The sequence below is a fragment of the Ranitomeya variabilis genome, chromosome 1 (assembly GCF_051348905.1).
Source record: "Ranitomeya variabilis isolate aRanVar5 chromosome 1, aRanVar5.hap1, whole genome shotgun sequence".
Classification (NCBI taxonomy): Eukaryota; Metazoa; Chordata; class Amphibia; order Anura; family Dendrobatidae; genus Ranitomeya; species Ranitomeya variabilis.
In genome coordinates, this window is record NC_135232.1 from 1,027,840,321 (window position 1) to 1,027,984,499 (window position 144,179).

At 46.2% G+C, this 144,179-nt stretch overlaps 1 protein-coding gene across 2 annotated transcripts; it reads left to right on the plus strand.

Moving 5' to 3' along the window:
* The first annotated feature begins 49,989 nt into the window (after positions 1-49,989).
* TLR3 (toll like receptor 3) lies at positions 49,990-118,228 on the plus strand. Of its 2 annotated transcripts, none has more exons than XM_077279631.1 (5): positions 49,990-50,127; positions 61,152-61,605; positions 62,348-62,539; positions 70,854-72,688; positions 117,096-118,228. In XM_077279631.1, exons 1-5 carry the CDS (start codon positions 50,060-50,062, stop codon positions 117,322-117,324), a joined length of 2,778 nt encoding a protein of 925 aa, XP_077135746.1. In that variant the 5' UTR covers positions 49,990-50,059; the 3' UTR covers positions 117,325-118,228. The 2 variants fall into 2 exon arrangements, with proteins under 2 accessions (XP_077135746.1, XP_077135747.1); XM_077279632.1 differs by having other exon boundaries at positions 49,991-50,123; positions 117,096-118,227.
* The last annotated feature ends 25,951 nt before the right edge of the window (positions 118,229-144,179 follow it).

Genomic DNA, 144,179 nt, shown 5'->3' on the forward strand with positions numbered 1-144,179 from the left:
TTGCATAGGCGATGGAATTAATGCTTGAGCAGGTGATAAAATTATCGCCTGTGCAATACTAAGGAAATCCTGAAAACATGACCTGTTGTGGGGTCTTGAGGACTGGAGTTGAGAAACATTGTACTGAGGGAATGTACTGCACACGAACCTTCAAATTTTCGGAAAAAGGAGTGCAATTCATGAGGGGGAAATGTAGTGAAAATTGTGGAAATGTGAATAAAATAAATTGCCTCAAGCAATTATTCTGATGGTTCTATATGCAGACTGCATGGAAGGTCATAAGAAGGTGTCAGTCATTTCATTCAGACCGTTAGGGGTGAGAGTATTGAATTTATAGATCCAGTATATCTCTTTACGGTTCAGTTGTTCTATCCTTTTGTGGGTTTGGGATGGGATTTCTTTGATTGGAAAAATTCTGAGTTGTTTGTGATCCTTATTATGTACAAGAGTGTGGTAACATGACAAGCCGTGTTTCAAAAATCCTTTTTGTATATTGGAACTGTGTGAATTGAGACGTTTATGCAAAGGTTGGGTGGTTCTTCCCACGTATACTTTTTTACACCTTCTTTCCACAATTTTCACTACATTTCCCCCTCATGAATTGCACTCCTTTTTCTGAAAATTTGAAGTTGCAGTACATTCCCTCAGTACCTTATATTCTTCCCTGGAATAACAAATAAATCAAGATTTATTCTTTAAATTCACCTCTACACTGTGCAACTTTCTCACGGTGCTAGCGGGGATCTCACCGAGGTCACAGCAGTTCATCCCTGCTGAGAACAGAGCCTCAGTGACGTCACCGCTAGTCAATGAGGCTGCGCTCGCAGCAGCTCATTCACCAGTGGCTCTCAGCCTGGACAGTCGCATCTTGGCACAGTCCAGGTTGAAAACTAATTATCCCTCACACATGGATAACGGTGTGGGACAGATCGATGGAGAGGTGAGGGATATTGTTGTTTTTTATTTTTGGTTTATTACAGGAGTTCAAGGGCTTCAGTTGAATTAGGCTTAAAACATAAAACACTGCCCTTCACCTCTCCAAACAAACCTATTTCAACACCCTCATCACCTCACTATACAATAACTCAAAATGTCTTTGACACTTTTCATTCACTACTCAACCCAAGAGTGCAGACCCCAACCACGGATCTCCGCGCTGACGATCTGGCCAATTATTTCAAAGAAAAAATTAACTATAGCCGACGTGAAATTATCTCCCAATCCCCTCATACCATACACTGTCCTCCCTCCCCTACTTCATCTAGCTTACTCTCTGTCTTTGAACCAGTCACTGAAGAAGAAGTAATCAGGCTCCTTGCATCTTCTTGCCAGAACAGGTCCTGGGAGCCTGTGGAGCACATTCGGGCTCCACAGCTCATTCTGGCCTTCGAGCTTTGCGAGGTCCAAGGAGGGGGGGTAATGTTAGGTGTCAAGTTCCCGCCGTTGCACAGGGGGAATCTCCAGCCATGTCTACTGCGTTCTCCCATTCTACTCCAGCCGCAGTGGAATCTGCTCAGTAGAGACGTAGATCCCAGCGTCTGGCTCAAGCTGATACTATGCGCTTGGTTACTGCTGCCTTTCCAGGCTCTGTCTTTGTAGCCAGCACTGAACAGCAGCGAGCAGGCATTTCTGGGACTAAGTCCAGCTTTTCCCATTCTGAGCATGCCCACAGGATGACCTCCCATTGGAGGTCGGGGGTCACATGGTCAGGTCATGTTGCAGCTCCTATTGGACCAGCTGGAAGGTCCTGGATCGCTACTTCTATAAAAGGTTCTCATGGCCGCTCGGCCATGCGCTAGTATAAACTTGATAACGTGTGTGTGTGTAGATGAATGTCTGTCAATGGATGAAAGCTCCTTAATGATTCCCATTCCTAGTGTTGATGACTGCTCGCGAATGGTGGAAGCTACCTAGCGCCCGACAGTGCTACCTGCACACATAGCACACGATTCTGCGTCTATTCACAGTGCCCTCCTGTACGGCATCAGGGCGCTTTCCTGACAGCCGATCAGTGTAGGGTGGGAATTCCCACTTGGAATCAGCATCTGACTTAGGGCGTCCTCAGGCGCGGGCTCAAAAGCCACCAAGGGTCAGAGCGAGTCCAATCACCAGTTTAGTGGGGATGATTCATAGGGATCCCACTAGTATCTTTCAGCTGCACCCTGTGACTGTTAACAGGGTGCAGCATATTTTCGGCAACTCTGTGAAGCAACAGAGTTTGCTTCCATTCACACTGGGTGAGGTCTAACCCACGTGTGAAAAAGCATCCATCCGCCATTACTCAGCAGCAGGTGTCATCTCTGCACGGTGGACCCCGGACTGCGAACGCGCCTCATATTCTTTAACCCCTTTCTGCCAGCTGACGTACTATTCCGTCAGCTGGCAGATCCCCTGCTTTAAGGTGGGCTCCGGATGTGAGCCCACCTTAAAGCCGTGACATGTCAGCTGTTTTGTACAGCTGACATGTGCGCGCAATGAGCGTGAGCGGAATCGCGATCTGCCCGCGCCCATTAACTAGTTAAATGCTGCCGTCAAGCGCTGACAGCGGCATTTAACTAGCGCTCCCGGCCGCGCGGCCGGTAGTGCTCGCACCGCTGACCCCCGTCCCGTCATTGAGACCTCTATGGTTGTTGATGGCCGCAGTGGTCGGCGCTCAAAATACACCACCATTTCTGCTACATAGAGGTAATCTGTACTTCACCTCTATGTAGCAGAGCCGATCGAGTTGTTCATGCTTCTAGCCTCCTATGGAGACTATTGAAGCATACCAAAATAAAAAAAAAAAAGTGGTTAAAAATATTTAAAAAAAAATAAAAATGTAAAAGTTCAAATCACCCCCCTTTCGCCCCAATCAAAATAAAACAATTAAAAAAAAATTAAACATACACATATTTGGTATCGCTACGTTCAGAATCGCCCTATCTATCAATAAAAACAAAGGATTAACCTGACCGCTAAATGGCGTAGCGAGAAAAAAAATCAAAACGCCAAAATTACGTTTTTTTGGTTGCCGCGACATTGCATTAAAATGCAATAACGGGCGATCAAAAGAACGTATCTACACCAAAATGGTATCATTAAAAATGCCAGCTCGGCACGCAAAAAAATAAGCCCTCACCCGACCCCAGATCATGAAAATTGGAGATGCTACGGGTATCGGAAAATCGCGCAATTTTTTTTTTTTTTTTTTAGCAAACTTTGGAATTTTTTTTCACCACTTAGATAAAAAATAACCTAGACATGTTAGGTGTCTAAGAACTTGTAATGACCTGGAGAATCATAATGGCAGGTTAGTTTTAGCATTTGGTGAACCTAGCAAAAAGACAAACAAAAAACAAGTGTGGGATTGCACTTTTTTTTGCAATTTCATCACACTTGGAATTTTTTTCCCGTTTTCTGTTACATGGCATGGTAAAACCAATGGTATTGTTCAAAAGTACATCTTGTCCCGCAAAAAATAAGCCCTCACATGGCCATATTGACGGAAAAGTAAAAAAGTTATGGCTCTGGGAAGGAGGGGAGCGAAAAACGAAAACGAAAAAAGCTCCGGGGGTGAAGGGGTTAATATCATTATTTGGTGCGTTCCGCCAGTCCTAACATATATATATAGTGCCTCGCGAAAGTATTCGGCTCCCTGGAACTTTTCAACCTTTTCCCACATATCATGCTTCAAACATAAAGATACCAAATGTAAATTTTTGATGAAGAATCAACAACAAGTGGACCACAATTCTGAAGTTGAATTAAATTTGTTGGTTATTTTAAATTTTTGTGGAAATTCAAAAACTGAAAAGTGGGGCGTGAAATATTATCCGCCCCTTTAACTTAATACTTTGTTGCGCCACCTTTTGCTGCAAATACAGTTGCAAGTCGCTTGGGGTATGTCTCTATCAGTTTTGTACATTGAGAGACTGAAATTCTTGCCCATTCTTCCTTGGCGAACAGCTCGAGCTCAGTGACGCTTGATGGAGATTGTTTGTGAACAGCAGTTTTCAGCTCTTTCCACAGATTCTCATTTGGATTGAGGTCTGGACTTTGACTTGGCCATTCTAACACCTGGATACGTTTATTTGTGAATCATTCCATTGTAGATTTTGCTTTATGTTTGGGATCATTGTCTTGTTGGAAGACAAATCTCCGTCCCAGTCTCAGGTCTTTTGCAAACTCCAACAGGTTTTCTTCAAGAATGGTCCTGTATTTGGCTCCATCCATCTTCCCATCAATTTTAACCATCTTCCCTGTCCCTGCTGAAGAAAAGCAGGTCCAAACTATGATGCTGCCACCACCAGTTTGTTTGACAGTGTGGATGGTGTGTTCAGGGTGATAAGCTGTGTTGCCTTTACGCCAAACATATCATTTGGCATTGTTGCCAAAAAGTTTGATTTTGGTTTCATATGACCAGAGCACCGTCTTCCACACGTTTGGTGTGTCTCCCAGGTGGCTTGTTGCAAACTTTAAACTACACTTTTTATGGATATCTTTGAGAAATGACATTCTTCTTGCCACTCTTCCATAAAGGCCAGATTTGTGCAGTGTATGACTGATTGTTGTCCTATGGACAGAATGTCCCACCTCAGCTGTAGATCTCTGCAGTTCATCCAGAGTGATCATGGGCCTCTTGGCTGGATCTCTGATCAGTCTTCTCCTTTGTTTGCGATGAACGTTTAGAGGGACGGCCGGGTCTTGGTAGATTTTCAGTGGTATGATACTCCATCCATTTCAATATGATCTCTTGCACAGTGCTCCTTGGGATGTTTAAAGTTTTGGAAATCATTTTGTATCCAATTCCGGCTTTAAACTTCTTTCCAATAGTATCACGGACCTGCTGCTGTGTTCCTTGGTACTCATGCTGCTCTCTGTGCTTCAAACAGAGCCCTGAGGCAAAGAGCAGAATCATAGGAGGCTGAGCAAAGAGCAGAGCCACAGGAGGCGGAGCAAAGAGCAAAGCTGCAGGAGGTGGAGCAAAAAGCAGAGCCGCAGGAGGCAGAGCAAAAAGAGCTGCAGGATGTGGAGCAAAAAGCAGAGATGCAGGAGGCAGAGCAAAGAGCAGGGCTGCAGGAGGCAGGGCAAAGAGCAGAGCTGCAGGAGGCGGAGCAAAGAGCAGAGGGAGTGAACACAAGGAACACACACAGCGGAATGGGAAAGGCTACAGACAGGGATACAAACAGACACAGGTATAGGACTAAGTTCAGACAGGGTCATTAACGAGACAAGGCCAAGAAACAAGGATTCAGACCAGGGTACGAAGCCCCTCTGGGTGGCTGAAACAAGAGACACAGGACACAGGTACACGCTAGGGTACGAAGCCCTTCTGGGTGGCTGAGACATGAGAAATAGCAGGACAGGACCTGGCAACTCGGTAGCCAAAGACAGACTGACAGAGTTTGTTGCTCAGGCATCCCCCTAGGGGTGGGAATGCCTTAAGTACCCGATGCCTCTTGGTAATTGGCAGAGGATACCTCAGGAAGTTGCACACAGTCACTATAAGAAACAGGAAGTGTCGGGGCCGCTGCCCTAAGCAGATACAGCCAGGAAGTATGCAAAGAGCAAGTGTAGCGCCCCCACTGCCGCAGGGCCGAGGGGTACCCGGTACTGGGCCTCTGAGTCTCTGCTCTGGGGTTGTCACGGTGGCTAGACCCGGTCCGTGACCCTGCTGAGGGGCGTACAGTAATAGATGTGGATGGTGGTAGTGGTGCGGTGTAGTGCCGGTCGCAGTTAATAACGAGGACACAAGGTTGCAGTCTCTTTACCTCTTTACTGAAGGCTTCTGGGTCCTCAGTCCGGAATACGGTTAACCGGGCTGCGCAAGTCCGGCCGGTCCGATGGCACCTCCAGAGTTCCCGTTGCAGGTGGAAATCTGTGCCTTCCTTCTAGCGCTTGTGTGTTGTGGTCCTCCCCTGCTGTGCTTACGGGATAGTCCCCACAACTGTTGTGTCTGTTCCTCGTGTTCCCTCACAACAACTCGATTCTGATGTTCTTCTTAATCTCGTCCCCCAGATCTTATGGTAGGACGCACCCGTATGACGGGAAGGCTCGGAGCTCTTCTGGGACCCTAGAGTCGCCCCTCTCCAAAGGTTGCCCCCTATGTCTGCGTAGGTGATGTAGGTGAGACAGCCAGCCTATAGCTCTCTGTCCTGCCGTTGGTTTGAAGTAATGCCTAGAGCTCTGTACTTCCTCGGCGTTCCGGCCACCGGTTATTTACGCCTCAGTAGGATGTTGCCTCGGTCTAACAGCACGACTCCTACTGGTATTTCTCCCTGTTGCGTTGATCTCGTTTCTCACTCAGCACAATAAATCTCGCTTCTTGTCCTTTCTTAGGGCACCACCGCTATGAAGTGCAGGCGCGGTCCCGTAGCTTTCTCTCTGATTGCCAGGCCTCTGTCAGGATCCCACCCCTGACAGGGACCCTACCGAATCTTCCCCTACAACACCCTCTGCCACAAGGTGTTGCCTGGTTCCAACCCAGTCAGCGTTCTCCCTAACTTCCTGCCTAACCCCCAGTTTTACCAGACTGTGAGGAGTGGCCTAATGAATAGTACCCTTAGCTCCCCCTGGAGGCCAGACTGTGAAATGTATTGGTGTCTGTGATACCTGGTCAGATGAACTCCTTCAGTGCCATCAGACGTACCATAGCCCCCCTTAGCGGCGGAGCCACAGTACTGCAACGACCAGGACTCTGGGGCGCTGCACAGGCAGGAGACATGAGGTTCACAACATGGAGCAGACAGAGAGCAGAACACACAGCATGGCCTGGAGGTGTAAGTAAGATGGTGTATCTGCTTGATGGGAGATGGAAAGCCATGCAATGATGTCGGCAGGGTTGTTGCAATGCATTATATCTAGTTATTATATCTAAGAAGTATTTTATGCTGTTATATTTATGTCCTTGCATGCTATATTGGTGAAATTATGTACTTGACTTTAGCACGTGTTTTTTTCATGCCCGGCTCATATACAGTGGGTACAGAAAGTATTCAGACCCCTACAAATTTTTAATTCTTTGTTTCATTGCAGCCATTTGGTAAATTCAATAAAGTTCATATTTTTTTTCTCATTAATGTACACTCTGCACCCCATCTTGATGGAAAAAAACAGAAATGTAGAATTTTTTTCTAATTTATTAAGAAAGAAAAACTGAAATATCACATGGTCATAAGTATTCAGACCTTTTGCTCAGACACTCATATTCAAGTCACATGCTGTCAATTTCCTTGTGGTCCTCATTGAGATGGTTCTACTCCTTCATTGGAGTCCAGTTGTGTTTAATTAAACTGATAGGACTTGATTTGGAAAGGCACACACCTGTCTATATAAGACATCACAGCTCACAGTGCATGGATGTCAGACCAAATTAGAATCATGAGGTCAAAGGAATTGGCCAAGGAGCTCAGAGACAGAATTGTGGCAAGACACACATCTGGCCAAGGTTACAACAGAATTTCTGCAGTACTCAAGGTTCCTATGAGCACAGTGGCCTCCATAATCCTTAAATGGAAGAAGTTTGCGAAGTCTTCCTAGACCTGGCCGTCCAGCCAAACTGAGCAATAGTGGGAGAAGAGCCTTGGTGAGAATGAAAGAACCCCAAGATCACTGTGACTGAGCTCCACAGCTGCAGTAGGGAGATGGGAGAAAGTTCCACAAAGTCAATTATCACTGCAGCCCTCCACCAGTCAGGCCTTTATGGCAGAGTGGCCCGACGGAAGCATCTCCTCAGTGCAAGACATATGAAAGCCCGCATAAAGTTTGCTAAAAAAACTCACGAAGGACTCGCCAGACTATGAGAAATAAGATTCTCTGGTCTGATGAGATGAAGATAGACCTTTTTGGTGATAATTCTAAGTGGTATGTGTGTCTGAAAACCAGGCACTGCCCAATACAATCGCAACAGTGAAACATGGTGGTGTCAGCATCATGCTATGAAGGTGTTTTTTTTCAGCTGCAGGGACAGGACGACTGGTTACCATTGAAGGAAACATGAATGTGGCCAAGTACAGAGATATCCTGGATGAAAACCTCTTCCAGAGTGCTCTGAATCTCAGACTTGGCCGAAGGTTCTCCTTCCAACAAGACAATGACCCTAAGCACACAGCTAGAATAACAAAGGAGTGGCTTCAGAACAACTCCGTGACCTTCCAACCTGATGGAACTGGAGAGGATCTGCAAGGAAGAATGGCAGAGGTTCCCCAAATCCAGGTGTGAAAAACTTGTTGCATCATTCCCAAGAATCCTCATGACTGTACTAGCTCAAAAGGGTGCTTCTACTCAATACTGAGCAAAGGGTCTGCATGCTTATGACCATGTGATATTTCAGCTTTTCTTTTTTAATAAATTTGCAAAAAATTCTACATTTCTGTTTTTTTTCGGTCAAGATGGGGTGCAGAGTGTACATTAATGAGAAAAAAATGAACTTTTTTGAATTTACCAAATGGCTGCAATGAAAGGGGTCTGAATACTTTCCGTACCCATTGTATATATATTAGTGGAGCTCCACTTATTAGATGTCCCATATGGTTATTTTTTGGGTGTGTGGTTTACTTATGTTTCATGCATGTTTTTAGATGGTTTTAATGTGCATTTGTGTATGTCTAGGGTGTCTAATAAAGGTTATACTATATTTAATGTTTATTTTGTGTCAGGTGTGCACACCATCATTTGGTCTTTTCTTTTCTAAAGTTATAAAACAGTCAGCTCGGCGGGCAAAAAATAAGCCCTCACCCAACCAGAGATTACGAAAAGAAATGATAAGGGTATCGGAAAATGGTGTAATTTTTTTAACAGATTTTGGATTTTTTTTTTCTCTACTTAAATAAAAGACAACATAGACATGTTGTGTGTCTATGAACTTGTAATGACATGGAGAATTATAATGACTGGTCAGTTTTAGCATTTAGTGAACATAGTAAAATAGCCAAACAAAAAATAGTTGTGGGATTGCACTTTTTTTGCAATTTCACCGCAATTGGAATTTTTCCTTTGTTTTCCAGTACACGGTATGTGTTAAAACCAATGGTTTTGTTCAAAATTACAACTCGTCCTGCAAAAAACAAGCCCTCACATGGCCATTTTGACCAAAAAAATGAAAATGCAAACCCAAAACTACCTCTGATTGTAAGGGTATGTGCACACGTTGCGGATTTGCTGCGGATCCGCAGCGTTTTTTGAGGTGCAGAAACGCTGCAGATCCGCAATTGATTTACAGTACAATGTAAATCAATGAAAAAAAAAAAAATGCTGTGCACACTTTGCGGAAAATCCGCTGCGGAAACGGTGCGGTTTTTAAGAAATAGCATGTCAATTCTTTTTTGTGAATCTGCAGCGTCCATTATAGAAAACCGCAGGGGTAAAAACCGCAGCAAATCCGCAAGAAAACCGCAGCAAAAACGCACAAAATAACGCTGCGGAACCGCACAAAAAAACGCAGGTGCGTTTTCTGCCAGGAGAGTCAGAATCCGCACCAGAAATTCCTAAGCCTAATCCGCAACGTGTGCACATAGCCTTAAGTGGTTAAAGCCAAGTAATGCATGTTGTAAAAGGCAGGACATCTGCATTCCTGGAGACATTCTGCACATGAGAAGGTCACTCATATGTTTGTGATTTCATGTGCCACGACTCCACGAGCAGTTCTCATGCAGGTGGAATGCAGCCAAGTAGACCAATATATCAGACAGCGGAACACTAATAATGGGAGGGTGTCTTTCTGTAGTAGCACTAATGTGAGTGAACTTCTCATGGTGGAGTGATTGTTTTAGAATTTTCTATAATTTTTTGTGCTGTAGAGGAAATGTTTTGGTCAGCAGAAGTTTTCTTTGGCTACGTTGAGAATTATTATTATCGGTGGATTTTTGAAAAATTGCAAATAACCTATTTTACTTAATGGGTACAGAAATGGTGCATCTTTAAAAACTCATCAAAATCTCATCATGGGAACGTAGCCTTTGTATTTCCTATTCTTCTCCAGTATTCCGTTTACATCATAGACTAGGGGTCCCCAACCTGTAGCTCAGAAGCCACATGTGGCTCGCTCTCCTATGAATTGTGGCTTGCGGCTGTCCGTCACTTGGTGATGCATTAGCTTCAGATCTAGCAAATTAGTATGAAGAGCACATCTGAAAATGGTGAATTCTGTGAGTAGCCCTGCACAGAAGAGCAGATCTGGATGTGCATATACTGGTCTTAGGGGTTTAGAGATAATTTAAGCATGGTACACTGAAGACAGGATGATGCTACTTACCAGAGGAGGTGCTTGAAGCTGGATGAGTTCTGTGGAAAAGCTTTGGTTGTCATTATACCTGTATTGGGGACTTTGGTTGCCACTACTGTGAGGGAGGCCGAGAGTTGGAGGTGGTTTGCGACTCTCGGAGCTGAATGTGGCTCGTAAGATCAGAAAGGTTGGTTAGTTACTAGTGTTGAGCATTCCGATACCGCAAGTATCGGGTATCGGCCGATACTTGCGGTATCGGAATTCCGATACCGGGATTCCGATACTTGCCGCGTATCGGATACCGGAATCGGAAGTTCCAAGATTCAAAATGCAGAAATTCAGCCAATGAGAATGATTCCAAGTGTGGGCACATCCTGTTTAGCATGGAGGGCATGAAACTACTGGCAAGGCTGTGATTGGCTGCTGAAATGATGTCATGATGCAGTTTAAAAGTCGCTGGCGCCATTTTGCGATCACTCTGCTGTGAATTCAGTTAGTGACAGGACGCTGTTTGCTGACTGAGGGACAGTTTAGAGATAGCGATTTGCTTCTTTGTGCTTTCCAAAGGCTAATTTAGCAACCGCTGTGTTCACCTACTATTCACCTTGCTTTTGCCTTGTAGCGCTGTTTTCACAGCGATCTGCAAGGTCTGTGTGTGTGTGTGTGTGTGTGTGTGTGTGTGTGTGTGAGTGCAGCCCACTCTCTAGTCTGAGTGCAGCCACATAGGCCATCCATAGCTGGTTGTATTCAGTTCAGGGAGGGTGGTTCATTGCCTCATACTGTTCTTTTTTTTTTTTTTTTTCAAGTAGTGTAGTCTGCTGCTAATTTATTCAAAAAAATCCTATTAGTGTCTTTCCACCCGTCTCCAGCTAATTTGTGGAAAAACACTACATAGGATAACGTAGAGGAGGGTTTTTGGGCCTTGCAGCGCCGTTTACGGCTGTCTGCACGGTCTCCGTGTGATTGCAGCTCGCCCTGTAGTCTGTGAGCAGCCATAGCCTGGTTGTCTCCAGCTCAGGGTTGTTCACTGCGTCATACCGCCAAATCAATTTTCATTTTGTTTTAAGTAGTGCAGGCTGCTGCACATTTTTTCAAAAAATTCCTATTAGTGTCTTTCCACCCGTCTCCAGCTAATTTGTGGAAAAACACTACATAGGATAACGTAGAGGAGGGTTTTTGTGCCTTGCAGCGCCGTTTACGGCTGTCTGCACGGTCTCCGTGTGACTGCAGCTCGCCCTGTAGTCTGTGAGCAGCCATAGCCTGGTTGTCTCCAGCTCAGGGTTGTTCACTGCGTCATACCGCCAAATCAATTTTCATTTTGTTTTAAGTAGTGCAGGCTGCTGCACATTTTTTCAAAAAATTCCTATTAGTGTCTTTCCACCCGTCTCCAGCTAATTTGTGGAAAAACACTACATAGGATAACGTAGAGGAGGGTTTTTGGGCCTTGCAGCGCCGTTTACGGCTGTCTGCATGGTCTCCGTGTGACTGCAGCTCGCCCTGTAGTCTGTGAGCAGCCATAGCCTGGTTGTCTCCAGCTCAGGGTTCTTCACTGCGTCATACCGCCAAATCAATTTTCATTTTGTTTTAAGTAGTGCAGGCTGCTGCACATTTTTTCAAAAAAATCCTATTAGTGTCTTTCCACCCGTCTCCAGCTAACTTGTGGAAAAACACTACATAGGATAACGTAGAGGAGGGTTTTTGGGCCTTGCAGCGCCGTTTACGTCTGTCTGCACGGTCTCCGTGTGACTGCAGCTCTATCCGTTGTCAGTTCAGCCCCCCAAAAATAAATAAATAATAAAGTTCACCAAACACACCAGTTACACCACTTTACATTTGTGTAGGCCACATTAGCTCATATTAAAGTCTAGTCCACACTTTAGAAAATTAGTGTTTCTTATACCTGTTAGGAGGAGTTGCTCAGGAATAAGCACACAAAGCCGTTAGTACTTTTCTGCTTATCTTTATCAGTCAACCAAGATGAAGAAGGCAGTGAGTAATGCACGTGGGCGTGGGCGCGGAGCAGGGAGGGGACGTGGGGATTCTGTGCCTGCTGCGGGCACCGGTGACTCATCAGCACCCACTTTCACCAGGCAACAGTCATTCATGCGCAGCTTTGTGTCAGAGCGCCGTACACCGCTGCTGCGTGAAGAACAAATTGAAGCCGTTGTCGGATGGATGGCAGCTAATGCATCAACTTCAATTAGTGCCACATCCTCTCAGACACAGAGCACTGGAGAGCAGCCATCTGTCTCTTCACCACCTGCCAAATTGCCCAGGCAGACAGAGAGCCCAGGACAGGAGCCGTCTCTACTTCTGTTCTCTGAATCTCTTGGCTTGGAAACAGGGGGCCAGCCAAGCAGCATTGGAGAAATGGAAGAAGAGGCAGGGTGCAGTGATGCCCAACAGCTTTTTCTCTCTTCCTCTGAAGAGGCGGGTGGGCCAGTGGCTCCGGTCACCACATCGCAGGCCGCATCAGCTGATGATGACACTCAGGTGCCACTTACTGGTGCGTGCTCTGCTGCTGAGACTACCCAGGAGGAGCAGTTGGGGGCAGAGGGTAGTGTAGATGATGAGGTCCTTGACCCATCTTGGCGTGAGGGACAGGAAGGTGGTGGGAGCAGCTCTGAGGAAGAGATTCCCCGTACGGCCCAAAGAGGGAGAGGGAGGGGGAAGACTGCAGATCCTGCAGCCTCCGCTTTGGCACCCGTTAGGAGCATGTCTCTTCCAAAAGCCAAAAAGGGCGCTCCCAAGACTTGCAGTGCCTGGTCCTTTTTTGACACAGTTGCAGATGACATTTGCTATGTCAGATGCAAGGTGTGTCATCAAAACGTCAAAAGAGGTCGAAATGTCAGCAACCTCAATACCTCCAACATGTGGAAACATGTGCGCAACAGGCACCCGGCGGAGTTAGAAAAACACACTGAAGAGCTAGGCCAACCAACAGCGGCAGCTACCACCTCTTCAGCTCGTGTTGCCTCTTCCTCTAGCTCACACGCAGCTGGTTCGGCTTCCTCCCAGGATCGCCGTGGAAGAACCTCTGGCCCTGTTGTCCAGAGACCCGCTGTAATTCCACCCGCAGCACCACTTTCCCAGTCATCCACACACTCCCAGCCCAGTCTACAGCCATCGGTAGTACAGGCATGAGAGAAAAGGCGGCCTTTCTCGTCAAACCACCCACGAGCACAGGCTCTGACTGCAGGCATTGCCAAACTTCTGTCACTGGAAATGCTGTCATTCAGGCTGGTGGAGACTGACAGCTTCCGTGACTTGATGTCATTGGCAGTCCCACAGTACAATGTGCCCAGCCGCTTTTACTTCAGCAGGCAAGCCGTCCCTGCCCTGCACAAGCATGTGGAGGGACACATAAAACACGCGCTACTGAACGCCGTCAGTAGCAAGGTCCACCTCACCACCGATGCGTGGACCAGTCAACATGGACAGGGGCGATACCTTTCCCTCACTGCCCATTGGGTTAATGTCGTTGAGCCGGGTACAGACCGTGCGAGTGGCGCAGGACGTGTCCTGCCCACTCCAAGGATTGCAGGAATCCATTCTGTACGCATTGACTCCTCCTCTTACACCAGTTCCTCAGAATCATCGCTGCAGGAGCCGTCACAGTCCACCTCCACATGGACCCGTGATGAACGTGTACCTGTTACGACCGACATGAGCACAGCCGTGGCCAAACGTCAACAGGCCGTCTTGAAATTAATTTTTTGGGGGAATCGTAGCCACACAGCGCAGGAGCTCTGGAATGCCATCAAGCAGGAGAGCGATGTGTGGTTTGTGCCAGCGAATCTCCAGCCAGGCATGGTAGTGTGTGATAATGGCCGAAATCTGGTGGCAGCTCTGGGCCTCGGCAACCTCACTCACATCCCATGTCTGGCACATGTGCTCAATTTGGTCGTGCAGAGCTTTTTGAGGGACTATCCGGATCTTGATGCACTGCTGCACAAGGTCCGCCTAGAGTGTGCTCACTTGCGGCGTTCCAGCACGGCAAAAGCGCGCATTGCGGCTCTGCAGCGCCGACACCGCCTGCCGGAACATCGCATCATATGTGACCTACCTACCAGGTGGAATTCCACGTTACATATGTTGGAGCGGTTGTGTGAGCAGCAGCAAGCTGTAATGGAGTACCAGCTGCTTCAGGCGCAAAGAAGTCGCAGTCAGCGCCGTACAGACTTCACAACCACAGAGTGGGCCACTATGAATGACGTCTGCCAGGTTTTGCGTCCCTTTGATTATTCCACGCGGATGGCGAGTGCAGATGATGCACTAGTCAGCATGACTGTCCCCCTTATCTGCCTGCTTGAAAAATCACTGCAAGCGCTAAGGGATGATGTTGTGGAAGAGGTGGAGGATGAGGATTCACCATTTCCATCATCTTCTGGACAGTCAGCGCCACGTGGTTCCTCACAAACGCGTAGGCAGGGGACAGTTTGTGAGGAGGATGAGGAGGAGTCAATGGAGGAGGAAGACATCCGTCCAGAGGAGGGAGTTACCGAATTGTCCAGTACTCAGTGTGTACAGCGAGGGTGGGGTGATGACGAGCGGGCAGAGATCACGCCTCCAGCAGGGGACAGCGTTTCTTGGGCAGTTGGCAGTCTGCAGCACATGGTGGATTACATGCTGCAGTGCCTGAGAAACGACCGCCGCATCGCCCACATTCTCAACATGTCTGATTATTGAGTGTTCACCCTCCTCGATCCTCGCTACCGGGACAACGTAGAAAGCCTCATCACACCGTTGAACCGGGAGCGAAAAATGCGGGAGTACCAAGACACACTGGTCAATTCCATCATCTTCTCCATTCCAACTTAGAGAAGTGCTGCTAGTGCATTCCAAAGCAGCTCAGTGCGTCCAGGCAGTGGTGGAGGCTCTGCACAAAGAGGGAGCAGAAGCAGTGCCTCTGCCCAAGGCAAGACCAGTATGGCCCAACTGTGGCACAGTTTTCTGTGCCCCCCACAAAAGTCTACACCATCACAGACGGCTCCAGTCAGCAGGAGGCAACGGTTCCGTCAGATGGTGACAGACTACATGTCTTGCCCTCTTGCTGTACTCCCAGACGGCTCTTCCCCTTTCAAGTTTTGGGTCTCAAAGCTGGATACATGGCCAGAGCTAAGCCAGTATGCATTGGAGGTGCTGTCTTGCCCTGCGGCCAGTGTATTATCGGAACGTGTCTTTAGTGCTGCAGGTGGTGTACTAACTGACCGTCGCATGCGACTATCCTCCGATAACGTTGACCGGCTTACTTTCCTGAAAATGAACAAGGCCTGGATCTCGCAGGAATTTGCCACTCCTCCTCCTGATTAAATAATTAGGTCACTGTATACGTTATCCAGGTCTCCTGTTGTGTTCATCTTTCTACCACCTGAACTTAAATTCCTGGGCTCCAACACCGCCAGTTGAGGCTCAGAAGTGCCGTCTGCACAGTCAAAACATACGACCCAGTGTTATTGGGTTTCAGTAACGTCAGCTGATCCCCAGCTGTGTAGCCGGCAATGTGTCCTGCGACCGCCACGCTGACACAACAACTGAAATGTAAGGGAATCTGTCCCCCCCCCCAAGGCGTTTGTTACTGAAAGAGCCACCTTGTGCAGCAGTAATGCTGCACAAGGAAAAGGTAGCTATTTTGGTTTAGCTCCTTGCACACGCAGAACTTAACACTTATAAAATGTGTCCACTGATACCGTAAAACCGTCCCGGAGGTGGGACTTTCCTTCGTAATATGACGCAGCACAGCCGTCATTCCTACCCCCCCGGCGCCGCGCCCCGGCTCCTCAGCGTTGTTTGATTCCGTCCCGGAGCCTGCGCTGTTATGTTATCCCGTGGCCAGGCACACTTAGCGCTGCCCGTCTTCTGGCATCATTTGGTGTCAGGATGGCTGCGCCTGTGCGGCCGCGCTGGCCGAGAGCCCGCCTCGCAGTGTCTTCTGATTTAATCCCACTGGGGGCCTGGGATCCATGGACATGCGCAGTGCATATCTGAACCTCCACCTCTCACTCATCTCCCTATGGCTTCTTCAGACTGTTCGGTGTCAGCTGGTCCCTAATAGCATGCCACGGCCGTGACACCGCACAGTCTTAAGAAGCCGTAGGGAGGGGAGTGAGAGGCGAGGATATGCACTGCGCATGGCCATGGATCCCAGGCCCCCAGTGGGATAAAATCAGAAGACACTGCGAGGCGGGCTCTCGGCCAGCGCGGCCGCACAGGCGCAGCCAGCCTGACACCAAATGATGTCAGAAGATGGGCAGCGCTAAGTGTGCCTGGCCAAGGGATAACATAACAGCGCAGGCTCCGGGACGGAATCAAACTACGCTGAGGAGCCGGGGCGCAGCGCCGGGGGGGTAGGAATGACGGCTGTGCTGCGTCATATTACAAAGGAAAGTCCCACCTCCGGGACGGTTTCACGGTTTCAGGGGACACATTTTATAAGTGTTTAGTTCTGTGTTTGCAAGGAGCATGATGAAAAGAGCCACCTTTTCCTTTTGCATCTTTTGTGCTGCACAAGCTGGCTCTTTCAGCTACAAACGCCTTGGGGGGGGGGGGTTAAAGGTTCCCTTTCGACTTTCTCAGGCTTCGGCCTACATTGTGTTCCTCTGCTTTTCCACCTGTCCCTGGGCTCCAACACCGCTAGTTGCTGTCCAGAAGTGCTGTCCGCACAGTCCCAACAGTCGCTCCTCTGTTATTGGGGTTCAGTAACGTCAGCTGTTCCCCAGCTGTGTGTGTGGCAATCCCTCCTACCTCCTCCTACCTCCTCCTCCTCCTCCACCTGTCCCTGGGCTCCAACACCGCTAGTTGTTGCCTGGTAGTGCTGTACGCACAGTCCCAACAGTCACTCCTCTGTTATTGGGGTTCAGTAACGTCAGCTGTTCCCCTGCTGTGTGTGTGGCAATCCCTCCTACCTCCTCCACCTCCTCCTCCTCCACCTGTCCCTGGGCTCCAACACCGCTAGTTGTTGCCTGGTAGTGCTGTACGCACAGTCCCAACAGTCCCTCCTCTGGTATTGGGGTTCAGTAACGTCAGCTGTTCCCCTGCTGTGTGTGTGGCAATCCCTCCTACCTCCTCCTACCTCCTCCTCCTCCACCTGTCCCTGGGCTCCAACACCGCTAGTTGTTGCCTGGTAGTGCTGTACGCACAGTCCCAACAGTCCCTCCTCTGTTATTGGGGTTCAGTAACGTCAGCTGTTCCCCTGCTGTGTGTGTGGCAATCCCTCCTACCTCCTCCTACCTCCTCCTCCTCCACCTGTCCCTGGGCTCCAACACCGCTAGTTGCCGTCCAGAAGTGCTGTCCGCACAGTCCCAACAGTCGCTCCTCTGTTATTGGGGTTCAGTAACGTCAGCTGTTCCCCTGCTGTGTGTGTGGCAATCCCTCCTATCTCCTCCACCTCCACCTCCCCCTCCTGTCCCTGGGCTCCAACACCGCTAGTTGTTGCCTTGTAGTGCTGTGCGCACAGTCAACAGTCCCTCCTCTGTTATTGGGGTTCAGTAACGTCAGCTGTTCCCCAGCTGTGTGTGTGGCAATCCCTCCTACCTCCTCCTACCTCCTCCTCCTCCACCTGTCCCTGGGCTCCAACACCGCTAGTTGTTGCCTGGTAGTGCTGTACGCACAGTCCCAACAGTCCCTCCTCTGTTATTGGGGTTCAGTAACGTCAGCTGTTCCCCTGCTGTGTGTGTGGCAATCCCTCCTACCTCCTCCTACCTCCTCCTCCTCCACCTGTCCCTGGGCTCCAACACCGCTAGTTGTTGCCTGGTAGTGCTGTGCGCACAGTCAACAGTCCCTCCTCTGTTATTGGGGTTCAGTAACGTCAGCTGTTCCCCTGCTGTGTGTGTGGCAATCCCTCCTACCTCCTCCACCTCCTCCTCCTCCACCTGTCCCTGGGCTCCAACACCGCTAGTTGCCGTCCAGAAGTGCTGTCCGCACAGTCCCAACAGTCGCTCCTCTGTTATTGGGGTTCAGTAACGTCAGCTGTTCCCCTGCTGTGTGTGTGGCAATCCCTCCTATCTCCTCCACCTCCACCTCCCCCTCCTGTCCCTGGGCTCCAACACCGCTAGTTGTTGCCTGGTAGTGCTGTGCGCACAGTCAACAGTCCCTCCTCTGTTATTGGGGTTCAGTAACGTCAGCTGTTCCCCTGCTGTGTGTGTGGCAATCCCTCCTACCTCCTCCACCTCCTCCTCCTCCATCTGTCCCTGGGCTCCAACACCGCTAGTTGCCGTCCAGAAGTGCTGTCCGCACAGTCCCAACAGTCGCTCCTCTGTTATTGGGGTTCAGTAACGTCAGCTGTTCCCCTGCTGTGTGTGTGGCAATCCCTCCTACCTCCTCCACCTCCTCCTCCTCCACCTGTCCCTGGGCTCCAACACCGCTAGTTGCCGTCCAGAAGTGCTGTCCGCACAGTCCCAACAGTCGCTCCTCTGTTATTGGGGTTCAGTAACGTCAGCTGTTCCCCTGCTGTGTGTGTGGCAATCCCTCCTATCTCCTCCACCTCCACCTCCCCCTCCTGTCCCTGGGCTCCAACACCGCTAGTTGTTGCCTGGTAGTGCTGTGCGCACAGTCAACAGTCCCTCCTCTGTTATTGGGGTTCAGTAACGTCAGCTGTTCCCCAGCTGTGTGTGTGGCAATCCCTCCTACCTCCTCCTACCTCCTCCTCCTCCACCTGTCCCTGGGCTCCAACACCGCTAGTTGTTGCCTGGTAGTGCTGTACGCACAGTCCCAACAGTCCCTCCTCTGTTATTGGGGTTCAGTAACGTCAGCTGTTCCCCTGCTGTGTGTGTGGCAATCCCTCCTACCTCCTCCTACCTCCTCCTCCTCCACCTGTCCCTGGGCTGCAACACCGCTAGTTGTTGCCTGGTAGTGCTGTGCGCACAGTCAACAGTCCCTCCTCTGTTATTGGGGTTCAGTAACGTCAGCTGTTCCCCTGCTGTGTGTGTGACAATCCCTCCTACCTCCTCCACCTCCTCCTCCTCCACCTGTCCCTGGGCTCCAACACCGCTAGTTGCCGTCCAGAAGTGCTGTCCGCACAGTCCCAACAGTCGCTCCTCTGTTATTGGGGTTCAGTAACGTCAGCTGTTCCCCAGCTGTGTGTGTGGCAATCCCTCCTACCTCCTCCACCTCCTCCTCCTCCACCTGTCCCTGGGCTCCAACACCGCTAGTTGCCGTCCAGAAGTGCTGTCCGCACAGTCCCAACAGTCGCTTCTCTGTTATTGGGGTTCAGTAACGTCAGCTGTTCCCCTGCTGTGTGTGTGGCAATCCCTCCTACCTCCTCCACCTCCTCCTCCTCCACCTGTCCCTGGGCTCCAACACCGCTAGTTGCCGTCCAGAAGTGCTGTCCGCACAGTCCCAACAGTCGCTCCTCTGTTATTGGGGTTCAGTAACGTCAGCTGTTCCCCTGCTGTGTGTGTGGCAATCCCTCCTATCTCCTCCACCTCCACCTCCCCCTCCTGTCCCTGGGCTCCAACACCGCTAGTTGTTGCCTGGTAGTGCTGTGCGCACAGTCAACAGTCCCTCCTCTGTTATTGGGGTTCAGTAACGTCAGCTGTTCCCCAGCTGTGTGTGTGGCAATCCCTCCTACCTCCTCCTACCTCCTCCTCCTCCACCTGTCCCTGGGCTCCAACACCGCTAGTTGCCGTCCAGAAGTGCTGTCCGCACAGAGCCAAACACCTCGCCAATGTGTTAGTGGGGTTCAGCACCGCCAGCTGTTCCCCTGCTGTGCAGCCGGCAACGTGTACTGCGACCGCCACGCAGGCACAACAAGTTAAATTTAAGGGAACCTGTCCCCCCCCAGGCGTTTGTTACTGAAGGAGCCACCTTGTGCAGCAGTAATGATGCAAAGGGAAAAAGTGCCTCTTTTCGTGGTGCTCCTTGCACATGCTGATCCTAACACTTATGAAAAGTGTCCCCTCCTACCGTGATACCGTCCGGTTGGTGGAACTTTCCTTTGTGATGTGACGCAGCACAGCCGTCATTCTTACCCCCTTGGCGCCGTGCGCCGCCTCCTCAGCGTTGTTTGAATCAGTCCCGGAGCCTGCGCTGTTAGGTTAGCCCTTGGCCATGCACACATTTTGCGCTGCCCGTCTTCTGACATCATTTGGTGTCAGGCTGGCTGCGCCTGTGCGGCCGCGCTGGCCGAGAGCCCGCCTCGTACTGTCTTCTGATTTAATCCCACTGGGGGCCTGAGATCCATGGACATGCGCAGTGCATATCTGAACCTCCACCTCTCACTCATCTCCCTACGGCTTCTTCAAACTGTGCGGTGTCAGCTGGTCCCTAATAGCATGCCACGGCCGTGACACCGCACAGTCAGAAGAAGCCGTAGGGAGATGAGTGAGAGGTGGAGGTTCAGATATGCACTGCGCATGTCCATGGATCTCAGGCCCCCAGTGGGATTAAATCAGAAGACAGTACGAGGCGGGCTCTCGGCCAGCGCGGCCGCACAGGCGCAGCCAGCCTGACACCAAATGATGTCAGAAGACGGGCAGCGCAAAATGTGTGCATGGCCAAGGGCTAACCTAACAGCGCAGGCTCCGGGACTGATTCAAACAACGCTGAGGAGGCGGCGCACGGCGCCAAGGGGGTAAGAATGACGGCTGTGCTGCGTCACATCACAAAGGAAAGTTCCACCTACCGGACGGTATCACGGTAGGAGGGGACACTTTTTATAAGTGTTAGGTTCAGCATGTGCAAGGACCATAATTAAAAGAGCTAAGTTTACCTTTTCCAGCATTAGTGCTGTACACGATGGCTCTTTCAGCTACAAACGCCTGGGGGGGGGGTTAAAGTTTCCCTTTCAACTTGCTCCAGTGCAGGCTTCGGCCTACACTCTGCTCCCTCTCCTCCTCCTGCTGACCCTGGGCTCTAACACCGCCAGTTGGGGCCCAGATGTGCTAGCTGCACAGAGCCAAACACCAGCCAATGTGTCAGTGGGGTTCAGCACCGCCAGCTGTTCCCCTGCTGTGTAGCCGGCAACGTGTCCTGCAACAGCCACGCAGACACAAGAACTGAAATTGAAGGAAACCTGTCCCCCCTCCCCCAGGCGTTTTTACGTTTTACAGCCACCTTGTACGACAGTAATGCTGCATGTGTGCAAGGTGGCTCAGAAACTTAATCTCCTTGCCCATGTTGAAGTGAAAACATCTAAAAATGAGTCCTCTGCGACCATTAAAACGTTCCTCAGGTGTGATTTTCCTTTGTATTGACACGCAACAAGCTCCTTGGTAGCGCTGCCCGTCTTCTGATATCATTGTTTGGCTGCCTGCGCCTCTGCGGCCGCCTTGCCCCACACAACGCCCCTCGGTGTCTTATTTATTTGGACTGCGAGGGTGTGATTGATGGGCATGAACGGTGCATTTCTTCGCCTGTCCCTCATCTCCTTCCGCCTTCTTCAGACTGTGCGGCTTCATGGCCGCGGCATGCGATAAGGGATCAGCTGACACCGCACAGTCTGAAGCGGGTGTAAGGACCCGAGTGTGAGAGGCGAACATATGTACTGCGCCAGGCCATGAATCCCAGCCCCGCAGTGTTTTAACAATGTTAACACACTGGGGGGCTGGGATGCATGGTCATCGCAAACCGCAACAGCCGACATAACATGATGTCAGAGGATGGTCAGCGCTAACAGCCCAAGGCCAAGGGATAACACAAAAGCGCAGACTCCTGTGCAACAAATAACGATGCTCAGGAGGCCGCGCAAAGCACCAAGGTGGCATTTTTGCCAGCTGTACTGCGTCTCTTTATGAAGGGAACTCACGCCTCAAAATCAGTTTGACTGTGTAAGGGCCTAAATGTTATACGTGTTCCTTTCAGCGTGTGCAAGGAGCAAAATTAAAAGAGCAACCTTTGACTTGTGCAGCATTACTGCTGCATAAGCTGTGGCTCTTCTATTTTGTAACCCCTGAGGGGGGGTTAAAGGTTACCTTTGAAATTGGTTCAATTAGGCTTCGGCCTACACTCTGCTCCCCCTGCAGAGCCCGGGCTCCAACACCGCCAGTTGGGGCCCGGTACTGCTAGCTGCACAGAGAAAAACACCAGCCAATGTGTCAGTGGGGTTCAGCACCGCCAGCTGTTCCCCTGCTGTGCAGCCGGCAACGTGTCCTGCAACAGCCACGCAGGCACAACAGACCCAAAGCTGCCGCCAGTGCAGGCTTCGGCCTACACTCTGCTCCATCTCCTCCTCCTGCTGACCCCGGGCTCTAACACCGCCAGTTGGGGCCCGGTACTGCTAGCTGCACAGAGAAAAACACCAGCCAATGTGTCAGTGGGGTTCAGCACCGCCAGCTGTTCCCCTGCTGTGCAGCCGGCATCGTGTCCTGCAAAAGCCACGCAGACACAAGAACTGAAATTGAAGGGAACCTGTCCCCCCTCCCCCAGGCGTTTGTACGTTTTACAGCCACCTTGTACAGCGGTAATGCTGCATGTGTGCAAGGTGGCTCATAAACGTATTCTCCTCGCACATGTGGAACTGAAAACACGTCTGAAATGTGTCCTCTGTGTGACCATTCCACCGTCCCGGTGGTGTGACTTTCCTTTGTAATGACACGCTGCAACCCCCTTGGTAGCGCTGCCCGTCTTCTGGCATCATTGTTTGGCTGCCTGCGCCTCTGCGGCCGCCCTGACCCACACAACGCCCCTCGGTGTCTTATTTATTGGGACTGCGAGGGTGTGATTGATGGGCATGAGCAGTGCATCAGTTCGCCTGTCCCTCATCTCCTTCCGCCTTCTTCAGACTGTGCGGCTTCATGGCCGTGGCATGCGATAAGGGATCAGCTGACGCCGCACAGTCTGCAGCGGGTGTAAGGACCCGAGTGCGAGAGGCGAACATATGTGCTGCGCCAGGCCATGAATCACAGCCCCGCAGTGTTTTAACAATGTTAAGACACCGCGGGGCTGGGATTCATGGTCATCGCGAACCGCACCGGCCGACATTAAATGATGTCAGAAGATGGGCAGCGCTAACAGCGCTAGGCGAGGGGATAACACGACAGCGCAGACTCCTGTACAGCAAATAACAACGCTCAGGAGGCTGCACCCAGCACCAAGGTGGGATTCTTGACATCTGTGCTGCGTCTCATTACAAAGGGAACTCGCGCCTCCAACACAGTTTGACTGTATAAAGGGCTAAATGTTATACGTGTTTCATTCAGCGTGTGCAAGGAGCAAAATTAAAAGAGCAACCTTTGACTTGTGCAGTACTACTGCTGCATAAGCTGTGGCTCTTCTACTTTGTAACCCCTGAGGGGGGGTTAAAGGTTACCCTTGAAATTGGTTCAATTAGGCTTCGGCCTACACTCTGCTCCCCCTGCAGAGCCCGGGCTCCAACACCGCCAGTTGGGGCCCGGTACTGCTAGCTGCACAGAGAAAAACACCAGCCAATGTGTCAGTGGGGTTCAGCACCGCCAGCTGTTCCCCTGCTGTGCAGCCGGCAACGTGTCCTGCAACAGCCACGCAGGCACAACAGACCCAAAGCTGCCGCCAGGGCAGGCTTCGGCCTACACTCTGCTCCATCTCCTCCTCCTGCTGACCCCGGGCTCTAACACCGCCAGTTGGGGCCCGGTACTGCTAGCTGCACAGAGAAAAACACCAGCCAATGTGTCAGTGGGGTTCAGCACCGCCAGCTGTTCCCCTGCTGTGCAGCCGGCATCGTGTCCTGCAAAAGCCACGCAGACACAAGAACTGAAATTGAAGGGAACCTGTCCCCCCTCCCCCAGGCGTTTGTACGTTTTACAGCCACCTTGTACAGCGGTAATGCTGCATGTGTGCAAGGTGGCTCATAAACGTATTCTCCTCGCACATGTGGAACTGAAAACACGTCTGAAATGTGTCCTCTGTGTGACCATTTAACCGTCCCGGTGGTGTGACTTTCCTTTGTAATGACACGCTGCAACCCCCTTGGTAGCGCTGCCCGTCTTCTGGCATCATTGTTTGGCTGCCTGCGCCTCTGCGGCCGCCCTGACCCACACAACGCCCCTCGGTGTCTTATTTATTGGGACTGCGAGGGTGTGATTGATGGGCATGAGCAGTGCATCAGTTTGCCTGTCCCTCATCTCCTTCCGCCTTCTTCAGACTGTGCGGCTTCATGGCCGTGGCATGCGATAAGGGATCAGCTGACGCCGCACAGTATGCAGCGGGTGTAAGGACCCGAGTGCGAGAGGCGAACATATGTGCTGCGCCAGGCCATGAATCACAGCCCCGCAGTGTTTTAACAATGTTAAGACACCGCGGGGCTGGGATTCATGGTCATCGCGAACCGCACCGGCCGACATTAAATGAGGTCAGAAGATGGGCAGCGCTAACAGCGCTAGGCGAGGGGATAACACGACAGCGCAGACTCCTGTACAGCAAATAACAACGCTCAGGAGGCTGCACCCAGCACCAAGGTGGGATTCTTGACATCTGTGCTGCGTCTCATTACAAAGGGAACTCGCGCCTCCAACACAGTTTGACTGTATAAAGGGCTAAATGTTATACGTGTTTCATTCAGCGTGTGCAAGGAGCAAAATTAAAAGAGCAACCTTTGACTTGTGCAGCACTACTGCTGCATAAGCTGTGGCTCTTCTACTTTGTAACCCCTGAGGGGGGGTTAAAGGTTACCTTTGAAATTGGTTCAATTAGGCTTCGGCCTACACTCTGCTCCCCCTGCAGAGCCCGGGCTCCAACACCGCCAGTTGGGGCCCGGTACTGCTAGCTGCACAGAGAAAAACACCAGCCAATGTGTCAGTGGGGTTCAGCACCGCCAGCTGTTCCCCTGCTGTGCAGCCGGCAACGTGTCCTGCAACAGCCACGCAGGCACAACAGACCCAAAGCTGCCGCCAGTGCAGGCTTCGGCCTACACTCTGCTCCATCTCCTCCTCCTGCTGACCCCGGGCTCTAACACCGCCAGTTGGGGCCCGGTACTGCTAGCTGCACAGAGAAAAACACCAGCCAATGTGTCAGTGGGGTTCAGCACCGCCAGCTGTTCCCCTGCTGTGCAGCCGGCATCGTGTCCTGCAAAAGCCACGCAGACACAAGAACTGAAATTGAAGGGAACCTGTCCCCCCTCCCCCAGGCGTTTGTACGTTTTACAGCCACCTTGTACAGCGGTAATGCTGCATGTGTGCAAGGTGGCTCATAAACGTATTCTCCTCGCACATGTGGAACTGAAAACACGTCTGAAATGTGTCCTCTGTGTGACCATTTAACCATCCCGGTGGTGTGACTTTCCTTTGTAATGACACGCTGCAACCCCCTTGGTAGCGCTGCCCGTCTTCTGGCATCATTGTTTGGCTGCCTGCGCCTCTGCAGCCGCCCTGACCCACACAACGCCCCTCGGTGTCTTATTTATTGGGACTGCGAGGGTGTGATTGATGGGCATGAGCAGTGCATCAGTTCGCCTGTCCCTCATCTCCTTCCGCCTTCTTCAGACTGTGCGGCTTCATGGCCGTGGCATGCGATAAGGGATCAGCTGACGCCGCACAGTCTGCAGCGGGTGTAAGGACCCGAGTGCGAGAGGCGAACATATGTGCTGCGCCAGGCCATGAATCACAGCCCCGCAGTGTTTTAACAATGTTAAGACACCGCGGGGCTGGGATTCATGGTCATCGCGAACCGCACCGGCCGACATTAAATGAGGTCAGAAGATGGGCAGCGCTAACAGCGCTAGGCCAGGGGATAACACGACAGAGCAGACTCCTGTACAGCAAATAACAACGCTCAGGAGGCTGCACCCAGCACCAAGGTGGGATTCTTGACATCTGTGCTGCGTCTCATTACAAAGGGAACTCGCGCCTCCAACACAGTTTGACTGTATAAAGGGCTAAATGTTATACGTGTTTCATTCAGCGTGTGCAAGGAGCAAAATTAAAAGAGCAACCTTTGACTTGTGCAGCACTACTGCTGCATAAGCTGTGGCTCTTCTACTTTGTAACCCCTGAGGGGGGGGTTAAAGGTTACCTTTGAAATTGGTTCAATTAGGCTTCGGCCTACACTCTGCTCCCCCTGCAGAGCCCGGGCTCCAACACCGCCAGTTGGGGCCCGGTACTGCTAGCTGCACAGAGAAAAACACCAGCCAATGTGTCAGTGGGGTTCAGCACCGCCAGCTGTTCCCCTGCTGTGCAGCCGGCAACGTGTCCTGCAACAGCCACGCAGGCACAACAGACCCAAAGCTGCCGCCAGTGCAGGCTTCGGCCTACACTCTGCTCCATCTCCTCCTCCTGCTGACCCCGGGCTCTAACACCGCCAGTTGGGGCCCGGTACTGCTAGCTGCACAGAGAAAAACACCAGCCAATGTGTCAGTGGGGTTCAGCACCGCCAGCTGTTCCCCTGCTGTGCAGCCGGCATCGTGTCCTGCAAAAGCCACGCAGACACAAGAACTGAAATTGAAGGGAACCTGTCCCCCCTCCCCCAGGCGTTTGTACGTTTTACAGCCACCTTGTACAGCGGTAATGCTGCATGTGTGCAAGGTGGCTCATAAACGTATTCTCCTCGCACATGTGGAACTGAAAACACATCTGAAATGTGTCCTCTGTGTGACCATTTAACCGTCCCGGTGGTGTGACTTTCCTTTGTAATGACACGCTGCAACCCCCTTGGTAGCGCTGCCCGTCTTCTGGCATCATTGTTTGGCTGCCTGCGCCTCTGCGGCCGCCCTGACCCACACAACGCCCCTCGGTGTCTTATTTATTGGGACTGCGAGGGTGTGATTGATGGGCATGAGCAGTGCATCAGTTCGCCTGTCCCTCATCTCCTTCCGCCTTCTTCAGACTGTGCGGCTTCATGGCCGTGGCATGCGATAAGGGATTAGCTGACGCCGCACAGTCTGCAGCGGGTGTAAGGACCCGAGTGCGAGAGGCGAACATATGTGCTGCGCCAGGCCATGAATCACAGCCCCGCAGTGTTTTAACAATGTTAAGACACCGCGGGGCTGGGATTCATGGTCATCGTGAACCGCACCGGCCAACATTAAATGAGGTCAGAAGATGGGCAGCGCTAACAGCGCTAGGCCAGGGGATAACACGACAGCGCAGACTCCTGTACAGCAAATAACAACGCTCAGGAGGCTGCACCCAGCACCAAGGTGGGATTCTTGACATCTGTGCTGCGTCTCATTACAAAGGGAACTCGCGCCTCCAACACAGTTTGACTGTATAAAGGGCTAAATGTTATACGTGTTTCATTCAGCGTGTGCAAGGAGCAAAATTAAAAGAGCAACCTTTGACTTGTGCAGCACTACTGCTGCATAAGCTGTGGCTCTTCTACTTTGTAACCCCTGAGGGGGGGTTAAAGGTTACCTTTGAAATTGGTTCAATTAGGCTTCGGCCTACACTCTGCTCCCCCTGCAGAGCCCGGGCTCCAACACCGCCAGTTGGGGCCCGGTACTGCTAGCTGCACAGAGAAAAACACCAGCCAATGTGTCAGTGGGGTTCAGCACCGCCAGCTGTTCCCCTGCTGTGCAGCCGGCATCGTGTCCTGCAAAAGCCACGCAGACACTTGCTCTTGTACCTTCTGCTCCCCATCCTGGTTCCAGTACCGTCAGCTGGTTCCGGGCAGAGCCTTTGGCTTAGGTGCCTCCCTCTGGGTATCCGAGTTCCACCAACGTCAGGTGGTCCTTGGTAGTGCTTTCAGGCACGGGTACCTCCTGCTTAGTAACCGGGTTCCAGTAACGTCAGCTGGTCTTCGGTAGTTCCATTGGCTCTTGGACCTTCGGCTACCCATCCGGGTTCCAGCACCGTCAGCTGGTTCTCGGCAGTGTCTTTTGCTCTTGTACCTTCTGCTCCCCATCCTGGTTCCAGTACCGTCAGCTGGTTCCGGGCAGAGCCTTTGGCTTAGGTGCCTCCCTCTGGGTATCCGAGTTCCACCAACGTCAGGTGGTCCTTGGTAGTGCTTTCAGGCACGGGTACCTCCTGCTTAGTAACCGGGTTCCAGTAACGTCAGCTGGTCTTCGGTAGTTCCATTGGCTCTTGGACCTTCGGCTACCCATCCGGGTTCCAGCACCGTCAGCTGGTTCTCGGCAGTGTCTTTTGCTCTTGTACCTTCTGCTCCCCATCCTGGTTCCAGTACCGTCAGCTGGTTCCGGGCAGAGCCTTTGGCTTAGGTGCCTCCCTCTGGGTATCCGAGTTCCACCAACGTCAGGTGGTCCTTGGTAGTGCTTTCAGGCACGGGTACCTCCTGCTTAGTAACCGGGTTCCAGTAACGTCAGCTGGTCCTCGGTAGTTCCATTGGCTCTTGGACCTTCGGGTAGCCATCCGAGTTCCAGTTCCATCAGCTGGTTCTCGGCATTTTCTCAGCCTTCTTGTACCTTCTGCTACATTTCCAAGTTCAAGAGACTAAACACGATGACCCGGAAGACCACCCCTATGATGACGACGACACCAGAGACGACAACCACCGTGATGACGACGACCCTGGAGACGATGACCCTGAAGACAACCCCGATGACGACGACCCCGGAGACGACGACCCTGAAGACCACCCCGATGACGATGACCCCGGAGACGACGACCCTGGAGACGACGACGACCTGGAAGACCGAGAAGCAGAAGAACAAGAGGCTGCAGAACAAAGAGCAGAAGAACATTAAGCATAACACTAAATATCAGAGCAAAAAATATTATCTAAATTATAAGCAGAAGAAGACTAAGCAGTGTATGGGGGTGAGTCCGTTCCTCCTCGTGGTGCCCCTGGATAAAGCCTGATGCTGCAGGCCAAACTGAACGCGGACAAATGTAACTCTTTTGTGACAGGCAGAACGGAAGGTGTAATCTTCAAACTTTTATAGATAACAACTACGGGAATGCCTGTCACAAATAAGAATATGATGAAGAAGTAGAATATGATGAAGATAATAGTAAAATAAAAAGAATATGAACAATGTAACCAAAAAAATAATAGGTAGAAGATGAAGAAGAAGATGAATAAGGTGAAGAAGTTGATGTCAAAGAAGCTGATGATGAGGATAATGAAGAAGAAAGTGTGGGAGAAGTAAAAAAGAAGGTGAAGGGCGTGGAAGTAGTGAAACATCAATATCTGACAAAATAAAAAAAAAATTAACATAGTCAAAATCTTTCTACCGCCGAACGTCATAAAAAAAAACAAAATCCTGCTATTCTATTACATTGGGCTAAACCTCTGTGCCTTTAATGTCTCCGCCACGTCCCCCAATACATCCTACATTATTCTTAGTTGTTTTCCTTCATGTAGAATGAACCTACAAGTTTATAAAGGGTTTATTTTAATTCCGATATTTTCGTCCCATTGACTTGCATTGGGATCGGGTATCGGTATCGGATTAGATCCGATATTTTGACGGTATCGGCCGATACTTTCCGATACCGATACTTTCCGATATCGGAAAGTATCGCTCAACACTATTAGTTACCACTACTGTAGACGGTAGTATTCATGGTCCCAGTGCCACAGTGCTGGCAACTATTTTTGATCTATAAAAAAAAAGAACTGGATACTGTTTGTTTTTTCTTCCTTTTTGTTACTAGGCTCACTGTGAGAGACATGAGAGAGAAGTGAACATAGGGCATGATTATGCCTAAAGTTGAGAAAAACATAGCTAGAACTTTTCATGAAGCCTAGCTCGTGTGACATTTGAATGTAACGTTTTGAGACAGGAAACAGCTTTAGGTACCTAATAACAATGTTCTGAGCCGTTTCTACCCCAATGTATTATTCTTCAGCCCTTGGTGCCTTTTTACTATTTTGAGTAACAGGTTCTTAAAGGGGTATTAATATTTTCAAATATATAGTAGGTGTAATAATAATAATAATAATATTAGCAAATACTTACAATAAGGCCGGTGTCACACTCGCTAGTGCAATGCGAGAAACTCGCGTGAGTCTCTCACCTCAATACCTGGCACTGCCGCCGGCACTTGGGACTGAACCATTCAGCTGCATAGAAACACATGTGCCGGGTATTGAGGCGAGTTACTTGCATGGCAGTTGCAAGTGTTACACAGGCCTAAGGAGTATAGTATAGTTCTTCTGATTCAATATATCACTTACCCCATGTGCATGGCATTGCATAAGGTTAGGTATCCATGGTTCCGACCAGTAACAGCTAACTAATTAGTGGTGCTACGCTGTGGAGTAGTTGGAGGCATGTGATGGAGCATTGTCCTGCATGAAAATCATGTTTTTCTTGAACGATACCGATTTCTTCCTGTACCACTGCTTGAAGAAGTTGTCTTCCAGAAACTGGCAGTAGGTCTGGGAGTTGAGCTTCACTCCATCCTCAACCCGAAAAGGTCCCACAAGTTCATCTTTGATACCAGCCCATACCAGTACCCAGTGGCGTAACTACAAAGTTATGGGCCCCGGTGCGAACTTCCAAATGGGGCCCCCCCCCTACCCCCCCCCACCTTCCCCCGCCCCCACAACCCCCCCACCTTCCCCCGCCCCGCTTCCCCTAGATACGCCTCGGACTGTTGCAGGAATCTCCTGCACTGCAACATGGTGTTGGGTGCCAGCACAGCCCGCACAGTGGTCTATCCAGCACAGCCCGCACAGTGGTATATCCAGCACAGACCGCACAGTGGTATATCCAGCACAGCCCGCACAGTGGTATATCCAGCACAGCCCGCACAGTGGTATATACAGCACAGCCCGCACAGGGGTATATACAGCACAGCCCGCACAGGGGTATATACAGCACAGCCCGCACAGGGGTATATACAGCACAGCCAGCACAGGGGGTATATACAGCACAGCCCTCACAGTGGTATATCCAGCACAGCCCGCACAGTGGTATATACAGCAGAGCCCGCACAGTGGTATATACAGCACAGCCCGCACAGTGGTATATACAGCACAGCCCGCACAGTGGTATATCCAGCACAGCCCGCACAGTGGTATATACAGCACAGCCCGCACAGTGGTATATACAGCACAGCCCGCACAGTGGTATATACAGCACAGCCCGCACAGTGGTATATCCAGCACAGCCCGCACAGTGGTATATACAGCAGAGCCCGCACAGGGATATATAGAGCACAGCCCGCACAGTGGTATATCCAGCAGAGCCCGCACAGTGGTATATACAGCACAGCCCGCACAGTGGTATATACAGCACAGCCCGCACAGTGGTATATACAGCACAGCCCGCACAGTGTTATATACAGCAGAGCCCGCACAGTGGTATATAGAGCACAGCCCGCACAGTGTTATATACAGCAGAGCCCGCACAGTGGTATATACAGCACAGCCCGCACAGTGTTATATACAACAGAGCCCGCACAGTAGTATATAGAGCACAGCCCGCACAGTGTTATATACAGCAGAGCCCGCACAGTGGTATATACAGCAGAGCCCGCACAGTGGTATATACAGCAGAGCCCACACAGGGATATATACAGCAGAGCCCGCACAGGGATATATACAGCACAGCCCCCACAGGGGTATATACAGCACAGCCCGCACAGGGATATATAGAGCACAGCCCACATCTCATCTCATTCCCCCCCCCCCCCCCCGATAATGGCCCCACAGTCCGGTTAAAAAGAAAAAAAAAAAACTCTCCTCACCTTTCCTTTTGCCCGCGCTGCTCCTGGCGGCTGCAGTCTGCCCAGGACACTGCAGGTGCGCGATGATATGACGTCATCGCGCACCCGCAGTGTACTGTCAGAGGCAGAGCGGGGAATGATGGGAGAGGAAGCGTCAGGTGACGCTCTCTCCTCCCATCATTGCATTGAACTATACCGGTGTCATAGACGCCGGTATAGTTAAATGCGGCGGCGGCGGCGGCACTGGGGGGGGTTCCGGGGGAGGAACAGTGCAGCGGCCCACTACTGGCATCGGCTCTTCTGGCATTTGCCAGAAGTGCCCGATGGCCAGCCTGGCCCTGCTCAGACCTGCCGGCGTGGGGCCCCTGACCTGCGGGGCCCGGTCGCAATGGCGACCGCTGCGACCGCGGTAGTTACGCCCCTGCCAGTACCCCACCTCCACCTAGCTGGCGTCTGAGTCGGAGCGGAGACTGCTGCATCCCTCTGCTAGACATCTCACAATTTTGGACTTTTCAGAGCCCGTCAAATCTCTCTTCTGACCCATTTTGCCAAAGGAAAGGAAGATGCCTAATAATTAAGCACACCTTATATATGGTTTTTATGTCATTAGACAACACCCCTCCTCATTACAGAGATGCACATCACCTGATTTACTTAATTGGTAGTTGGCTCTCAAGCCTGAACAGCTTGGAGTAGGACAACATGTATAAAAAGTATCATGTGATCAAAATACAACTTGCCGAATAATTCTGCACACAGTGTATTAGGATAGGATCTTGGAGATGGGAATATCACATTAAATAGAATGATCCTGTGTGTATGAATAAAGTGCTTTTTTTTCTAAGTTGTACCTATTTATTGGTTACACTTTTCCCCTGTATTTTCTGACCTGGGTCCACAATGGTGCATGAATTTGCTTTATGGCTCTGACAGTGAATCAAGTTAACTCTCAGACATACATATGCAATAGCTGATGTTCATTTGTCACATGTGAGTCTCTCCCAACTTTCCCATACACATAAATATTTGGCTTAGATAGCACTATGGGTGATTTATGCCTTGGAAAACAAAAAGGTTGGGTGATTAAATTCAGACTACCTGATCTTTATCTCCTCCAACTCCATCTGTTGGGGTTGAGTTGGGAAGCCCCATACACATAACATGGCTAGCCGACCCCACGCTTAGTTCGTCCTGACTTCTATGTAATATGTAAATTGGGCATAAAGAATGACAGGGGGTCTCTTGTTTATGTACATACTATATAAAGTAAAAGGACCCTGTATACATTAGATTAATGTCTAATTTTGCACTGCTGATTGCTTTGTTCTCCCACAGATAAGCCGCCGCCAGAGATGTCTGTTGGTGTCTTTCTCATAGAGAACACAGGAGCTTTCAACCATACACGTGTATGGCCGAGCCGGCAGAGATGGCCAAACAACCATCTAACGTGTAGGACCAGCTTTACTATCCTATCTTATCTAGACCGCCACCACTACAATAGACTTTTTTCATCCATTTAATTGAGGCTGACAAAACCACATGGCCCCTTATGCACTGCAGTCGCTTTCTGTATATATGTAGTGCAGACATGTTCTTACTATGTATCACGCCTGCCACATGCCGCCCTATAAATGTGAGTCACAGTCGCCCACGTGCAGTTCCATTCACATGCTTGTCCTTCTATATATAGTGCTCCCAGCCTTGCCATTTCGTTTGCTGGATGCACAGTATTTCTACTGTTGTTGAATCTGAAACACCAGGGGGCAGTAGGGAAGACCCCCAGGTGACCTATAACAAATCAAAAGAAGTTTCAGCTTTTATGTCTGAGACAGTAAATATTGCCGTGTGTTTTATATAATTACATGCACTGCGGTTTAGTGTTGCCATGCAATAAAGCTAACAGTCCAAAGGTCAATAATGTGCTTAACAAGCGATACAGCTGTCTTTTTATTGAAACTAGTTTCTTCTGTTTGTTAAAGATTTTATCCAAGACTATTTGACTTTTTTCTTATGAATCTAAAAACCTCCAGGCAGGTAGTAGACCGGCGACGATCTGTGCCAGCCCAAAGAGGTCATGGACCAATCCTGTCGGCGATTCTGCAGCATCCGGTGTCATCATGTCGACAGAGCAGCGTCTTCTTTTCTGCTCTGTTTTGTTGACAGGCATGACTGCAGATGTCATGCTGATTGATACCTGGTTCCCTGCTGCCTCACTGAAGAAAGCCAGCTGTCAATCGGCATGACATCGGCTGTCACACTTATTCCACACAGCAGCCTGGAAGAGGGAGAGCTGCTCTGTTGGTCGGAGGTCACATGAAGCAGCAGAATCACCAGCAGGAGCTTTCCATGACCAAACTACCAGACCAAATAATTGTAGGGATTATTTAATCTAAAAACCAAAAACACAATACCCTAAAACATATCTTTAATGAATAATTTAAAATCTAAATAGATAATTAAATACACAATAGTTGTAGCGCCCCCACTGCCGCAGGGCCGAGGGGCACCCGGTACCGGGCCTCTGAGTCTCTGCTCTGGAGTTGTCACGGTGGCTAGACCTGGTCCGTGACCCTGCTGTGGGGCGCCCAATGAAAGGTGGGGATGGTGATGATGCTATGGTGTGGTGCAGGTCACAGTAAATAACGAGGACACCAGGTTGCAGTCTCTTTACCTCTTTACTGAATGCTTCAGGATCCTCAATCCAGAGCACTGCTAACAGGGCTGTCTGAGACCGGCCGGTCCGAAGGCACATCAGGAGTCCCCTTCACAGGTGGGAATCAGCGTCTACCTTCTAGCGCCTGTGTGTTGTAGTCCTTCCCTGCTGAGCCCCCCGGGATAGTCCTCACAAGTCGATTCTGTCTGTCTCTGATGTTCGTTCTCTCCGTCCCCCAGTTGATATGGTTAGGACGCACCCGTATGACAGGGTAGGCCTGGAGTTCTTCCGGGACCCTAGAGTCGCCCCTCTCCCACCGCTGCCTCCGTTGTCTGCTTAGGTGATTTGGGTGAGACAGCCAACCTATAATTGGCTGTCCTGCCGTGGTTTGCAGTAAAGCTTAGAGTCTCTTACTTGCTCGGCGTTCCGGCCACCGACTGTTTGCGCCTCAGAAGGATGTTGCCTTGATCTTACAGCACGACTCCTTCTGGTCCTATCACCTCTTTGCTGTATTCCCGTTTTCTCACTTTTTGTCCTTTCTTAGGAATCGGTCAGGATCCCATCCCTGACAGGTCCTCTCTCTAGCTCTTCCCTGTTACTTCTCTCTGTCTTCCTGTCCAACCCCCAGTTTTACCAGAGTGTGAGGAGTGGCCTACTAGATAGAACCACTCCCCCTGGTGGCCGGAGTGTGAAGTGTAGTGTGTGTGATACCTGGTCAGGTGAACTCCTTTAGTGCAATCAGACGTAACATCACTCCCCTTAGTGGCAGAGCGACATCACTGCAATGACCAGGACTCTGGGGCGCTGCTCTATTACCAACATCAAAGTCCAGACGGGGTAGAAAAAATAGCCAAAATTACCACAGGAACTCTTTAGTAGAGAGAATTATTCCTGACACAGTCCCTGTTCGTGGCCCTAATAGAGCTCACACCTTCCTAGCCGCGGAGGTTGGCTATAAGGGTCAGTCCACGTTGAGCGGGGGCGCCACATCAAAATCTAGGGTGCCAACCTCCGCGGCTAGGAAGGTGTGAGCTCTATTAGGGCCACGAACAGGGACTGTGTCAGGAATAATTCTCTCTATTAGGGCTGTCCCACACGTCCAGATAATTCCGGTACCGGAATAAATCGGTACCGGAGTGATCCGTGTCCGTGTGCCTGGGAACTCACGTAGGCCATACGTGCGGCACACGTGTGCCGCACGTATGGCGAGTGGGTACCACACGGAGCGTGTGGTACCCACGCGTGTGGTACCCTGCATCGTGCTGAAGCCGCGATTCATATGTTCCCTGCAGCAGTTTGCTGCAGAGAAAATATAAATAACAGTGTTTAAAATAAAGATCTATGTGTCCGCCGCCCTCCCACCCCCTGTGCGCCCCCCCGCTGTTCTGAAAATACTTACCCGCCTCCCTCGCTGCTTCCTGGTCTGGCCGCGGCTTCTAGTGTATGCTGTTGTGGATTCTGTTTGTGGGCTCCCTCTGGTGGTTACTGCTGGTACTGGGTGACTTTGGTGGGTTGCGGCCTTTGGTTTCCACCTGTCCATCAGAGGCTGGGTGTTTCCTATTTTACCTGGCCTTTCTGTCATTCCCTTGCCGGCTATCAATGTATTCAGATGTGCTCTGTTTGGTTCCTGCCTACCTGCTCCCAGATCTTTCAGGATAAGCTAAGTGCTGATTTTCAGTTGTTGGTTTTTTGTCCAGCTTGCTTATTATGTCTCTATGCTAGCTGGTAGCTCTAGTGGACTGAGGTTCTCCCCATGTGCCATGAGTTGGCACATGGGTTCTTGTAATCTCAGGATGGTTTTTTGATTAGGGTTTTTTGCTGACCGCTCAGACCCCTTTTGTATCGTTCTGCTTTCTAGTTTACAGCGGGCCTCAATTTGCTGAACCTATATATATCATCTCTATGTGTGTGCCTTCCCCTCATTTCACCGTCAATACATGTGGGGGGCAACTATACCTTTTGGGGTTCATTCCTCTGGAGGCAAGTGAGGTCTTTATTTTCTCTGCAGTACTAGTTAGCTCTTAGGCTGGTGCGTGGCGTCTAGAACCAACGTAGGCACGCTCCCTGGCTATCTCTAGTTGCGTTTGTCAGGCGTAGGGCAGCGGTCAGCCCAGGTTCCATCACCCTAGAGCTCGTTCGATATTTTGTATTCTTTGCTTGTCCCTTGCTATCCCTAGCCATTGGGATTCATGACAGTATAGCCGGCCCACAAAGTGTTAATTGTTTGGGCTGAAGCAGGAGAAAAAGAAGTGTTTAAGGGAAATTTTTTTTTTTTTTTTTTTTTTTTTCCTTCAGAGTTTTGCTGCCTAGCCCTTAATTGCTGTCTAGCTGCTTCTTACCTCCTCTTAACCCTTGAATGGCTCTGATATTAGCTGTTTAACATGGATGTCCAGAGTTTGGCTTCCAGCCTGAGTAATCTCGCGGCAAGAGTTCAAAACATACAGGATTTTGTTGTTCGCACTCCCATGTCTGAACCTAGAATTCCTATTCCAGAGTTCTTTTCTGGAGATAGATCTACCTTCCTGAATTTCAGGAACAATTGTAAATTGTTTCTTTCTTTAAAATCTCGCTCCTCTGGAGACCTTGCTCAACAGGTCAAGATTGTAATATCTTTCCTGCGGGGCGACCCTCAGAATTGGGCATTTGCATTGGCACCAGGGGATCCTGCATTGCTCAATGTGGATGCGTTTTTTCTGGCATTGGGATTGCTCTATGAGGAACCCAACCTGGAGATTCAGGCTGAAAAGGCTTTATTAGCCCTCTCTCAGGGGCATGATGAAGCGGAAATATACTGTCAAAAATTTCGGAAATGGTCGGTGCTTACTCAGTGGAATGAGTGCGCCCTGGCTGCAAACTTCAGAAATGGTCTTTCCGAGGCCATTAAGGATATTATGGTGGGGTTCCCTACGCCTACAGGTCTGAATGAGTCGATGGCTATGGCCATTCAGATTGATCGGCGTTTACGGGAGCGCAAACCCGTGCACCAGTTGGCGGTGTCTTCTGAACAGGCACCTGAGACTATGCAATGTGATAGAATTCAGTCCAGAAGTGAACGGCAAAATTATAGGCGGAAAAATGGATTGTGTTTTTATTGTGGTGATTCAGCTCATGTTATATCAGCATGCTCTAAACGCACAAAAAGGGTTGATAAATCTTTTGCCATTGGTACTCTGCAGCCTAAGTTCATTTTGTCTGTGACTCTGATTTTTTCACTGTCTTCCATTTCCGTCGATGCCTATGTGGATTCAGGCGCTGCCCTGAGTCTTATGGATTGGTCATTTGCTAAACGCTGCGGTTTTAGTCTGGAGCCTCTGGAAGTTCCTATCCCTCTGAAGGGAATTGACTCTACACCATTGGCTATGAATAAGCCGCAGTATTGGACACAAGTGACCATGCGCATGACTCCCGTTCATCAGGAGGTGATTCGCTTCCTTGTACTGTATAATTTACATGATGTACTGGTGCTTGGTCTGCCATGGTTACAAACTCATAATCCTGTCCTGGACTGGAAAACAATGTCTGTGTTAAGCTGGGGATGTCAGGGGGTTCATGATGATGCACCTCCGATTTCAATCGCTTCATCTACTCCTTCTGAGATCCCTGCGTTTTTGTCTGACTATAGGGATGTTTTTGAGGAGCCTAAGCTCAATTCGCTCCCTCCTCATAGAGATTGTGACTGTGCTATAGAATTGATTCCTGGCAGTAAGTTCCCTAAGGGTCATTTATTTAATCTGTCACTGCCAGAGCATACTGCTATGCGGAATTATATTAAGGAGTCCTTGGAAAAGGGACATATTCGTCCATCTTCGTCCCCTCTGGGAGCAGGTTTTTTTTTCGTGGCAAAAAAAGATGGTTCCCTGAGGCCTTGTATTGATTATCGCCTTCTGAATAAGATTACTGTCAAATATCAGTATCCACTGCCATTATTGACTGATTTGTTTGCTCGCATTAAGGGGGCTAGGTGGTTCACTAAGATAGATCTTCGCGGTGCGTATAATCTGGTGCGGATAAAACAGGGTGACGAGTGGAAAACCGCATTTAATACGCCTGAGGGCCATTTTGAGTATTTGGTAATGCCTTTTGGACTCTCCAATGCTCCGTCAGTCTTTCAGTCCTTTATGCACAATATTTTCCGTGAATATCTGGATAAGTTTATGATTGTGTATTTGGATGATATTTTGGTGTTTTCTGATGACTGGGAGTCTCATGTTTTACAGGTCAGGAAGGTGTTTCAGGTTCTGCGGGCCAATTCTCTGTTTGTGAAGGGCTCAAAGTGTCTCTTTGGAGTCCAGAAGATTTCTTTTTTGGGGTACATTTTTTCTCCTTCTACTATTGAGATGGATCCCGTCAAGGTTCAGGCGATTTGTGACTGGACACAACCTACATCTGTTAAGAGCCTTCAGAAGTTCTTGGGGTTTGCTAATTTTTATCGTCGGTTCATTGCTAATTTTTCCAGTATTGTTAAACCTTTGACTGATTTGACTAAAAAGGGTGCTGATGTTGCTGATTGGTCTCCTGCGGCCGTGGAGGCCTTTCAGGAACTTAAGCGCCGGTTTTCTTCTGCTCCTGTGTTGTGTCAACCAGATGTTTCACTTCCTTTTCAGGTTGAGGTTGATGCTTCCGAGATTGGAGCGGGGGCAGTTTGGTCACAGAGAAGTTCTAATGGCTCGGTGATGAAGCCATGTGCATTCTTCTCTAGAAAATTCTCGCCCGCCGAGCGCAATTATGATGTGGGTAATCGGGAGCTTTTGGCCATGAAGTGGGCATTTGAGGAGTGGCGTCATTGGCTTGAGGGTGCTAAACATCGTGTGGTGGTCTTGACTGATCACAAGAATCTCATTTACCTTGAGTCTGCCAGGCGTTTGAATCCTAGACAGGCTCGTTGGTCGTTTTTTTCTCGTTTCAATTTCGTGGTTTCATACCTGCCAGGTTCAAAGAATGTGAAGGCAGATGCTCTTTCCAGGAGTTTTGTGCCTGACTCTCCTGGAGACTCTGGGCCTACTGGTATCCTTAGGGATGGGGTAATATTGTCCGCCGTATCCCCAGACTTGCGACGTGCATTGCAGGAGTTTCAGGTGGATAAACCGGATCGTTGTCCACCAGAAAGACTGTTTGTTCCGGATGATTGGACCAGTAGAGTCATCTCCGAGGTCCATTCTTCTGTGTTGGCTGGTCATCCTGGAATATTTGGTACTAGAGACTTGGTGGCCAGGTCTTTTTGGTGGCCTTCCTTGTCTAGGGATGTGCGTACCTTTGTGCAGTCTTGTGAAGTGTGTGCTCGAGCTAAGCCTTGCTGTTCTCGGGCCAGTGGGTTGTTGTTATCCTTGCCCATCCCGAAGAGGCCTTGGACGCACATTTCCATGGATTTTATTTCTGATCTCCCGGTTTCACAGAAAATGTCCGTTATCTGGGTTGTGTGTGACCGCTTTTCTAAGATGGTTCATTTGGTGCCCTTGCCTAAGTTGCCTTCCTCCTCTGAGTTGGTCCCTTTATTTTTTCAGAACGTGGTTCGTTTGCATGGGATTCCGGAGAATATCGTTTCTGACAGGGGATCCCAGTTTGTGTCTAGATTTTGGCGGACGTTTTGTGCCAAGATGGGCATTGATTTGTCTTTCTCATCTGCATTCCATCCTCAGACGAATGGCCAGACGGAGCGAACTAATCAGACCTTGGAAACTTATTTGAGGTGTTTTGTTTCTGCTGATCAAGATGACTGGGTTGCTTTTTTGCCACTGGCCGAATTTGCTTTTAATAATCGGGCTAGTTCTGCCACGTTGGTCTCTCCTTTTTTTTGTAATTCGGGGTTTCATCCTCGTTTTTCCTCTGGTCAGGTGGAGTCTTCGGATTGTCCTGGAGTGGACGTGGTGGTGGACAGGCTACATCAGATTTGGAATCAGGTGGTGGACAATTTGAAGTTATCTCAGGAGAAGACTCAGCAGTTTGCTAATCGCCGTCGCCGCGTGGGTCCCCGACTTCTTGTTGGGGATTTGGTGTGGTTGTCTTCTCGTTTTGTCCCTATGAAGGTCTCTTCTCCTAAGTTCAAGCCTCGGTTCATCGGTCCTTATAGGATCTCGGAGATTCTTAACCCTGTATCTTTTCGTTTGGATCTCCCAGCATCGTTTGCTATTCATAATGTGTTCCATCGGTCATTGTTGCGGAGGTATGAGGTGCCCGTTGTTCCTTCGGTTGAGCCTCCTGCTCCGGTGCTGGTGGAGGGAGAATTGGAGTATGTTGTTGAGAAGATCTTGGATTCTCGTGTTTCCAGACGCAAACTCCAGTATTTGGTTAAGTGGAAGGGTTATGGTCAGGAGGATAATTCCTGGGTGGTCGCCTCCGATGTTCATGCGACTGATTTGGTCCGCGCCTTCCATAGAGCTCACCCTGATCGCCCTGGGGGTTCTCGTGAGGGTTCGGTGACCCATCCTCAAGGGGGGGGGTACTGTTGTGGATTCTGTTTGTGGGCTCCCTCTGGTGGTTACTGCTGGTACTGGGTGACTTTGGTGGGTTGCGGCCTTTGGTTTCCACCTGTCCATCAGAGGCTGGGTGTTTCCTATTTTACCTGGCCTTTCTGTCATTCCCTTGCCGGCTATCAATGTATTCAGATGTGCTCTGTTTGGTTCCTGCCTACCTGCTCCCAGATCTTTCAGGATAAGCTAAGTGCTGATTTTCAGTTGTTGGTTTTTTGTCCAGCTTGCTTATTATGTCTCTATGCTAGCTGGTAGCTCTAGTGGACTGAGGTTCTCCCCATGTGCCATGAGTTGGCACATGGGTTCTTGTAATCTCAGGATGGTTTTTTGATTAGGGTTTTTTGCTGACCGCTCAGACCCCTTTTGTATCGTTCTGCTTTCTAGTTTACAGCGGGCCTCAATTTGCTGAACCTATATATATCATCTCTATGTGTGTGCCTTCCCCTCATTTCACCGTCAATACATGTGGGGGGCAACTATACCTTTTGGGGTTCATTCCTCTGGAGGCAAGTGAGGTCTGTCATGATTCTCAATGGCGAGAGAACATAGCCCAGCATATATGAGAACTAGCTCTTGGAAGATGGAAACTATACTGACCATGAACTAAACCTGCCGCACAACTAGAAGTGGCCGGGTAGCATGCCTACGTTTTTTTATCCCTAGATGCCCAGCGCCAGCCGGAGAACTACCTAATCCTAGCAGAGGAAAAGACAGTCCTGGCTCACCTCTAGAGAAATTTTCCCAAAAGGCAGACAGAGGCCCCCACATATATTGGCGGTGATTTAAGATGAAATGACAAACGTAGTATGAAAATAGGTTTAGCAAAATCGAGGTCCGCTTACTAGATAGCATGAAGACAGAAAGGGCACTTTCATGGTCAGCAGAAAACCCTATCAAAACACCATCCAGAAATTACTTTAAGACTCTAGCATTAACTCATAACACCAGAGTGGCAATTTCCGCTCACAAGAGCTTTCCAGACACAGTAACGAAACAGCAGCTGTGAACAGGAACAAAATGCAAAAACACACAAGGACAAAAGTCCAACTTAGCTGGGAGTTGTCTAGTAGCAGGAACATGCACAGAAAGGCTACTGATTACATTGTTGACCGGCATGAAACTGACAGAGGAGCAAGGTTATATAGCGACTCCCACATCCTGATAGGAGCAGGTGAACAGAGGGGATGATGCACACAAGTTAAATTCCACAAGTGGCCACAGGGGGAGCCCAGAATCCAATTTCACAACAGAGGTCTTTATTTTCTCTGCAGTACTAGTTAGCTCTTAGGCTGGTGCGTGGCGTCTAGAACCAACGTAGGCACGCTCCCTGGCTATCTCTAGTTGCGTTTGTCAGGCGTAGGGCAGCGGTCAGCCCAGGTTCCATCACCCTAGAGCTCGTTCGATATTTTGTATTCTTTGCTTGTCCCTTGCTATCCCTAGCCATTGGGATTCATGACAGTATGCGGTCACGTGGGGCCGATCATTTACAGTCATGAATATGTGGCTCCACCTCCCATAGGGGCGGAGCCGACTATTCATGATTGTAAATGAGCGGCCCCATGTGACCGCATACAGTAGGAGGCGCGGGGCAGAGAGGAAGGAGTGACAGCCAACGTGGGAGCGGGTGAGTATTTTCAGGACAGCGGGGGGGCGCACAGGGGGTGGGGGGGCGGCAGACACATAGATCTTTATTTTAAACACTATTATTCATATTTTCTCTGCAGCAAACGCTGCTGCAGGGAACATATGAATCGCGGCTTCAGCACCATGTGGGGGGGACAGCGCTTACTGTAGCGCTGTCTCCTGCACGCACACGGACTCCAGACGGAGAACGTCCGTGTGAGGTCCGTGTTTTACACGGACCCATTGACTCTATTGGGTCCGTGTAATACGTGCGCTCCCACAAACACTGACATGTCTCCGTGTTTGGCACACGGAGACACGGTCCGCAAAAAATCAATGACATCTGCACAGATGCATTGATTTTTATGGGTCTACGTGTGTCAGTGTCTCCGGTACGTGAGGAAACTGTCACCTCACGTACCGGAGCCACTGACGTGTGAAACCGGCCTTAAAGAGTTCCTGTGGTAATTTTGGCTATTTTTTCTACCCCGTCTGGACTTTGATGTTGGTAATTATTGTGTATTTAATTATCTATTTAGATTTTAAATTATTCATTAAAGATATGTTTTAGGGTATTGCTTTCCATGACCACCCTGTGCTGGCTCCAGGTATCATAGGCAAATAGTTAGCAACTACCTGACTATCAGTTCTTAGCCCCATGAGAAAAAAAAATCCAGGATAACTCCTTTAAGGAAAGATTTGCATTACAGCTATGTACAGATTAGATATAAATATGGTATATGTGCTGAAGCTTGTATCCTTTAACAGATAGGCACACACTAAGGCTCAGTTCACAATGGGAGTTTTTGCTGCATTTTTTATGCTAATTTTCAGCTGCTTTTCACAGTACCAGCAAAGCCAATGAAATTTCAGAAATCTCATGCACACACATTGCTTTTTTTGTCATCTGTATTTTGTTCTTTGCATGGTTTTTGGACATAGAGCATGTCACTGTCAGGTTTTGCTGCAGAAAAAAAAAAAAGCAGAAAAAAAAAAGCAGAAAAAACGCCCAGTGTGAACTTAGCCTTATTATAATCTCAGTCAAGTCTACTGTCCACACTGACAAGTGTGCTCATACCATGTTTGTGAATTTGTAGCCCCAATACATAGAAATGTACAGTATGCCCATGTCACCCACTGACATAAAAACAATGTGCAAAAACTTTTTCACCTGATATCAACATGTTGAAAAACCTGTTCAGCTGGTTTTAATGATACAATTAGGCTATGCAGTCTTCATTAAAGGGGCTGTCCCATAAAAAATGTATCCAACCTCCGGGATCTCACGTGGTCAAGAGAATGGGATCCCAAAGTCTACTGTGCAAATAAATATAAATATAATTTGGCCTGCACTCTAAATTTAGATCGGGGTGCTGGTGAGACAGACCGTAAGGTCTAGTATCAGTATTATTGAAATCCACCGCACTCCCTGTGTGGAATATTTTAGAAACAAAAGGATTTTTTGAAACTTGCTAATTTTTTCAAGTGAAAAACAGAAAATCAAATGTGACAGATCAAATAGTAGGCAGTACAAGCGACTCAGTGATTTGACGTTTCGACCCTCCTGGGTCTTACTCTAAAGTCGCACTTAATCCAGGATTTATGAGTGGCTCTTATGGTAACGAGGATGTTATCCCTGTAGTGTCAAGGGGCAGGTACAGTCTTTTTGATACCAAGTATGGCCTAATAGTTGATTTTTTTCTGAGTATGACCTTGCTGAGGAATAGCAGCAGTGTATCAGCGTCTTGCTGCTGTTTGCATATGTGATTCAAATAGAAAGTTGGTATGTCACTGGAGACAACCTTTTTTGCAGGTGCCAATGTATCAGCCTTAAATTGCTGGTAAGTTGTATGTGGTTTAATGGATTTGCCAGTTCTGGATAAAGCCTTGTAGAGGGGTAACAGCGGCGCATCTGTGTCTTGCTGGTGGACATGTAGGCTTAATACCCTTAGGCCTTGTTCACACGATCCTTTTTTCCCTGCGGATTTTTCAGGTCCTGATTTGTGAAAACCGCAGTGCAAAACCTGCGGTGGTTTTCAAGGCGGTTTTCAGTCCTTTTTCTTCTGCGGATTCCACTGCGGGTTTCCAGCTGCTTTTTCCTATTGGTGCAGGTGGAAAACAGCAGCGGAATCCGCAGAAAGAATTGACATGGTACTTCTTTTTTTCTGCAGAAAATCAGCGCGGATTTTCCGGCGGAAAAAAAGGATCGTGGGAACAGCGTTTTTTTTTTCCATTGGGTAACATTGTACTGTACCCTGCATGGAAAAAGGATGCGGATCCGCAGCTGCAAATCCGCTGCGGATCCGCAGTAAAAACCGCATCGTGTGAACATAGCCTTAGTGGATGGGGGATAGCGCCCATCCACTAAGGGTACTGCCTACTATTTGATCTGTCACATTTAATTTTCTGTTTTTCACTTGAATAAATTAGCAAGTTTCAAAAAATCCTTTTGTTTCTAAAATATTCCACACAGGGAGTGCGGTGGATTTCAATAATTCTGTGCAAATAAAGTATAGTGCCCATGTGTGACCACTGCTCTGACTAGAGTAAATGGCATGCTGGTCACACATGTGCGCTACTGCTCCATTCACAGAAAAATTGAGCCCATAAATTGTGACCACTGAGGGTCCTAAAAGATGGCCTCCAGTGATAATACATATATCACTGGTAAATGATGTATATGGGACAAACCGATGAAAATAGAGCATCACAGTGGTGCTGCCGGGGTCCTGTGTTCAAGCCCCACCAAGGACAACATCTGAAGAAGTTTGTACGTTCCCCCATGTTTCTGTGGGTTTCTTCCAAAGACACACTGATGGGGGTTCATAATATGAATTTCCAAAGGGGGCAGTGATGATGATTTCTGTGAAGTGCTGCAGAATAAGTGAGCGCTATATAAGCAAGCATAATATTAACTAATATACTGTTGGTCACGGAAGAAATCCCATGAGAGATGGCAGTTCTACTGTACAAATAAGAATCAATGACCCAGCAGTCATTCTTGGATACAAGTAGTCCATATATCCTCCAGATATCTGTTACAACACAGTACTGTTGTTTCTATGAAACGTGTGCATGGCAACCTTTCACCAGTAAAAACACTATTAACCTGCAGATATGGGGTTAATCTACTGGTTAATAGCGTTACTAACCTACCTGGCACCTGCACTTAGCCGAACACTGCGGGGAGAAAATGAACGTTATTCCACCTGACTGCATTCAGGTTTCAGCTGACTAACACTGGTTCTGCATTGGGGCTGGCTGTCCGTCAGTGCGGAAGGCGCAGTTATAGCGGTCCCTCTGTATACTCAGAGCGGTGACTGAACCTGTGCCGGTGAGTCCCCGTGAGTGAAGCCGAATGCTGCCAGAGGGAATAAAGCTCATTTTCTTCCTGCAGTGTTCGGCTAAGTGCAGGCGCCGGGCAGTTTCAAAACGCTATTAACCTTCAGATTAATCCCGTATCTGCAGGTTAATAGCGTTTTTTCTGGTGACAGGTTCCCTTTCAATGGTTTATAGAGTCAGACCTGGGTCCTGCTCTGCCCCCATCTATTGAGGCCTGCTGGCATACATTTAATAATAGAGGTAGGAACATCATGATTGGTATACCTTGCCTCGCTGGGATGCTTTTTAGGCTTTTTTGAAACCCTCTGTTATTTACATGTGCTATTACTATTTCCCTATTACTGCAGGGTATTTGCTCATTTTGTTTTTATCCTAGGTTAGATTATGGCCACAGTATGACCGTGCACCTACGCATTTGACTTACTTACTGTATACTAACATGTGTCCCAGCTCATTTCTTTGATTTTGTTTGCTTTATATATCATATAGTTTGTTTTTTCTTTTTGTTGTGAGCTTTGTTTATCCTTTATATATATTATATAGTTTGTTTTTTCTTTTTGTTGTGAGCTTCGTTTATCTTTTATCTAATATATAAAGCTGAATGTGTGTGTGTGTGTATGTATGTATGTATGTATGTATGTCCGGGATTGGCATCTGAACCGTAGCAGCTACAGCCACAAAATTTTGCACAGTCACACGTCTGGACCCCGAGAGCGTCATAGGCTATGTTGTGAGGTGAAATTTTAACCCCGCGCTTTCCAATTCACCAAACAATTTTGCCCCTATCTACATAATGGGGAAAAAGTGAAAGGAAAAGTGTTGGAGGCGTCGCAGCTACAGGCACAAAATTTTGCACAGTCACACGTCTGGACCCTGAGAGCGTCAAAGCTATATTGTGAGGTGAAATTTTAACCCCGCGCTTTCCAAGTCACCAAACAATTTTGCCCCTATCTACATAATGGGGAAAAAATGAAAGGAAAAGTGTTGGAGGCAAATTAACAGCTGCCAGATGTGAACAAGGGGGACTTAAAGAATGACAGCGATGGCACCAAAGAGTATATACTGTACAGTTGCTAAGGTGGGGCCCCAACATGGGATAATCACACCACCACGGGGATATGAACACACACACAAAATGCGCCACACACTACCACGTGCTCGAACACATATACCACCCTCAGTGCACATTTCACCACACATACACCAACCTCGCCACATAAAAGTAGAAACACAAAAGTCGCCGCTCAAAACTCGCCACGCGCAAAACTCTCCACATGCAAAACTCGCCACACGTGCAAAACTCGCCACACGCAAAACTTGCACACGCAGAAAAATTGCCACACGCAGAAAAATTGCCACATGCACAAAAGTTGCAACACATGCAAAAGTTGCCTCACACAAAACTTGCACATACTCAAAAGGCACCACACATAAAACTCGCCACGCGCAAAACTCGCCATGCGCAAAACTTGCTGCACACAACTTGCTACACTAACCTGTCACATGCAACTCGACACACAAAAAGTTGCTACACGCATGTCGCCACACAAAACTCATCTCACAAAAGTCCCTACATGCATGTCGCCACACGCAACTCAACACACACAACTTGACACACGAAACTCGCCCTAAAACACACACAAGTCTGGTATCCTTCAAAAATAAAAATCTGATTAATAAGCAGACAAACTACAAGAGCAACAAATGTACCATATAGGAATCCGGCAGCTGTCAGTCACATGACCAGTCTATTATGTGTATGTGTGAGCTAATATATACTGCCAGGGGGTGGGCTTACTGTTGGCTGGGGATTTATCAGGCTGCCATTTTAGCTTACAAATACTGAGGTAAAAATACTGACCAAATAACGTGTGAACGAGGGCTAATACAGGAGGAGATGGCATACAGCTATATACTATATACAGGAGATGACACACAGGTATATACTATTTACAGGGGAGATGACACACAGGTATATACTATATACAGGAGGAGATGACACACAGATATATACTATATACAGGAGAGATGACACACAGGTATATACTATATAGAGGAGGAGATGACATACAGGTACATACTACATACAGGAGGAGATGACATACAGGTATATACTATATACAGGAGGAGATGACACACAGGTATATACTATATACAGGAGCAGATTACCTACAGGTATATAGTATATACAGGAGGAGATGACACAGGTATATGCTATGTATAGGAGGAGATGACATACAGGTATATACTATATACAGGAGATGACACACAGATATATACTATATATAGGTGAGATGACACACAGGTATATACTATATACAGGAGATTACATACAGGTATATCTAATATATAAAGCTGAATGTGTGTATGTATGTATGTGTGTATGTCCGGGATTGGCATCTGTACCGTCGCAGCTACAGCCACAAAATTTTGCACAGTCACACGTCTGGACCCCGAGAGCGTCATAGGCTATGTTGTGAGGTAAAATTTTAACCCCGCGCGTTCCAATTCACCAAACAATTTTGCTCCTATCTACATAATGGGGAAAAAGTGAAGGGAAAAGTGTTGGAGGAAAATTGACAGCTGCCAGATGTGAACAATGAGGACTTAAAGAATGAGAGCGATGGCGACAAAGAGTATATACCGTACAGTTGCTAAGGTGGGGCCCCGACATGGGATACTCACCACACACGGGGATATGAACACAAACACAAAATGCGCCACACACTACCACGTGCTTGAACACATATACCACCCTCAGCACACATTTCACCACACACACACACCAACCTCGCCACATAAAAGTCGAAACACAAAAGTCACCACTCAAAACTCGCTACATGCAAAACTCGCCATATGCAAAACTAGGCTCACGCAAAACTCGCCACACGTGCAAAACTCACCTCATGGAAAACTCACCTCATGCAAAACTTGCACACACAGAAAAATTGCCACATGTACAAAAGTTGCACCACATGCAAAAGTTGCCTCACACAAAACTTGCACATACTCAAAATGCACCACACATAAAACTCGCCACGCGCAAAACTCGCCATGCACAAATCTTGCTGCACACAACTTGCTACACTAACCTGTCACATGCAACTCAACACACAAAATGTTGCTACACGCATGTCGCCACACAAAACTCATCTCACAAAAGTCGCTACATGCATGTCGCCACACGCAACTCAACACACACAACTTGACACATAAAACTCGCCCTAAAACACACACAAGTCTGGTATTGTCCTTCAAAAATAAAAATCTGATTAATAAGCAAACTACAAGAGCAACAAATGTACCATATAGGAAATACGGCAGCTGTCAGTCACATGACCTGTCTATTATGTGTATGTGTGAGCTAATATATACTGCCAGGGGGGAGGGCTTCCTGTTGGCTGGGGATTTATCAGGCTGCCAATAGCAACCAATCACAGCTCAGCTTCTATTTTGCTACAGTTAATTAACCTGAGCTCTGATTGGTTAATATAGGCAACAAAGACATTCTCAGTATAACAAAGCTAATATATGTTGTGAAATGCTTCTATTTGCTTAGTTTTTGCCTTTTAATATTATATATATTACATTTCTATCTATTTGTTTTGTGGTTTTTGTGTGCAGAATAAATTTTTGTTAACACATTCTATTTTGCTAACAGCAGTCATTAACCCGGGCGAAGCCGGGTAGTACAGCTAGTATATATTATATAGTTTGTTTTTTCTTTTTGTTGTGAGCTTCGTTTATCCTTCATATATATTATATAGTTTGTTTTTTCTTTTTGCTGTGAGCTTCATTTATCCTTTATATATTACATAGTTTGTGTTTTTTTCTTTTTGTTGTGAGCTCTATTAAGCCTTTCTTGACATTTTCCATAAGCCATGTGATTTTCCACTTTGGTAAATGGAAATAAGCTAATTTAATCCCATGAAAAATGGCAGTTCTACAAATAAGATCCAATATCCTCCATACATCTATTATAGTACCACTGTTGTTTCTATGTCTGCACTTACACGTCTCTGGTTCGTACATAATATACGGAATAATATCTCAGAAATGCTGATTGTTATTGTCAGGCGTTGTGCATCAGCATGAAACGATTCCTAAAGTGAGAGTGTTTGTGTTATTATGGAGCCGCACAGAGCAGTTTTGTCGGTTAGAGAACATTAGAAGCACATTGCTGATGGTGGTTTTCTGTGTATGAGCCATAACCACTCCCTGGTTGGAGGCTCAGCCCTAACGCCTGGGTCTGACATGCAGCTCCTCCACTTACAAAGAGCAGTTTGAGCTTTCTATGATATGGCTGCCTGTTCTGCACAGTGAGAAGAATCTAACCCTCATCTCTCCTTCCCAGAAGGGTCTGTAAGTTCCTAATGCGCATGTATGTGTATGTCTGCACTCACACGATGACTATGCCGCTGTTCCTGTGTATTTAGCTGGATGTTTGGATGCAGTATATAAAGAGCTTTCTTCTTTCTAACCGCTTTGTACATGCCTTGGTTCCTACACACGCTGTAAGCCCGGTAGGCCGATAGGCTGCACTCATGTCATGTGTTAGGAGTTATTCCAGAATAACAGATGTCACACTGTCATTATCATAGAATCCCATTCTTTGTCTAGTCCTTATTCAGCAAATAGTTTTTAACAGAATTCTGGAGTAAAACGGTTTGAAATGACAACTTTTCATGCTTATATCCCAGACAGTTTTGCAAACTTTTTGAAAAGTGGAAGGAGCTTAGCCAGGAGATTACGGGGCTGAGGACATCCAGAAAATCATATTTTACACTATAAGTAACGACAGAAATGGACTCTAGTTTTCTAACTGGAGTGCATTTTTTATAGTGGCGCACAGCAGCTAAAAGATACACCATAGTCATTAGAAGATGTCCAGGGCCTACTGAATCCGATGCATATTACTCCTTCAAGACTGGTGTGCAGAAAGCCAGCCTGGACCTATCGGGAACTAAGTGCCTATTTCACCAGCCTTTAATTTGCTGCCTGAAAAAGAAATACCTGAGCGTCCTCACTATATTTCATATTGAAATATCATGAAGAAAATCTATTGCTCACATTACCTAATGGCCTACCCTTGTCTCTGACAGCCTGAGGCTGGGGCTGCGACATTACTGGGTGAGTAAGCAACTGCAGAGTCACAATTTGGAGGCCACAGCCCAAATATTATTAATGCCATAATGGAAAGCCTCCTTGCTACACTGTGCTAACAATATACCAGGCTCAGTGTGATTTCACATTTAAATACGGTATATATATTTTTTCAATGTAGCTAAATCTAAATATATAGATACTCATGATATTGACCACCTCATCATATTAACTTGCATTGCTAGTTATTTGTGTCAGCGGGATTTGCTTGTATAAATACCCAGTTTGTGGTGTGCTATGCATTATTATCTAGTTGTAGGGCTATTTCATACCCTTCTCTGACAGTATAGGACATTATTTCATGCTAGATCCCAACAACAGCTCAAATTTGAGATGTATAAAATAATCATAATACAGTACATTGTGTATATACCGTATAAGCCGACCCGAGTATAAGCCGCCCCGAGTATAAGCCGTGGCACCTAATTTTGCCACGGAAAACTGGGTAAGCTTACTGACTTAAGTATAAGCCGGGTATGTATTGTCCCCTCATCCCTGTCCTGCTATGTGTGGCTCCCCCTGTCCTGTCCTGCTCTGTGCTGCTCCCCCAGTCCCTTCGTTGTATGTATGGCTGGGCTCCCCTGTCCCATCCTTGTATGCATAGCTTGGCTCGGCTCACCCCGTCCTCCCCATCATACTCACCCTCCTCGCGCCATCGCTGCACGTCCCTGCATCTCCGTTGTCCCAATGGCAGCTCGTCCTGTGCTGAGCGGTCACGTGGTACTGTTCATTTAGGTAATAAACATGCGCTCCACGCCTTTGGGAGTGGAGACGCTTGAATATTCATTACCTTAATGAGCGGAACCATCTGACCGCTGAGCACAGGAAGCGCTGCTGCATCGGGATAATGGAGATGCAGGGGCATTCAGCGACGGCAAGAGGAGGGCGAGTATGATGTCACAGCCGCCGACTCCTGCCGCAGCTCCACCACTTCCCTCCCCCACCGGCTTTCTGGATCATGAGGGGGGCATTTTCAGCGCAAAAAAAGTGCAGAAAATCTCGGCTTATACACGAGTATATACGGTAGCAATGTATCTTTATGATCCCTCTATACTGAGGTGAAGAACATGATTTTTTTTAGTCCTACAAAAGTAGTAAAAATAATAAACAATTACAAAAATGTAATTTATTTTTTCTTTGAGTGTCCCCAGGTATCATACCCACAACCTTAAAATATTACAGGCAGGCGCTTTAAGCTACTAAGCAACAAGTCCTGATAATGTTAGCGGGATAATTTTGTGTACTTGACCTGTACTGCAGGCTCTGACTACAGGCTGATTATACTGATAGAAATACACTGCTGTGTACAATGTATGTATTTTTATATCCTATAAAAGTGCGAAAAAATAATGGAAAACAGTTGATAATGAAAAAATAGTAATTTTTAATGCATTTTACAAAAAAATAATAAATATCATAAATCAGCAAATAACATGGACAAATTTGCTGTCCCTGTAATCGTAACGACAGGCACGTCACAGAAATCAGATTATTTACAGGGATAGGGAAATTACGTAAAAAAATGGCGTGGTTGATATTTTTTCCTCTATTGAACCCATAAAAAATGTAACAAAAAATGTAATGCTTAGGCAGTGCTCACATGTAGTGTAAATGCTGTGTTCTTTTTGCTGCTTTTTTTTTCTGCTGGTGTCCTCACCACACACGCAATAACAATGTTCTCTGATTATTGCGTGTTTGCTGCATTTCTTTTATGCACTTTTCCTTTTGTTTGATGTGATTTTGAGGGCAGATACTAAGCAGAGCTTTTATCGCTTTTTTAATACTGCAGAAAAGCTTTGATTCAGCGCTTAAAGACGCAACAGCGTTTTCTTTTTCATGCATTTTTTTTCAGAAGAAGCTTCTAAAGAAAAAATGTACCAAAACTGCAGAGTTCATCAGCATCTTCAGACCACAGAGGGAGGAGACTTAGGAATCACATCCACTTTGCTTCGAAATTTAAACCGTGTTCACATGTAGTATAAATGCTGTGTATTTTCTGCTGCTTTTTTGAACAAAAATTCTGCTGTTTAACTGCCCAAGCAAAGTGGATGTGATTTCATGAAAACTGCTCCCGCTATTAGAATTCAACAAACACTATTTTACCTATATTTTTTTACCTATTTTTGCCTATATCTTTCATCCCTTTAAATTTTGCTTTTTTTAATTTTATTTTGTTCTTGTTTGCGTCTGTATTACTGTGTACTTAAGATATGTCTCCCCCCTTTTTCGTTACCCCATTTTTGTAAAAAATCCAAAGTGGTTTGTATTAACAAGAAAGACACCCTCTGGGCGCCTAAGGACACTGCTGAACTGTTCGGTTTTGGTGCTTTTTTTTTCTCTAGATGCTTGTATGTGGAGCCTAAGAAAAATGCATGTAACAAACTGCAGATACTTTATTAAGTGCAGAATCAATGCTTTTCTGTACTATATATACGTGGATTCACAACTACACCAAAAACAAATCAAGTAAGGGGGAAAAGATTGTTATTGTGTAGTTTGGTGAGGAAATCTGCAGAACACAAAAAACACAGGATTTATGCAACGTGTGAATATGGCCTTATATACACAAAAAAGCCAGATGTCGAATAGTGAAGCTACATAAACATGAGAAAGTTCTGGCGAGTCCGACTGTGAATGAAAGAACAGAAAATAAAGCCGAAGGACACACAGATGACGTCCCATCAGCACTGGCTAAAAGATGCTCCAGGGACGCGAAAAGTTAGCGATTCGCATCTTCCCATCAAGCTGCTAGGTACCATTGATCTACACACTGGAGTCCCGGGAATCTATCCGCTCATCTTTAGTTCCAACTGTCACAGATACAACTGACAGTACTGGATTTGGGTCTATGCCCTGCAGTCTTGAGCATCTGCTGAATTTCCCTCACTCCAGGAACCCTCTGACAACTCCTCCTGCTTGGGGAGAAAGAAATTGTAAATGGGCGTGGATTGGGGTCTGACCAGGGGTGTGGCCAAAATTTGCTGATCTGTCCCTCTTTCTGTTCTTCAAAGTTATTAGGTGTTAGGTATACTTTAATATCATCCAGCTTCCATCTACCTGAATTGCACATCACAGAATGTCCAGAACTTCCTTGGGCAGGACGGCCAGACCGAGCAGTAGCTTGACACTGAAGATTGCTGTTTTATATTAATAATAATTTTCATTTCTATAGCACTAACATATTCTGCAGAACTTTGCAATTCAGATGGTACATGTTCAAACAAGATAATACATTATAGAGTAACACATAATTCAGCATATACCAAGAAGAGTGAGGGCTCTGCTCAAAGGCTTACAATCTATGAGGAAATAAGGATAGCACAAAAGGTAAAATCAAAGTGCTAGGCTAGTCTAAAGAAATTAGTTTTTAGGGTACTCTTAAAACTGTGGATACTGAAAATTGACCAGATTATTTTTGGTAGTGTGTAATAGAGTGCAGGGTTGCGTATGTCACCACGGAACAGACAGACCAACTGTTGAGGGGAATTTATTAACAGGAGTAGATTCTCCTCGCAGGGAGTAAACAGGGGGTTAATAGAGGTAAATCAATAGTAAACAGTTAAACGGAAACGAAAGGGTTAACGAATAACGAGTGTTCTTGTAACTTATCAGTCCAGGGAGGTCCTGACTGAAGGGTCCTTATTCTAATGTGGGTACAGTCACCAGCAACACTTGAAGAGTCTGAAGTCTTTCCTGTCTTCTGAGAACTGGAGACTCCTGGAGACTCCGGGGTTAAACTTTTGCAGCCTGTTCTTCTCAAAGTGAAACTGGAACCAGGAAATAGCACAGTCTCCGTCGCTGCTGCAAGAGCCCCTGTGCACCAGGCCGACAGTCTCTCTGTAGTAACGGTGTCACACACACTGGGCAGTTACTTATCACACTCAGGGATCTTTGCTTGTCACTGCGGTCACCAGGGCTGCACAGTCACTGTCTCTGATTCAGGAGGCTTCCAAATCTACACCCCCACATCCAGCCTTCACTCTGGTGGGGATCTCAGCCTCAGTGCCCTCACGGGGAGCACTACTTTTAGGGGAGCACGGTGCTGCAGCCTGCCCTCTCTTTGGCGCGCTGCCTTCTCTCTGCTCTCCCGCTCTTTTCTGACCACTCCCCTCTCTTTTCCCAGCAGTCACCACGTCCCCTCTGTCCAGGGCAGAAAGTCTTCCCCCCAACAACCCAGCTGTCTGGCTAAGTGGTTCCAGGCAAGGAGCAGGGAAAGCAACCTCCTTACAAGTGCATTCCAGAAAACTGCGGCAGCACGAGAAAAGTCCTGGAGATGAGAGTGACAGATTTACAGAGGATGTTAGTCTTAGGTCATTAGTAGTGTTGAGCGATACCTTCCGATATTTGAAAGTATCGGATTGCATCGGCCGATATCCAAAAAATATCGTATATCGCCGATACCGATACCTGATACCAATACAAGTCATTGGGACACAAATATCGGAAGTAATCCTGGATGGTTCCCAGGGTCTGAAGGAGAGGAAACTCTCCTTCAGGCCCTGGGATCCATATTCATGTAAAAAATAAAGAATAAAAATAAAAAATATGGATATACTCACATGAATATGGATCCCAGGGCCTGAAAGAGAGTCTCCTCTCCTCCAGACCCTGGGAACCATACGCACCGCACACGCCTGGGAGCTTATAGGAACTTCCGATTCCGATTTCCGATATCACAAAAATATTGGAACTCGGTATCGGAATTCCGATACAGCGAATATCGGCCGAATGCTCAACAACACTAGTCATTAGTGGAATGGAAAGGACTGGTAGTGTGGTAGACAGACATGAGTGAGAAAATGTAGGGTGGTGCAGAACTGTGTAGAGCTTTCTGGGTAAGGCTGCCGTCACACTAGCAGTATTTGGTCAATATTTTACATCAGTATTTGTAAGCCAAAACCAGGAGTGGGTGATAAATGCAGAAGTTGTGCATACGTTTCTATTATACTTTTCCTCTAATTGTTCCACTCCTGGTTTTGGCTTACAAATACTGATGTAAAATACTGACCAAATACTGCTAGTGTGACGGCAGCCTAAGAGTAATACATTTATGGTGGATTCTGTAGTGGATGGCAACCAGTGCAAAGACTGGCACATTGTGGTGGCATGTGTGCATTCATGATAGATTGGAGAGGGGAGGGTTTAGCAAGAGGGAGACTGATTAGTAGAGAATTGCAGTAGTCCAGACAAGAAGGAATCAGAGCAGCAGTGAGTGGTTTTACAGAGTCAAAGGTAAGGAAAGTTTGAATTGTAGAGATGTTTTAGATGTTTTTGAGGTGCAGGTGACATGAGTGTTTATAAAAACTTTGCACATATCTCAAAATGGAACCAATAAAATCTACAGATTGTTTTTTTAAAAAATAAACCCTCATAGAGCTCTGTAAACAACAAACTCGTGGCTCTCAGAATACGATGCAAAAATATTGTTAAAAAGTTATTTTCTTGTGCAAAAGTAGTTAACGGTAAAAAAAAACAAAAACATAAATTGGGAATCACTGTAAAATTATAAACGCATACTATAAAACTACTGCATTCTGGGGACTAGAAGACGCACTTTTTTTCCCCCAAATGCGGAAAAAATTTTGAGGCCATTTTCCTGTAGCTGACCACCGGGAGAGCAATGTGTGAAACGGGGACTCCACTCCTGCCTACACTACTGACATTTTCATGAAGCCCACTGCCAGGATACCCCCTCCTCCCAGCCCATGACCTTCAGCATCGCCCCACTCCTGCCACCACCAGCTTCCTGCAGAGGCGACCCTGCCTCCTGTGACCCACTCCTCCGTCTCTGTCCTCCTGGTTAGCTAAATTCAAAATATAACAAGGACCCCATTTGACAATTTTTTAATTTTTTTCCTATTTTCCTTCTCAAAATTTGGGGTGCGTCTTATGGTCTGGTGCATTTTATAGTCCAGAAAACATGGGATATGATAATTTATCTCACATGGTCAATACCATACATAAAGAAATATGAAAAACAATAGCAACATTTCATGTCTTTGCTCATCCAGCCTCACAAAAAATGACATAAAAAAGTGATCAAAAAGTCATATTTACCCAAAAATAACACCAGTCAAAATAAAAACATATCCTGCTAAAAATAAGCTTTGAAGCAACTCTGTCTTCATAAAAAAAAGTTATGGTTTTACGAATGCGGCGAACCCCTCCCAGCCTTTTGTTTAATTGATTTTTTTATGTAAAAATAGTAAAGCATATAAAACATTCCACTCGGCAAAAAAGTGTAATAAAAAGTAATCCAAAAGTAAGATATTAGAAATATTAGAAAATGGTACCACTGAAAAGTAAATTTTGTCAAAAAAATAAGCCCTCATGCAGCTTAACCCCTTAACGACCGCCGATACGTCTTTTAATGGCGGTAGTTAAGGGTACTTAAACAATAGAAAAAGTGTTTAGCGCCCCCCAGAGTTGGATTTTTTCCAGGGTCTTGGCTGCCGGGGGTAGCTGAGACCCCAGAGAACATGATTCGGGCTGGTTTTTACTGACCCCCAGGTTGCGATTGCCGTTATTAACCGTATAACAGCAACCGGAAAAAAAGCGCGATTTGCCATTTAATTTCTCTGTCCTCCAATGTGACCGCACATCAGAGGACAGAGAAATAGGGTCTCCGATCGCCCCCTGATACTTACCAGTGTCTCCCGGTGTCCCTGGGTCCTCCTGCTTCCCCCCACAGCCGCTGGCGTCTTCTTCCGGTAAGAAAATGGTTGGCGCATGCGCAGTGCGCCCACCGAGATCTGCCGGCCGGCACCTGGCAACAATAGGAAGATTTTTCCAATTGGTTCATTTTGGTCACTGTGATAGACTCTATCACAGTGATCAAAATAAAAAAAACCTGTAAATAACCCCCCTCTTTATCACGCCCTTAGTTAGGGAAAAATAATAAAATAAAGAAAATGCATTTATTTCCATTTTCCCATTAGGGTTACAGTTGGGCTAAAGTGAGTTGGGCTAAAGTTAGGGTTATGGTTGGGGCTCAAGTTAGAGTTAGAGTTGGGATTAGGGTTAGGGTTCAGATTAGGGTTGGGATTAGTGGGATTAGGGTTGGGATTAGAGTTAGGTTTGTGGTTAGGGTTATGGTTAGGGTTGGGATTAGGGTTAAGGGTGTGTTGGGGTTAGGGTTGGGATTAGGGTTATGGGTGTGTTGGGGTTATGGTTAGGGTTGGGATTAGGGTTAGGGGTGTGTTGGGGTTATGGTTAGGGTTGGGATTATGTTTAGTGGTATGTTGGTGTTACGGTTAGAGATAGAATTGGAGGGGTTTCCACTGTTTATGTACATCAAGGGGTCTCCAAACGTGACATGGCGCAAGCATTGATTCCAGCCAATTTCGCATTCAAAAAGCCAAATGGTGCTCCCTCCCTTCTGAGCCCCGACGTGCGACCAAACAGTGGTTTACCCCCACATATGGGGCATCAGTGTACTCAGGACAAATTGGACAACAACTTTTGGGGTCCAATTTCTCCTGTTATCCATGAGAAAATAAAAAATAGCAGGCTAAAAAAATCATTTTTGTGGAAAAAAATGATTTTTTATTTTCACGGCCCTGCGTTATAAACTTTAGTGAAACACTTAGGGGTTCAAAGTTTACACAAAACATCTAGATAAGTTCCTTGGGGTTTTGTTTCCAAAATGGGGTCACTTGTGGGGGGTTTCTACTGTTTAGGCACATCAGGGGCTCTGCAAACGCAACATGGCACCCACAGACCATTCTATCAAAGTCTGCTTTCCAAAACGGCACTCCTTCCCATATGGTAGTATCGGAGTACTCAGGACAAATTACACAACAACTTTGCTGGTCCAATTTCTCCTGTTACTCTTGTGAAAGTAAAAATTGGGGGGTGAAAAGATCATTTTTGTGGAAAAAATGATTTTTTTATTTTCACGGCTCTACGTTATAAACTTCTGTGAAGCACTTGGGGGTTCATAGTGCTCAACACACATCTGGATAAGCTCCTTGGGGGGTTCTAGTTTCCAAAATAGGGTCACTTGTGGGGGTTTCCACTGTTTAGGCACATCAGGGGCTCTCCAAACGTGACATGGCAACCAATCTCAATTCCAGCCAATTCTGCATTGAAAAAGTCAAACGGCACTCCTTCTCTTCCAAGCTCTGCCGTGCGCCCAAACAGTGGTTTACTGGGTATCGGCATATTCAGGAGAAATTGCACAACAAATTTTCTGGTTCATTTTCTCTTTTTACACTTGTGAAAATAAAAAAAAATGGTTCTGAAGTAAAATGTTTGTAAAAAAAACCTTAAATGTTATTTTTTTTCCTTCCACATTGCTTCAGTTCCTGTGAAGCACATAAAGGGTTAATAAACTTCTTGAATGTGGTTTTGAGCACCTTGAGGGGTGCAGTTTTTAGAATTGTGTCACTTTTGGGTATTTTCTGTCATATACACCCCGTTAAGTGACTTTAAATGTGAGATGGTCCCTTAAAAAAATGGTTTTGTGAATTTTTTTGTAACAATGAGAAATCGCTGGTCAACTTTTAATCTTTATAACTTCCTAACAAAAAATGTGGGAAATGTTTTTAACTATTTTGTGTGACATATCTCTCTGATTTAAGTGCATACAAATTCAAAGTTTGAAAATTTTTGCCATATTTCCTTTTTTTTTCATAAATAAACGCAAGTAATATCGAAGAAATTTTACCACTATCATGAAGTACAATATGTCTCGAAAAAGCAATCTCAGAATCAGCAGGATCCGTTAAAGCGTTCCAGAGTTATAACCACATAAAGTGACAGTGATCAGAATTGTAAAAATTGGCCTGGTCATTAACATGCAAATTGGCTTCGTCACTTAAGGTACCGTTACACTAAGCGACGCTCCAGCGATATAGACAACGATCCGACCTAAACTAGATCGCTGGAGCGTCGCTGTTAGGTTGCTGTAGAGACGTCAAACACAGCAGCTCCGGAACGATGCAGGAGCGATCCAGTGATGTAACGGTGACTCACTTATCGTTCTCGCTGGTTGTTAGCTCCATGTAAAAACATTGCTGACATCGTTGCTTTTGCTGTCAAACATGACGATACACGCCGACCTGGCGACCAAATAAAGTTCCAGACTTCTAGCTCCGACCAGTGATATAACAGCGGGATCCAGATTGCTGCTGCGTGTCAAACACAACGAGATCGCTATCCAGGACGCTGCAACGTCACGGATCGTTGTCGTTCTCGTTGGAAAGTTGTTTAGTGTGAAGGTACCTTTAGGGGTTAAGCACAGCAAATACATGGTAAAGATAGCACTAATCACAACAATAGAAAACATGTAAAAATTCAAATACCCTAGGAATACTAATAAGTATGTGTAAATTCAAGAATACGTAAAAGATAAAACAATTTAAAAGGAAATAAATATAAAGAACAAACAGAAGAAGGCCATAGATCCAGTCAGGAAAAGATATACAAATTTGTCACAGTAATAAGTCCCATAAATCTCGGTGCAGAGTTACATATATCTCCTGCCGTAGTTGATTCCAACCCACAAACTTTGTAAGGAAATGAAACCTAAAAACAAAAATTATGGTTAAAATAATTAAAACCAACAAAGGAAGTGGTCACAAAAAAGAATTTAAAAGGAGCATGCCTTTAAAGCAAAGGGAACAAAACTACTATGGCAATTACAGAACAAGGAAAAAAATGATATGTTAATTAAGACAAATGGACTTTGGTCCCCAATTTTCTCACCAGTCTTGATGAGAAGGCGCGGTGGCGTCAGGCGCTCTTGATTCACGAAGAAGTGCATGAGTTTGTAACTTTTCAAAGTAGTTCACACCAGAATTCTAGTGAAATTGCTTTGATGAATCAGGGCCAAAGCGTTTCCAACCTCTAAATCCATTGCACCTTTTTCTGCACAAGATGTCGTTTCCAGTTACATTAAAATAAATACTGTAATTAAAAAATACAAATTATTTTAACAATGCATACATTTTTAAATTTACAATTTTATTTCCGATTTCATCAAAATAAGGAAAAAACTAAAGGTTTATCAGGCAAATTATTATTTCATCAGTATTTTCTTAAAATCCAATACATGTGCTTGGAGAATGAGAGGTTCAATACTAGAAGGTGCTCAGGAAGTGTTAATGGTTCATGAGGTAGGGGGCATAATATATTTGCCTTCCCCCGTAAATTATGTTAAGCCACTGTGTGTTTTAATTATTGTATAAATCTGATAATATTTTTGTATGTTTTTTTAACAGAAACAAAATGGAACAGGCATATATATCCTCCACCATATGTACGCTATGTACTATGTATATCGTATTCATGGTACCCGTCATGTCTGAAAATCATTGTAAAGTCACAACAGAGGAAGCTGACTGTAGTCACTTGGAATTATATACTATACCCTCTGACCTTCCATTGACTATTAAAATCTTAGACCTTTCTCACAATCGACTAAAGTCACTGCCTGCAGCCAATCTCTCTAGATATGATCAACTTCAGCATCTAGATGTTGGTTATAATACTCTCCATATTCTGGAATCAGCCTTATGTCAACAACTGCCATTGCTTAAAATACTAAACCTACAACACAACGAATTTACCAAGATTTCCGAAAAAGTCTTCACTTCCTGCACAGGTCTTTTGGAGCTGAGACTAAATTCTAATGGAATAAAAGAAATTTTGTTGAACCCATTTGAAAATCTTCAGGTACTGTTCATTCATTTTGAAGGAGTTCTCGCAACTTAGAATGTTATCAAATATCCACAGGACAGGTGATAACTTGGTGACCGCTGGGGATCTCACTCTTGGGACACCCACCATTTCAGGGAAAGGGGATCTGTAATGTCCCAATGTCATGAGTGCTAGTAATTGTCTTTGAGACTGTTGGAGAGTAGAGATCTCAGCTGTCTCCAGCAGTTTTGTAGACAATGAAGTGAACTGTGGTGTGCATGTGCACCAATCACTGCAATCCAACAAGGCACTTAAGAGCTTTATTCGTAAAGACAATTGGGACCCTCAGTGATCAGAGTTATCACATATTCGCATGCTATGTTGCAATAACACGGTGCAGGGGCAGCATGGTGGCTCAGTGGTCAGCATTGCAGCCTTGCAGTGCTGGGGTCCTGGGTTCAAATCCCACCAAGACAACATCTGCAAGGAGTTTGTATGTTCTCCCCCCGTGTTTGTGTGGGTTTTCTCCGGGTTCTCCGGTTTCCTCCCACATTCCAAAAAACATACTGATAGGGAATTTTGATTGTGAGTCCCATTGGGGACAGTGATGATAATGTGTGCAAACTGTAAAGCGCTGCGGAATATGTTAGCGCTATATAAAAATAAAGAATATTATTATTAATAATAATAACCACTTCAACGATCTTAGCCAAAGTTTTTTCATGACCATTTTTGTTTTCTATCAGTGTGATTAAACCCCTGGTATTATTCTTGACAGAACTTGCGCATTCTAGATGTGTCGCACAACAAAATGACATCTACAGCTTTAGGAAACAAAGGGCAGCTACCAAAGCTTTCCGAGCTTCTGTATTCACATAATATGATTAAAGAACTGAAGAATGACGATTTCAGGTTTCTTGGAAACAACTCTGTGCAGAAGCTCGATCTTTCATCGAACCCTGTGAAAGAGGTAAGGTGGCAAACTAAAAGGTAAAGGGGGTCACACACTAAAAATTCAATAGAAGCCCTTTTCTGTTGCGTAGTAGAGGACCGTGTTTTTGTTTGCCCGATCTTCTGTACATCATTTGGTGTTCACCCTCTACATGCAAAAATCATACATACAAACACATTATTCTTGATAGTACTCTGATTTGCTTAGCTGATGTGTGTCCCAACGATCTGTTGTTCGGTAGTTTTTACACACAGAAAGAACTATTAGGCTAAGTTCAAAAGTATTTTTTTTTAAATTGCCCTATTTTCGTCTGTATTTTCATCCATCCGTATGCTATCTGTATGTCCTTTTTTACATCAATATGGCATCCGTATTTATACATCAGTAGTTAATAAAATGTATGTTTCGGTAGGCCTCCACCAAGACGGGGAGTAATGCTGCCAGCAGAATAAAATGGTGAAAGTTGGGAAAGGATCCATGATCAAGCGGTCTGAATAAACAATGTCCAGACCTCAGTTGCAACAGGAAAAAAAAACTTGCTTTTACTGGAGCAATTGATGATAATGATGATTAATACAGCTCTGCATAGTTATTCAGTACACTGAGCCAAACGCCTCTCATGGTTTGATGAGCCCGGCTCTTTCCTGGCAATATGTAGCAGTTCTCCTCATTCCTGCTGCATATAGCCCAATACGTGCACTAAAACTTTTCCTCTTGCCTGGACCTTGTCATAGACGACACCTCAGGCTTACAGGAAAGTACCTCAGCTCTCTTTCCACTGCTGTCAACTAAGGTTCATATCAAGACACCTCTTCTCTGACTTCGTCTGGCAGATGTCCCATGTGGCTGCACAGATTTTGCTGGAGTTCCGACAGTGACCACATTAAAGGCACTGGCTGGCCTCCTTGACCTCCAGCACCACTCAATCCCAGGGGCGCAGGGTTGATTCTCCTGGGCTCGGTCGTTCTCCTGAGGGAGCTGCTACTCACCAGACTTCACAATAACTCTTACACTAATTACATGTGTCTGTGTAAAAAGGGCTGAAGAGCTGGCTTCTCACACCATCAAAGTTCATGGACATTTGCAATGCCTGACATTGAAGGGCGCCACATGTACAAGACCAAATACAGTTTCCAGTGCTAAGTATTGCAATGTATGAATTAAAATGGGATGCTATATGGTGGATTTGTATGGAATCCAATTTATTTTTCGAACCCATGGACTTAAATAGGCGAGTATCATCCAAAATACAGAAAAGACTAGTGCATGCTGCTATTTCTCTTTTCATGCAGACATTCGGTCCATGTGAAAAAAACGGATCCGAGTCGTCTGAAAAACCAAATTAAAAATATTGCACTGAGTGCTTGCTGTCTGGTTAAGATCAGGTTTTTTCCAAGGACAGCACTCGCAATGAAAATACGGTTGTGTAAATGACGCCTTATAGTGGAAAAAAACATCTGACCCTCATTAACTAGAACACTGTGCAATTTCAATTAAAAAATACTGATTTGTTTTTCACTTTATAGCTTCTCCAGGTGTAAACAGTGAAAGTACAAATTGAGGAATAACATAAATAACTTCTCTTTAGACTAACTTCTGCAAATGAGCCATGTCCCCATAAGGCCTATAACTATAAATATAATATAAAATAAGACACAAGACACTTTTAATGCTTGGAATAAATGGCCGTGTGGTTTTATTTTGGGTTACAAAATCCAATTAAATGAATAAATAACCAATAAATAATATCCATAAATTCATAAGTCCAAAATGTCCATAAACTTCCATAAACCAAATCCACTCAAAATTGAGTGATTTTTACCCACAAATAAAACCAAACGACAGGTAAATGATAACATAAGGGGAGGGAGGGCGGGATCTTCTTTTCTTCAGGCACTGGCGAACTGAGCATCTAACGCCGGTGCACAGGTATATATAATCATAAAATCTGCCCAGCAACTGATTGACAACCAATCAAGTTGTCAAATTTTAAGCGGGCAAAAAGCCAGCCAGAACCAGATCTGACTGCTTTTACATAAAAGAAATGTAAACTGCGTTGACCTCAACTTGACCCTGAAATCATGGTCAGAAATGAATGTATTAGGCCTATGTGGACATGGGACCCCCGCTATATTTTAATGTTTGAGCGGGGGGGCTTACATGTCCCCATAAGGCCTATAACTATAAATATAATATAAAATAAGACACAAGACACTTTTAATGCTTGGAATAAATGGCCGTGTGGTTTTATTTTGGGTTACAAAATCCAATTAAATGAATAAATAACCAATAAATAATATCCATAAATTCATAAGTCCAAAATGTCCATAAACTTCCATAAACCAAATCCACTCAAAATTGAGTGATTTTTACCCAAAAGGCCAAGGTTCAAAGAGCCGAGGCCCCCCCCAAACCACACAGCCATTTTTCGATTATATTGCCCATATTAAGATTGAATATATCAAGTCCGATTTCGGACAGATGAATCAAATCATCTCTGAACATCCCTGGTAAAAAACCTTCTAAATCTGTATGTCTAAATGAAAACCCAGAGATAAGAGGCAAAAACTTCTTCATGGAAAAATTAACCCTCTTCCTGATCTTATCCAAAAATGAAAGTTGATGACAGTTCCAAGCACGCCTGGGGATGACTTCAGAAAAAACAACACCAGATAATGGAAAAGCTTGTCTTAAATAAGTAAAATCTGACCGCATAATAGCCAGCAAATTCAACGTGTTGATTTTTCCCAAGTCATTCCCAGCGAGGTGAACTACAATCAGATCTGGATAAGGAAAATTCTCTAAACAACTCTTTACTTCAGAAACTAAAGAAGGCCAAGTCAAGCCGCGAATACCGTGCCAAAACACTTGTACTTTAGAAGAATGGAACGATAGATTCTCAGAATATGATCGAAGGCTGGCCCTCTTCTGGGCCCAGAAGACAAATGAATGCCCAATGATCCATATAACTGCAGGACATAAGAGAAATAACAATTAATCAGGATATAAATTTGGACGAACATAAATTTTGAATCTATTCGACTCCCATCTTCCCAGTCTTTTTATTCTATTGTCAGATAGGCCAGCCCTGGATGCTTCTGTGGCCGCACCTATTCTGAAAGAATGGGAAGTAATTTTGAGATGGTTTTTCCCCAAAAATGCCAAGCACTTTTTTAAAATAAAATTAAATTGAAAAACCGTCACCGGGGAGGAGTCTCTATGAACAAATAGGGAGCCTTCAACAGAAGGCCTAAACAAAATCCACTTAGACAAGTTAGTCACAGGGCAAATCTTAGACTCAGGGAATGAATTCAAACGTAGCTCAGATCCTCGCCCTAGCTGATCCGTTTTAGACTTCCTGATAAACAAAAGAAGAAAATGTTGAAAAATTCTGACGTCTGAGAGCATAATCCCGGATGAAACAGTCTTCTTAGCTGAAACTACCTCACTGACCCGTAGCGCCCCAAAGAAAGAGATAGAAAATATTGAATTAAACAGAAGTGCTTCCTCCATATTCCTACACACATGCCCGAGAGCGGAACAAATATCAATTAACAAAGAAATGGAAATAGGGCATCTCAAATCCGGACAAAACCTCTCCCTCCTCAGGCCCTTTAAAAATTGTTTAACTAAAAAGAAATCTGTTAATGCAATACCACCATGCATTTTCAAAAAGAAAGATATACCTGCAAAACTTTTTGCTATCGTAGAGAAAGATAAACCCCGTCTGACCAAAGACTCAGCGAATCTCAAAGCAGAATTTGGATCAGGAACATAGGGGTCAAAACCGAAAAGCACAGAAAAATCGACCCATTTCTTCCATGCGACTGAGTAATCAGTCCATGATCTTAATGATAAAGAATTCTGAATAAAATAAGGAATTATATTGGAATCAGGTCCTGAATTGAAAGGGGGGAATCGTACGCTTCTCTGTCTGCCATTGGGACCTGTAGATAAAAATCAAACCACTGACGATGTAATATGAGATCAGTTAAATGACTAATTCTACCATCTCCCAAAGCTGCTTTTAACCAAATATTGCAGTTCAGGCACTCCAAAACCAATTTTCTCAGAATTTTTGCAGCTATCGCATTCTTGGAAGATAGAGTATTGATTGAAAAATTCACTGCTGGGTTCATGGTATGTAATACAACCCTGAAATTTCTCAACTCATGACCCCATAGGCAAATACACAGAAGGATTGATAACAGCTCAGCGATAAACGGGTTTTTGTTTAAATTTCTAGCAACCCAACTAGCAGGCCATTCCCGGGATACCCAGTGAGTTTGAAATAAACAAGCCAAACCCATATTGGAATCTACCGAAAAAACGAGGGGAATAGAATCTGAGGAAATAAAAGGGGATTGAATTATTGATTTACCATTAAAGCCCTCCAAAAATGCTAGCCAGATTCTGGCATCCTCCTTCACTTCAGAACATAGTCTGATGTGGGAATTGGGAGAGGAATGCCCTTTAGTGGCTTCATAAAGTGACCTGGAAAAAACCCTGCCGATCGGAATTACTCTTAGAGAAAAATTCAGTAGGCCCAGTAGGGACTGAAGCTCCTTCAAAGTGATTTTGTCCTTTCTTAATAAGTTTTCTAGCGAACCACGAAGTTTGTCAATTTTCTCACGAGGTAACAGAGTTTCCATTTTAACTGAATCAATCGTGATACCCAAAAATTCAATACAACTACAAGGGGGTACCGTCTTCTCGTGGGCAATTGGGATTCCAAAATATGCGCACAATTCCAAAAACTTAGAAAGAGTATTTTCACAAGCCTTAGATTGGGAAGGGCCAACAAAAAGGAAATCATCTAAATAATGTAAAATACCCGCCTCACAACCACTATATTCTAAAACCCAATGTAAAAAACGAGAAAAATTTTCAAAATAAAAACAGGACAGGGAAAAGCCCATAGGAAGGCATTTGTCAAAAAAGAAGCAGTTATCAAAATGGAAACCTAAAGAATTAAACCCCTCCGGGTGTACAGGGAGAAGTCTGAAGGCAGACTTGATGTCTGATTTGGACATAAGGGAATTAGGGCCGAATTTCCTAAGCATATCCAGAGCAATATCAAAGGATGAGTAGGTGACAGAACACAATGACTTGTCCACCTCATCATTCAGTGATTGACCAACTGGATAAGAAAGGTGATGAATCATACGGAAAGAACCCGATTCCTTCTTGGGAACGATACCCAGGGGGGATAACCGAAAATTTAAAAACGGGGGAGACAAAAAAGGGCCCGCGACCCTGCCTAAATCAATTTCCGAAAAAAATTTTTCCCTAGCAACATCGGGGAAGTCGGCAATGGATGGAAGATTTTTAACTAAAACACACCCAGAGCCTTTAAATTGAGGAACATGAAAACCTAGAGAAAAACCATTATATAATAAACTACTGATCTCCCTGTCTGGGTATTTGTTTAGCCAGTGGGCCATTCTTTCCAGCCTCACTGGCGATTGAGCCTTTAGAAATTGCTTCTTTGGAGGATTGCTGGGCAGCCTGCTTTTTAAAGCATTTGGACATTGGGTGGGGGTTCCCACAAAAAGAACATTCGTGCCGAAAACGGCAGCTATTGTTCCACTTACAAGATGAATCATTATAAGCGAAACAAACACCTTTTTTGGTAGCAGAAAAAGAAGGCTGCCTAGCAACAGTAGTCCTCATAGGAAGCATGAGATTGATCCACAAACCAATGTCTTTGGATCCCCATTTCAATTCGGGATGAACTGACAGCTTGTGTCTAAAAGCCTCATCATAACTGAGCCAAGCGGAGCCACCAAAATTTCTATAAGCTTCCAAAATAATATCAACATGTTGGAAGAGACTACTACAAAGGTTAGGAGATCTCTCTCCCAACACGGAAGCATAGATGGTGAACGCTTGGACCCAGTTATGAAATGACCTAATATTACGCTTAGTATCATCATTATCACATTTGTCATCTTTCTTATCAGTTTTAGGGGGATGATCCCTACTGGGTAACAATGAAAAGAGATCGACAAATTGATTATTCCAAATGAGCTCCTTAACAGAGGGGCTCAAATGGAATCCCAGCGGGGAAAGCTCACAAGTTAGAGCCTCCTTGAAAGGATTCAAAGGAGGCACAACAAGGGCAGCAGCCTCTGAGCGAAACAAGGCAGGAGAAGCTGCTGTCCGAGAAGAATTGCTAGCCTCGCATAATGCTTCGGCTACCACAGATTTAATTAAATCTCTTAATTGGTTCTGAGGGACAGACAAGGGGGTATTATAAATCTCACCCCTCGTCGATCGGTTGTCCGGTCCTCCTCCTTCACAGCCTGCGCTCCAGCCCGCAGGAAGGGGCGAGCGCAGCTGCCTGGCAGATCCTGCATCGCGGTCCTCTTCTTCATCAGATGACATGGGGGGTGGAGCGGACCTCGAGCTCCGCACGGCCGTTGCAGGAGCTGACCGGGCGCCAGCCGAGAGGGGCACCGCAGCGCTTTTACGGCCGGTGCCCTTCCTGGCTCTTCCGGCCGCTCCCGATGACGTGGACGGCTCGCTCTGATGACGGCTTCCGAAGTCTCGCTGAGGGCTGCGCGATTTTGATGCGCAGCGGCGGCCGGACTTCCTGCTCACCGCTGACACGCCAGGCCTGGACGCCGCAGAAGACGGGGCAGCTGAAGAAACCGTCTTCTGTCTTCTGCTTCTCGCTGGAGAGCTCACAGCGGCCGGAGCTCCCATTTCCAGCCCCGCATCTGGTGTCGGATGATCCGGAACAGACGGAGGAGCGATGGCTTCGGAGGCTGCTAGCGGAGGTTTTATAGCCAAGCAGCTCCTCAGCCAGTCCTCCCCATCCTTCTCGCCGGCTCTTGATAGAAGTTCCTGCAGAAGCTTCTCCATCTCTTCTAGGAGGTATCTTCTTTTCTTCAGGCACTGGCGAACTGAGCATCTAACGCCGGTGCACAGGTATATATAATCATAAAATCTGCCCAGCAACTGATTGACAACCAATCAAGTTGTCAAATTTTAAGCGGGCAAAAAGCCAGCCAGAACCAGATCTGACTGCTTTTACATAAAAGAAATGTAAACTGCGTTGACCTCAACTTGACCCTGAAATCATGGTCAGAAATGAATGTATTAGGCCTATGTGGACATGGGACCCCCGCTATATTTTAATGTTTGAGCGGGGGGGCTTACATTCTTCCTGCATTTGTTTCACTGAGTACTTGAAGTCTTGTCTTCCCCTGATGCATGCATGTGATGACTTCCTATGATTTGTGCTTTTTTTAGACCATAGCCAATGTCAGGGTATGTGCACATGGCTTCTTTTTCAGGCGGATACTGCCCAGATTCCGCCTGTAAAGGATCACAATTTCCCCATAAAACAAACACAATTGACAGCAAATTCAAGATGACACTGCTGTTCACATGTTTAAGTTGAAAAAAGACCCAGATCCATCAAGTTCAACCTTTCTCCACCAATTGTACATTTTGACTTATATGTTGCACCTTTTAACCACTTCAGCCTACGTTCGGAGCGAGTTTTTGATACTGCTAAATTTCTGGGCCACTTCTGCACTTATTATTTTATATTAAGTTACTTGTGTTTTTTTAATTGCGGTTTTGAGTGTGTTTTTTTAACTTGCATTTTTATCGTGTTTTTGATTCTGCGATTTTTGTCACTTTTGTCTTTCCTATCTTTTTTTTTTTTTTTTACCCAGGGTAGTTTAAAAAATTTAGATCATTTGTACATTTATTGCTTTAAAGGGATATTTTATTTGCCCATGTGTCTGCAGAACTGTATATGAGATAGGTACTTGAAGGTTGTGCTTAAATGGTCACTGCCATTTGAACAAACTGCATAAATCCATAGTACGAGCAAACTGCCTACATTTTGTAATATGCTTTTTTCTCCACTTATGAGACACTTTTTATCTCCCACCTCCTCCCGAACTCAACATTTATTTTGAAAACTTCTAAAATGTACCTCATTGGGAAAAACATAGCCTGTTTTGTACCTTTCAAGTTTTTGTCCAGTTTTGGATTCACAGCTACACCGCTCAGTACTACTCTGCTCTATGCTGCTGTTTCTGAACAGACATGGGACAGGAAGCAGGACTCACTCATACTTTTGTTCATGGTAAACATCAGAACAGCTAGTTTTCACTTAATAGCGCTAAGACAAGTGAAAATAAAAGGTGGAATATCAAGAGGTAAAAGCTAGTGAAAATGCAGGGTAATGGGCATCAATATTGTTATTATGACAGCTTCCTCTGCAAATTCGAGAGAAGTGACAGGTACACTTTAAAATGAAACCTGAGTTTTGCATATAATATACTCTAATCAATACTTTCCTTTTTTATAGATTCTCCCGAACTGTTTTCAACAACTGACAAATCTTCATACACTTACCATGGCCAACATGTCACTTGGTTTCAAATTAGTAGAGGATCTTTGCTCACAATTGGCCGGAACAAAAATTGAGGTCCTTAATCTGCCTAATTCTCAGTTTACAAAAATACACAATACAACATTTAAAGGCTTAAACTCCACCAATTTAATAAGTCTGGATGTTTCCAAAAACAGCTTGTCACAGATTGATAATGATTCGTTTATTTACTTGCGTTCTTTAGAAATTTTGAACTTAGAAGAAAATCAAATTAGTCATCTAAGTTCCAGAGCTTTTAATGGTTTATCAAATCTGACATACTTGAATTTAAAAATTTTTTTTAGCAGATCCAAAGATGCCAGAATCGATGACTTTTCATTTCAATGGCTACCAAACCTGAAGTACCTGAATATGGAACAAAATAAAAAAATGTACTTTTCTGAGCATGCTTTTACTGGTCTGGTGAGCTTAACAAACCTAAGCTTCAGTGGATGCACGTTTCAAACTTTTACAAATACAACATTTTTATCTCTTTCAAATTCATCCCTAATATCACTGAATATGTCAAAAACCGAATTAACTGGAATCGAATCTGGAGCGTTTCATGGTCTCCAACACCTTGAAGTGCTTGATTTAGGTATTAACCAGATTAACCAATTCTTTACCGGCAAGGAATTTGAAGGTCTTCGCAGTATTAAACAGATATATCTTTCATACAACAAACATTTAATATTAGCAAGTAGCTCATTTTGTAGTATCCGTACCCTTGAAAAGCTCAACCTCAGGAAGACAGCATTAACTTTTAAAAGCCCAAGCAATTCTCCTTTTAACTGTTTATTCAACCTAACCCATCTAGATCTCGGCAACAACAATATCGCTAACATGGATGAAGATTTTTTTAGTGGTCTTTATAATTTAAGAATTCTAAGTTTGCAACATAATAATCTTGCTAGACTATGGAAAAAAGCTAATCCGGGTGGTCCAGTATTGTTTTTAAAAGGACTCCAGAAGCTGGAAATACTTGACCTACTTTCCAATGGCTTTGATGAGATACCTGCTATGGCTCTTAAAGGGCTTTCAAACTTAAACATCTTAAACTTGGGGGAAAACAATATTTATATATTGCCACCATCAATCTTTGAGGATCAAGAATCACTAATTGAACTCGACTTACATAAAAATCTAATAACTTCCGTTGAAGAAAATGTTTTCAAAAATGTTTTCAGTAGCCTCAAAAATTTAAGTATGGGCAGTAACCCATTTGATTGCACATGTGAAAGCATAGCTTGGTTTGCAAATTGGCTTAATACAACCAATACAAGCGTGCCAGGTCGAGACTTGCAGTATATCTGTAATACACCCAACAATTACCATGGTGTCTTGGTTGAGAAATTTGATAATTCCCCTTGCAAAGACCATGCTCCTTTTAAGGCATTTTTTATCTTTAGCTTTACCATTACAAGTTCCATAATGATTTTGGTTTTGCTGCTAAACTTCCAAGGCTGGAGAATAAAGTTTTACTGGAATGTTTTAGAAAGCAAAATACTCGGATTTAAAGAAATTGACCCAGGTAACCAAAACTTTGATTACGATGCTTATATCATTCATGCCAAGAAAGACATGTCTTGGGTCGATCGATACCTGCTTCCTCTTGAAGAAGACGAGAACAGCAATTTTAAATTCTGTTTTGAGGAAAGAGATTTTGAAGGTGGATTATCTCAATTACAACTAATTGTCAACAGCATCAGAAAAAGCAGAAAAGTTATTTTCGTTATAACGCATTATTTCCTAAAAGACCAGTGGTGTAAAAGGTAAGTGCTTTATAATATACATAAATGCAGTTACTTATATATATGCGTACAAATACAGACCTTAGAATTTCTAACATTTTGCAATGATGGTTAAATGAAATATATCACCAGGTTTTGGCTACCTAATCTGAATTTTACTAGCCCAAGAAAGGAAGAAAACTATGGTTAAAAGATAAATCAATCTTTGTTATAATAAATTTTGACTCAATTAAAATAGAAAAAATAATAAGAAACAGAGTGCTTAGTGTAAAGGTACCTTCACACTGAACAACTTAACAACGATAACGATAGCGATCCGTGACGTTGCAGCGTCCTGGATAGCGATATCGTTGTGTTTGACACGCAGCAGCGATCTGGATCCTGCTGTGATATCGCTGGTCGGAGCTAGAAGTCCAGAACTTTATTTGGTCGTCAGGTCGGCGTGTATCGTCGTGTTTGACAGCAAAAGCAACGACGCCTGCAATGTTTTACACTGGTAACCAGGGTAAATATCGGGTTACTAAGCGCAGGGCCGCGCTTTGTAACCTGATATTTACCCTGGTTACCATTGTAAAAGTAAAAAAAAAACAGTACATACTGACCTTCTGATGTCTGTCATGTCCCCCGGCGTCCACAGGGTTACGCGCTGCTGCTCAGAGCTTCCTGCACTGACTGTCAGTGCCAGCCGTAAAGCAAAGCACAGCGGTGACGTCACCGCTCTGCTTTAGGGCCGGCGCTTACACAGTGCAGGGAAGCGGACGCCGGGGGACGCAACACACACCGGAATGTAAGTATGTAGTGTTTGGTTTTTTTTACATTTACACTGGTAACCAGGGTAAACATTGGGTTACTAAGCGCGGCCCTGCGCTTAGTAACCCGATGTTTACCCTGGTTACCCGGGGACTTCGGCATTGTTGGTCGCTGGAGAGCTGTCTGTGTGACAGCTCTCCAGCGACCACACGACGACGAAACAGCGACGCTGCAGTGATTGGCATCGTTGTCTATATCGCTGCAGCGTCGCTTAATGTGACGGTACCTTAAGGGACGCCTCTGTGCCCTGACCAATTCAACTACTACCCAATATATATAATTGTGAGATGGGATCTCTACAAAAAAAGTATGGAGCATGAGGGAATAGAATTCTATTAGTGCTTATTGACACCCAATGCTTGGTAGAGTGAAGACTGAGGGCAGACGAGGTTGAAACTATTAACCCCTTAACCCCAGAGCTTTTTTCGGTTTTGCGTTTTCGTTTTCACTTCCCTCCTTCCCAGAGCCAAAACGTTTTAATTTTTTTGTCAATATGGCCATGTGAGGGTTTATTTTTTGCAGGACAAGTTGTACTTTTGAAAAACACCATTGGTTTAACCATGTCGTGTACTAGAAAACGGAAAAAAAATTCCAAGTGCGGGGAAATTGAAAAAAGTCAAATCCCACACTTGTTTTTTGTTTGGCTTTTTTGCTAGGTTCACTAAATGCTAAAACTGACCTGATATTATGATTCTCCAGGTCATTACAAGTTCATAGACACCAAACATGTCTAGGTTGTTTTTTTCTAAGTGGTAAAAAAAATTCCAAATTTTGCTAAAAAAACAATAATTGCGCAATTTTCCGATACCTGTAGCGTCTCCATTTTTCGTGATCTTGGGTTGGGTGAGGGCTTATTTTTTGCATGCTGAGCTGACATTTTTAATGATACCATTTCGGTGCAGATTCGTTCTTTTGATCGTATATCTTCTCAGATTTGCACATTTATCTATCTGCATTTTCGGTGTGGTCTGCTTGATGTTCTGTCTGTGGACCTGGAGAATTTTCTGTGAAGAAATCTGGAGGATGGGACTGTCCAAAATTCTAATGAATACTGTTATGAATAAGTTTGGACATTTTTGCTAATTTATGGACTGTTCCCCGGGCATAGTAACTAACTGTGGTTAGTTATAACAAATTATAATGATTATCCTCTATCCCATAGTCCCGTGCCCACATACCCATCATACACATCCTCCATCCCATAGTCCCGTGCCCATATACCCATCATACATATCCTCCATCCCATACTCTTGTGCCCATATTCCCATCAAATATCCTCCATCCCATAGTCCCGTGGCCATATTCCCATCATACATATCCTCCATCCCATAGTTCTGTGCCCATATACCCATTATGACATCGCCATGGCAACATTCTGACATCATTGTTGCCATGGCAATTTATTATGACATCATCGTCGCCATGCAACCATTATGACATCATCGTCAATACACGCATACATACACACACTTGTTTTTATATACCGTATATACTCGAGTATAAGCCAAGACCCCTAGTTTTGCCACAAAAATCTGAGAAAACTTGACTTGAGTATAAGCCTAGGGTGGGAAGTGCAGCAGCTACTAGTAAATTTTAAAAATAAAAATAGATACCAATAAAAGTAAAATTGATTGAGACATCAGTAGGTTAAATGTTTTTGAATATCCATATTGAATCAGGAGCCCCATATAATGTTCCATACAGTTCATGATGGGCCCCATAAGATGCTCCATATTAAAATATGCCCCATATAATGCTGCATAAAAAGTTAATGTTGGCCCCATAAGATGCTCCATAGATTATTATGCTCCATATAATGCTGCACAAAGATTGATGTCCCCATAAGATGCTCCATAGAATATTATGCCCCATATAATACTGCACAAAGGTTGATGGCCCCATAAGATGCTCCATAGAATATTTTACCCCATATAATGCTGCACAAAGGTTGATGGCTGCATAAGATGCTACATAGAATAATATGCCCCGTATAATGCTGCACAAAGGTTGATGGCCCCATAAGATGCTCCATAGAATAATATGCCCCATATGCTGCTACTGTGACTAAAAAAAGACATACTTGCCTCTCGTCGCTGGGGTCTGGTGCCAGTGTCCTGAGGAGGCAGAGACACTGGCGTGCTATGGGTCCAGGTGTGGGAGTCGCTGCTGGCTTAGGACACCGGCGCTTGCGATATTCACCTATCCCCATTCCACCGCCATGCACCAATGTGTCTTCCGGGTCTCTGCAGTGACTGTTCAGGCAGAGGGCGCGCACTAACAGCGTTATCGTGCCCTCTGACCTGAACGTCACAGCAAGAGGTTGCGGAAGACAGATCCCAGTGGTGGAACGGGGACAGGTGTTGTGAATTCTGTTCTCGAGCTCCCTCTGGTGGTTATGAATGGTACTTCGGCGAGTTCTGTTCATGGACTCCCTCTGGTGGCTGTGAGTGGAGATGCTGGTTCTGAGGTTCCTTCTCCCAGCTGATCTCGTTTAGGCCTTGGCTGGCTGCTCTATTTAACTCCACTCAGATCGTTACTTGATGCCAGCTGTCAATGTCCTAGTACTGGTTCAGTTCTCTTGGATCTTTCAGATGACCTGTCTATTTCAGCAAAAGCTAAGTCCTTGCAAGCTTATTTGTTACCACTGTGTTTTTGTCCAGCTTTCTATTATTAGTTTATCTTGTTAGCTGGAAGCTCTGGGATGCAGAGTGGCACCACCGCGCCGTGAGTCGGTGCGGTGGTTTCTTTTGCACACTCTGCGTGGTTTTTTGTTAGTTTTTATGCTGACCGCAAAGATACCTTTTCTATCCTCAGTCTGTTTAGTTAAGTCTGGCCTCCTATGCTGAAACCTGTTTCATTCCTGTGTTTGTGACTTCCATCTTAACTCACAGTCAATATATGTGGGGGCTGCCTATTTCTTTGGGGAATTTCTCTGAGGCAAGCTAGGCTGTATTTTCTATCTTTAGGGGTAGTTAGCTCTTAGGCTGTGAAGAGGCGTCTAGGCAGAGTCAGGAACGCTCCAAGGCTATTTCTAGTTGTTGATAGGATTAGGGGCTGCGGTCAGCAGAGCTCCCACTTCCCAGAGCTCGTCCTGTATTGCTAGTTTGCTCATCTGGTCATTTCTAGTGCTCGTAACCACCAGTTCGATCATAACAGTACAGCTGGCCTATAAAGTGTTAATGCATCTCAATAGAGGGATAAGAGAAGTTCTGAGACCATTTTTTTTCTTCCTCTGCAGTGTGTTTTGTTTCTCTTTTCCCCTAAATCTCTGGGTGGTTCAGGACACAGGTGTAGATATGTTTGAAAAAACTGACCGTCACATCCATACATAGACTAAGTGTGAACAGGTACTGAACCTAGAGTAACCAAATCATGTATATATATAGTCAAGTAATAAAGGCAGCACACTGCAGCGCTAAAACATGCAAACATGAAACATGAAAACTGAACTGCAATACTGCACTAGAAATATGAAAAATGAGAGCGTTTAGCGCATAAAAATGGCCAATTTTATGTGTACATGAAACATGAAAACTGAACTATATATATATATATATATATATATATATATATATATATGAGTTGGTTACTCTAGGTTCAGCACCTGTTCACACTTAGTCTATGTATGGATGTGACGGTCAGTTTTTTCAAATATATTACTTAGCCTTCTGACTGAGCACTCCTCCTCCTAGCCCAGGTGTTTTAATCGCAGCAGGTCCGGTACCCCTCCACAGAGAGAGAGAATGTGAGTCTAGGAAGAGGTTTTCACAGGTACCTATTCACATGGAGACGTTTATTCTCAGCGAGGTAGGCAAGCGTAGGACCTGATATACGAGAGATGCCGTAAAGGGGCTATCAGGTACACATAAAATTGGCCATTTTTATGCGCTAAACGCTCTCATTTTTCATATTTCTAGTGCAGTATTGCAGTTCAGTTTTCATGTTTCATGTTTGCATGTTTTAGCGCTGCAGTGTGCTGCCTTTATTACTTGACTATATATATATGAGTTGGTTACTCTAGGTTCAGTACCTGTTCACACTTAGTCTATGTATGGATGTGACGGTCAGTTTTTTCAAATATATTATTTAGCCTTCTGACTGAGCACTCCGCCTCCTAGCCCAGGTGTTTTAATCGCAGCAGGTCCGGTACCCCTCCACAGAGAGAGAGAATGTGAGTCTAGGAAGAGGTTTTCACAGGTACCTATTCACATGGAGACGTTTATTCTCAGCGAGGTAGGCAAGCGTAGGACCTGACATACGAGAGATGCCGTAAAGGGGCTATCAGGTACACATAAAATTGGCCATTTTTATGCGCTAAACGCTCTCATTTTTCATATTTCTAGTGCAGTATTGCAGTTCAGTTTTCATGTTTCATGTTTGCATGTTTTAGCGCTGCAGTGTGCTGCCTTTATTACTTGACAGGTGTAGATATGGACATTCAAGGTCTGTCCTCTTGTGTGGATCAACTCACTGCAAGGGTACAAAGCATTCAAGATTATGTAGTTCAGAACCCGATGTTAGAACCCAGAATTCCAATTCCTGATTTGTTTTCTGGGGATAGATCTAAGTTCCTGAATTTCAAAAATAATTGTAGACTGTTTTTTGCTTTGAAACCCCGCTCCTCTGGTGACCCCATTCAGCAAGTAAAAATCGTTATTTCTTTGCTACGTGGCGACCCTCAAGACTGGGCATTTTCCCTTGCGCCAGGAGATCCTGCATTGCGTAATATAGATGCGTTTTTTCTGGCGCTTGGATTGCTTTATGATGAACCAGATTCAGTGGATCAGGCAGAGAAAATTTTGCTGGCTTTGTGTCAGGGTCAGGATGAAGCGGAGGTATATTGTCAGAAGTTCAGAAAGTGGTCTGTGCTTACTCAGTGGAATGAGTGTGCCCTGGCGGCAATTTTCAGAAGGGGTCTGTCTGAAGCCCTTAAGGATGTTATGGTGGGATTCCCCACGCCTGCTGGTCTGAATGAGTCTATGTCCTTGGCCATTCAGATCAATCGACGCTTACGTGAGCGTAAAAATGTGCACCATTTGGCGGTATTTTCTGAGCAGAAGCCTGAGCCTATGCAATGTGATAGGACCTTGACCAGAGCTGAACGGCAAGAATACAGACGTCAGAATGGGCTGTGTTTTTACTGTGGTGACTCCACTCATGCTATCTCTGATTGTCCTAAGCGCACTAAACGGTTCGCTAGGTCTGCCACCATTGGTACGGTACAGCCAAAATTTCTTTTGTCCGTTACTCTGATTTGCTCTTTGTCGTCCTACTCTGTTATGGCATTTGTGGATTCAGGCGCTGCCCTGAATTTGATGGACTTGGAGTTTGCCAGGCGCTGTGGTTTTTTCTTGGAGCCCTTACAGTGTCCTATTCCATTGAGAGGAATTGATGCTACACCTTTGGCCAAGAATAAGCCTCAGTACTGGACTCAATTGACCATGTGCATGGCTCCTGCACATCAGGAGGATATTCGCTTTTTGGTGTTGCATAATCTGCATGATGTGGTCGTTTTGGGTTTGCCATGGCTACAGCTCCATAATCCAGTATTGGATTGGAAATCAATGTCTGTATCCAGTTGGGGTTGTCAAGGGGTACATGGGGATGTCCCATTGTTGTCTATTTCGTCTTCCCATCCTTCTGAAGTCCCTGAGTTCTTGTCAGATTACCGGGATGTATTTGATGAGCCCAAATCCAGTGCCCTACCTCCTCATAGGGATTGTGATTGTGCTATTAATTTGATTCCTGGTAGTAAGTTTCCGAATGGCCGACTGTTCAATTTATCTGTGCCAGAACACGCCGCAATGCTGTTGTGAATTTGGATTCTGGGCTCCCCCGGTGGCTACTGGTGGAATTGAACTGGTGTCTTCATCTTCTCTGTTCACCTGTTCCCATCAAGATGTGGGAGTCGCTATATAACCTTGCTGCTCTGTTAGTTGCTTGCCGGTCAACAATGTTATCAGAAGCCTCTCTGTGCTTGTTCCTGCTCCTAGACAACTACTAGATAAGTTGGACTCTTGTCCATGTTTGTTTTTGCATTTTTGTTCCAGTTCACAGCTGTAGTTTCGTTACTGTGTCTGGAAAGCTCTTGTGAACAGGAATTGCCACTCTGGTGTTATGAGTTAATGCCAGAGTTTTAAAGTAATTTCTGGATGGTGTTTTGATAGTGTTTTTAGCTGACCATGAAAGTGTCCTTTCTGTCTTCTGCTATGTAGTAAGTGGACCTCAAATTTGCTAAACCTATTTTCATACTACGTTTGTTATTTCATCTTGATTCACCGCCAATACATGTGGGGGGCCTCTGTCTCCTTTCGGGGTATTTCTCTAGAGGTGAGCTAGGACTAATATTTTCCTCTGCTAGCTTTATTTAGTCCTCCGGCTGGTGCTGGGCATCTAGAATCAACGTAGGCATGCTACCCGGCCACTGCTAGTTGTGCGTTAGGTTTAGTTCATGGTCAGCTCAGTTTCCATCTTCCAAGAGCTAGTTCCTATATATACTGATGCTATGATCTCTTGCCATTGAGATCATGACAGTTTGACCGGCCCACTAAAGGGTTAAAATCCTTGGCTGAGAAAGGAGAGAAATAAGTAGTCTGCTGAAATTTTTTTTTTTTTTTTTTTTCTCTCCTTTGAATGGCTCTGTGTTCACCTGTTTGCAATGGATCTTCAGAGTGTAACTGCAGGTTTGAATAATCTCGCCACGAAGGTACAAAATTTGCAAGATTTTGTTTGTCATGCACCTGTATCTGAGCCGAGAATTCCTTTGCCGGAATTTTTCTCGGGGAATAGATCTGGGTTTCAGAATTTTCGAAATAATTGCAAATTATTTTTGTCCCTGAAATCTCGCTCTGCCGGAGATCCTGCACAGCAGGTCAGGATTGTGATTTCCTTGCTCCGGGGCGACCCTCAAGACTGGGCTTTTTCATTGACACCAGGGGATCCTGCGTTGCTCAATGTGGATGCGTTTTTTCTGGCCTTGGGGTTGCTTTATGACGAACCTCATTTGGAGCTTCAGGCAGAAAAAACTTTGATGTCCCTATCTCAGGGGCAAGATGAAGCGGAAATTTACTGCCAAAGATTCCGTAAATGGTCTGTGCTTACTCAGTGGAATGAGTGCGCCCTGGCGGCGACTTTCAGAGAGGGTCTCTCTGATGCCATTAAGGATGTTATGGTGGGGTTCCCTGTGCCTGCGGGTCTGAATGAGTCCATGACAATGGCTATTCAGATCGATAGGCGTTTGCGGGAGCGCAAACCAGTGCACCATCTGGCGGTGTCCACTGAGAAATCGCCAGAGAGTATGCAGTGTGATAGAATTCTGTCCCGAAGCGAGCGGCAGAATTTTAGACGGAAAAATGGGTTGTGTTTCTATTGTGGTGATTCTACTCATGTTATATCAGCATGCTCTAAGCGCACTAAAAAGCTTGGTAAATCTGTTTCCATTTGCACCTTACCGTCTAAGTTTATTCTATCTGTGACCCTGATTTGCTCTTTGTCATCTATTACCACGGACGCCTATGTCGACTCTGGCGCCGCTTTGAGTCTTATGGATTGGTCCTTTGCCAAACGCTGTGGGTATGATTTAGAGCCTTTGGAGACTCTTATTCCTCTGAAGGGGATTGACTCCACCCCATTGGCTAATAATAAACCACAATACTGGACACAAGTAACTATGCGTATTAATCCGGATCACCAGGAGATTATTCGCTTTCTGGTGCTGTATAATCTACATGATGATTTGGTGCTAGGATTGCCTTGGCTGCAATCTCACAACCCAGTCCTCGACTGGAAAGCTATGTCTGTGTTGAGCTGGGGATGTAAGGGGGCTCATGGGGATGTACCTGTGGTTTCCATTTCATCATCTATTCCCTCTGAAATTCCTGAGTTCCTGTCTGACTATCGTGACGTCTTTGAAGAATCCAAGCTTGATTCGTTACCTCCGCACCGAGAGTGCGATTGTGCCATAGATTTAATCCCGGGTAGTAAATACCCAAAGGGTCGTTTATTTAATCTGTCTGTGCCTGAACATGCTGCTATGCGTGAATATATAAAGGAGTCCTTGGAAAAGGGACATATTCGTCCATCGTCATCTCCCTTAGGAGCCGGTTTTTTCTTCGTGTCAAAAAAAGACGGCTCTTTGAGACCATGTATTGATTATCGGCTTTTGAATAAAATCACTGTTAAATATCAATACCCATTGCCGTTGCTGACTGATTTGTTTGCTCGCATAAAGGGGGCCAAGTGGTTCTCTAAGATTGACCTTCGTGGGGCGTATAATTTGGTGCGAATCAGGCAGGGGGATGAGTGGAAAACCGCATTTAATACGCCCGAGGGCCACTTTGAGTATTTAGTGATGCCTTTTGGTCTTTCAAATGCTCCGTCAGTTTTCCAGTCCTTTATGCATGATATTTTTCGCGATTATTTGGATAAATTTATGATTGTGTATCTGGATGATATTCTGATTTTTTCGGATGACTGGGACTCTCATGTCCAGCAAGTCAGGAGGGTTTTTCAGGTTTTGCGGTCTAATTCTTTGTGTGTGAAGGGTTCTAAGTGTGTTTTTGGGGTACAGAGGATTTCCTTTTTGGGATATATTTTTTCCCCCTCTTCCATTGAAATGGATCCTGTCAAGGTTCAAGCTATTTGTGATTGGACGCAGCCCTCTTCTCTTAAGAGTCTTCAGAAATTTTTGGGCTTTGCTAACTTTTATCGTCGATTTATTGCTGGTTTTTCGGATATTGCTAAGCCATTGACCGATTTGACTAAGAAGGGTGCTGATGTTGCTGATTGGTCCCCTGATGCTGTGGAGGCCTTTCGGGAGCTTAAGCGCCGTTTTTCCTCTGCCCCTGTGTTGCGTCAGCCTGATGTTGCTCTACCTTTTCAGGTTGAGGTCGACGCTTCTGAGATCGGAGCTGGGGCAGTGTTGTCGCAGAAAAGTTCTGACTGCTCCGTGATGAGGCCTTGTGCCTTCTTTTCCCGTAAATTTTCGCCCGCTGAGCGGAATTATGATGTTGGGAATCGGGAGCTTTTGGCCATGAAGTGGGCTTTTGAGGAGTGGCGCCATTGGCTTGAGGGGGCCAGACATCAGGTGGTGGTATTGACTGACCACAAAAATTTGGTTTATCTTGAGACTGCCAGGCGCCTGAATCCTAGACAGGCGCGCTGGTCATTATTTTTCTCTCGGTTTAATTTTGTGGTGTCATACCTACCGGGTTCTAAGAATGTTAAGGCGGATGCCCTTTCTAGGAGTTTTGAGCCTGACTCGCCTGGTAACTCTGAGCCCACAGGTATCCTTAAGGATGGAGTGGTATTGTCAGCCGTTTCTCCAGACCTGCGGCGGGCCTTGCAGGAGTTTCAGGCGGATAGACCTGATCGTTGCCCACCTGATAAACTGTTTGTTCCTGATGATTGGACCAGTAGAGTCATCTCTGAGGTTCATTCTTCTGCGTTGGCAGGTCATCCTGGCATTTTTGGTACCAGGGATTTGGTGGCAAGGTCCTTCTGGTGGCCTTCCCTGTCACGAGATGTGCGAGGCTTTGTGCAGTCTTGTGACGTTTGTGCTCGGGCCAAGCCTTGTTGTTCTCGGGCTAGTGGATTGTTGTTGCCCTTGCCTATTCCTAAGAGGCCTTGGACGCACATCTCGATGGATTTTATTTCAGATCTGCCTGTTTCTCAGAAGATGTCTGTCATCTGGGTGGTGTGTGACCGTTTCTCTAAGATGGTCCATTTGGTTCCTCTGCCCAAGTTGCCTTCTTCTTCCGAGTTGGTTCCTCTGTTTTTTCAAAATGTTGTTCGTTTGCATGGTATTCCTGAGAATATCGTTTCTGACAGAGGGACCCAATTCGTGTCTAGATTTTGGCGGGCATTCTGTGCTAGGATGGGCATAGATTTATCTTTTTCGTCCGCTTTCCATCCTCAGACGAATGGCCAGACTGAGCGGATTAATCAGACCCTGGAGACATATCTGAGGTGTTTTGTGTCTGCTGACCAGGATGATTGGGTTGCTTTTTTGCCATTGGCGGAGTTCGCTCTCAATAATCGGGCCAGCTCTGCCACTTTGGTGTCCCCGTTTTTCTGTAATTCGGGGTTTCATCCTCGATTTTCCTCTGGTCATGTGGAATCTTCGGATTGTCCTGGAGTGGATGCTGTGGTGGAGAGATTGCATCAGATCTGGGGGCAGGTGGTGGACAATTTGAGGTTGTCCCAGGAGAAGACTCAGCTTTTTGCTAACCGCCGTCGTCGTGTTGGTCCTCGTCTTCATGTTGGGGACTTGGTGTGGTTGTCTTCTCGTTTTGTCCCTATGAGGGTCTCTTCTCCTAAGTTTAAGCCTCGGTTCATCGGCCCGTATAAGATATTGGAGATTCTTAACCCTGTTTCCTTCCGTTTGGACCTCCCTGCATCCTTTTCTATTCATAACGTTTTTCATCGGTCATTATTGCGCAGGTATGAGGTACCGGTTGTGCCTTCCGTTGAGCCTCCTGCTCCGGTGTTGGTTGAGGGTGAGTTGGAGTACGTTGTGGAGAAAATCTTAGACTCTCGTGTTTCCAGACGGAGACTCCAGTATCTGGTCAAGTGGAAGGGATACGGCCAGGAGGATAATTCTTGGGTGAATGCATCTGATGTTCATGCCTCTGATCTGGTTCGTGCCTTTCATAGGGCCCATCCTGATCGCCCTGGTGGTTCGGGTGAGGGTTCGGTGCCCCCTCCTTGAGGGGGGGGTACTGTTGTGAATTTGGATTCTGGGCTCCCCCGGTGGCTACTGGTGGAATTGAACTGGTGTCTTCATCTTCTCTGTTCACCTGTTCCCATCAAGATGTGGGAGTCGCTATATAACCTTGCTGCTCTGTTAGTTGCTTGCCGGTCAACAATGTTATCAGAAGCCTCTCTGTGCTTGTTCCTGCTCCTAGACAACTACTAGATAAGTTGGACTCTTGTCCATGTTTGTTTTTGCATTTTTGTTCCAGTTCACAGCTGTAGTTTCGTTACTGTGTCTGGAAAGCTCTTGTGAACAGGAATTGCCACTCTGGTGTTATGAGTTAATGCCAGAGTTTTAAAGTAATTTCTGGATGGTGTTTTGATAGTGTTTTTAGCTGACCATGAAAGTGTCCTTTCTGTCTTCTGCTATGTAGTAAGTGGACCTCAAATTTGCTAAACCTATTTTCATACTACGTTTGTTATTTCATCTTGATTCACCGCCAATACATGTGGGGGGCCTCTGTCTCCTTTCGGGGTATTTCTCTAGAGGTGAGCTAGGACTAATATTTTCCTCTGCTAGCTTTATTTAGTCCTCCGGCTGGTGCTGGGCATCTAGAATCAACGTAGGCATGCTACCCGGCCACTGCTAGTTGTGCGTTAGGTTTAGTTCATGGTCAGCTCAGTTTCCATCTTCCAAGAGCTAGTTCCTATATATACTGATGCTATGATCTCTTGCCATTGAGATCATGACAAATGCGGAGTTATATAAAGGAGTCCTTGGAGAAAGGGCATATTCGCCCGTCGTCATCACCGTTGGGAGCAGGGTTCTTTTTTGTGGCCAAGAAGGATGGTTCTCTGAGACCTTGTATAGATTACCGCCTTCTCAATAAAATCACCGTCAAATTTCAGTACCCTTTGCCGCTACTGTCTGATTTGTTTGCTCGGATTAAAGGGGTTAGCTGGTTCACCAAGATAGATCTTCGAGGGGCGTATAATCTTGTGCGTATTAAACGGGGCGACGAATGGAAAACAGCATTTAATACGCCTGAGGGCCATTTTGAGTACTTGGTGATGCCATTCGGGCTTTCTAATGCTCCATCTGTGTTTCAGTCCTTTATGCATGACATCTTCCGAAAGTACCTGGATAGATTCATGATTGTATATTTGGATGATATTTTGGTCTTTTCGGACGATTGGGAGTCTCATGTGAAGCAGGTCAGAATGGTGTTCTAGGTCCTTCGTGCTAATTCCTTGTTTGTGAAGGGGTCTAAATGTCTCTTTGGAGTCCAGAAGGTTTCATTTTTGGGCTTCATTTTTTCCCCTTCTACTATCGAGATGGACCCAGTTAAAGTTCAGGCCATTTATGATTGGACTCAGCCTACTTCTGTGAAGAGCCTTCAGAAATTTCTGGGCTTTGCTAATTTTTACCGTCGCTTCATCGCTAATTTTTCTAGTGTTGTTAAACCATTGACTGATTTGACCAAGAAAGGTGCTGATGTGGTCAATTGGTCCTCTGCGGCCGTTGAGGCTTTTCAGGAGCTGAAGCGTCGTTTTTCTTCTGCCCCTGTGTTGTGTCAGCCAGATGTTTCGCTCCCGTTTCAGGTCGAGGTGGATGCTTCTGAGATTGGAGCAGGGGCTGTTTTGTCTCAAAGAGGTTCTGATGGCTCTGTGATGAAACCATGTGCTTTCTTTTCTAGAAAGTTTTCGCCTGCTGAGCGCAATTATGATGTGGGCAATCGAGAGTTGTTGGCTATGAAGTGGGCGTTTGAGGAGTGGCGACATTGGCTTGAAGGAGCCAAACATCGCGTGGTGGTCTTGACGGATCACAAGAATCTGACTTATCTCGAGTCTGCCAAGCGGTTGAATCCTAGACAGGCTCGATGGTCGCTGTTTTTCTCCCGCTTTTTTGTGGTTTCGTACCTTCCGGGTTCTAAGAATGTGAAGGCTGATGCCCTTTCAAGGAGTTTTGTGCCTGATTCTCCGGGAGTTCCTGAGCCGGCTGGTATTCTCAAAGAAAGGGTAATTTTGTCTGCCATCTCCCCTGATTTGCGGCGGGTGCTGCAGGAGTTTCAGGCTGATAGACCTGACCGTTGTCCAGCGGAGAAGCTGTTTGTCCCTGATAGATGGACTAGTAGAGTTATCTCTGAGGTTCATTGTTCGGTGTTGGCTGGTCATCCTGGAATCTTTGGTACCAGAGATTTGGTGGCTAGATCCTTTTGGTGGCCTTCCTTGTCACGAGATGTGCGTTCTTTTGTGCAGTCCTGTGGGACTTGTGCTCGGGCTAAGCCCTGCTGTTCTCGTGCCAGTGGGTTGCTTTTGCTCTTGCCGGTCCCGAAATGGCCCTGGACGCATATTTCCATGGATTTTATTTCTGATCTCCCTGTCTCTCAGAGGATGTCACTTATCTGGGTGGTTTGTGATCACTTCTCTAAGATGGTCCATTTGGTACCTTTGCCTAAGTTGCCTTCCTCCTCTGATTTGGTTCCATTGTTTTTCCAGCATGTGGTTCGTTTACATGGCATTCCGGAGAACATCGTGTCGGACAGAGGTTCCCAGTTTGTTTCAAGATTTTGGCGGTCCTTTTGTGCTAAGATGGGCATTGATTTGTCTTTTTCTTCAGCTTTCCATCCTCAGACAAATGGCCAAACCGAACGAACCAATCAGACTTTGGAGACATATCTGAGATGCTTTGTTTCTGCTGATCAGGATGATTGGGTGTCCTTCTTGCCTTTGGCTGAGTTCGCCCTTAATAATCGGGCCAGCTCGGCCACTTTGGTTTCGCCTTTTTTCTGTAATTCTGGTTTCCACCCTCGTTTTTCTTCAGGGCAGGTTGAGCCTTCGGACTGTCCTGGTGTGGATTCTGTGGTGGACAGGTTGCAGCAAATTTGGACTCACATAGTGGACAATTTGACTTTGTCCCAGGAGAAGGCTCAACGTTTCGCTAACCGCCGTCGTTGTGTTGGTCCCAGACTTTGTGTTGGGGATTTGGTTAGGTTGTCATCTTGTTTTGTTCCTATGAAGGTTTCGTCTCCTAAGTTTAAGCCTCGTTTCATTGGTCCTTATAAAATTTCTGAAATTCTTAATCCTGTCTCATTTCGTTTGGACCTTCCAGCTTCTTTCGCCATCCATAATGTGTTCCATAGGTCGTTATTGCGGAGATATGTGGCTCCTATGGTTCCCTCCGTTGATCCTCCTGCCCCGGTGTTGGTTGAGGGGGAGTTGGAGAATGTGGTGGAGAAGATTTTGGATTCTCGTATTTCGAGACGGAAACTTCAGTACCTGGTCAAGTGGAAAGGTTATGGTCAGGAGGATAATTCCTGGGTGGTTGCCTCTGATGTTCATGCTGCCGATCTTGTTCGTGCCTTTCATTTGGCTCGTCCAAATCGGCCTGGGGGCTCTGGTGAGGGTTCTGTGACCCCTCCTGAAGGAGGGGGGTACTGTTGTGAATTCTGTTCTCGAGCTCCCTCTGGTGGTTATGAATGGTACTTTGGCGAGTTCTGTTCATGGACTCCCTCTGGTGGCTGTGAGTGGAGCTGCTGGTTCTGAGGTTCCTTCTCCCAGCTGATCTCGTTTAGGCCTTGGCTGGCTGCTCTATTTAACTCCACTCAGATCGTTACTTGATGCCAGCTGTCAATGTTCTAGTACTGGTTCAGTTCTCTTGGATCTTTCAGATGACCTGTCTATTTCAGCAAAAGCTAAGTCCTTGCTAGCTTATTTGTTACCACTGTGTTTTTGTCCAGCTTTCTATTATTATTTTATCTTGTTAGCTGGAAGCTCTGGGATGCAGAGTGGCACCACCGCGCCGTGAGTCGGTGCGGTGGTTTCTTTTGCACACACTGCGTGGTTTTTTGTTAGTTTTTATGCTGACCGCAAAGATACCTTTTCTATCCTCAGTCTGTTTAGTTAAGTCTGGCCTCCTATGCTGAAACCTGTTTCATTCCTGTGTTTGTGACTTCCATCTTAACTCACAGTCAATATATGTGGGGGCTGCCTATTTCTTTGGGGAATTTCTCTGAGGCAAGCTAGGCTGTATTTTCTATCTTTAGGGGTAGTTAGCTCTTAGGCTGTGAAGAGGCATCTAGGCAGAGTCAGGAACGCTCCACGGCTATTTCTAGTTGTTGTTGATAGGATTAGGGGCTGCGGTCAGCAGAGCTCCCACTTCCCAGAGCTCGTCCTGTATTGCTAGTTTGCTCATCTGGTCATTTCTAGTGCTCCTAACCACCAGTTCGATCATAACAGATAGGTGAATATCGCATGGCTCACCCTCCCCCATTATACTCACCCCCCTGGCGTGGTCCCTGCTTCTCCAATGGTCTCTGGCGCGTACCGGCAGCTTGTTCCTGTGTTCAACGGTCACATGGTACCGCTCATTAAAGTAATGAATATGCACTCCACACCAATGGGAGTGGAGTCGCGTCCATATTCATTACTTTAATGAGCGGTACCACGTGACCTCTGAACACAGGAAGAGCTGCGGGCACCGGAGACCATTGGAAAAGCAATTACCTTTCACATCTGGTTCAGGACCCAACAAGGAGGGGGGCACTGCTAGACCTAATATTAACCAACAGGCCAGACCGCATATCAAATATAAGGGTTGGGGGTCACTTGGGGAATAGTGATCACAAAATAATAAGTTTTCATGTCTCCTTTAATAAGATGTGTAGTACAGGGGTGACAAGGACACTAAACTTCAGGAGGGCAAATTTCCAACGGATGAGAGAGGATCTTGGTCCAATTAACTCGGACGATATCCTGAGGCATAAAAATACACAAAGAAAATGGGAGACGTTTATTAGCATCTTGGATAGGACCTGTGCACAGTATATACCGTATGGGAATAAACATACTAGAAATAGGAGGAAACCAATATGGCTAAATAGAGCTGTAAGGGGCGCAATAAGGGACAAAAAGAAAGCATTTAGAGAATTAAAGGAAGTAGGTAGTGAGGAGGCATTAAATAAATACAGAAAATTAAATAAATTCTGTAAAAAGCAAATCAAGGCAGCAAAGATCTGAGACAGAGAGACTCATTGCCAGAGAGTGCAAAAATAATCCCAAAATATTCTTTAACTACATAAATAGTAAGAAACTAAAAAATGATAGTGTTGGCCCCCTTAAAAATAGTCTGGGTGAAATGGTGGATGAGGATGAAGAAAAAGCCAATATGCTAAATGACTTTTTTTCATCAGTATTTACAAAAGAAAATCCCAGCAGGAAGTACGGCGGCATCTAAAAATCACTAAAATTGACAAATCTCCGGTCCCGGATGGGATACACCCCCGAGTACTGCAGGAATTAAGTACAGTCATTGATAGACCATTATTTTTAATCTTTAAAGAGTCCATAATAACAGGGTCTGTACCACAGGACTGGCGTATAGCAAATGTGGTGCCAATATTCAAAAAGGGGACAAAAACTGAACTCGGAAATTATAGGCCAGTAAGCTTAACCTCTATTGTGGGTAAAATCCTGGAGGGCATTCTAAAGGATGCTATACTGGAGTATCTGAAGAGGAATAACCTCATGACCCAGTATCAGCACGGGTTTACTAGGGACCGTTCATGTCAGACTAATTTGATCAGCTTCTATGAAGATGTAAGTTCCGGACTGGACCAAGGGAGACCAGTGGATGTAGTGTATATGGACTTTTCAAAAGCTTTTGATACGGTGCCACACAAAAGGTTGTTACATAAAATGAGAATAATGGGGATAGGGGAAAATATGTGTAAGTGGATTGAGAGCTGGCTCAGGGATAGGAAACAAAGGGTGTTTATTAATGGAGCACATTCGGACTGGGTCGCGGTTAGCAGTGGGGTACCACAGGGGTCAGTATTAGGCCCTCTTCTTTTTAACATATTTATTAATGACCTTGTAGGGGGCATTCAGAGTAGAATTTCAATATTTGCAGATGACACTAAACTCTGAAGGGTAATCAATACAGAGGAGGACAATTTTATATTACAGGATGATTTATGTAAACTTGAAGCTTGGGCTGATAAATGGCAAATGAGCTTTAATGGGGATAAATGTAAGGTCATGCACTTGGGTAGAAGTAATAAGATGTATAACTATGTGCTTAATTCTAAAACTCTGGGCAAAACCGTCAATGAAAAAGACCTGGGTGTATGGGTGGATGACAAACTCATATTCAGTGTCCAGTGTCAGGCAGCTGCTACAAAGGCAAATAAAATAATGGGATGCATTAAAAGAGGCATAGATGCTCATGAGGAGAACATAATTTTACCTCTATACAAGTCACTAGTGCGACCATACTTAGAATACTGTGCACAGTTATGGTCTCCGGTGTATAAGAAAGACGTAGCTGAACTGGAGCGGGTGCAGAGAAGAGCGACCAAGGTTATTAGAGGACTGGGGGGTCTGCAATACCAAGATAGGTTATTACACTTGGGGCTATTTAGTTTGGAAAAACGAAGGCTAAGGGGTGATCTTATGTTAATGTATAAATATATGAGGGGACAGTACAAAGACCTTTCTGATGATCTTTTTAATCATAGACCGGTGACAGGGACAAGGGGGCATCCTCTACGTCTGGAGGAAAAAAGGTTTAAGCATAATAACAGACGCGGATTCTTTACTGTAAGAGCAGTGAGACTATGGGACTCTCTGCCGTATGATGTTGTAATGAGTGAGTCATTACTTAAATTTAAAAGGGGACTGGATACCTTCCTGGAAAAGTATAATGTTACAGGGTATATATATTAGATTCTTTGATAGGGCGTTGATCCAGTGAACTAGTCTGATTGCTGTATGTGGGGTCGGGAAGGAATTTTTTTCCCCATGGTGGAGCTTACTCTTACCACATGGGGTTTTTTTGCCTTCCCCTGGATCAACATGTTAGGGCATGTTAGGTTATGGGTTGAACTAGATGAACTTAAAGTCTTCCTTCAACCTTAATAACTATGTAACTATGAAGTGCAGAGACCGCGCCGGCAGCAGGAGAGTATGATGTGACAGCCGCCACTCCTGCCGTTCCCCCGCTGACCCCTTAGGACAATGACTCGAGTATAAGCCAAGCGGGGCACTTTTAGTCTAAAAAAAGACTGAAAATCTCGACTTATACTCGAGTATATACGGTATATAGATTATATGATATTTTTTATTATTTTTTACATAATTTCCCCTCGCTTTATATATCACTTTACATACCACTATGTAGACTTTTACATTATTTATTGTTGCTTGACAGGTGCAGGCAGGTCTAGCTGATATACAGACTGGCACATCAGGTGCTGGCCGGTCCGGCTGTTATACAGTCTCACAAGTCAAGTACTAGTATGGAGGATAGGGACAGACAAACACTAGCGGGAACTAGGGGACTGGGACCTGTTAACTAGCAAGTGTGTTTGGGAACAGACTAACAACTTTGCACAGGCACCTCCAAGCAGGAGGAGGTGCCTTATATAGTGTCTTCCAGCCATTGGCTGGGGACATTTTAGGACAGCATGCGCGCAGCCCCTTTAAGAGGGAGAAAGTGTGTGTGCTAAGCACAGTGCCCAGGGATCTGCTAGCAGTGGACGAACCCCAGACAGGATCTGCCAACAAGTAAGGAGGAGAGTGTGACATTGGGTCAGCGGCGGTGAGTGAGCCGACGTCCCTGCTAGGGGAGAGGGGCAGTGTGCAGGGACGCTAGCATTGCACTCTGCAACTGTAGCTCTCCTTTCACAGTGGTGTCAGCTTAGCTATACTCCACTTTCCCACACTGGCTGCCATGAGATGAAAGCTGAAAGGTGTTAGTAATCTCAGCTCTACGTATTTAAATTTGTAATCACACACAACTCAAAATGAGACCAGTGAGAAAAGCAGACTGTCTGACATTACATGTCTCATACAGAGAAACCTGTTCTAAGCCATTATCTCCCTGTGTGTTGCTGCCTGCTTATATTTAGTTGACTTAATGCAGAGAAAGAATTACTCACCCCCAGAGATAAATCTCTATGACGTCAGTAGGACTTGATAAACTTTTCAAGCTAGGTTAAAATGTCTGCAATGGACAAAAGACATTCAAAAATAAAAAAATACATTTTATTCAACTGTGTGGCCAATATTCCATGATGTGGCCAGACTAACATGCTCAAACTGGTGAAAGATCTTCTTTAAGTTTGTCACAAATAATGTTGTCAACTCACGGTATTTATCAATGAACTAGATGGCAGCCCGATTCTAAAGAATCGGGAGTCTAGAATCCATATATACTTTATTTATTCAAATGTAAGAATAATTTGGTGGGCAGGGACCCTCGGCCTCCGATTTGGTTGGCGGGGTCCCACGGCCTCCGATTTGGTGGGCGGGGTCCCTCTGCCTCCGCTTTGGTAGGCGGGGCCGCTCGGCCTTCGATTTGGTGGGCGGGGCTCCTCGGCCTCCGATTTGGTTGGTGGGGCCCCTCGGCCTCCGATTTGGTAGGCGGGGCCCCTTATCCTCCGATTTGGTGGGCGGGGACCCTCGGCCTCCGATTTGGTGGGCGGGGCCCCTCGGCCTCCGATTTGGTGGGCGGGGCCCCTCGGCCTCCGATTTGGTTGGCGGGGCCCCTCGGCCTCCGATTTGGTGGGCGGGGACCCTCGGCCTCCGATTTGGTGGGCGGGGCCCCTCGGCCTCCGATTTGGTTGGTGGGGCCCCTCGGCCTCCGATTTGGTGGGCGGGGACCCTCGGCCTCCGATTTGGTTGGCGGGGCCCCTAAGCCTCGGATTTGGTGGGCGGGGACCCTCGGCCTCCGATTTGGTGGGCGGGGCCCCTCGGCCTCCGCTTTGGTGGGTGGGGCCCCTCGGCCTCCGATTTGGTGGGCGGGGACCCCCGGCCTCCGATTTGGTGGGCGGGGACCCTCGGCCTCCGATTTGGTGGGCGGGGACCCTCGGCCTCCGATTTGGTGGGCGGGGACCCTCGGCCTCCGATTTGGTAGGCGGGGACCCTCGGCCTCCGATTTGGTGGGCGGGGACCCTCGGCCTCCGATTTGGTGGGCGGGGACCCTCGGCCTCCGATTTGGTGGGCGGGGCCCCTCGGCCTCCGATTTGGTGGGCGGGGCCCCTCGGCCTCCGATTTGGTGGGCGGGGCCCCTCGGCCTCCGATGTGCTGGTCGGGGCCCCTCGGCCTCCGATGTGGTGGGCGGGGCCCCTCGGCCTCCGCTTTGGTGGGCGGGGCCAGGCCCCTCGGCCTCCGCTTTGGTGGGCGGGGCCGCTCGGCCTTCGATTTGGTGGGCGGGGCCCCTCGGCCTCCGATTTGGTTGGCGGGGCCCCTCGGCCTCCGATTTGGTTGGCGGGGCCCCTTATCCTCCGATTTGGTGGGCGGGGACTCTCGGCCTCCGATTTGGTGGGCGGGGCCCCTCGGCCTCCGATTTGGTTGGCGGGGACCCTCGGCCTCCGATTTGGTGGGCGGGGCCCCTCGGCCTCCGATTTGGTTGGCGGGGACCCTCGGCCTCCGATTTGGTGGGCGGGGACCCTCGGCCTCCGATGTGGTGGGCGGGGACCCTCGGCCTCCGATTTGGTGGGTGGGGACCCTCGGCCTCCGATTTGGTGGGCGGGGACCCTCGGCCTCCGATTTGGTGGGCGGGGACCCTCGGCCTCCGATTTGGTGGGCGGGGCCCCTCGGCCTCTGATTTGGTGGGCGGGGCCCCTCGGCCTCCGATGTGGGCGGGGCCCCTCGGCCTCCGCTTTGGTGGGTGGGGCCAGGCCCCTCGGCCTCCGCTTTGGTGGGCGGGGCCGCTCAGCCTTCGATTTGGTGGGCGGGGCCCCTCGGCCTCCGATTTGGTTGGCGAAGCCCCTCGGCCTCCGATTTGGTGGGCGGGGACCCTCGGCCTCCGATTTGGTGGGCGGGGACCCTCGGCCTCCGATTTGGTGGGTGGGGACCCTCGGCCTCCGATTTGGTGGGCGGGGACCCTCGGCCTCCGATTTGGTGGGCGGGGACCCTCGGCCTCCGATTTGGTGGGCGGGGACCCTCGGCCTCCGATTTGGTGGGCGGGGCCCCTCGGCCTCCGATGTGGTGGGCGGGGCCAGGCCCCTCGGCCTCCGCTTTGGTGGGCGGGGCCGCTCGGCCTTCGATTTGGTGGGCGGGGCCCCTCGGCCTCCGATTTGGTGGGCGGGGCCCCTCGGCCTCCGATTTGGTGGGCGGGGCCCCTCGGCCTCCGATGTGGTGGGCGGGGCCCCTCGGCCTCCGCTTTGGTGGGCGGGGCTCCTCGGCCTCCGATTTGGTGGGCAGGGCTCCTCGGCCTCCGATTTAGTTGGCGGGGCCCCTCGGCCTCCGATTTGGTTGGCGGGGCCCCTCGGCCTCCGATTTGGTGTGTGCTCTGCCTGGGGCCACTGTGCTCTGCCTGGGGCCCCATATGCTGCCTGGGGCCCCTGTGCTCTGCCTGGGGCCCCATATGCTGCCTGGGGCCCCTGTGCTCTGCCTGGGGCCCCATATGCTGCCTGGGGCCCCTGTGCTTTGCTTGGGGCCCCTGTGCTCTGCCTGGGGCTCCATGTTCTGCCTGGGGCCCCTGTGCTCTGCCTGGGGCCACTGTGCTCTGCCTGGGGCCCCATGTTCTGCCTGGGGCCACTGTGCTCTGCCTGGGGCCCCATAAGCTGCCTGGGGCCCCTGTGCTCTGCCTGGGACCACTGTGCTCTGCCTGGGGCCCCATATGCTGCCTGGGGCCCCTGTGCTCTGCCTGGGGCCACTGTGCTCTGCCTGGGGCCCCATATGCTGCCTGGGGCCACTGTGCTCTGCCTGGGGCCCCATATGCTGCCTGGGGCCCCTGTGCTCTGCCTGGGGCCCCATATGCTGCCTGGGGCCCCTGTGCTCTGCCTGGGGCCCCTGTGCTCTGCCTGGGGCCCCATGTTCTGCCTGGGGCCCCTGTGCTCTGCCTGGGGCCACTGTGCTCTGCCTGGGGCCCCATATGCTGCCTGGGGCCCCTGTGCTCTGCCTGGGGCCCCATATGCTGCCTGGGGCCCCTGTGCTCTGCCTGGGGCTCCTGTGCTCTGCCTGGGGCCCCTGTGCTCTGCCTGGGGCCCCATATGCTGCCTGGGGCCCCTGTGCTCTGCCTGGGGCCTCTGTGCTCTGCCTTGGGCCCCATGTTCTGCATGGGGCCCCTGTGTTCTGCCTGGGGCCACTGTGCTCTGCCTGGGGCCCCATATGCTGCCTGGGGCCCCTGTGCTCTGCCTGGGTGTAGGACACTGGTGACGTCACTTATCTCCGGAAATTAGCTCCGGACATTAGCTCCGGACATTAGCTCCGGACATTAGCTCCGGACATTAGCTCCGGACAAAGCCACGGAAGTTGGCACAAATTGCAGGAAGTAGTATTCTAGGCAATTATATATTAGATATATTGCTGCAAAAACAAGAGAAGACAAGGAATGTGCAATACCATATCAGCATCCTTAATTGATGACTCTAGAGTATTACTGTCTGTCTAACATTTGTTGCTGTACAACTGGGTGTAACATTCAACCATGGATTAACTTTACATTGTGCAGAGGTAGGAGTCACACCCAGACCCTTGGCCAATGGATTAATGGCTCAATATGACACATATGAGGACACACGTTATGTGACAAATGGTATGTCACAGTTTGGGATCCTTACAGATTTTTTTATGGGAACTCAAAAATTACAAGTTATGGTAGTAGTTCATAACGATCATATGTATTTTGGACATTCATTATATTGTATATTTATAATATTATGTTTGGGGTGATTATTTCTTTATTTATTTTTTCATAATAATAATAATAAATAATTTTGTTTGAATAGCACCAAAATATTCTGCAGCACTTTACAATTCAGAGGGGGCATGTACAAACAATGTCAGATATTACAGAGTAACACTTTGTTCACCAATTCAAACAAGAGATGTGAGGGCCTTGTGCAAGTTTTCAATCTATAAGAAAGTAGTAATGACACAAAAGATAGTGTGTGTGGTCCAGCCATCCTTATAATAAATCAGCGTAATAATGTAAAGCTGCATGAACCAATCTTGATTCAGTATTGGTTTGTGTCCAGATGCAAAGTACTATCTAGTGCATACCAATCAATGTAAAAATCTATATATGTGAAAACGAGTGTATGTATGTGTGTATCGACGATGTCATAATGGTTGCCATGGCGACAATGATGTCATAAAGATTGCCATGGCGACCATGATGTCATAATATGTTTCAATAGTGACGGTTATGTCACAATGGTTGCCATGGTGACGATGATGTTATAATAGGTTGCGATGGTGACAATGATGTCAGAATGGTTGCCATGGCGAAGATGATGTCATAATGGGTATATGGGCACAGAACTATGGGATAGAGGATGTGTGATGGGTATATGGGAACGGAAATATGGGATGGAGGATGTGTGATGGGTATATGGGCATGGGACTATGGGATGGAGGATATGTATGATGGGAATATGGGACTATGGGATGGACGATGTGTGATGGTATATGGGCATGGAACTATGGGATGGAGGATATGCATGATGGTATATGGGCATGGGACTATGGGATGGAGGATATGTATGATGGGTATACGGGCAGGGAACTATGAGATGGAGGATATGTATGATGGGTATATGGGCACGAGACTATGGGATGGAGGATAATCATTATAATTTGTTATAACTAACCACAGTTAGTTACTATGCCCGGGCAACACTGGGCTCTTCAGCTAATAATTCATAAAATTTTCCAATCATAATGACTGGACTCAGGGGCAGACATACCATTGGTGAAACCCTTACAGTCGCACAGGGGCCCACGAGTTAAAAGGCAAACTTTCACCTTCTAAGCAGATGGAATTGTGCATTACTATGAGCTATTGGGCTGCAGAGAGCCCATATATTGTTTTTGCACAGTGGCCCTCTTCTGTGTATGTCTACGCCTGACTGGACTATATACAGTTCAAAGACATCTTGTTTTAAGGTCTACAGTAAAATGGAATGCTATAATTCAGCTTACCTGTAAGAAGCCAGACATCTGGGATGGCAGCCACATGTCAATTACTCAATTCAAAAGAGGAAGAGTTTAGGCAACTGACACAAGATATAGAATAAAAGTAAGGTTATTTTAGGAGGACTGATACAACTTCCCTTCTGAATTTATAGACTCTGCTGACTTCAAGGGAACTTGTCACATGTATTAAAGGAGTATTCTCAAGTTTTAAAGTTATTGCCACCAGTATTGAGAAAAGCCACATGTGAATGGAGCAGTGCTCGATCATGCACACTGCCACTCCCTTCATTCTTAAGGGATCATCGTGGCACAGTGCTTGGTTGTCTCCTGTGGTTCCATTAAGAATGAATGAAGTGGCAGTGTCTATGATCGAGCACCGCTCCATTCACATGCGACTCTTCAGAGCCTCAGTTCTCAGGATCATTGGGGTCTCAGTCAGACCAGCAGTAATGGGTAAGTGATAAATGCAAACTTGAGACTACCTACCAACTACCCTCTTGCGACTATTGTTTTCTTCTTGCTATTTAATTTTTGCCTCTGATGTTGTGGTCAGGTTCAGCTTTATATCCAAAACTACTTTAAAGCCTTATGCTAATTACCCTCTACTAGTCATCTGGGTGGCACCTTATGTAGCAACAGAAGCTATAATCCTACCCTTCTAGTGTGATTGAAGCTATCCACACTAGAATGGTCTGGCAGCAGATTTGGCTACATCAGTGCTCCCCAACTCCGGTCCCCAAGAGCCACCAATAGGTCATGTATTCAGGATTTCTTTAGTATTGCCCAGGTGATGGAATTTTTGCCTTTCCAGGTAATGCAATGATCACCTGGGCAATACTAAGGAAATCCTGAAAACATGACCTGTTGGTGGCTCTTGAGGACTGGAGTTGGAGAACACTGAGCTAGATAATGTGCTGCCTGTGCTTGATGTCCAGAACAGGGCTATTAGCATAAGACTACCAAGTCCATTAGAAGTTGCTTTCACTGAAGCTGGAAAAAAAAACGCTCGTAAGATTGAAGATATGATGTTAAAAACTCTTACAACCACTATAACAAAGTTTATCTGGTCATAGTTACCTCCTTTGGTCATAGTTACCTCCGTGCAACCACACGAGACCTCACAAACCCCGGGGTTATAGTGGTTGTAAGAGCCCATAATCGGCATATGCACTGAAGCACTTTGGCAAGGGTTTCTGCTCAGGTTATTTAACCGGGATATTAACTGGGAATATTATTGTAATATCTACAGGAACGCCATTTGAGGCTTATTTAATACGTGCCTTATAGGTTGTATTGTATAACTAGCTGTGTATATGCACTAAAGAACTTTGATAGGGGTTTCTCTTCAGGTCATTTGTCTGGGATATTATCTAAGAATTTCATGGTAATGTCTGTAGAAACACCACATTTGCCACATGGGTTATTTTATACAATTATCTGTGTAGCCACACGTGATTTGTTTTAGATCGGAGGCATTTTTATAATTGACTGTGTATTTGAATTAAGGTTTTATCCTTTTGATATAAATAAAAATATATATTTTAAAACAAAACATTATGTGGCCTGTCTAATACTTTGGGGGCCTTTTTGTGGTTGATAAAGCTAAACCTGAAATGGACATCAATGGCATTATTGTGGATAATAAACCAATGTGATGACAGCTGTTCCAAATTAATAGAAAGGTAATTTATTACACTAAAACAATGCTCTCAGTGGGAAAAACAAGATAATCTTGCAGCAATGATACTTTTTAATGGCTAAAATATCAGAAGTATCAGAAGAAACACAAGTATATGCATACAAAAAAAACAAATACTTTTTTGTGTGTGCATATATTTGTGTTTCTTCAAATATTTTGTCATACCATGCCGGAGGAAGAGACCTAAGAAGTCTCGAAAGCTTGCTTTGTAACATCATTTATTTTATTTTTATTAGCCATTAAAAGGTATTAGAACTACAAGATTGTCTTGTTTTTCCCACTGGCAGCATTCTTTTTTAAACTGGCTAACACGGTACCAAATCCTTTATTTCTTATTACATTAAGTAACAGAGTAATATGCACTTAGATGTAATGAGTGAGCGCAGCACTAAGGCCGGGTTCACATTTGCGTTTGGCAGCCCTGCGTATCCCTTCATATCTGCACAGCTGCACATGCATCCAGCGTACGTATCTTTAACATTGGGTACGCAGGGACATGCGTTTGCGGATGTGTCCGCATGTGTCATTTTGACGTGCAGCCGAACGCAACATGTTGCGTTCCCTTGCGGTTGGCGGGCACGTCAAAACGACGCATGTGGATGCATCCGCAGACAAATGCATGTCCCTGCGTACCCAATGTTAAAGATACGTACGCAGGACGCATGCGCAGCTGTGCGGATATGAAGGGAAAAAGTACACAGCCCTACACAGGGTTGCCGAATGCAAATGTGAACTTAGCCTATCAGATAAGCAGCACACTTTTATAGTTTAACACAACTAAAAAACCAAGTGGCCACCTCTGTCCAGGATGTTTGTGAAGTGACTAGATAAAGTCCATTATCATCCTTCGGCTTGGCTCAGCTGGACATTGCTCTTCTTTAAGGTACCATCACACTCAGCAACTTTCCAACGAGAACGACAGCGATCCGTGACGTTGCAGCGTCCTGGATAGCGATCTGGTTGTGTTTGACACGCAGCAGCGATCAGGATCCCGCTGTGATATCGCTGGTCGGAGCTAGAAGTCCAGAACTTTATTTCGTCTCTGATGACCCGCTGTCATCGCTGGATCGGCGTGTGTGACGCCGATCCAGCGATGTGTTCACTTGTAACCAGGGTAAACATCGGGTTACTAAGCGCGGCCCTGCCCTGCCCTGTCACTGTAAACTTGTTTACTGTAAACGATATCTATAACTCTGTATGTAACCCTTTCTCATGTACAGCACCATGGAATTAATAGTGCTATATAAATAAATAATAATTGTTATTTCTATCACACTGTGGAATAAATTAGAATTCCATTGTCTTCTCCTTGGTCCTAACATCTCTTGGTACATGTATCAGAGGTAGAATATGTGGTTAGCAAAAAAAATGTTTTTATGACTTCTTTGTGAACACAACATGGACTAAAGGTACCGTTACACTAAACGACTTACCAACGATCACGACCAGCGATACGACCTGGCCGTGATCGTTGGTAAGTCGTTGTGTGGTCGCTGGGGAGCTGTCACATGGACAGCTCTCTCCAGCGACCAACGATCAGGGGAAGGACTTCGGCATCGTTGAAACTGTCTTCAACGATGCCGAAGTCCCCCTGCAGCACCCGGGTAACCAGGGTAAACATCGGGTTACTAAGTGCAGGGCCGCGCTTAGTAACCCGATATTTACCCTGGTTACCATTGTAAAAGTTAAAAAAAAAAAAAACACTACATACTCACATTCTGATGTCTGTCACGTCCCCCGGCGTCCACAGGGTTAAAACTGCTTTCGGCAGGAGCACTTGCTAATGCTGCGCTGCTGCCGAGAGCTTCCTGCACTGACTGTGTCAGCGCCAGCCATAAAGCACCGGCTGTAAAGCAGAGCACAGCGGTGACGTCACCGCTGTTACTGCCGGCGCGCCGCTGACACATTCAGTGCAGGGAAGCTCTCGGCAGCAGCGCAGCATTAGCAAGCGCTCCTGCTGAAAGCAGTTTTAACCCTGTGGACGCCAGCGGCGACGTGACAGACATTAGAATGTGAGTATGTAGTGTTTTTTTTTTTTAACTTTTACAATGGTAACCAGGATAAATATCGGGTTACTAAGCGCGGCCCTGCACTTAGTAACCCGATGTTTACCCTGGTTACCCGGGTGCTGCAGGGGGACTTCGGCATCGTTGAAGACAGTTTCAACGATGCTGAAGTCCTTCCCCTGATCGTTGGTCACTGGAGAGAGCTGTCCGTGTGAAAGCTCCCCAGCGACCACACAACGACTTACCAATGATCACGGCAAGGTCGTATCGCTGGTCGTGATTAGGGTTGAGCGACTTTCATTTTTTTAAGATCGAGTCGGGTTTTGTGAAACCCGACTTTGTCCAGAGTCGAGTCGAGTGCAGTCGGCCGATTATCGCTAAAAGTCGGGGATCGACCGAAACACGAAACCCAATGCAAGTCAATGGGGAAGCATAGTCGGCAGTGAGTGGAGGCCAGGAAAACACCTACAGTGCCCATTTTAATGCCAAAAACATCCATTCTTGTTTCTGAAGCTTGTCAATCTTAATTAACTTTATAATAATAGTTGGGCATAGGAAATTGGGGGTCATTTGGCAAAAGTTGTGGGGGGTAGGGCTGGTTCAAGGCTTTAGTGGGCCCAGGAAACGTGGACTACGTCACGGAGGTGGAGCAGGGAGAGGTAAGTATTTCAACGTTGCAAGTGCTGTGATCCTGAGCAAGCAGGGGGGCACACTTGTTCGCATTGGCACTGGCACAGGGCCCCTCAAAGTACAGCGGTGTGTTTGCACGGCGGGGGCGCCTCCCACCAGCAGCGACACTTTTGCGTACTCTAAGGGGCCCTGTGCCAGTGACGTCGCCAACGAGTATGCCCCCCCACCTGATGAAGGAACCTGCACTTTCATCTGCACCTTCCTCTTTGTCCCTGTGTAAGGTGGTATAACATGCGGGAAGGGGAACCTTACTTTCAGCAGGGTCAGATTCTGGCTGTGTAGAGTGCAAGGGGAATGTAGTGGTCTAGGTCAATGTACCAGCAGACTCATCTAGCAGTGGCTGGGCAATGGGCAGGATGAGGAGGAAACAGATATAGGGCCAAAGAATAAAGTAGGCTAAATGCAGTTCAAAATTGGTAACAGGACAGGACTAAACAGGCGGCATTGCTTTGTTCAGTGGAGTAGCAAACCCAGGAGCAGCAGACACTGTTTTAAGGGCCCAACCACACTAGTAGGCCAAATGCAGTTTAATATCTGATACTATAGGCCCAAAGCCAGAAGGTTGAAGCTCAGCTTTATTCAGTTGAGGGCAAACACCAGGGAGGGGCAGACACCGTTAGTAGGCCGTAACCAAAGTTGAAGGCCAAATGCAGTTTAATATCTGATACTATAGGCCGAAAGCCAGAAGGTAGAAGCTCAGCTTTATTCAGTTGAGGAAAAACACCAGGGAGGGGCAGACACCGTTAGTATGCCCTAACCACCAATTTTTAAAATAGCACTTAATGAGAGCCAGAAGGTTGAAGCTCAGCTTTATTCAGTTGAGGAAAAACACCAGGGAGGGGCAGACACCGTTAGTAGGCCCTAACCACCAATTTTTGAAAACATAGCACTTAATGAGAGCCAGAAGGTTGAAGCTCAGCTTTATTCAGTTGAGGACAAACACCAGGCAGGGGCAGACACCGTTAGTAGGCCGTAACCAAAGTTGAAGGCCAAATGCAGTTTAATATCTGATACTATAGGCCGAAAGCCAGAAGGTTGAAGCTCAGCTTTATTCAGTTGAGGAAAAACACCAGGGAGGGGCAGACACCATTAGTATGCCCTAACATAACCACCAATTTTTAAAATAACAGCACTTAATGAGAGCCAGAAGGTTGAAGCTCAGCTTTATTCAGTTGAGGAAAAACACCAGGGAGGGGCAGACACCGTTAGTAGGCCGTAACCAAAGTTGAAGGCCAAATGCAGTTTAATATCTGATACTATAGGCCGAAAGCCAGAAAGTTGAAGCTCAGCTTTATTCAGTTGAGGAAAAACACCAGGGAGGGGCAGACACCGTTAGTAGGCCCTAACCACCAATTTTTAAAAACACAGCACTTAATGAGAGCCAGAAGGTTGAAGCTCAGCTTTATTCAGTTGAGGAAAAACACCAGGGAGGGGCAGACACTGTTAGTAGGCCCTAACCACCAATTTTTAAAAACACAGCACTTAATGAGAGCCAGAAGGATGAAGCTCAGCTTTATTCAGTTGAGGAAAAACACCAGGGAGGGGCAGACACCGTTAGTAGGCCCTAACCACCAATTTTTGAAAACATAGCACTTAATGAGAGCCAGAAGGTTGAAGCTCAGCTTTATTCAGTTGAGGACAAACACCAGGCAGGGGCAGACACCGTTAGTAGGCCGTAACCAAAGTTGAAGGCCAAATGCAGTTTAATATCTGATACTATAGGCCGAAAGCCAGAAGGTTGAAGCTCAGCTTTATTCAGTTGAGGAAAAACACCAGGGAGGGGCAGACACCGTTAGTAGGCCCTATCCACCAATTTTTGAAAACATAGCACTTAATGAGGGCCAGAAGGTTGAAGCTCTGCTTTATTCAGTTGAGGACAAACACCAGGCAGGGGCAGACACCGTTAGTAGGCCGTAACCAAAGTTGAAGGCCAAATGCAGTTTAATATCTGATACTATAGGCCGAAAGCCAGAAGGTGGAAGCTCCGATTTAGACAGTGGAGGACAATTTGAATTAGGGACTGCAGACAGACTTAGTAGGCTGTCCCCTGTGGACCATGCATCCAACACATTAACCCATTGCGCCGTAATGGACACGTAATCTTCCGTGGCCATGCCTACAGGTCCATGCGTCTGTTGTCAGGTGCACCTTTTTACTCACAGATTGCCAGAGTGCATGGACAATGCGGTCTTCTACATGCTGGTGGAGGGTTGGGATGGCTTTTCTCGCCAAAGAAGTGTCGACTGGTTAGCTTGTAGCGTGGTACAGCGTAGTCCATCATGGCCTTATTAATAGTAAATAAAATATATAACTAGGCTCTATGAACTTTTAAATAGGTTCCAGGGGTACACGGGCAGCATTGGTGTGGCCAGTGGAGGAGTATTGCAAGTAGGGGCCGCAGACAGGCTCACAAAGGCCTAAAATAACAAACAGTAGGCTCATGGCAGTTTTAGATCGATTACATGGATACACAGGCAGGCAGCATTGTGGTCAGTGGAGGAGTAATGCAAGTAGGGACGGCAGACAGGCTATCAAAGGCCTAAAATAACCAACAATAGGCTCATGGCAGTTTTACATCGGTTACATGGATACACAGGCAGGCAGCATTGTGGTCAGTGGAGGAGTATTGCAAGGAGTGTCTGACACAGTTAGTACTCCAAAAAAATAAATAGATGTTAATGTCTCGCAAAACAACTATAAGTAAAAAAAGGGTGGCATGCTTAGGTACAGGGGTGGGCTCATCTGCAGAGTTTATGACAAAGTAATTTGGCAGTAAATTAGTATTTACTGGTGTCAATATAGGACACTGACCCAGACTACTTTAACTAGCATCATAGATGCAAACAAATTGGTATTGTTTGTCAGTGCCAGGCATTGAATGATGTCAGTGCATAGACTAAACATTGGTGGAGCTGTGCGAGATGATTTTGCACGTGGTACAGCACAGTTTGAGCTGGGGGGGGGGGGAACTCTCTTGTGGCCGGCGGTACCGCCCCAGGGCCCCTCATGTTACAACGGTGTGTCTGACGTTGGGTGCGCACCACCACCGCCAGAGACACTACATTGTACTATGAGGGACCCAGTGGCAATGCCGTCGACCAAAAGCGGGCACACCTGCCTCTTCAGACAATCAGCACTGTAACGGGTGCTTGCGCCAAGTGGCGAGACAACGGCCCCGTGGGGGGATTTTTCCCATTGGGGGAGGTGTAAACATGTCGTATGCTGGACAAACAGCTGCTGCAAATTAACAGATTGGAACACTCAGTAAGACCAGTCCACAAGCAAGACCTTTTTATAGGAAAGCTAGGTGTCAGCCGGGAAAGGTGGGGCAAAGTAATTTGAAATCCAGGAGTGGTTCATTTTAATGAAGGTGAGATCATCCACATTTTGGGTAGCCAGACGAGTCCTTTTTTCGGTTAATATTGAACCAGCAGCACTGAATACTCTTTCTGATAGCACACTAGCTGCTGGGCAAGCAAGCTCCTGCAACGCATATTCTGCCAATTCAGGCCAGGTGTCTAATTTTGATGCCCAGTAATCAAATGGGAATGACGGTTGAGGGAGAACATCGATAAGGGAAGAAAAATAGTTAGTAACCATACTGGACAAATGTTGTCTCCTGTCACTTTGAATAGATGCTGCAGTACCTGTCCTGTCTGCGGTCATTGCGAAATCACTCCACAACCTGGTCAGAAAACCCCTCTGTCCAACGCCACTTCTGATCTGTGCACCCCTCACACCTCTGCCATGTAGCCCCCTGCAGCTTGTGTGAGAACCATCACCGGCGCTGTGTGCTGGGAATGCCTGAATCAAACGGTCTACAAGAGTAGCTTGTTTGGTTGCTAAGATTTGTTCGAGGTTCTCATGTGGCATAATATTTTGCAATTTGCCTTTATAGCGAGGGTCAAGGATGCAGGCCAACCAGTAATCTTCATCGCTCATCATTTTAGTAATGCGTGGGTCCTTTTTGAGGATACGTAAGGCATAATCCGCCATGTGGGCCAAAGTTCCTGTTGGCAAATCTGCGGTTGTGCTGGTTTGAGGGGCAGTTACAGGCAAATCTACGTCACTTGTCTCCCTTAAAAAAACAGAACCCGGCCTTGCAACGCCACTAATTTCTGTTGGCCCAGGAGAAGCTTCCTCATTAAAAAAGTACTCATCCCCATCATCCTCCTCGTCCTCCTCCTCCTCTTCGCCCGCTACCGCGTCCTCTACACGGCCCTGACCAGACAATGGCTGACTGTCATCAAGGCTTTCCTCTTCCTCGGCTGCAGACGCCTGCTCCTTTATGTGCGTCAAACTTTGCATCAGCAGACGCATTAGGGGGATGCTCATGCTTATTATGGCGTTGTCTGCACTAACCAGCTATGTGCATTCCTCAAAACACTGAAGGACTTGACACAGGTCTTGTAGCTTCGACCACTACACACCAGACAACTCCATGTCTGCCATCCAACTGCCTGCCCGTGTATGTGTATCCTCCCACAAAAACATAACAGCACGCCTCTGTTCACACAGTCTCTGAAGCATGTGCAGTGTGGAGTTCCACCTTGTTGAAATGTCGATGATTAGGCGATGCTGGGGAAGGTTCAAAGACCGCTGATAGTTCTGCATACGGCTGGAGTGTACGGGCGAACGGCGGATATGCGAGCAAAGTCTGCGCACTTTGAGGAGCAGGTCGGGTAACCCCGGATAACTTTTCAGGAAGCACTGCACCACCAGGTTTAAGGTGTGAGCCAGGCAAGGAATGTGTTTCAGTTGGGAAAGGGCTATGGCAGCCATGAAATTCCTTCCGTTATCACTCACAACCTTGCCTGCCTCAAGATGTACAGTGCCCAGCCATGACTGAGTTTCATTCTGCAAGAACTCGGACAGAACTTCCGCGGTGCGTCTGTTGTCGCCCAAACACTTCATTGCCAATACAGCCTGCTGACGCTTGCCACTAGCTGTCCCATAATGGCACACCTGGTGTGCAACAGTGGCAGCTGCGGATGGAGTGGATGTGCGACTGGGGTGTGTGGACGAGCTCTCGCTTCTGCATGAGGAGGAGGAAGAGGAGGAGGGGGGGCGAACGCCTACAGCCAACTCTTTCCTTGACCGTGGACTAGGCAAAACTGTCCCAATATTGCTGTCCCCTGTGGACCCTGCATCCACCACATTCACCCAGTGTGCCGTGATGGACACGTAACGTCCCTGGCCATGCATCTGTTGTCAGGTGCACCTTTGTAGTCACAGACTGCCTGAGAGCATGGACGATGCGGTCTTTAACATGCTGTTGGAGGGCTGGGATGGCTTTTCTAGAAAAGAAGTGCCGACTGGGTAGCTCGTAGCGTGGTACAGCGTAGTCCATCAGCGCTTTGAAAGCTTCGCTTTCAACTAACCGGTAGGGCATCATCTCTAATGAGATTAGTCTAGCAATGTGGGCGTTCAAACCCTGTGTACGCGGATGCGAGGATGAGTACTTCCTTTTCCTAACAAGAGTCTCATGTAGGGTGAGCTGGACTGGAGAGCTGGAGATCGTGGAACTAGCGGTGGTGCCGGTGGACATGGGTGACTGAGAGAGGGTTGGAGATGGTATTCTTGCCGGTGCCCTACATGCAGTGTTTCCTACTACTAACCTGGTGATTCCCTGACTGCTTTGGCCTGGCGACGAAAGCTGCACAGATACTGCAGGTGGTGTGGGAAATGGTCGGCTTACAGGGAGGGAAGGGATGTAGCGTTGCTGACTAGCTTCATTGGCTGAGGGTGCTTTAGGGACGTTTGGTAGTTAGTCCAGGCTTGCAAATGCATGGTGGATAAATGTCTATGCATGCAACTTGTATTTAGACTTTTAAGATTCTGACCTCTGCTTAAGGTTGTTGAACATTTTTGACAGATGACTTTGCGCTGATCATTTGGATGTTGTTTAAAAAAATGCCAGACTGCACTCTTTCTACTATCGGATACCTTTTCAGGCATTGCAGACTGAGCTTCTTTAACCGGATGGCCACGCTGTCCTCCAACTGGTTTTGGTTTTGCCACGCGTTTTTGGCCAGATACGGGCCCGGTAGATGGAACCTGTTGTGATGTTGATGCCTGCTGCGGCTCCTCCTCCTCCGCTTCAGAACTACTGCCGCCTGCACCCTGTTCCCCCAATGGCTGCCAATCGGGGTCCACAACTGGGTCATCTATGACCTCCTCTTCTATGTCGTGTGCGATTTCGTCTGTGGCACCGTGTAAGCCGGTGGTATAGCGTCCGTGACGGGGCACCATAGTCTCCGCTGGGTTTGATTCTGCCTCAGTACACTGCGAGGGCAATGTTCTGGTCTGAGTCAAAGGAACAGCATAGTAATCTGGCTGTGGCTGTGCATCTGTGCACTCCATGTCCGATTCAACTTCTAATGGACATGGCCTGTTAACTGTTTCACTGTCTAACCCAGGAACGGTATGTGTAAAGAGCTCCATGGAGTAACCCGTTGTGTCTCCTGACGCATCCTTCTCTCTTGTTCTGGGTGAAGAAGACAAGGAAGCGACTTGTCCCTGACCGGGAGCATCCACTGACGATGCACTGCTCTGACATTTGGCACTTTCCGAGGAGGAGGCGAAAGAGCTAGAGGCAGAGTCAGCAATGAAAGCCAATACTTGTTCCTGCGGCTCCGGCTTCAAAAGTGGTTTTCCTACTCCCAGAAAAGAGAGCGTTCGAGGCCTTGTGTAGCCAGACAAGGAACCTGGCTCAACAACTCGAGACTTAGGTGCTGTACTGCTTTTACCACGACCACCTGATGCTCCACCACCACTACCATCATTACCAGCTGACAATGACCGCCCACGGCCACGACCTCTTCCACTAGACTTCCTCATTGCTTGCAAAACGTAACCAAAGTAACACTATTTGTTACTGTAAAACAACTTATAAGGTGAACTCAAACTTCTGTAGGATTTATATATACCTTTATAGGTGCCTGACACTGAAAGGAAAATCAGGCCCAATGTTACACACTAGGTTTTCTGTGGCCCAATAATTTGAGTCAGATGGCACACACAGGCCCAGCACTCAAGCAGAAATGCCAATCTTAATCCCCCACTATTTTTTTTTTTTTTCTGGGAGAATTTACCCCCCCCCCCCAAAAAAAAAGGCCAAGTATTACATAGTGTTTTCGGTGCCACACAATGAGAGAGAGATGCCACACACAGCAATGGCACGGAGTCAGACTTGACAATATTTATCTCCCACTAATTTTTTTTTTGGAAAAGGGAGAATTTAGAAAAAAAAAAAAAAAAGGACAAGTATTACACAGTGTTTTCAGTGGCACACAATGAGAGAGATGCCACACACAGCAATGGCATGGAGGCAGACTTGACAATATTTATCTCCCAATATTTTATTTTTTTTTTGAAAAGGGAGAATGTACCCCCCCCCAAAAAATGGCCAAGTATTACACAGTGTTTTCAGTGGCACACAATGAGAGAGAGATGCCACACACAGCAATGGCACGGAGTCAGACTTGACAATATTTACCTCCCACTAATTTTTTTTTTGGAAAAGGGAGAATTTAGAAAAAAAAAAAAAAAAAGGACAAGTATTACACAGTGTTTTCACTGCCACACAATGAGAGAGAGATGCCACACACAGCAATGGCACGAAGTCAGACTTGACAATATTTATCTCCCACTAATTTTTTTTTGGGAAAAGGGAGAATTTAGAAAAAAAAAAAAAAAGGACAAGTATTACACAGTGTTTTCAGTGCCACACAATGAGAGAGAGATGCCACACACAGCAATGGCACGGAGGCAGACTTGACAATATTTATCTCCCACTAATTTTTTTTTGGAAAAGGGAGAATTTAGAAAAAAAAAAAAAAATAGGACAAGTATTACACAGTGTTTTCGGTGCCACACAATGAGAGAGAGATGCCACACACAGCAATGGCACGGAGTCAGACTTGACAATATTTATCTCCCACTAATTTTTTTTTGGAAAAGGGAGAATTTAGAAAAAAAAAAAAAAAGGACAAGTATTACAGTGTTTTCAGTGGCACACAATGAGAGAGAGATGCCACACACAGCAATGGCACGGAGGCAGACTTGACAATATTTATCTCCCAATATTTTTTTTTTTTTGAAAAGGGAGAATGTACCCTGTTGTGAATTAAACTTTTTTGGCTCCCTCTTGTGGTCACTAGTGATATGACTCTGGGATTGTCTTTCCTCAGTTTGGCACCCACCTGGGTCGTTAGTCCAGGGGTGTTGCTATATAAACTTCCTGGTTTCTCAGTCCTGTGCCTGGCATCGTTGTAATCAGTTCCTTTCTGTTTGCTCCTGTCTGCTGGTCTTGGATCTTGCAAAATTAAGCTAAGTCCTGCTTCCTTGTTTTTTGGTTATTTGCTTTGCTCTTAGTTTTTGTCCAGCTTGTACTAAATGTGATTCCTGATTTTGCTGGAAGCTCTAGGGGGCTGGTGTTCTCCTCCCGGGCCGTTAGACAGTTCGGGGGTTCTTGAATATCCAGCGTGGAAATTTTGATAGGGTTTTTGCTGACCATATAAGTCATCTTACTATATTCTGCTATTAGTCAGTGGGCCTCTCTTTGCTAAATATCTAGTTCATTCTTACGTTTGTCTTTTCTCCTTACCTCACCGTTATTATTTGTTGGGGGCTTGTATCCAACTTTTTTGGGTCTTTTCTCTGGAGGCAAGAAAGGTCTATCTTTTCCCTTCTAGGGTTAGTTAGTTCTCCGGCTGGCGCGAGACGTCTAGAACCAACGTAGGCACGTTCCCCGGCTGCTGCTATTTGTGGTGCTAGGATTAGATATATGGTCAGCCCAGTTACCACTGCCCTATGAGCTGGTTTTTTGTGTTTGCAGACTTGGTATGTACTTTTGAGACCCTCTGCCATTGGGGTCATAACAGTATTCCAGGCCAAGGTTGAATGTTTAATGCATTGCAGAAGTGGGATTACAAGAAAGGAAAGTCTGAGTTTTTTTTTTTTTTTTTTCTTTCCTCTCTTTTTTCCTCCCCTTTACCTCTGAGTGGCTTGTGCTTGCTGCAGACATGAATGTCCAGACTCTGATTACAAGTGTGGATCAGCTTGCTGCTCGTGTGCAGGGCATACAAGATTTTGTTACCAGTAGTCCAATGTCTGAACCTAAAATACCTATTCCTGAACTGTTCTCTGGAGACCGATTTAAGTTTAGGAATTTCAGGAATAATTGTAAATTGTTTCTATCTCTGAGACCCCGTTCATCTGGAGACTCAGCTCAGCAAGTAAAAATTGTTATTTCTTTCTTACGGGGCGACCCTCAGGATTGGGCCTTCTCGCTAGCGCCAGGAGATCCGGCATTGGCAAATATTGATGCGTTTTTTCTGGCGCTCGGATTGCTTTACGAGGAACCCAATCTTGAAATTCAGGCAGAAAAAGCCTTGCTGGCTATTTCTCAGGGTCAGGATGAAGCTGAAGTGTATTGCCAAAAATTTCGGAAATGGTCCGTGCTTACTCAGTGGAATGAGTGTGCTCTGGCCGCAAATTTCAGAAATGGCCTTTCTGAAGCCATTAAGAATGTGATGGTGGGTTTCTCCATTCCTACAGGTCTGAATGATTCCATGGCGCTGGCTATTCAAATTGACCGGCGTTTGCGGGAGCGCAAAGCCGCGAATCCTCTGGTGGTGTTGTCTGAACAAATACCTGATTTAATGCAATGTGGTAGAATTCAGACTAGAAATGAACGGAAAAATCATAGACGTCAGAATGGGTTGTGTTTTTACTGTGGTGATTCTACACATGTTATATCAGCATGCTCTAAACGCCTAACTAGGGTTGTTAGTCCTGTCGCCATTGGTAATTTGCAACCTAAGTTTATTTTGTCTGTGACTTTAATTTGCTCATTGTCCTCCTACCCTGTTATGGCGTTTGTGGATTCAGGTGCTGCCCTGAGTCTTATGGATCTGTCGTTTGCCAAGCGCTGTGGTTTTGTTCTTGAGCCGTTGGTAAATCCTATCCCTCTTAGAGGTATTGATGCTACGCCATTGGCGGAAAATAAACCGCAGTTTTGGACACAGGTAACCATGTGTATGACTCCTGAACATCGGGAGGTGATTCGTTTTCTTGTGCTGCATAAAATGCATGATTTGGTCGTTTTGGGTCTGCCATGGTTACAGACCCATAATCCAGTCTTGGATTGGAAGGCAATGTCTGTGTCAAGTTGGGGCTGTCAGGGAATTCATGGTGATTCCCCGTCGGTGTCTATTGCTTCCTCTACTCCTTCGGAAGTTCCTGAGTATTTGTCTGATTACCAGGATGTATTCAGCGAGTCCAGGTCCAGTGCTCTTCCTCCTCATAGGGACTGTGACTGCGCTATAGATTTGATTCCAGGTAGTAAATTTCCTAAGGGAAGATTATTTAATCTGTCTGTACCTGAGCATACCGCAATGCGTTCGTATATCAAGGAATCTCTGGAGAAGGGGCATATCCGTCCATCCTCTTCCCCTCTTGGTGCGGGATTCTTTTTTGTGGCCAAGAAGGACGGATCTTTGAGACCTTGTATTGACTATCGGCTTCTGAATAAAATCACTGTTAAATTTCAGTATCCTTTGCCTCTGTTGTCGGACTTGTTTGCCCGGATTAAAGGTGCCAAGTGGTTCACCAAGATAGATCTTCGTGGTGCGTACAACCTTGTGCGCATTAAGCAAGGAGATGAATGGAAAACTGCATTTAATACGCCCGAAGGTCATTTTGAGTACTTGGTGATGCCTTTCGGGCTCTCTAATGCTCCTTCAGTGTTTCAGTCCTTTATGCATGATATTTTCCGGAAGTATCTGGATAAATTTATGATTGTTTATCTGGATGATATTCTGTTTTTTTCTGATGATTGGGACTCGCATGTAGAGCAGGTCAGGATGGTGTTTCAGGTTTTGCGTGAGAATGCTTTGTTTGTTAAGGGCTCAAAGTGTCTCTTTGGAGTACAGAAGGTTCCCTTTTTGGGTTTTATTTTTTCCCCTTCTGCGGTGGAGATGGACCCAGTCAAGGTCCGAGCTATTCATGATTGGACTCAACCCACGTCAGTTAAGAGTCTTCAGAAGTTCTTGGGTTTTGCTAACTTCTACCGTCGTTTTATCGCTAATTTTTCTAGCGTTGTTAAACCTTTGACGGATATGACCAAGAAAGGTTCTGATGTTGCTAACTGGGCTCCTGCAGCCGTGGAAGCCTTTCAAGAGTTGAAGCGCCGGTTTACTTCGGCGCCTGTTTTGTGCCAGCCTGATGTCTCACTTCCCTTTCAGGTTGAAGTTGATGCTTCTGAGATTGGGGCAGGGGCCGTTTTGTCGCAGAGAGGCCCTGGTTGCTCTGTAATGAGACCATGTGCTTTTTTCTCTAGGAAGTTTTCACCTGCTGAGCGGAATTATGATGTTGGCAATCGGGAGTTGTTGGCCATGAAGTGGGCATTTGAGGAGTGGTGTCATTGGCTCGAGGGTGCTAAGCATCGTGTGGTGGTCTTGAATGATCACAAAAATCTGATGTATCTCGAGTCTGCTAAACGCCTGAATCCTAGACAGGCCCGCTGGTCATTGTTTTTCTCCCGTTTTGACTTTGTGGTCTCGTATTTACCAGGTTCAAAGAATGTGAAGGCTGATGCTCTTTCAAGGAGCTTTGTGCCTGACTCTCCTGGAGTCGCAGAACCAGTTGGTATTCTCAAAGAGGGAGTTATCCTGTCAGCCATTTCTCCGGATTTGCGACGTGTGTTGCAGAGATTTCAGGCTGGTAGACCTGACTCTTGTCCACCTGACAGACTGTTTGTTCCTGATAAGTGGACCAGCAGAGTCATTTCCGAGGTTCATTCCTCGGTGTTGGCAGGGCATCCGGGAACTTTTGGTGGCCTTCCTTGTCACGGGATGTGTGGTCATTTGTGCAGTCCTGTGGGACTTGTGCTCGAGCTAAGCCTTGCTGTTCTCGTGCCAGTGGGTTGCTCTTGCCCTTGCCTGTCCCGAAGAGGCCTTGGACACACATTTCCATGGATTTCATTTCAGATCTTCCGGTGTCTCAGGGCATGTCTGTCATCTGGGTGGTATGTGATCGCTTTTCCAAGATGGTCCATTTGGTATCTTTGCCTAAGCTGCCTTCCTCTTCCGATCTGGTTCCTTTGTTCTTTCAGAATGTGGTTCGTTTACACGGCATTCCTGAGAATATTGTGTCTGACAGAGGATCCCAGTTTGTTTCCAGGTTCTGGCGATCCTTTTGTGCTAAGATGGGCATTGATTTGTCGTTTTCGTCTGCCTTTCATCCTCAGACTAATGGACAAACGGAGCGAACTAATCAGACTCTGGAGGCTTATTTGAGGTGTTTTGTTTCTGCAGATCAGGATGATTGGGTGACCTTCTTGCCGTTGGCTGAGTTTGCCCTTAATAATCGGGCTAGTTCCGCTACTTTGGTTTCGCCATTTTTTTGCAACTCTGGTTTCCATCCTCGTTTTTCCTCGGGACATGTGGAGCCTTCTGACTGTCCTGGGGTAGATTCCGTGGTGGATAGGTTGCAGCGGATCTGGAATCATGTGGTGGACAACTTGAAGTTGTCACAGGAGAAGGCTCAGCGTTTTGCCAACCGCCGCCGCGGTGTGGGTCCCCGACTTCGTGTTGGGGATTTGGTATGGCTGTCTTCTCGATTTGTTCCTATGAAGGTCTCCTCTCCTAAATTTAAGCCTCGCTTCATCGGTCCTTACAAGATATTGGAAATCCTTAATCCTGTGTCCTTTCGCTTGGATCTTCCGGTGTCGTTTGCCATTCACAACGTGTTCCATAGGTCTTTGTTGCGGCGGTACGTTGTACCTGTGGTTCCTTCTGTTGAGCCTCCTGCTCCGGTGTTGGTTGAGGGCGAGTTGGAGTACGTGGTGGAGAAGATCTTGGATTCTCGTCTCTCCAGGCGGAGGCTTCAGTATCTGGTCAAGTGGAAGGGCTATGGTCAGGAGGATAATTCCTGGGTGGTTGCCTCTGATGTGCATGCGGCCGATTTAGTTCGTGCCTTTCACGCTGCTCATCCTGATCGCCCTGGTGGTCTTGGTGAGGGTTCGGTGACCCCTCCTTAAAGGGGGGGTACTGTTGTGAATTAGACTTTTTTGGCTCCCTCTTGTGATCACTAGTGATATGACTCTGGGATTGTCTTTCCTCAGTTTGGCACCCACCTGGGTCGTTAGTCCAGGGGTGTTGCTATATAAACTTCCTGGTTTCTCAGTCCTGTGCCTGGCATCGTTGTAATCAGTTCCTTTCTGTTTGCTCCTGTCTGCTGGTCTTGGATCTTGCAAAATTAAGCTAAGTCCTGCTTCCTTGTTTTTTGGTTATTTGCTTTGCTCTTAGTTTTTGTCCAGCTTGTACTAAATGTGATTCCTGATTTTGCTGGAAGCTCTAGGGGGCTGGTGTTCTCCCCCCGGGCCGTTAGACGGTTCGGGGGTTCTTGAATATCCAGCGTGGAAATTTTGATAGGGTTTTTGCTGACCATATAAGTCATCTTACTATATTCTGCTATTAGTCAGTGGGCCTCTCTTTGCTACATATCTAGTTCATTCTTACGTTTGTCTTTTCTCCTTACCTCACCGTTATTATTTGTTGGGGGCTTGTATCCAACTTTTGGGGTCTTTTCTCTGGAGGCAAGAAAGGTCTATCTTTTCCCTTCTAGGGTTAGTTAGTTCTCCGGCTGGCACGAGACGTCTAGAACCAACGTAGGCACGTTCCCCGGCTGCTGCTATTTGTGGTGCTAGGATTAGATATATGGTCAGCCCAGTTACCAATGCCCTATGAGCTGGTTTTTTGTGTTTGCAGACTTGGTATGTACTTTTGAGACCCTCTGCCATTGGGGTCATAACAGTACCCCCCCAAAAAAAAGGCCAACTATTACACAGTGTTTTCAGTGGCACACAATGAGAGAGAGATGCCACACACAGCAATGGCACGGAGGCAGACTTGCCAATATTTATCTCCCAATAATTTTTTTTTTTTTGAAAAGGGAGAATGTACCCCCCCCCCAAAAAAAATGGCCAAGTATTACACAGTGTTTTCAGTGGCACACAATGAGAGAGAGATGCCACACACAGCAATGGCACGGAGTCAGACTTGACAATATTTATCTCCCACTAATTTTTTTTTTGGAAAAGGGAGAATTTAGAAAAAAAAAAAAAAGGACAAGTATTACACAGTGTTTTCATTGCCACACAATGAGAGAGAGATGCCACACACAGCAATGGCACGGAGTCAGACTTGACAATATTTATCTCCCACTAATTTTTTTTGGGGAAAAGGGAGAATTTAGAAAAAAAAAAAAAAAAAGGACAAGTATTACACAGTGTTTTCAGTGCCACACAATGAGAGAGAGATGCCACACACAGCAATGGCACGGAGGCAGACTTGACAATATTTATCTCCCTGCAGTTATATCAGAAAAGTATGGCAGGCAGCTATAAAAAGGACTGCTGCACACAAAAGTGTGGACAAACACACAAGATAGCTGTGCAGAAAGGAAGGAAAAACAGGATTTGTGCTTTGAAAAAAGCAGTTGGTTTACACAGCGGTGTACACACAAAGCAACACAGCTATCAGGGAGCCTTCTAGGGCAGCCCAATGAGCTACAGCGCTGAGAAAAAAAAAATGTAGCTTCCACTGTCCTGCAAACAAAAGGTGGTAATGGACAGTGGAAATCGCTACAGCACAAGCGGTTTGTGGCTTTATGTACCCTGCCTATCACTATCCCTGCTTCTGAAGAAGCTGCAGCAACCTCTCCCTATGCTCAGATCAGCAGCAGTAAGATGGCGGTCGGCGTGAACGCCCCTTTATAGCCCCTGTGACGCCGCAGAAAGCAAGCCAATCGCTGCAATGCCCTTCTCTAAGATGGTGGGGACTGAGATCTATGTCATCACGCTGCCCACACTCTGCGTCCACCTTCATTGGCTGAGAAATGGCGCTTTTAGCGTCATTGAAACGCGACTTTGGCGCGAAAGTCGCATACCGCATTGCAGACCCCACACAGGGATCGGCTCGGTTTCATGAGACGCCGACTTTGCCAAAAGTCGGCGACTTATGAAAATGAACGATCCGTTTTGCTCAACCCTAGTCGTGATCGTTGGTAAGTCGTTTAGTGTAACGGTACCTTTAGTCCATGTTGTGTTCACAAAGAAGTCATAAAAACATTTTTTTTGCTAACCACATATTCTACCTCTGATACATGTACCAAGAGATGTTAGGACCAAGGAGAAGACAATGGAATTCTAATTTATTCCACAGTGTGATAGAAATAGCAATTATTATTATTTATTTATATAGCACCATTAATTCCATGGTGCTGTACATGAGAAAGGGTTACATACAGAGTTATAGATATCGTTTACAGTAAACAAGTTTACAGTGACACACTGGTACAGAGGGGAGAGGACCCTGTCTTACATTCTCTGGGATAGTGGGGAAGAGGCAGAAGGGCGGAGGTGCAGCAGCTCTGGCGGTGGTGATGTGGCTGCTCTGGTGATGGCGAGGCGGCAGAATGGTTATTGCAGGCTGTAGGCTTTCTTGAAAATGGCAGAATAGTGGTCGATTTATGGAAATATAAGAATATATTGTGATGTTATTTTAAAATTACAAAACTATTGTTTTGTGTCTTTAAGGTTCAAGATACAACAGGCTGTGCAGCAAGCTATTGATCAGAGCATGGACTCCATCATTCTCCTATTTCTAGAGGACATTCCCGATTACAAGCTAAATCACAGCATACATCTGAGAAGAGGAATGTTCAAGTCTCGATGCATTCTAGAGTGGCCGGTTCAGAGAGAGAGGATAAATGCTTTCCAACAAAAGCTAAAGATTGCTCTAGGGTCATCTAATGTAGTGAACTAAATATGGTCTGTATGATCTCATGGATACAGTATATCTGTCTAGCAAGCTAGTGGCAAGCTCAAAAAAGAGTCAGTAACGTTTTGCTGCAAAAAGCTAAAGAACACTTTGGGTTTACTTCAAGGTAGTCAAACACATATGAATCATATGGACATATGTTCTGTTTTTAACAATTATTTTTATTGTTCTCTTTGTTAAAGAAAAATAGAAAAGGAAAACATGAAATGCTGGCTCTGCATTTAGGTTTCTTTTGATACTTTTACATTTCACTTTCAGCTCTTTTTTCCTTACGTTACCAACCACTAGACTAATTGACAACCGAAAGACGATTATTTTCGCTAAAGACAAAAAAGCGCATACAGATCGGTCCAAAGCATCGTCAGAAGTCATCCCACCAATAATGAACCAGTCAATTATCTTACATGTGTTTGGACTCCAGGTTGTTGAAAAATGATGTCGGAAAAATGGAAGGATTGAAAATGTTGAATTTCTCTCTTATGCTGTGTTGAAAACACATGCATGCTTTGCCTAACCAAGAATACACATGTACCCTGGGGTCTGGAGGAACAGCTTACTGCTGAGCTAAGCATACACATGTACACTGCAGTCTGGAGGAATAGCTGACTGCTAAGCCAAGCATACACCTATACACTGGGGTCTGGAGGAATAGCTGACTGCTGAGCTAAGCATACACATGTACACTGGGGTCTGGAGGAATAGCTGACTGCTGAGCCGAGAATACACATGTACACTGGGGTCTGGAGGAATAGCTGATTGCTGAGCTAAGTATACACATGTACACTGGGATCTGGAGGAATAGTTGACTGCTGAGCCGAGCATACACATCATACCTCCCAACTTTAGGGGAAGGGAAAGAGGGACAAAGTCAGCCTTCCTTCCTAATAATCAGCCCTTCCAGGGCCTTCGGTGACGTCACGGTGACGTCGCGGCTTGTGATTGGTCGCGCGAGCGGTCACATGGGCGGCCGCGCGACCAATCACAAGCCACGACGTCACCGTGACGTCACCGCAAGGTCCTGGAAGGCTGATTCTAAGGAAGGAAGGTTCCCGGTTAGTACCAGGGCCCGTCAGACGGTAAGTATAGCGATATTTTTTATTTTAATTCTTTATTTTACACTTAAATATGGATCCCAGGGCCTGAAGGAGAGTTTCCGCTCCTTCAGACCCTGGGAACCATTGGAAACCCAATGCACTGCATTGGGTTTCGAGTTTCGGCCGACCCCGACCCCGACTTTTTTATAGGATCGGCCGATTTCACTCGACCCGACTTTTGAAAAAGTCGGGTTTCGTGAAACCCGACCCGATCCTATAAAAGTAAAGGTCGCTCAACCCTACTCATCACCCTGAACACACCATCCCCACTGGTTTGGGCCTATTTTTCTTCAGCAGGGACAGGGAAGGTGGTTAAAATTGATGGGAGAATGGATGGAGCCAAATACAGGACCATTGTTGAAGAAAACCTGTTGGAGTCTGCAAAAGACCTGAGACTGGGATGGAGATTTGTCTTCCAACAAGACAATGATACCAAACATAAAGCAAAATCTACAATGGAATGGTTCACAAATAATGGTATCCAGGTGTTAGAATGGCCAAGTCAAAGTCCAGAGTAGACCTCAATGCAATCGAGAATCTGTGGAAAGAGCTGAAAACTGCTGTTCACAAACAATCTCCATCAAACCTCACTGAGCTTGAGCTATTTGGCAAGAATTTCAGTCTCTCGATGTACAAAACTGATAGAGACATACCCCAAGCGACTTGCAGCTGTAATCGCAGCAAAAGATGGCGCAACTAAGTTTTAAGTTAAAGGGGCCGATTAATACACTCCCCACTTTTCAGTTTTTGAATTTTCACAAAAATGTAAAATAGCCAATAAATTTCCATAAACTTCATAATTGTGTTCCACTTTGTTGTTGATTCTTCACCAAAAATTTACATTTGGTATCTTTATGTTTGAAGCATGATATGTGGGAAAAGGTTGAAAAGTTCCAGGGGGCGGAATACTTTCACAAGGCACTGTAGTTTATGTCGATGTAGCTGCATGATTTGCGGCTGCTAGACAACTTGAATACATGTGGGGATTGTCTGTTTGTTAAGCAACCCCCACATGTATTCAAGCTGTCTAGCAGCCGCAAATCATGCCGCTGGGTCGACATAAACTAACTCTCCGAGCACGCTGAAATACTCGGAGACCACCCAGGCATGCTCGGAGAAACCAGAGTAACGAGCATACTCGCTCATGACTAGCAATTATATGTGATCCGTGTGAAGGGCAAACCACAGTTTAGAATAGCTGGCCTGCAGGCAACTATTTGTACCAGCAAACTGGTGTCAATAACTTCACTAACACACCAACAAAATGTAAATGGAGGCCAGAAAGGCAGAATTTTGAGCTCAATTATATGTGATCCGTGTGATGGATAAACCACAGTTTTAAATAGATTGATTTTTAGCATTGTAATATGAAATGTATCTGGCTGTATTCTGCAGTGTCAACAAGCAAATGTTCTCTGGATTGCTTTTTAAGCATATAATCAGGATTAAGATCCAAAAACAATTATTCCTTGCCCATGATACCTGGAGCTATGTCTAGAAATATCTGTCAAAGCAGCAGCAGCAGACAGAACTGGAATGGACCCTCTTGCTATATGCACTGCCTGCCTGCCTAGCACTGATATCTTTGCAGTTGGATTAGTCCTCAGAAGGACTGTTAGTTGAGATAGATATGTGTTTAAACCCTTTCTGTCATCGGACGTACTATTCCGTCCATGTGGGGTGGGCTCTACTTCCCAAGGACGGAATAGTACGTCCAGCGCGATCGGCCTCGCTCACGGGGGGAGCGCGTCCGATCGCGGCCGGGTGTCAGCTGACTATCGCAGCTGACATCCGGCGCTATGTGCCAGGAGCGGTCACGGACCACCCCCGGCACATTAACCCCTGGCACGCTGCGATCAAACATGATCGCAGTGTGCCGGCGGTATAGGAAAGCATCACGCAGGGAGGGGGCTCCCTGCGTGCTTCCCTGAGACGATCGGTACAAGGCGATGTACTCACCTTGTACCGAGCATCTCCTCCCTGCCGTCCCTGGATCCAAAATGGCCGCGGGGCTGCATCCGGGTCCTGCAGGGAGGTGGCTTCACAGCGCCTGCTCAGAGCAGGTGCCTGGAAGCCTCCCTGCTGTGCTGTGTGATCGTTGATCTGACACAGTGCACAGCAAAGTGTCAGATCGGAAATCTGTCACTTTACTGTGATGTCCCCCCAGGGGCAAAGTAAAAATGTAAAAAAAAAAATTCCTAAATAAATAATAATAATAAAAAAAATATTGTTCCAATAAATACATTCCTTTAGCTAAATAAAAATAAAAAAACAAAAACAAAAAAAAAGGCAAAAAACAACGCTTTATTATCATACCGCCGAACAAAAAGTGGAATAACATGCGATCAAAAAGACGGAAATAAATAACCATGATACCGCTGAAAACGTCATCTTGTCCCGCAAAAAACGAGCTGCCATACAGCATCATCAGCGAAAAAATAAAAAAGTTATAGTCCTCAGAATAAAGCAATGCAAAAATAATTATTTTTTCTATAAAATAGTTTTTATCGTATAAAAGCGCCAAAACATAAAAAAAGATATAAATGAGGTATCGCTGTAATCGTACTGACCCCAAGAATAAAACTGCTTTATCCATTTTACCAAACGCGGAACGGTATAAGCGCCCCCCCAAATGAAATTCATGAATGGCTGGCTTTTGGTCATTCTGCCACACAAAAATCGGAATAAAAAGCGATCAAAAATGTCATGTGCCCGAAAATGTTACCAATAAAAACGTCAACTCGTCTCGCAAAAAACAAGACCTCATATGACTCTGTGGACCAAAATATGGAAAAATTATAGCACTCAAAATGTGGTAACGCAAAAACATTTTTTGCAATAAAAAGCGTCTTTTAGTGTGTGATGGCTGCCACTCATAAAAATGCACTAGAAAACCCGCTATAAATAGTAAATCAAACCCCCCTTCATCACCCCCTTAGTTACGAAAAATTAAAAATTTAAAAAAGTATTTATTTCTATTTTCCCATTAGGGTTAAGGCTAGGGTTAGGGTTAGGGCTAGGGTTAGGGCTAGGGTTAGGGCTAGGATTAGGGCTAGGATTAGGGTTGGGGCTAGGGTTAGGGCTACAGTTAGGGTTAGGGTTGGGGCTATAATTAGGGTTGGGGCTAAAGTTAGGGTTGGGGCTAAAGTTTGGGTTTGTATTACATTTACAGTTGGGAATAGGGTTGGGATTAGGGTTAGTGGTGTGTCAGGGTTAGGGGTGTGGTTAGGGTTACAGTTGAGATTAGGGTTAGGGGTGTGTTTGGATTAGGGTTTCAGTTATAATTGGGGGGTTTCCACTGTTTAGGCACATCAGGGGCTCTCCAAATGCGACATTGCGTCTGATCTCAATTCCAGCCAATTCTGCGTTGAAAAAGTAAAACAGTGCTCCTTCCCTTCCGAGCTCTCCCGTGCGCACAAACAGGGGTTTACCCCAACATATGGGGTATCAGCGTACTCAGGACACATTGGACAACAACTTTTGGGGTCCAATTTCTCCTGTTACTCTTGGGAAAATACAAAACTGGGGGCTAAAAAATAATTTTTGTGTAAAAAAAAAAATATTTTTTATTTTCACAGCTCTGCGTTATAAACTGTAGTGAAACACTTGGGGGTTCAAAGTTCTCACAACACATCTAGATAAGTTCCTTGGGGGGTCAAGTTTCCAATATGGGGTCACTTGTGGGGGGTTTCTACGGTTTAGGTACATAAGGGGCTCTGCAAATGCAACGTAATGCCTACAGACCAATCCATCTAAGTCTGCATTCCAAATGACGCTCCTTCCCTTCCGAGCTCTCCCATGCGCCCAAACGGTGGTTCCCCCCCACATATGGGGTATCAGCGTACTCAGGACAAATTGTACAACAACTTTTGGGGTCCAATTTCTCCTGTTACCCTTGGGAAAATACAAAACTGGGGGCTTAAAAAATAATTTTTGTGGGGAAAAAAAAGAATTTTTATTTTCACGGCTCTGCGTTATAAACTGTAGTGAAACACTTGGGGGTTCAAAGCTCTCACAACACATCTAGATGAGTTCCTTAGGGGGTTTACTTTCCAAAATGATGTCACTTGTGGGGGGTTTCAATGTTTAGGCACATCAGTGGCTCTCCAAACGCAACATGGCGTCCCATCTCAATTCCAGTCAATTTTGCATTGAAAAGTCAAATGGCGCTCCTTCCCTTCCGAGCTCTGCCATGCCCCCAAACAGTGGTTTACCCCCACATATGAGGTATTAGCGTACTCAGGATAAAATGGACAACAACTTTTTGGGTCCAATTTCTTCTCTTACCCTTGGAAAAATAAAAAATTGGGGGCGAAAAAATCATTTTTGTGAAAAAATATTATTTTTTTATTTTTACGGCTCAGCATTATAAACTTCTGGGAAGCACTTGGTGGGTCAAAGTGCTCACGACACATCTAGATAAGAAAAACAACAGACAAAAATGGGTAAGACAGGAACGTATGGTAACAAGGAATTTCCAAAGGCGGAAAACATCTCCTACAGGACCCTCTTCATTATCCTCATCATTGTCTTTTTTGGAGAAGAAGAGGGTCACGGGTATGGACCCTCCAAAAGAAAAAGAGGACAGGAACAAGAAATGATGGAGGTGAATAGGATTATCAATCTCTCCTCTTACCCATTAAATGAAGTGGAAAGGGCGGTCCTATCCAAGGGTCTCTCGTTTGTTCCTACAAATAAGTTTGATGAGATTGGGTGGGTCAAAGACATTAACCTGTTCATAAGGAAGGTCAGATGGAAAAAAAAATTTAAAACACATGATCGTGCTGATTGTGAACGGTTAGGTGTTACTGAGGAGGATTTACCCAGTGTGAGAATTCTTACTGACCTTCTTAGAGAAAATGAGAGACCCTTGGATTTAGGCCCATTTACTGACCTTAAGCCCAAGAGTGTTAGAATGCCCCCTCAGGAAGGGTTTGATTGCACTGAAATATTTACCAGATTGGTGATCAAGGATCTGGAGAAAATTAATGCTATAGGTGACGGTTATCACTCTAATTTGACGAAAGCAGAGAGGGAGGCATTGGATGGTTTGTCTGCTAATAAGGATTACGTGTTCAAACCCTTGGATAAAGGGGGTAACATGGTGATATTAGAGCTTGAGCAATATCAGGTGATGTGTAATAACATTCTTAAGGACACATCTACGTATAGACCTCTTAAGAAAGATCCTACTAATGAGTTTATGGAAGACTTAAAAATACTTCTAACTGAGGCAAAAAGTGCTGGTTTAATATCAAAGAATGAATATGACTTTATGCTTCCTAAATTTCCAGTTCTGGCTGTGTTTTATTCATTGCCAAAGGTGCAGAAGGGCCTAAGCCCACTAAAGGGCCGCCCAATAGTGGCTGGTATTGATTCAATTACACAGAATACGAGTGTGTATATTGATAGAGTGTTAAGACCTTTTGTGGTTTCGTTGCCCTCTTATGTTAGGGACTCCTCGGATCTCCTCCTCAGGCTTGAGGATATAGTCCTTAGTGATGATGTGTGTTTTGCCTCCATAGATGTGGAGGCGCTTTATAGCAACATCCCACATGATAAAGGCCTCCAGGCTACTAGTTTCTTTTTGAGATCAAGGGGTACACAGTTGTCCCGGCATAACCAGTGCATTGTTGGGCTACTTGAGTTTGTGCTCAAACATAATTTTTTTGCGTTTGGGGGTGGGTTCTTCCACCAGCTCAGGGGTACGGCTATGGGGAGCCCTTGTGCTCCCACGTATGCTAATCTGTTCCTGGGCTGGTGGGAGGACCTATCAGTTTTCGGAGAGGACGATGCCTTCTGGTGGAGGCCCCAAATATTATTTTGAGGTAGGTACATAGACGATGTGCTTGTTTTATGGTCCGGTGGGGTGTCGTCGTTCTCCAGATTTGTAGATGAGCTCAATGACAATGCTATTGGTCTCAGACTAACGTATGAATTCCAACGTGATTCTATCAATTTTTTGGATTTGAAGATCTCTAGGGGCAGTACTGGTCGGATTGTCACTGAGACATTCTATAAACCTACTGCCACCAACAATTTGTTACGCTGGGAGAGCCATCATCCCGTAGCCTTGAGGAGGGGTATACCAAGGGGTCAGTACCTACGTATGAGGAGAAATTGTTCAACCGATTCTGCCTTTTTCCGACAGGCGGGAGACTTGAGGGACAAATTTGTGGATAGGGGTTATCCGATTGGGGTCCTTAATGAGGCTTTCAAAAACTCAAGTACTAAGGAGAGAGCCCCACTGCTTGTTAAAAAATCAAGGGAGAAAGATAACGACCTTAGAATCATAGGCACTTTTGATAACCAGTCGCAGAAGGTCAGAAATGTGATCCAAAAACATTGGGAGATCTTAAAAATGGACCCAGCTCTACGTGATATAGTCCCAGATACACCATCTATCACGTATAGGAGAGGGAGATCAATTCGTGATCAATTGGTCCATAGTGCGTTTTTCCCTCAAAAAAAGTCTCCCACCTGGTTGGAGAAAAGACAGAATGGTACTTTCAAGTGTGGTAAATGCAAATTTTGCAAATATGTCTCGAGGAGCTGTACCGGACGGAAGGGGTGGTCTACCTGTTCCAGTGCAGCTGCCCTATGGATTATGTGGGCAAAACGAAAAGGGAGTTGCGCAGGAGGGTGGGCGAACATGTAGGAGACATTTTAAATAAAAGAGATACCCCTATTGCTAACCACATTAGGGAGGTACATGGTGGAAATTTGAAATGCTGTAATTTTTCAGTGATTGAAGTGGTCACACCACCGGTTAGAGGTGGAGATTGGGACCGTTTAATCTTACAAAAGGAAGCAAAATGGATATTTCGGATGAAGAGTATGAAGCCACAGGGCTTGAATGATTTATTGCAATTTGGCTGTTTTGTATAAATTTTTGTCCACCCGTTCTTTCCCTTATTGAGAACCCCTTTTGGAATATAAACCCATGACCCATTGTCCCGAGAAAGGGGTCGGTCTTTATCATTTTATTTTTATCTTTATTTAATTTATTCATTTTGTAGTGCACGTTCTAATAAATGGTGGGAGGTTTATGGTTAATAGTTCTTTTCAGCGTCGCAAAAATTGTATTTTCATTGTAAAATGGTGGTCCTCTTCAGACAATATAGGCCTTTAGGATATGCTTTATTTAAGAGTGGTGTTATACCAAGGAGTGATAATATGTCTGCGTAATGCGGCACGCTGTTGCGTTTTAGTTAATGACATTCGTGCTGATATGAAGCTATTGAGCCAGCGCAGAATGACACGCTTCTGCGTTCCAAATGAGAAATCTATGTGTGTTAGTGCGTCTGCGCAGTGTGGTACGCTTTTGCGTCCCAGCTAACGACCGTCTTGCTGATACTTAGCTATTGAGCATGCGCCGATTGACACGCACTTGCGTTCCAAGTGAAGAAGCTACAGAGCATGCGTGTAATGACACGTATTACCGTTCCAAGCGATAAACGCCTATGGGAAGAAAGTGGCACTTGCGCAGACAGGAATTCCGTGCATTAGGGTTGGGACCCGGAAGTGATTCTATTTGCGGACACCGCAGGACGCTGATTCGACATGAGGAGGAGGTTAGGTTTTTAAGGCAGAGTGTATATGACATGCACAAGGCTGTTATGAACAGGTGGTTAAGGACGGACATTGTTCCCCACTACAATATCGACAATCTCCTCTGAAGTGATCTATCCTCTTACCCTTCACTCAGATAAGTTTGTTATTTCTCTAGTATGTCTCCTGATGAACTGACCTCAGAGAAACGCGTCGAGATAAGCATACTGAGACTAGCATTTTTTTGTGCTGTGTTATTTAAGACACTGTTGTGTTGTGTTATTTAAGACATTGGGGATTTAATGTAAATTGCTTTATCTGTATGTAGGGGCTTTGGTGTATTTACACTAAGTGCTGTACGCTCAGCCTGCCTCTTTATATATTTTTTTGGCCAATTGGCGGTCTTAGGGCTTACTAGGGCCAGACTACGAGAGCGGGGGCACCATTTGCGCAGGATATCTAGGGTGCCAACCCCCGCAGGCAGGTAGTGAGCATCTAGGCACAGTGTATTAGGTTATAGGCCGTTTGGGGTTATGTGCAATCATAGTGCGTGTTATTGAAAATTATTACAGCACTTTTGCACTTTATCATTACCCAGTGCCCCTTTTATAGAGTATATTATCTGTTTGTCTGTTTGAATGTTCTGCTGTTTGTCTATCTTCTCTCACTTGAGGGTTCTTAGGGTGAGTTAGGGGAGTGTTGTGAACTCTGTTTCCGGGCTCCCTCCTGTGGTCATGAGTGGTACTGTGTGAGTTCTCTCTTTGGGCTCCTCCTGGTGGCTCTTTTTGTTATTTTGCAGGTTTCTGGCAGGATCAGCTGTCTCGTCATCTGCTAGTTAGGTTTCCTATTTAATCCACCTGGTCCTTCATTCCTTGCCTGTTGCCGTTGTATTCAGTGCTATTCTGATTGCTCCTGTCTACATCCGTTATCAGTCTCTCCAAGAGAAGCTAAGTTCTGTTTGCTTATTTTTGCTCATCTGTGTTCAAGATGTTTCCTCGTATATGATGAGTTTTTGTCCAGCTTGCTAATATGTGATTTCCCTGCTTGCTGGTGCTCTGGGGTGCTGAGTTGCTCCCCCCACATCGTTAGTTGGTGTGGGGGTTCTCGCATTCTCTGCGTGGATATTTTTGCATAGGGTTTTTTACTGACCGCACAGATCCCTTGCTATTTTCTGCTATCTAGCGTTAGCGGGCCTCATTTGCTTAACCTGTTTCATCTCTGCGTTTGTCTTTTCCTCTTAACTCACCGTTATTATTTGTGGGGGGCTTCTATATCTCTGGGGGATTTCTCTGAGGCAAGTGAGGTCTTTACTTTCTCTTTAGGGGTAGTCAGTTTCTCAGGCCGTGAAGAGACGTCTAGGATTTCAGGAAACGTTCCACGGCTGCCTATAGTGTGTGCGGTTAGGATCAGGTTTGCGGTTAGTCCAGTTACCACATCCCCAGAGCTCGTCCTATTATTTTCTACTTAGCTGGTTAGATTTGTGATCCTAAGCCACTAGGATCATAACAGGGGAGCCTACGTTGAGCGGGGGCGCCATTGCGCAGGTTTTCATAGGGTGCCAACCTCCGCAGCAAGGTAGGGGCTAGACAGTGTGATATTAGGGACTCTATGCACCCTGTATCTTTTCTACAGCCAAACAGTGGACGTTTTTTAGGTCGTGATTGTTGTTTTTATCTTTAATTACAATAAATGTTATGTTTTATTATATAAGTATTATCTGATATTTAGTGCTGTATTTCGGTGAATAATAAGTTCCTTAGGGGGTCTACTTTCCAAAATGGTGTCACTTGTGGGGGGTTTCAATGTTTAGGCACATCAGGGGCTCTCCAAACACAACATGGCGTCCCATCTGAATTTCAGTCAATTTTGCATTGAAAAGTCAAATGGCGCTCCTTCGCTTCCGAGCTCTGCCCAAACAGTGGTTTACCCCACACATATGGGGTATCGGCGTACTCAGGACAAATTGTACAACAAAGTTTGTGGTCCATTTTCTCCTGTTACCCTTTGTAAAATAGAACAATTTGGAGCTGAAGTAAATTTTTTGTGTAAAAAAGTTAAATGTTCATTTTTATTTAAACATTCCAAAAATTCCTGTGAAACACCTGAAGGGTTAATAAACTTCTTGAATGTGGTTTTGAGCACCTTGAGGGGTGCAGTTTTTAGAATGGTGTCACACTTTGGTATTTTCCATCATATTAAAAAAAAAATGGTGTTGAAAAATGAGAAATTGCTGGTCAACTTTTAACCCTTATAACTCCCTAACAAAAAAAAAAATTTGGTTCCAAATTTGTGCTGATGTAAAGTAGATATGTGGGAAATGTTACTTATTAAGTATTTTGTGTGACATATCTCTGTGATTTAATTGTATAAAAATTCAAAGTTGGAAAATTGCTAAATTTTCAAAATTTTTGCAAAAATATTTAGAATTGAGAGTCCTCAGTGGTTGATACCTTTTAATGGCTAACTGAAAAGATGGTAACAAATTGCAAGCTTTCGAGACTACAAATTTTTGCCAAATTTCCGTTTTTTTCACAAATAAACGCAGGTAATATCAAAGAAATGTTACCAATATAATGAATTACAATATGTCACAAGCAAACAATGTCAGAATTACCAAGATCCGTTGAAGCGTTCCAGAGTTATAACCTCATAAAGGGACAGTGGTCAGAATTGTAAAAATTGGCCCAGTCATTATCGTGCAAACAACCCTTGGGGGTAAAGGGGTTAATATTAGGGTTGAGCGAAACGGATCGTTCATTTTCATAAGTCGCCGACTTTTGGCAAACCGAGCCGATCCCTGTGTGGGGTCTGCCATGCGGTACGCGACTTTCGCGCCAAAGTCGCGTTTCAATTACGCTAAAAGCGCCATTTCTCAGCCAATGAAGGTGGACGCAGAGTGTGGGCAGCGTGATGACATAGATCTCAGTCTCCACCATCTTAGAGAAGGGCATTGCAGTGATTGGCTTGCTTTCTGCGGCGTCACAGGGGCTATAAAGGGGCGTTCCCGCCGACCGCCATCTTACTGCTGCTGATCTGAGCATAGGGAGAGGTTGCTGCAGCTTCTTCGGAAGCAGGGATAGTGATAGGCAGGGTACATAAAGCCACAAACCGCTTGTGCTGTAGCGATTTCCACTGTCCAATACCACCTTTTGTTTGCAGGACAGTGGAAGCTACATTTTTTTTTCTCAGCGCTGTAGCTCATTGGGCTGCCCTAGAAGGCTCCCTGATAGCTGCGTTGCTTTGTGTGTACGCCGCTGTGTAAACCAACTGCTTTTTTTCAAAGCACAAATCCTGTTTTTCCTTCCTTTCTGCACAGCTATCTTGTGTGTTTCTCCACACTTTTGTGTGCAGCAGTCCTTTTACAGCTGCCTGCCATACTTTTCTGAGATAACTGCAGGGAGATAAATATTGGCAAGTCTGCCTCCGTGCCATTGCTGTGTGTGGCATCTCTCTCTCATTGTGTGGCACCGAAAACACTGTGTAATACTTGTCCTTTTTTTTTTTTTTTTTTCTAAATTCTCCCTTTTCCAAAAAAAAAATTAGTGGGAGATAAATATTGTCAAGTCTGACTCCGTGCCATTGCTGTGTGTGGCATCTCTCTCTCATTGTGTGGCACCGAAAACACTGTGTAATACTTGTCCTTTTTTTTTTTTTTTTCTAAATTCGTCCTTTTCCAAAAAAAAAATTATTGGGAGATAAATATTGTCAAGTCGGCCTCCGTGCCATTGCTGTGTGTGGCATCTCTCTCTCATTGTGTGGCACTGAAAACACTGTGTAATACTTGTCCTTTTTTTTTTTCTAAATTCTCCCTTTTCCAAAAAAAAAATTAGTGGGAGATAAATATTGTCAAGTCTGACTCCGTGCCATTGCTGTGTGTGGCATCTCTCTCTCATTGTGTGGCACCGAAAACACTGTGTAATACTTGTCCTTTTTTTTTTTTTTTTCTAAATTCGTCCTTTTCCAAAAAAAAAATTATTGGGAGATAAATATTGTCAAGTCGGCCTCCGTGCCATTGCTGTGTGTGGCATCTCTCTCTCATTGTGTGGCACTGAAAACACTGTGTAATACTTGTCCTTTTTTTTTTTCTAAATTCTCCCTTTTCCAAAAAAAAAATTAGTGGGAGATAAATATTGGCAAGTCTGCCTCCGTGCCATTGCTGTGTGTGGCATCTCTCTCTCATTGTGTGCCACTGAAAACACTGTGTAATACTTGGCCATTTTTTTGGGGGGGGTACATTCTCCCTTTTCAAAAAAAAAAAATTATTGGGAGATAAATATTGGCAAGTCTACCTCCGTGCCATTGCTGTGTGTGGCATCTCTCTCTCATTGTGTGCCACTGAAAACACTGTGTAATAGTTGGCCTTTTTTGGGGGGGGTACATTCTCCCTTTTCAAAAAAAAAAAAAAATATTGGGAGATAAATATTGTCAAGTCTGCCTCCGTGCCATTGCTGTGTGTGGCATCTCTCTCTCATTGTGTGGCACCGAAAACACTGTGTAATACTGGGCCTTTTTTTTGGTGGGGGGGGGGTAAATTCTCCCAGAAAAAAAAAAAAATAGTGGGGGATTAAGATTGGCATTTCTGCTTGAGTGCTGGGCCTGTGTGTGCCATCTGTCTCAAATTATTGGGCCACAGAAAACCTAGTGTGTAACATTGGGCCTGATTTTCCTTTCAGTGTCAGGCACCTATAAAGGTATATATAAATCCTACAGAAGTTTGAGTTCACCTTATAAGTTGTTTTACAGTAACAAATAGTGTTACTTTGGTTACGTTTTGCAAGCAATGAGGAAGTCTAGTGGAAGAGGTCGTGGCCGTGGGCGGTCATTGTCAGCTGGTAATGATGGTAGTGGTGGTGGAGCATCAGGTGGTCGTGGTAAAAGCAGTACAGCACCTAAGTCTCGAGTTGTTGAGCCAGGTTCCTTGTCTGGCTACACAAGGCCTCGAACGCTCTCTTTTCTGGGAGTAGGAAAACCACTTTTGAAGCCGGAGCAGCAGGAACAAGTATTGGCTTTCATTGCTGACTCTGCCTCTAGCTCTTTCGCCTCCTCCTCGGAAAGTGCCAAATGTCAGAGCAGTGCATCGTCAGTGGATGCTCCCGGTCAGGGACAAGTCGCTTCCTTGTCTTCTTCACCCAGAACAAGAGAGAAGGATGCGTCAGGAGACACAACGGGTTACTCCATGGAGCTCTTTACACATACCGTTCCTGGGTTAGACAGTGAAACAGTTAACAGGCCATGTCCATTAGAAGTTGAATCGGACATGGAGTGCACAGATGCACAGCCACAGCCAGATTACTATGCTGTTCCTTTGACTCAGACCAGAACATTGCCCTCGCAGTGTACTGAGGCAGAATCAAACCCAGCGGAGACTATAGTGCCCCGTCACGGACGCTATACCACCGGCTTACACGGTGACACAGATGAAATCGCACACGACATAGAAGAGGAGGTCATAGATGACCCAGTTGTGGACCCCGATTGGCAGCCATTGGGGGAACAGGGTGCAGGCGGCAGTAGTTCTCAAGCGGAGGAGGAGGAGCCGCAGCAGGCATCAACATCACAACAGGTTCCATCTACCGGGCCCATATCTGGCCAAAAACGCGTGGCAAAACCAAAACCAGTTGGAGGACAGCGTGGCCATCCGGTTAAAGAAGCTCAGTCTGCAATGCCTGAAAAGGTATCCGATAGGATAGTAGAAAGAGTGCAGTCTGGCATTTTTTTAAACAACATCCAAATGATCAGCACAAAGTCATCTGTCAAAAATGTTCAACAACCTTAAGCAGAGGTCAGAATCTTAAAAGTCTAAATACAAGTTGCATGCATAGACATTTATCCACCATGCATTTGCAAGCCTGGACTAACTACCAAACAGGGCCGGACTGGCCATAGGGCACTTCTGGCAAATGCCAGAAGGGCCGGTGCCAGTGGTGGGCCGCTCAATCCGCCGCCCCCGCCGTCGCATTCAACTATACCGGCGTATAGACGCCGGTACAGTTGAATGCAATGATGGAGGAGAGAGCGTCTACAGACGCTCCTCTCCCATCATTCCCCGCTCTGCCTCTGACACTGCGGGTGCGCGATGACGTCATATCATCGCGCACCTGCTGTGTCCCGGGCAGACTGCAGCTGCTGAGACAGGAGCAGGAACCAGGAAGCAACGCTGGGCACGAGGAGAGGTGAGGAGAGTTTTTTTTTTTCTGGACTGTGGGGCCATTCTCGGAGGAGGTGAGGGGAGGAAGAGAAGAGATGTGGGCTGTATATAGTTCTCTGTGGGCTGTGCTCTGTGCTGTATACTGCTGTGGGCTGTATATAGTTCTCTGTGGGCTGTGCTCTGTGCTGTATACTGCTGTGGGCTGTATATAGTTCTCTGTGGGCTGTGCTCTGTGCTGTATACTACTGTGGGCTGTATATAGTACTCTGTGGGCTGTGCTCTGTGCTGTATACTACTGTGGGCTGTATATAGTTCTCTGTGGGCTGTGCTCTGTGCTGTATACTGCTGTGGGCTGTATATAGTTCTCTGTGGGCTGTGCTCTGTGCTGTATACTGCTGTGGGCTGTATATAGCTCTCTGTGGGCTGTGCTCTGTGCTGTATACTACTGTGGGCTGTATATAGTACTCTGTGGGCTGTGCTCTGTGCTGTATACTACTGTGGGCTGTATATAGTTCTCTGTGGGCTGTGCTCTGTGCTGTATACTGCTGTGGGCTGTATATAGTTCTCTGTGGGCTGTGCTCTGTGCTGTATACTGCTGTGGGCTGTATATAGTTCTCTGTGGGCTGTGCTCTGTGCTGTATACTGCTGTGTGCTCTGTGCTATATATAGTTCTCTGTGGGCTGTGCTCTGTGCTGTATACTGCTGTGGGCTGTATATAGTTCTCTGTGGGCTGTGCTCTGTGCTGTATACTGCTGTGGGCTGTATATAGTTCTCTGTGGGCTGTGCTCTGTGCTGTATACTGCTGTGGGCTGTATATAGCTCTCTGTGGGCTGTGCTCTGTGCTGTATACTGCTGTGGGCTGTATATAGTTCTCTGTGGGCTGTGCTCTGTGCTGTATACTGCTGTGGGCTGTATATAGTTCTCTGTGGGCTGTGCTCTGTGCTGTATACTACTGTGGGCTGTATATAGTTCTCTGTGGGCTGTGCTCTGTGCTGTATACTGCTGTGGGCTGTATATAGCTCTCTGTGGGCTGTGCTCTGTGCTGTATACTACTGTGTGCTCTGTGCTATATATAGTTCTCTGTGGGCTGTGCTCTGTGCTGTATACTGCTGTGGGCTGTATATAGTTCTCTGTGGGCTGTGCTCTGTGCTGTATACTGCTGTGGGCTGTATATAGTTCTCTGTGGGCTGTGCTCTGTGCTGTATACTACTGTGGGCTGTATATAGCTCTCTGTGGGCTGTGCTCTGTGCTGTATGCTACTGTGGGCTGTATATAGTTCTCTGTGGGCTGTGCTCTGTGCTGTATATAGTTCTCTGTGGGCTGTGCTCTGTGCTGTATACTACTGTGGGCTGTATATAGTTATCTGTGGGCTGTGCTCTGTGCTGTATATAGTTCTCTGTGGGCTGTGCTCTGTGCTGTATACTACTGTGGGCTGTATATAGCTCTCTGTGGGCTGTGCTCTGTGCTGTATACTACTGTGTGCTCTGTGCTATATATAGTTCTCTGTGGGCTGTGCTCTGTGCTGTATACTGCTGTGGGCTGTATATAGTTCTCTGTGGGCTGTGCTCTGTGCTGTATACTGCTGTGGGCTGTATATAGTTCTCTGTGGGCTGTGCTCTGTGCTGTATACTACTGTGGGCTGTATATAGCTCTCTGTGGGCTGTGCTCTGTGCTGTATACTACTGTGGGCTGTATATAGTTCTCTGTGGGCTGTGCTCTGTGCTGTATGCTACTGTGGGCTGTACATAGTTCTCTGTGGGCTGTGCTCTGTGCTGTATATAGTTCTCTGTGGGCTGTGCTCTGTGCTGTATACTACTGTGGGCTGTATATAGTTCTCTGTGGGCTGTGCTCTGTGCTGTATGCTACTGTGGGCTGTATATAGTTCTCTGTGGGCTGTGCTCTGTGCTGTATATAGTTCTCTGTGGGCTGTGCTCTGTGCTGTATACTACTGTGGGCTGTATATAGTTCTCTGTGGGCTGTGCTCTGTGCTGTATGCTACTGTGGGCTGTATATAGTTCTCTGTGGGCTGTGCTCTGTGCTGTATATAGTTCTCTGTGGGCTGTGCTCTGTGCTGTATACTACTGTGGGCTGTATATAGTTCTCTGTGGGCTGTGCTCTGTGCTGTATACTACTGTGTGCTGTATATAGTACTCTCTGGGCTGTGCTGTATATAGTACTCTCTGGGCTGTGCTTTATATAGTACTCTGGGCTGTGCTGTATATAGTACTCTGGGCTGTGCTTTATATAGTTCTCTGTGGGCTGTGCTGTATATAGTTCTCTGTGGGCTGTGCTGTGTATAGTTCTCTGTGGGCTGTGCTGTATATATTACTTTGTGGGCTGTGCTGTATATATTACTTTGTGGGCTGTGCTGTATATATTACTCTGTGGGCTGTGCTGTATACTACTGTGTGGACTGTGCTGTATACTTCTACGTGGGCTGTGCTGTATACTACTGTGTGGTCTGTGCTGTATACTACTGTGTGGTCTGTGCTGAATACTGCTGTGTGGGCTGTGTTATCTCCTACGCGAGCTGTGCTATAGTATGCAGGCTGTGCTGTATACTATGCGGTTTGTGCTATATAATATGCGGGCTTTGCTATATACTATGGGGAGTATATTATATTCTATGGGGGAGGCCATGTTATGTACTATGTGGCTGTGTTATATACTATTGTGGGGGTATATTATATTCTATGGGGGAGGCTGCGTTATATACTATGGGGGGCTGCATTATATTCTATGGGGGGCTACATTATATATTATGGGGAGGTGGGCTGTATTATATTCTATGGGGGTTACATACTCTGGGGTGGCTGCATTATACTCTGTGGGGTGGCTGCATTATACTCTGGGGTGGCTGCATTATACTCTGGGGTGGCTGCATTATACTCTGGGGTGGCTGCATTATACTCTGGGGTGGCTGCATTATACTATATGTGGGCTGCATTATACTGTATCGAGGACTATGGGGAATACGTTATACTATATGAAGAACTATGGGGTGCATTATACTATGGGAAGTGAATTGTACTACATGGATGACTGTGGCGGTGCATTATACTATATGGAGCACTATGAGGATTGTATTATGCTATATGGAGGACTATGAGGAGTGTATTATACTATGTGGAGGACTGAGCAGTGTATTTTAATATATGGAGGACTATAGGGAGTGTATTATACTATATGGAGGACTATGGAGCACATTATAATATATGGAGGACTATGGGGTGTATTTTACTAAACAAGTAAAATGCTGAATATTCGGATTGTTTTTGCTGGAACAAAAAGCCTTGTTGTCAGCAGCACATTGCCAGTGTAAACTGTAGATGTGCTGCTGAAAACATGATACTGTATGGTGATCTATTAGTGATCGTTCTGTCTCATCATTATTCCTCAGCTGGTGGAAAGAGGCCGGGAAACAAGCGTTGAACAACTTCAGTATTGTCGATCAAACTCGTTTAGCGGCCTGAACTCAGCGCACGTAAATACAACAGAAAGGCTTCTGTGTGATGTGCAATATGTTAGCATTTGGGGACCCATTTTAAACTTTGCCTAGGGCCCCACTTTGCCTAAAACCGGCCCTGCCTACAAGTGTACAAAGATATTATACAGTCACCATGTGACAAGTGGGCCTGTGTAACTTCAAATGCCAGGGCTGAATTTTAGTCCCAGTCCGGCCCTGCTACCAAACGTCCCTAAAGGTTGCAGCACCCTCGGCCAATGAAGCTAGTCAGCAACGCTACATCCCTTCCCTCCCTGTAAGCCGACCATTTGCCACACCACCTGCAGTATCTGTGCAGCTTTCGTCGCCAGGCCAAAGCAGTCAGGGAATCACCAGGTTAGTAGTAGGAAACACTGCATGTAGGGCACCGGCAAGAATATCATCTCCAACCCTCTCTCAGTCACCCATGTCCACCGGCACCACCGCTAGTTCCACGATCTCCAGCTCTCCAGTCCAGCTCACCCTACATGAGACTCTTGTTAGGAAAAGGAAGTACTCATCCTCGCATCCGCGTACACAGGGTTTGAACGCCCACATTGCTAGACTAATCTCATTAGAGATGATGCCCTACTGGTTAGTTGAAAGCGAAGCTTTCAAAGCGCTGATGGACTACGCTGTACCACGCTACGAGCTACCCAGTCGGCACTTCTTTTCTAGAAAAGCCATCCCAGCCCTCCAACAGCATGTTAAAGACCGCATCGTCCATGCACTCAGGCAGTCTGTGACTACAAAGGTGCACCTGACAACAGATGCATGGACCAGTAGGCATGGCCAGGGACGTTACGTGTCCATCACGGCACACTGGGTGAATGTGGTGGATGCAGGGTCCACAGGGGACAGCAATATTGGGACAGTTTTGCCTAGTCCACGGTCAAGGAAAGAGTTGGCTGTAGGCGTTCGCCCCCCCTCCTCCTCTTCCTCCTCCTCATGCAGAAGCGAGAGCTCGTCCACACACCCCAGTCGCACATCCACTCCATCCGCAGCTGCCACTGTTGCACACCAGGTGTGCCATTATGGGACAGCTAGTGGCAAGTGTCAGCAGGCTGTATTGGCAATAAAGTGTTTGGGCGACAACAGACACACCGCGGAAGTTCTGTCCGAGTTCTTGCAGAATGAAACTCAGTCATGGCTGGGCACTGTACATCTTGAGGCAGGCAAGGTTGTGAGTGATAACGGAAGGAATTTCATGGCTGCCATAGCCCTTTCCCAACTGAAACACATTCCTTGCCTGTCTCACACCTTAAACCTGGTGGTGCAGTGCTTCCTGAAAAGTTATCCGGGGTTACCCGACCTGCTCCTCAAAGTGCGCAGACTTTGCTCGCATATCCGCCATTCGCCCGTACACTCCAGCCGTATGCAAAACTATCAGCGGTCTTTGAACCTTCCCCAGAATCGCCTAATCATCGACATTTCAACAAGGTGGAACTCCACACTGCACATGCTTCAGAGACTGTGCGAATAGAGGCGTGCTGTTATGTTTTTGTGGGAGGATACACATACACGGGCAGGCAGTTGGATGGCAGACATGGAGTTGTCAGGTGTGCAGTGGTCGAAGCTACAAGACCTGTGTCAAGTCCTTCAGTGTTTTGAGGAATGCACACGGCTGGTTAGTGCAGACAACGCCATAATAAGCATGAGCATCCCCCTAATGCGTCTGCTGATGCAAAGTTTGATGCACATAAAGGAGCAGGCGTCTGCAGCCGAGGAAGAGGAAAGCCTTGATGACAGTCAGCCATTGTCTGGTCAGGGCCGTGTAGAGGACGTGGTAGCGGGCGAAGAGGAGGAGGAGGACGAGGAGGATGATGGGGATGAGTACTTTTTTAATGAGGAAGCTTCTCCTGGGCCAACAGAAATTAGTGGCGTTGCAAGGCCGGGTTCTGTTTTTTTAAGGGAGACAAGTGACGTAGATTTGCCTGTAACTGCCCCTCAAACCAGCACAACCGCAGATTTGCCAACAGGAACTTTGGCCCACATGGCGGATTATGCCTTACGTATCCTCAAAAAGGACCCACGCATTACTAAAATGATGAGCGATGACGATTACTGGTTGGCCTGCGTCCTTGACCCTCGCTATAAAGGCAAATTGCAAAATATTATGCCACATGAGAACCTCGAACAAATCTTAGCAACCAAACAAGCTACTCTTGTAGACCGTTTAATTCAGGCATTCCCAGCACACAGCGCCGGTGATGGTTCTCACACAAGCTGCAGGGGGCTACATGGCAGAGGTGTTAGGGGTGCACAGATCAGAAGTGGCGTTGGACAGAGGGGTTTTCTGACCAGGTTGTGGAGTGATTTCGCAATGACCGCAGACAGGACAGGTACTGCAGCATCTATTCAAAGTGACAGGAGACAACATTTGTCCAGTATGGTTACTAACTATTTTTCTTCCCTTATCGATGTTCTCCCTCAACCGTCATTCCCATTTGATTACTGGGCATCAAAATTAGACACCTGGCCTGAATTGGCAGAATATGCGTTGCAGGAGCTTGCTTGCCCAGCAGCTAGTGTGCTATCAGAAAGAGTATTCAGTGCTGCTGGTTCAATATTAACCGAAAAAAGGACTCGTCTGGCTACCCAAAATGTGGATGATCTCACCTTCATTAAAATGAACCACTCCTGGATTTCAAATTATTTTGCCCCACCTTTCCCGGCTGACACCTAGCTTTCCTATAAAAAGGTCTTGCTTGTGGACTGGTCTTACTGAGTGTCCCAACTGTTTATTTGCAGCAACTGTTTGTCCAGCATACGACATGTTTACACCTCCCCCAATGGGAAAAATCCCCCCACGGGGCCGTTGTCTCGCCACTTGGCACAAGCACCCGTTACAGTGCTGATTGTCTGAAGAGGCGGGTGTGCCCGCTTTTGGTCGACGGCATTGCCACTGGGTCCCTCATAGTACAATGTAGTGTCTCTGGCGGTGGTGGTGCGCACCCAACGTCAGACACACCGTTGTAACATGAGGGGCCCTGGGGCAGTACCGCCGGCCACAAGAGAGTTCCCCCCCCCCCCAGCTCAAACTGTGCTGTACCACGTGCAAAATTATCTCGCACAGCTCCACCAATGTTTAGTCTATGCACTGACATCATTCAATGCCTGGCACTGACAAACAATACCAATTTGTTTGCATCTATGATGCTAGTTAAAGTAGTCTGGGTCAGTGTCCTATATTGACACCAGTAAATACTAATTTACTGCCAAATTACTTTGTCATAAACTCTGCAGATGAGCCCACCCCTGTACCTAAGCATGCCACCCTTTTTTTAATTATAGTTGTTTTGCGAGACATTAACATCTATTTATTTTTTTGGACTACTAACTGTGTCAGACACTCCTTGCAATACTCCTCCACTGACCACAATGCTGCCTGCCTGTGTATCCATGTAACCGATGTAAAACTGCCATGAGCCTATTGTTGGTTATTTTAGGCCTTTGATAGCCTGTCTGCCGTCCCTACTTGCATTACTCCTCCACTGACCACAATGCTGCCTGCCTGTGTATCCATGTAACCGATTTCAAACTACCATGACTGCCTACTGTTTGTTATGTAAGGCCTTTGTGAGCCTGTCTGCGGCCCCTACTTGCAATACTCCTCCACTGACCACAATGCTGCCTGGAGTGCCTGCCTGTGTATCCATGTAACCGATGTAAAACTGCCATGACTGCCTACTGTTTGTTATTTTAGGCCTTTGTGAGCCTGTCTGCGGCCCCTACTTGCAATACTCCTCCACTGACCACAATGCTGCCTGCCTGTGTATCCATGTAACCGATATAAAACTGCCATGAGCCTATTGTTTGTTATTTTAGGCCTTTGATAGCCTGTCTGCCGTCCCTACTTGCATTACTCCTCCACTGACCACAATGCTGCCTGCCTGTGTATCCATGTAACCGATCTAAAACTGCCATGAGCCTACTGTTTGTTATTTTAGGCCTTTGTGAGCCTGTCTGCGGCCCCTACTTGCAATACTCCTCCACTGACCACACCAATGCTGCCCGTGTACCCCTGGAACCTATTTAAAAGTTCATAGAGCCTAGTTATATATTTTATTTACTATTAATAAGGCCATGATGGACTACGCTGTACCACGCTACAAGCTAACCAGTCGACACTTCTTTTGCGAGAAAAGCCATCCCAACCCTCCACCAGCATGTAGAAGACCGCATTGTCCATGCACTCTGGCAATCTGTGAGTACAAAGGTGCACCTGACAACAGATGCATGGACCTGTAGGCATGGCCACGGAAGATTACGTGTCCATTACGGCGCAATGGGTTAATGTGTTGGATGCATGGTCCACAGGGGACAGCCTACTAAGTCTGTCTGCAGTCCCTAATTCAAATTGTCCTCCACTGTCTAAATCGGAGCTTCCACCTTCTGGCTTTCGGCCTATAGTATCAGATATTAAACTGCATTTGGCCTTCAACTTTGGTTACGGCCTACTAACGGTGTCTGCCCCTGCCTGGTGTTTGTCCTCAACTGAATAAAGCTGAGCTTCAACCTTCTGGCCCTCATTAAGTGCTATGTTTTAAAAAATTGGTGGATAGGGCCTACTAACGGTGTCTGCCCCTCCCTGGTGTTTTTCCTCAACTGAATAAAGCTGAGCTTCAACCTTCTGGCTCTCATTAAGTGCTGTTATTTTAAAAATTGGTGGTTAGGGCATACTAACGGTGTCTGCCCCTCCCTGGTGTTTTTCCTCAACTGAATAAAGCTGAGCTTCAACCTTCTGGCTTTCGGCCTATAGTATCAGATATTAAACTGCATTTGGCCTTCAACTTTGGTTACGGCCTACTAACGATGTCTGCCCCTGCCTGGTGTTTGTCCTCAACTAAATAAAGCTGAGCTTCAACCTTCTGGCTCTCATTAAGTGCTATGTTTTCAAAAATTGGTGGTTAGGGCCTACTAACGGTGTCTGCCCCTCCCTGGTGTTTTTCCTCAACTGAATAAAGCTGAGCTTCAACCTTCTGGCTCTCATTAAGTGCTGTGTTTTTAAAAATTGGTGGTTAGGGCCTACTAACGGTGTCTGCCCCTCCCTGGTGTTTTTCCTCAACTGAATAAAGCTGAGCTTCAACCTTCTGTCTCTCATTAAGTGCTGTGTTTTTAAAAATTGGTGGTTAGGGCCTACTAACGGTGTCTGCCCCTCCCTGGTGTTTTTCCTCAACTGAATAAAGCTGAGCTTCAACCTTCTGGCTCTCATTAAGTGCTGTGTTTTTAATAATTGGTGGTTAGGGCCTACTAACGGTGTCTGCCCCTCCCTGGTGTTTTTCCTCAACTGAATAAAGCTGAGCTTCAACCTTCTGGCTTTCGGCCTATAGTATCAGATATTAAACTGCATTTGGCCTTCAACTTTGGTTACGGCCTACTAACGGTGTCTGCCCCTGCCTGGTGTTTGTCCTCAACTGAATAAAGCTGAGCTTCATCCTTCTGGCTCTCATTAAGTGCTGTGTTTTTAAAAATTGGTGGTTAGGGCCTACTAACGGTGTCTGCCCCTCCCTGGTGTTTTTCCTCAACTGAATAAAGCTGAGCTTCAGCCTTCTGGCTCTCATTAAGTGCTGTTATTTTAAAAATTGGTGGTTAGGGCATACTAACGGTGTCTGCCCCTCCCTGGTGTTTTTCCTCAACTGAATAAAGCTGAGCTTCAACCTTCTGGCTTTCGGCCTATAGTATCAGATATTAAACTGCATTTGGCCTTCAACTTTGGTTACGGCCTACTAACGGTGTCTGCCCCTGCCTGGTGTTTGTCCTCAACTGAATAAAGCTGAGCTTCAACCTTCTGGCCCTCATTAAGTGCTATGTTTTAAAAAATTGGTGGATAGGGCCTACTAACGGTGTCTGCCCCTCCCTGGTGTTTTTCCTCAACTGAATAAAGCTGAGCTTCAACCTTCTGGCTCTCATTAAGTGCTGTTATTTTAAAAATTGGTGGTTAGGGCATACTAACGGTGTCTGCCCCTCCCTGGTGTTTTTCCTCAACTGAATAAAGCTGAGCTTCAACCTTCTGGCTTTCGGCCTATAGTATCAGATATTAAACTGCATTTGGCCTTCAACTTTGGTTACGGCCTACTAACGATGTCTGCCCCTGCCTGGTGTTTGTCCTCAACTAAATAAAGCTGAGCTTCAACCTTCTGGCTCTCATTAAGTGCTATGTTTTCAAAAATTGGTGGTTAGGGCCTACTAACGGTGTCTGCCCCTCCCTGGTGTTTTTCCTCAACTGAATAAAGCTGAGCTTCAACCTTCTGGCTCTCATTAAGTGCTGTGTTTTTAAAAATTGGTGGTTAGGGCCTACTAACGGTGTCTGCCCCTCCCTGGTGTTTTTCCTCAACTGAATAAAGCTGAGCTTCAACCTTCTGTCTCTCATTAAGTGCTGTGTTTTTAAAAATTGGTGGTTAGGGCCTACTAACGGTGTCTGCCCCTCCCTGGTGTTTTTCCTCAACTGAATAAAGCTGAGCTTCAACCTTCTGGCTCTCATTAAGTGCTGTGTTTTTAATAATTGGTGGTTAGGGCCTACTAACGGTGTCTGCCCCTCCCTGGTGTTTTTCCTCAACTGAATAAAGCTGAGCTTCAACCTTCTGGCTTTCGGCCTATAGTATCAGATATTAAACTGCATTTGGCCTTCAACTTTGGTTACGGCCTACTAACGGTGTCTGCCCCTGCCTGGTGTTTGTCCTCAACTGAATAAAGCTGAGCTTCATCCTTCTGGCTCTCATTAAGTGCTGTGTTTTTAAAAATTGGTGGTTAGGGCCTACTAACGGTGTCTGCCCCTCCCTGGTGTTTTTCCTCAACTGAATAAAGCTGAGCTTCAGCCTTCTGGCTCTCATTAAGTGCTGTTATTTTAAAAATTGGTGGTTAGGGCATACTAACGGTGTCTGCCCCTCCCTGGTGTTTTTCCTCAACTGAATAAAGCTGAGCTTCAACCTTCTGGCTTTCGGCCTATAGTATCAGATATTAAACTGCATTTGGCCTTCAACTTTGGTTACGGCCTACTAACGGTGTCTGCCCCTGCCTGGTGTTTGTCCTCAACTGAATAAAGCTGAGCTTCAACCTTCTGGCTCTCATTAAGTGCTATGTTTTCAAAAATTGGTGGTTAGGGCCTACCAACGGTGTCTGCCCCTCCCTGGTGTTTTTCCTCAACTGAATAAAGCTGAGCTTCAACCTTCTGGCTCTCATTAAGTGCTGTTATTTTAAAAATTGGTGGTTAGGGCATACTAACGGTGTCTGCCCCTCCCTGGTGTTTTTCCTCAACTGAATAAAGCTGAGCTTCAACCTTCTGGCTTTCGGCCTATAGTATCAGATATTAAACTGCCTTTGGCCTTCAACTTTGGTTACGGCCTACTAACGGTGTCTGCCCCTCCCTGGTGTTTTTCCTCAACTGAATAAAGCTGAGCTTCAACCTTCTGGCTCTCATTAAGTGCTGTTATTTTAAAAATTGGTGGTTAGGGCCTACTAACGGTGTCTGCCCCTCCCTGGTGTTTTTCCTCAACTGAATAAAGCTGAGCTTCAACCTTCTGGCTTTCGGCCTATAGTATCAGATATTAAACTGCATTTGGCCTTCAACTTTGGTTATGGCCTACTAACGGTGTCTGCCCCTCCCTGGTGTTTGCCCTCAACTGAATAAAGCTGAGCTTCAACCTTCTGGCTTTGGGCCCATAGTATCAGATATTAAACTGCATTTGGCCTACTAGTGTGGTTGGGCCCTTAAAACAGTGTCTGCTGCTCCTGGGTTTGCTACTCCACTGAACAAAGCAATGCCGCCTGTTTAGTCCTGTCCTGTTACCAATTTTGAACTGCATTTAGCCTACTTTATTCTTTGGCCCTATATCTGTTTCCTCCTCATCCTGCCCATTGCCCAGCCACTGCTAGATGAGTCTGCTGGTACATTGACCTAGACCACTACATTCCCCTTGCACTCTACACAGCCAGAATCTGACCCTGCTGAAAGTAAGGTTCCCCTTCCCGCATGTTATACCACCTTACACAGGGACAAAGAGGAAGGTGCAGATGAAAGTGCAGGTTCCTTCATCAGGTGGGGGGGCATACTCGTTGGCGACGTCACTGGCACAGGGCCCCTTAGAGTACGCAAAAGTGTCGCTGCTGGTGGGAGGCGCCCCCGCCGTGCAAACACACCGCTGTACTTTGAGGGGCCCTGTGCCAGTGCCAATGCGAACAAGTGTGCCCCCCTGCTTGCTCAGGATCACAGCACTTGCAACATTGAAATACTTACCTCTCCCTGCTCCACCGCTGTGACGTAGTCCACGTTTCCTGGGCCCACTAAAACCTTGAACCAGCCCTACCCCCCACAACTTTTGCCAAATGACCCCCAATTTCCTATGCCCAACTATTATTATAAAGTTAATTAAGATTGACAAGCTTCAGAAACAAGAATGGATGTTTTTGGCATTAAAATGGGCACTGTAGGTGTTTTCCTGGCCTCCACTCACTGCCGACTATGCTTCCCCATTGACTTGCATTGGGTTTCGTGTTTCGGTTGATCCCCGACTTTTAGCGATAATCGGCCGACTGCACTCGACTCGACTCTGGACAAAGTCGG

What these genes read in the sequence shown, in the direction of transcription:
- TLR3 (XM_077279631.1), top strand. Translation starts at nt 50,060, where the DNA reads ATGATATGGCTGCCTGTTCTGCACAGTGAGAAGAATCTAACCCTCATC. An exon ending in TCTCCTTCCCAGAAGGGTCT is followed by an intron (nt 50,128 to 61,151) that starts GTAAGTTCCTAA and finishes TTTTTTTAACAG; the next exon opens with AAACAAAATGGAACAGGCAT. An exon ending in CATCGAACCCTGTGAAAGAG is followed by an intron (nt 62,540 to 70,853) that starts GTAAGGTGGCAA and finishes CCTTTTTTATAG; the next exon opens with ATTCTCCCGAACTGTTTTCA.